The following is a 134,005-nucleotide window of genomic DNA, read 5'->3' as shown; positions in this document are numbered from 1 at the left end:
TTCCTTCCTTCCTTCCTTCCTTCCTTCCTTCCTTCCTTCCTTCCTTCCTTCCTTCCAAGACTTCATTTTTTTAAAACAATATGTATACCCAACATGGGGCTTAAACTCACAACCCCAAGATCAGGAGTCACATGTTCTACGAATTGAGCCAGCCAGGCACCCCTTGAGCATGGCATATCACTTCTTACCCAACACACTTGGGAGTATCTAAAACAAAGAACAAATAAAATTGCCACAAAATTGCGTTGAGATTTAATTAACAGAAAACCCTGTATAACACATGTATCAGGTACTATGAGGAGTCACTACCTATAAATATAGCATTCGGATATCTTTATATCCTCTGTTGTGAAATTGATTCACCTCACTCACACTTTTGACATTGAAATTCTTTGTCAGAGCAGGCTATGGAACCATGAGATACATTTGCTTCTGTGTTCAGGTTTCCTATATGTTTCATACATTGGATATTTTAGTTTCCTGAAGTGACTTTTCAACTTGGTTGTATTAAGCTGTGATGGCTTCACTTTGTGATTTCTGTGAAGCCACAATAACATGTCTTTGTAGCCAGGACTCTACCTGAGGCATGTGCCACAAGAAATCATCTTTGGAGTTGCCAGGGTGAAGGACTCTTGATTCTTTTTACTGTGGCCGCTATCTTACTTTTGCCTTGAAAGAATCTTCCAGGAGCTTCTACTCAATCAGCCATTCCTTATTCCATAATAGCACATTCCTATTAGTCAATCATTACCAACATATAACATTCAGTTCCTAATAACAAAACTATTTCTAGCCCAAGTGCTTTACAATGACCATCATCCACTCTTAAGTTCTCTGCCATCTTCATAAGTCTGAAAAATCTTTTGCTGAAGCCATATCTTCTCCTGAGAGATTTTGGCCAAAGGATTTAAACTTTTTATTTATTTATTTTTTATTTATTTATTTTTTTAAAATTTTTTTTAATGTTTATTTATTTTTTTGGGACAGAGAGAGACAGAGCATGAACGGGGGAGGGGCAGAGAGAGAGGGAGACACAGAATCAGAAACAGGCTCCAGGCTCTGAGCCATCAGCCCAGAGCCCGACGCGGGGCTCGAACTCACAGACCGTGAGATCGTGACCTGGCTGAAGTCGGACGCTTAACCGACTGCGCTACCCAGGCGCCCCTAAACTTTTTATTTTTTTTAACGTTTATTAATTTTTGAGAGACACAGAGAAACAGAGCATGAGCAGGGTAGGAACAAAGGGAGAGGGAGACACAGAATCCGAAGTAGGCTCCAGGTACTGAGCTGTCACCACAGAGCCCGATGCGGGGCTCAAGCTCACAAACCGTAAGATCATGACCTGAGCCATAGTCTGATGCTTAATGGACTGAGCCACCCAGGCACCCTAGGATTTAAATTCTAATGTTGAAATTTTAACATTAGCCATCAGGGAAGAGGACTTGGAGTGAATGTTATACATACTTCCCAGGCTCTTAAAATTCATCTGTCTAGTTGTTTCCTTATATGCTCATTGTTCATTTATTCATTCAAGATATAATCATTTAATACCTGTTTTTGGACAGGTTCTGATTGAGGCATTCATTGGGATTGTAGCAGCCGAGAAGATTCAGTACACTAAAGACAGTCTGAGTACTGCTATAGTGCTGAGTAAGAGTGTGTGTGTGTGTGTGTGTGTGTGTGTGTGTGTGTGTGTGTAGGGGAGAAGAAGGAGGAGAGAGAGAGAGAAGGAGAGAAAGGGAGAGTTCCCTTAGAGAGGGAACTAAAACAGACTTTCATTTCTAATTTCATTGGGTTAGTAGTTGTGGATCTAGCAAATATTATTCTGGAATAAGATATGTGAGGATTGTTCTGCTTACCTTATAGCAAAGTTTCCCATATTTTCTTGGAAGATAGAATCATAGTTTTCACAGAACACCAAACAACATCTTGGGAGCATAGTTGGGGAAAATACCCAGTTGGTCACTGATATTGGTTCTTTCGAAATTAGCCTTTCTAAAGTTGTAAATACCCCTTTCATTCCCCCTGCGAGTACCCTAGTCCCATTCTTTACCTGCCATACCTGGGCCATTGCAATAACTTTCCATCTGGTCTTGGAGACTTCAGTCTCTCCCAGTGCAATCCATCCTCCATACTGTAGCCTTTTCCTGAGCATTCTTTAGTTATAAGTGAGACTCAGAGAGATTAGGTACCACAAACAAGGTCACATAGGTAACAAGTGGCAGGGACAAGAATTCTATTATACTAGTGTTTTTCAAACTGTGATCTGTAGAACCCTGGAGGTCTAAGGACATTCCCAAGTACTCTGTGAGGGTTTGTGAACTTTATTTTCATTTAAACCATAATCCCTCAACTTCGAGATTATGTTAGACCACCAGAGTGACCCTTTCCTTGCTGAGGACTGCAGCATGGTTTCAGTTGTTGTGTTTGTGCTCATTGTAATGTTGAGGCTGAGTAATGTTGCTTTAATTGGGATTGGCTTTTGAAAAAAAACAGCAGATTGAGACATTTTTTTCAGCAGTGATTGCAAGAATCTTGATTTAGAAAAAGACTTTTCCAACTTTTGTAGCTCTAAGGAAATGTTTTAACTATAGTTGGAGGGTTTATCCTATTTCCTTGGGGGCAGGATGGACTCACATGGGTGACACAAAGCTTGGGGAATAGGCAAAGAGGAATTGTTTTATAGTATCAGGTAAACAAGAAACAGGAAGGAATCCAACTGCCAGTCAGTCAACCAACAGGCAGTTAATTGGAGAAATTAAAAATACCAGAGTGGGGGCGCCTGGGTGGCGCAGTCGGTTAAGCGTCCGACTTCAGCCAGGTCACGATCTCACGGTTCGTGAGTTTGAGCCCCGCGTCGGGCTCTGGGCTGATGGCTCAGAGCCCTGGAGCCTGTTTCCGATTCTGTGTCTCCCTCTCCTTCTGACCCTCCCCCGTTCATGCTCTGTCTCTCTCTGTCCCAAAAATAAATAAACATTGAAAAAAAAATTAAAAAAAAAATACCAGAGTGGAGCAGGTCTCTTTGCACGGCTAGGTTTGTGAGGGCTGAAGGTGCAGGATTACTGAGCTAGTTTCTGCCTAAATCTTCAGGGGCTGCAGATGCTTCTGAGTGAGTGTTGTAGGAGCTACCAGGTAGCAGGCAGATTAGTGCCCATGTCCGTGCTTGGGAAGGAAAGGACAATTAAGGATTCTTGATAATTTTCAGAAGCAAGTCATGGGTGAGGACAAGATTATAGAATGCAGGTCGGAGAAAATTCTCAGAAAACCTGCCCTGGTGGATTTCCCTGCAACAGAGGGAAGTGAAGATTTCTGTAACCCTGCAGTCTTCTAGTGCAATGCACACATTTTAAATGTGGGCCAGGGGATGGTTTGTAATGCTGGTTAAAAATATTGCTTTCTGGGGCTGACTCAGAATCTCAGAATATCAGGGAATGAGACTAGCCAGTTGGAGTATTCCAGAAAATTCTTAAGTGTGTTAGAATTTGAGGTCTACTGGCCTAGGGACTTTCTCTACAAGGTAGGAGGTGAGTTGCTAGAAGGACTCTAAAATTTTCTTTTTAAAAATTTTTAAATGCTTATTTATTTGGAGACAGAGTGTGTGTGAGCAAGTGGGGGAGGAGCAGAGAGAGGGAGAGAGAGAATTCCAAGCAGGCTCCATGCTGTGAGCACAGAGCTTGATGCGAGGCTTGATCTCATGAACTGTGATATAATGACCTGAGTTGAAATCAAGAATTGGACGCTTAACTGACTGAGCCACTCAGGTGCCCCTAAAATTTTCTTTTTTTTAAACCTGGCACATCTTTGCAAGAAAAGGTGATCATCTGTTAGAATGATAAGGCATATGTGTTTTAAACTTGTGTGGGCCCTTAAAATGTAAGTCCCCCCTCCCCCCCTCCCCCACCAAGCCCCAGGAGAGAGAACCCATTAAGTCCCTATGCATTAGAATCACTGAGTTTCTTAAGGACAGCAAGAGGGACCTGAGCCTCATTGTGAGTCAGGACTAAAGATATTAGAGGATAGCTCATGTTAAGAAAAAGATTGAAAGTGGGGCACCTGGGTGGCTCAGTTGGTTAAGTGTCCGACTTCAGCTCAGGTCATTATCTCACAGCTTGTGAGTTCGAGCTCCACATCGGTCTCTTTGCTGACAGCTCAGAGCCTGGAACCTGCTTTGGATTCTGTGTCTCCCTCTCTCTCTGCCCCTCCCCTGCTCATGCTCTCATTCTCTCTCTCTCTCTCTCTCTCTCTCTCTCTCTCTCTCTCTCTCTGTCTCCTTCAAAAAGTAAATAAACATTAAAAAAAAGGTTTAAGAAAAAGATTAAAAGAAACGGTGGGGAAATAAAATTCAAATAAAATTCTTGGGCTTGCCCATTTGTTTCTGCCTCTAAGGCCCTTTGCTTATTCCCTCCACCATCTTTTCCAAACCTGACCCTTATATGCCATTGCCTCTGCTTCCAAGCTAGGGAAACTTTTTTCTTCATCAGCTCTTTTTTGATGTGTTTGGAATTTTGCCTAAACAAGGTCTGCCAAACCTGTACCTATGTTATTTTTAGTATCTCCTTTGCATACGTGCCCTGAGGAAGTGAGATCCTCCGTGCATTCTTTCTGCTGATGAATATTTGATTGGCAACCTTAAAATTTTTCTTTGTGTTTAAATTATAAACTCACTGCAAGCACAAGGAACCTTTCACAGTCTCTTAAACTACATGTCAATATGTGTTCTTGTAGAGCTATAATTACCTATTATTTCGTGGCTTTCTGAATTAAATATTCATTAAACAAAAGTTGAAAATCTTATCAAATCTATATAAAATTTTTAATGTGCAAAAATTACTAATCAGTAGGCTAATGTAGCTTTATCAGGATTTGACTTAGGTGGCAAGGAAGGACATTACATTTTTTTTTTTTTTTTACTAATGCTTTGCCTTTTGAAGCCGTTCACATTTATAGAATAATGCACATTTTCATAGGATAATGAATTATTATGTGAGGGAGTTTCAAAATGTAAATTAGAAACAATTTCACTGTGCTGTCTTTGGCGTAAGGAAAGGATGTGATTTTTGAATAAAAATGGAAGTTTCCCACTTTTGCCAATGATCAGAATTGACAGAGCCGGTAGAAGGGAGCATAGTGGATGGATATGGAAGAAACCTCTGTCAGGACTTCACCAGCCCAGGCCACTCTCTTTCACCTCCAGGTATTCCGGAAGAAGTTGCATACAAGCCAACATCTTCATCATCCATGCAGGTGTACACATTATAGGGAGATAATGTCTCTAAACAGTCTGCCATTTCATTAAAAAATGTTTATTCAGGTAATACATGAACCTTGAATTGAAAAAGATCATGTAGAGAGCATTTAAAAGAAGCAATAGTATCTGCTTTACCACATACCCACTCACCAGAGGCAACCACCTTTAAGTGGTTTTTTTTTTAGTGTTTTTGGTAGTTACCTTCATTTCTAAGTAGTATACTTGTCCTGTGTAATGTTTTAAAAATGTTTATTTATTGGGGCGCCTGGGTGGCGCAGTCGGTTAAGCGTCCGACTTCAGCCAGGTCACGATCTCGCGGTCCGTGAGTTCGAGCCCCGCATCAGGCTCTGGGCTGATGGCTCAGAGCCTGGAGCCTGTTTCCGATTCTGTGTCTCCCTCTCTCTCTGCTCCTCCCCCGTTCATGCTCTGTCTCTCTCTGTCCCAAAAATAAATAAACGTTGAAAAAAAAATTAAAAAAAAATGTTTATTTATTTTTGAGAGAGAATAGAGAGAATCCCAAGTGGGCTCTGCACCTCCAGCATGGAGCCCAACGTGGGGCTCAAACTCAGGAACCATAAGTTCATGATCTGAGCCGAGATCAAGAGTCAGATACTCAACCTACTCAGCCACCCAGACACCCCTGTCCTGCGTAATTTTTGTTCGATTATTTTAAGATAGATCTATTGATTGCCCCATCGGACATGAGTATTACACTATTCTCCCTTCTATTTTTTAATGTTTATTTATTTATTTGCTTTTTTCTCTTATTTTTTTAAAAATTTAATCAATTAAAAAAATTTTTAATGTTTATTTTTTTTATTTTTGACAGAGGGAGAGAGAGAGAGAGCATGAGTGGGGGAGGAGCAGAGAGAGAGGGAGACACAGAATTTGAAACAGGCTCCAGGCCCCGAGCTGTCAGCACAGAGCCCAACGCAGGGCTAGAACCCACGGACAGCAAGATCATGACCTAAGCCAAAGTCGGATGCCCAGCCGACTGAGCCACCCAGGAACCCCTTTAATTAACTTTTTAAAATTTACATCCAAGTTAGTTAGCATATAATGCCACAGTGGTTTCAGGAGTAGATTCCTTAACGCCCCTTACCCATTTAGCCCATCCCCCCTCCCACAACCCCTCCAGTAACCCTCAGTTTGTTCTCCATATTTAAGAGTCTCCTATATTTTGTCCCCCTCCCTGTTTTTATATTATTTTTGCTTCCCTTATGTTCATCTGTTTTGTATCTTAAAGTCCTCATATGAGTGAAGTCATATGGTATTTGTCTTTCTCTGACTAATTTTGCTTAGCATAATACCCTCTAGTTCCATCCACATAGTTGCAAATGGCAAGATTTCATTCTTTTTGATTGCCAAGTAATACTCCATTGTATATATATACCACATCTTCTTTATCCATTCGTCCAGCGATGGACATTTGGGCTCTTTCCATACTTTGGCTATTGTTGGTAGTGCTGCTGTAAGTGTTTATTTATTTTTGAGAGAGAGACAGACAGAGGCAGAGCGTGAGTTGGGGAGGGGCAGAGAGAGAGGGAGACACAGAATCCAAAGCAGGCTCTAGGCTCTGAGCTGTCAGCACAGAGCCCGACATGGGACTTGAACCCATGAACCACGAGATCATGACCTGAGCCCAAGTTGAACACTTAACCAATTGAGCTACCCAGGCGCCCCATTCCCCTTCTAATTTTTTTTTTAAATTTTTTTTTTCAACGTTTATTTATTTTTGGGACAGAGAGAGACAGAGCATGAACGGGGAAGGGGCAGAGAGAGAGGGAGACACAGAATCGGAAACAGGCTCCAGGCTCTGAGCCATCAGCCCAGAGCCTGATGCGGGGCTCGAACTCACGGACCGCGAGATCATGACCTGGCTGAAGTCGGACGCTTAACTGACTGCGCCACCCAGGCGCCCCTCCCCTTCTAATTTTTAATGCAATTGTTTGTTCTGTTGGTTTCCTGTTTTCAGTCTTTAAAAAAATTTTCCTCAAATCTCCATTTCTTGTTCAATCAACTTTAGACATTGATAACCCAGTATGTTAGACAAAGAATTTAGCACACTTATCCTTCCTCTATTTTTTTCCCTCTTTATTAGTTCCATTAAGTCTTGGCTCTTGGATTTCATTGACATTATCCATAACATACAATGTCTATCCTTATGTCAAACTTCTTTTACCTGTGCTATCTAGAGCGGGCCTCTAGTCTTCAGGATTTAAAGATTCCATATGGAAATGATTTGGAACATATTATTTATATAATTCTGTGTCCCATTTTCTTATGTACTTAGTGCTATCTTGAGCATTTCCCCATATCCTTATTTTTTAAACTATCACTTGTCATGGCTGCAGACTATTCTAATATATTAGACACACTGAAGCTTGGCTTTGGCTTTTTGTAAAATTTTTTTTCAATGTTTTTATTTATTTTTGGGACAGAGAGAGACAGAGCGTGAACGGGGGAGGGGCAGAGAGAGAGGGAGACACAGAATCGGAAACAGGCTCCAGGCTCGGCTTTGGCTTTGGTATTTAGCCAGAACATGCTATTCATCATTAGTTTGGGCTTAGTCTTTGAAGCCCTAATAGATGAATATCTACTAAGTACAATATCATTTCTCACATCTCTGAAGTTGAGTGTGAGAAGTGATTGTGTAATTGCTTATTTACCATCATCAAATATAAGTGTAACAATACCTGTAAAATGAACACTTCATGTTTTTTGGATTTGTTGTCAATATTGGGGTATTGGGATACTGGAACATTCAAATATTGGATAAGTTTTCTTCTAAATGTAATTTGGAGTGAAAAGTCTTTATATTCTTTATTTAGTTAAGTCTCTTAGATGAAGTATAAATGTTATTTTTGCAAGAGTAAAATTTTGCAATAGTTAATATGATTGTGAGATATATTATATAAGTATATAATATATAATGTATATAATATATAAATATAAACATAATTAATAAGAAATTTCAGATAAATAAATAGGGAAAGAATGTCAGTTAATATGCATAATAAAAGAATACATTAGCTAGGTTACTTTAGATAGACCCATATGCTTTCTGAGTCTGCAAATATTTATAAGATTAATTATAACACAAAGTAGAGAAATGTGGAATAGACAATATCAGAATTCTAATCTTTGTAGAATTATTTGATGTTCTAAAATGCATAACACCAAACAAAATAGCCTATAAAACTATATTTAGTTTTTAGTTATTTAATTCCATTTGGGTCATGAGTCTCTCAAGGAAAGGTTCTGTTTGGAAATTCTTCACATTTTAGGAGAATAAGTAAAAAGCAGAATGTCAATTTTACTTCCTTGAAATGTCATGAAGAGAAAAACTCCAAATCATGAAAATCTCAATTTATCATAAATGTCTTCAATCCAGACATATTGATAGCCAATACTTCAATTGTACTGTTCTACATACTCTCTCTGTATATTAACTCACATAATGCTCTTAGTGGGCCCTTAAGTTATGGGTCTTATTAGCTCATCCTACAGATGAAGAAGCTAAGACTCACATTAAGCAATTTTTCCAAGGTCACACAGATAGGAAGTGGGAGAGCAGGACTTGAACTCAGGCAATCCTGACTCAAGTCTGTGCTCTTTACCAAGGTGTCATCTCTTACATAAGAGATACCTGAAAAATGCTTAAATAGAGTTCCTGACATGAAGTAAGCATCCAAAAAAATGCTTAGCTCTTATCATCAGTTGTTGGCATGGAGTGGGGAGTGCTGGAATGAGAGAGAGGGAGGAGCTGATGGGTTGTTCACCTTTTACTCCCCCAGTCTCTGGAAGTTGGGGATGCAGGGGTGGGGGTACATGGCCCCAGGAAGCCAAGAAGCCAGCTTCAGCTAGGAGGGTCTAAGATAACAAAAGCCTCCACCAAAAACCTCAAGCCTGGCTGTCGGGCTCCTGGAGGCCAGGGACCTGGTACAACTCACAGGCTGCTGTGGCTGGGTTCCACCACCAGCTTCCTTCTCGCTTTGGAAGAGTAACCACAGAAGTGGCGGCAACATGAAAGTTTCTTTAACATTGGGTGCACTACTTTCCAGTGCTGCTGGGGAGGGGTATGGTGGAATGGAGATTTCAGTGGAGTGATACGTTAGCACAGCATTGGGTTTGGGAGGCTTCGTAGAACTAGCTCTTCCCCTAGATGAAAAGAGGGTTACCTGGGGTTGCTCAGAGGATACTTGTAAGCATTCTGCAGAGAAAGCTTAGTAAAACTCAAAGCTGTTTTCTTGAAAACAGAGAAGGTTTGGAAACCTAAGGACTTTTCTGGGATTAGCGCTACATAGGCACAAATGAAATTCTTTCCTAAGGGCAATCATTGCCAGTTTACTGTAATTAACTAAGAACATCAAGCTGCAAGCTACTGAGAAGCCAGTGATAGGAGTTTTGGGCCCAGATGTTAAAGATCCAAAGGAAATGGAAGCAGTGCTAATAGAGTGGTGGAAGCTGAGACAGCTGGTTTACTTGTGTCTAGGTGTTCATAATTTATTAACTATCTTCTTTACGTGCAACCTTTAAAATGCACACACATGTTACTCATGAGTTGTTAACATTCATGTTTTGCTACCTTGATGGGGTTACATTTTATTTTTAAAGCTCCTCTGATATTTCTTCTTTTGCCTGTGAGTGGGGAATGTCTGGGTAATTAAGTCACATTACCTTAACCTCCGGCACCACTGTGTAGCTGAACCTACTGGATTTCAAGACAGAATTGAGTAGAAAACACACTACCTCTAGAATACCAAGAACACCAGCCTTACAAAGTCAGTCCTATACAATGGTGGCACATATTACCAAGTTTCACTTTGGGGTCCTTCTCCCCATTCCCAGCACTCTGGGGATCCCACAGCTACCCCAGCACTCACTCCTCCTCCTCGTAGGAGGTGGCTCTTGGATCCCTGTCCTATCACCCACCCTAATTCCTATCACCATGTCCCCCATGTGTGTGTTCCTTCTCATGGCTATGCTGGCTGACAGGTTGGTCTCTAGTTTTGAAACTGTAAAGGTTCAAATGCTCTTTTTGGTCTAGGAAGTGTACAAAGAAGTGTTAGGACACATCCAGTCTGAGTCTACAGAAGTTAGCAGCAGTCCTGCTGGGGGGTATGGTGAACATCTGCTATATTTGGGCGTCTGTTTTAGTAATTAACCTTATGGCACACTTCTATAATACTTTTACAATTGAGAATCATCAATAATTCTGAATAAAATGCAAAATTAATCTGAAATGAAGGCATACAGTGGAACAATTTAGATACATTTAAAAATTGCCGTCCTGATATACTGAGCTGCACTGTTGTTATGGGAGACAGCCTCCAAGATGCCCTCGAGGACCCCAGCCCCTTGGTTTTCACACTTTTGTGTAGTATTCTCCCACCTTGTTCCAGAGTTGGTCTGTGGGACCAAAAGCATGTAGCACAAGTAATGATGTGTCACTTTTGACGTTAGATTATAAAAGATTGCAGTTTCTGTCTTGGGTTCTCTCTTCCTCCCTTGCTCATATTCTCCCTGTCTAGGGCAGTCATTACTCTGGAGGAAGCCAGCTTCCATGTCATGAAGAAACTGAGGTGGCTATGGAACCAAGCCCACTTGGTAAGGAACTGAGGCCTAAGGACCTTCAGGGCTATGAGAGAATACATTTTCGTTGTTTTAACCCACCTGGTTTGTGGTAATTTGTTATGGCAGCCCTAGCAACCCAATGCAGGTTAGTCTGTGAAGCAGCAAGGGATAACAGATACAATTATGTAACCAAATTACTCTTACGCTATATTTGCTTTTTCAATGAATAAGTATGTAGAAAAGACACTTCTTTGGGCCGTTTTTCTGTGTTTTTGGCAATTTTGCAACATTTTACCTGGATTTACTTTCTCGATCAGGGCAAGAGGGGTACAGACGTGTTAAGACATGGCACATTGGGATGCTTAAAGCATGCACCTTCATACACAAAACCTGTGGTGCTGGCATAAGCTTGTGCCCTACCCACAGCAATTCTGATATGTTTGATTTTGCCCATCTCTATCAAAGGGTGGGGAAGGTATTTTTTTAATTACATGCAGTGTGTTAGGGAGTGCACATTTTGACTAGACATCAACGAAACCAAATTCTCTGCTTACAATTTTATATGTATGTGAATATAAGAGTTTTCCATAGACTAACTATGACTTAGTGTAAGCTTCAAACATGGCTTCTCTACTCCCACATACTTCCAGTGTTGCTCAGTTTCACATCATGATATGAACTCTAGCCTTGCATCTTTGTGTTGTAAAGCTGAATGAGTTAGCACAGTGGGTGATAAGAGTCCTCCTAGAAACCATTCCTACACCAGGGTGGCTAGAAATGACTTGAAATATACGGGAAAGTGACTGATAGACACATAGATAAGCTCAAACTAAATGTGTCCCTGGCTCAACTTCGTCTTAGCAGATCCCCAAAATACCCTTTCCCTGGGAACGAAGCAGTCTCTTTTCTTTGGCGTTATTGCCTCAAGGATGATACAAGCATAAGGCTGCCATGGCCATTTCTATATCTCTGTGAAGAAATCCTGCCAGAGGATGAAGCCTATCCAAGAAAAGCAGAATTAAGTGTTTGGGGGTGGGGTGGGGTGGGGAAATAAAGAGACAGAGACAGAGGGATAGAGAGAGATTTTTTTCTGATGACATCCATAGACCCAGTTGTGACTGAAACCAAATTTAGTTTTTTCAGTGACATGAGCCAAGACTTCCAGACTCCCCTGTGTTTGCTTAACTGAGCTGGAACTGTTTGTCTTTTCCTTATTTTTTCTCTGTTGTATCCTCAACTCCTAGAATTTGGGACATGACAAGCCCTAAATATTTGTTAAATGAATGAATAAATTGGATTTCTTTAAACCAGAGAAGGCCTTACTAAATCAGGAAGATTAAAAAAAAATTAGTTATAATCAAGGTAGAATATAGACCGAATGCTAAAGGTAGGCTATTGATAAGCATACATTTGGGCTAATCAGGCAGCACGCTTGGGGCACATTATAAGCTAAGGTCTAGAGAAAGGAATACACTGGGCATGCTCAGAGCATGTGAGTGCCGGGGTCCTGTTGGGTATTGAGTTGGGGGATGAGGGGGTGATGTTCAGAAGGCGGGTAGCTCATCTCTGAGAGCTTTGGATGACCAGCTGAAGAACTTGAAATTTATTTGGTAGCCAATGAGGAAATCAGTGGATGATTTTCAAGCAGAGAAGTGAGCTATAATCCCTCCCATGGGTAGTTTCATTTTAACAGAAAACGCAAAGCTTCTACCTAAAAGGATATACTTTTACGTAATAGAGATTTAAGGTCATAAAGCAGGTCAGTGAAGATTTTTGTGAAAGAACTTTCAGTAGTCTCAGATTACACCATGTAGGCCACTGCTATTTTATGACTAGTTATTTTCCTTTGATAATCTGGGCTTAGGTTCAGTCATTTACACAAAAACCTATTTGCAACTTTTGGGACTCTGAAATAGAAACACAAAGGCCCAAAAGGAAGTAAAGGAAAGAAAAAACAAGAAAAATGAAGAGAAGCCTTTTTTCTCTTCAGGTTCATTTTATCTTTTGGAAAAATTCAAAATGATGAGTAATATATTTTAGATAAATTTTCAGCAATGATAAAACCATCAGATGATTTAAAAGAGAAGCATCTGAAGAAGCAGAAATTACATGAATAGCGTAGAAACTAAGACCAATTTAGCATACTCTGATTGGAACCTAGGGTAAGTGACATAAATCAGACTGGAAAAAATAGGGTGTGGTCAAATTAGACTGGGAGCATGGAGGAAAAGAACAATTTTGTGAGCAATCCAGTTAGAGTATGTGACATATTTTATACCCTTAGCTAACAAAAGGACCATAAATTGTGTAAATGTAGTGCACTTATTTTGATTATTCTGCAACATGTTATTTGTTTCTTCCTTTACCAATCTATGTAAATAAAAAAAGTTTTTTCCTTTTGATGTAGAAAATTTCAGAAATTTTATATTTCTGGTTTCAAGGTATCTTGCTCCATCTCCTGAATTTACATTAGTTTTCTTCTTCTTTTTGTGATATCACTTGTGAAAATGCATTTATTATTTATAAGTACATTATTAGAAAGAGTTTAACTTTTTACTCTCTTCTCACTTAAAATTCTATCTTCTGGTTTTGCTTTCTGTGATAGAGGGAAAAATGATTCGAAGTCTACTTGGTGCTACTCAGCTCCTGGCCCTTATGGTGATGAGTGCAGAAGGCAACAGACATGGTGAGGATGTGGCTGGATATAATGAGACATCTGGGATTGATAGGGACTAAGGAGCTGTGGAAACAAGAAATAACCTGGAGGAGTGTGGGAAGATCTCAAAAACTACTGGAGGGAGTTGGTGGTGGGGACAAACCATTTGTATAAGCAATTTTAAGGAAGTTTTGATTGGGGATAAAAAGCGTCATACCCGCCACTGAATCCCTTACAGATTCCCATAAAAACATCCCATTTCCATTTGTTGATCTTATGATCAGATTTGTGAATATGCAAGTGTTTTTTGATTTATCAGAGTGTTGAGATTGGATTCAAGGTGAGAGGAGAAGATGGCCCAGTTTTATTTGGGTTACTTTAAAAAAAATATACCATTCTATGGCGATTAAAACTATAAAAAGAAGACTTTCTGTAAAATAGGGTCATGACAACATCTATAAAGCAGTGTTTTTCTTCTTTAGCCCTCTCAAATTTCTCATACTGTTCTGGGGTTCCAGATTCTGTGCTGCTTAACATGTACTCATGAACTAATCCTCTCAGCTACGATCTGGTTCCACCAATTTTCTCTTTTCTAGTCAGCCTAGATGATGTCTTTGACATCATGGCCACCATCATGATTCGTTCAACACATATTTAATTAGTAAGTATTATACACCAGGGACTGTTCTAGGGTTGAGGACATACCAGTGACAAGACAGACAATTTTTTTCCCTTCTTGGAGTTCACCTTCCCACAGGAGAGGCAGACAATTAACAAGTAAACCAACATGGTGGTTTCAGATAGTGATAAATTCTCTGAAGACATACAACCAGAAAGGGAATCAAGAGTGACAGTGGGTGCAGGTGTAGGGAGACATTCTTTGAGTTAGGGTGGTCCATCAGGGCAGGCCTTTCAGAACTTCTGAAACAACAGACTTTTAAACCTTTTACTTGCAGGTGTTCTGGGTGTTGCAGGTTACTTCTGGGTGTTGTTGATGAAATGAGCTGGGGAGGTGATTATATCCATGTGCTGAGGTTAGAGGTGTCATACTGTTTCAACAATTTCAGTTCAGAGTCATTGGCATGTAAAGAGAAGGAGACGCTGTTCATTTCCGGAGGAAAAATGGGCCTGACATTTTCCATACAGAAGTTATTGGGGTTTCCAGTAGCCTCTTCTGCCCCTCTCCCCTCCCTCTGCCCGCCCCAACCACAGCATAATTTTCACCTTCTTGTACCAGGACGTAGTGTGGCCCTCATTTAACGGTGTGCAACTATAATGCAGCAGGTTATTAAAATACACAAATGTGCAAGGCATTTTCTCAGAGCTTACATGGTCTTCCTAACTACTCTGTACGGATGAATGTTCTAGGTCAGAGGTTAGTAATAGTAATGAGAGCTACTCAGAGTGATTGCCTACTATGTGCCAGGGACAGCTAAGGTGTTTTACCACATATCTGCTCCAGTTTTCCTAGGAGACAAGCATTAAGCACGCTTATTGTGTGTCGAAAGAAGTTGAGGTTGGAGAGATGAAGACTGTCAACTCACACAAGTACTGGGCCTAATTTTCTGCCTGACCCCAAACACCATTCATTTGCCACCAAACTATGAGCATTTCTACAGTGAAATCTGGCATTTATATTTGACCCCAGAACCTCTATGATCTGAGGCATGGAAGAGCGGCAGGTCCAGAATTCAAACTCGGGTCCCTAAATTGCATCGTATCTAAGAGCATGGGCCATGGTGGGGGTCACACAGATCTCCATTTAAATCCAGGCCGTAGAACTTAGTAGCAGCATGACTGTGGACAATTTATGCAGCCTTTGTGACTCTCAGTTTTCTGATCTGAATCCTACCTCAAAGGATTATTTGGGGGAATTAAATAATGTATGTTGTTTTTAGGGCAGTTTTTGATGCATGTGAATTCTCAGTACATTCTAGCCATTATCATTCTATTTCACTGTGGTGGACTCCAATATGACCAGTCTACAGCCACCCACCTGCTTCTTTGCAAAGAAAATCACAATTCTCTACAGTTCTCAAGCAGCTATAATACCTGACAGGCTTGACCCTCTCCCCATCCCTGGTAGGTAAATCATGATTGGTCTAAGCCAGAAGTTCTCAAAATGTGGTTCTAGGATGGGCAGTATAGATATAACTGGGGGCCTTGTTAAACATGCATATTCTCAGGCCCCAACTGAGAAAGATCTATGGAATCCAAAACCCTGGGAGGAGAGCTCAGCAATCTGTGTTTTCACAAACCCTCTAGGTGACTCTGTTAAAGTTTAAAAACCACTGATCTGAAGCAGCTGTGATCATATTATCGCCCTTTCCAATAATTGGGTTAAGCATGGACATATGGCCCAGTCTTGGTCTGTAGGGCCTGAGAAGGAGTCAGCTGGGGAGGGGAAGTGTGCTAAAGTTTTCTATGCTCCTTTAAAGAGGTGCATTCTTCTTTGCAAGATGCTATTTGTGGTGTATGGGATACCTGGAATTATTCACGCCACTCTGAAACTAGGAGGAAGATGATTTTTTAAGAAAGGCAGAGCAGAAAGGTAGAAAGAACCGGGTCTTTGTTAACGCTGCTGAACTGCTGAGTTAGCCAACCTCTAGACTTCCCCCTTATGTGCTATAATAAAATTATTGATATGTAAGCTACTTTTCGTTGGGTTTTCTTATTTGCACTCTCTGATATTCCCACATAACAGTTGTCTCTTATGCAAGCCAGTGCTCTTTGGAGTGTAGAAAGATTATGGTGCACTGAAAATGTGGGCTTTAATCACAGTAATTATTTATTTTAGTTTCCATTAAAATTAGTTATATTTATTTAGTTTTATTGGTGATGGAGGGGCAAAGCATTCATTTTGTTTTCTCTCTAGACTCTGAATGAGCCAAGATGTCAGACAGCTTGGTGAAGAGATACTGAGTTGTTCACATGTGTCCAGTCATCTGGATGCTCGGCTTCTGAAAACGAAACATCTGGAGCGTGAAGCAATGGTTTCACTTTTCAGCTATATTTTGGCATCATACGGAGACGATTATTAAGAAAAGCCAGACGATTATTAAGAATAAAGATTTATGTAAGAGATGGGATCACCCAAGAGCATTGCTGACCAGGTGTCCTGCCCATACGGCTCTTGCTTCATTCACTTTTTCAATCATTCAGAAGAACTGAAATCTGCCGTGTGCAGGGTATTGTGTTATGGGGGGGGGGATAGTTATGACTTCAGATGTAAATATACGCCATAGGAGGAAAGATAGCCTTTGTCTTCCAGGAGCAAATAGTTTAGTGGTAGAGCAACTGGTAGGATGGAATAAATTCTGTGTTAGAGATTGGTAAGGTGTTTGTGTGGGTGTGGAGAAGGGAGCTGCCATTTACTTAGCTTTTCATACTTCTTGTGGGCTTGATGACACAGATGCTGTTTTAGGCTTGGGGGTACAGTGATCAGCATTACCAGCTCTGGTCTCTAGTCTCATGAGGCTTACAGTCTAGTGGGAAAGACATGAATGTATAAACACACATACAGTTATAAATTCAGATAATCCAATGAAAGAAAAGAACTGTGCTACCAGAGAGAGTAATTGGGGTGATGTCATTTGCTTTGGGTGTTCAGGAAAGGACTGTCTGAGGATGTGACATTTAAGTGGCGACCTGAAGGGTGAGTGGGAGCGAACATGATTAAGTTTGGGGGAGGAGGGGGAGGAAAGGTTAGAAGCATCTTCTTACAGGAAGTGGCACTAGAGTCAAGTCTCAGAAGTCAAACTGGTGTGGTGGAAAATGTCTCTATATGTACACATAGAGAAGACTGTAAGGAATATTCCAGAATGCTAACAGGGTTTTATCTCTGGGTAATGGGATTATGTATATTTTTTAATTTTCTTTTTTCTGTTTTATTTATTATATCTTTGGTGTACTTTTCTGTAATAATAATGATGCTGATGATTATAATAGGAAAATAATAATAATAATGTTTAAAAAGTAATCCTAAAAAGAAGGAGAGAAAAATGGGTGTTTTCAGATAGGCAATGAGAGGGTCAAGGTTTAGGTGTATGTGGTGGCCGGGTAGGCTGGGGTTGGGTGGGGGGAGGTAGTCTTGCTAGGCAACATCTTGTAGTGTTTAAATTACTGCTAGTCACTGTATTTGAATGTCTTCTTAGGACTACAACATGGCAGTGGGGGAGGGGTTGAGAGATAGAACAGGAAAGTAGGCAAGAGGTCTGGTCAGGAAGCGTTTCAAGTCCATCTGTGGTCAATATGGAGTAAGGTGATCAGATTTGTATTTTAGAACCCCCCTCCCCCCCATGATGATGGTGTGGAGATATACGGGACAGTGGCAGTCATTAAGGTGAGCATCATAGGGCAGGGCAATGTATTTTTTTTTTAAGTGGCACATTCAATGGAGAGACCTCAGCTGCTCTTGATGGCTTATTGGTAAATTTGGTGATTCCTGTCTGTGTGGACCAATGCATCTCAGTTGAGTGATTAAAACATTAACTTCAAATGATTAATTTAAGACCAGTCTCAGGCCAAACAACTGGGTGGGTGCACTTTTTTTTTTTTTGTCTCAGCCGTGTAGTTTCATGTAGTGTAGACTTAGTCTCTCCTTATCATGGTCTTCACCATTTATCCAGTGTGGATTTTAGGAGGATGAAAAGCACCTGTCCTTTTCCTACCTTAGTGAAAGATCAGAATGAGGTAACGTCTGTAGAATGATTAATTGCCTCACACACAAATACCACTGAAATATAAACTGTCATTATTTTCCCTGATACCAACTTTCTGTGCAGGTTTTAATTTTGTCTGCTCATTTCAACCAAATTTGAGGTCTCCATGACTACAATAGAAGAACAGAAGGAAAAGAATACTTCTGTCTCGGCACATCCTAAATGGCATTGTTTATTGTAAAATGTGGGTATTTTAAAGGATGCCCACATTTTAAAAAGGTATAAATGCTGTTCATATGGTGCTCCAAGCCAGGGATGTTTTTATGTTCTAGTCGTGGGTGATAATGTGAACACATTGAGAAGATGTATCAATAAGGACTCTAGAAAGAGACTAAAAGATTCAGGGTAGAATTCAGACGTGGCAAGATATGCTTATTTATTCAACTTCTAGGGCAGGGTCTGGGCTCTCTGAGACTTGGGTAATAAGGTCAAATGTGGCCACGGATTGACGTCCAAGTGGTTGGATGAGTTTACATCCTGAACACCTGAGTAAAAACTCCAGGAAAAACTGTCATGTTTTCATGCATCCTGCATGGGTATATGGCAAACCTTCCCAACATGATTAGGACATGATGATAAGTCAGCACCTTTTTTCAAGAGGCAATGAGTGTATTAGAGGCCTTGCAGTTAGATTTGAGTCCTAGCTAAGCCGCTTACTATCTGTGTGGCTTTGAACAAGTCCGTTGACATCTAGACTTAGATTTTCTCACCTGTTAAACAGGAGTAACAAAGCCCGCCTTCAGGATTATTGTAGGGAAATAAATAGGATAATATTTATAAAGTCCCTGGCATTTAAGAAAGTCTTGAGTTTAATTGTTGCCTATACTGTTGTTATTATATGCACTTTTAAGCTGCAGAGAGCTGTGTATGCAGCTACTCAAGAATTTTTATTTTTAAACATAACACAAATGTGAAGCGCTAGGATGATGGGAAGCCAAGGAAGAAAATAGGGGCTGACATGGTGGGAGGCCCAAGTTAGGGTTTCCTGGTGCTCAAGGAGCTGAGATCCCAGGCTCTATGCAGCATCTGAAAATGTTTGGAACTTAGCCAATATCTGGAGCCAGCATATTCCTGGCTGTTAATGCAGATGCCAAGTGTTTGGCAGACAGAGGTGTTAGGGTGATGCCTGACTGTGGCCACATCACTAAGTTGGCTGGTCCTACAGCAGAAGGGGCCAGTGCTGGTTGACCCCAGCCCACTGAGTATCTGTCTTGATATTTGTCACTGGTGTGTGTCCCCAGCCACTTCTCAGTCCTCCTTTCCTTCCTCCTGGGTCTTGTCCTAGTCAGGTGTTCTGCTTCCAGTCAGGTACCCAGTCTGTGTCCTATTTTGGTTTTCAGCATAAAGAGAGCAACCCTCTGGAAAGGTATTTGCCAACGAGGTGGGACCTGTGTTATTTTGAAAAGGACTCTCAGACACTGGAAGAATTACATTTTAATGACAGAATGATAGGCAGCAGGTTGATGTTTGAGGTCCGGGGGCTCTGTCTAGCATTCGTGATTATACGTCATCCAGTGGCCATGCTTTCTGCTCAGAAGGCCAGTACTTGCCAGAAATAGTGTTTTTAACTCTTACTTGGAGGAGGGAGATAATCAGGGGAGTGCTTCAGTGCAGGGAGTGACTGGCTTATCACCTGTTCACTTCCAGCCTGATGCATTTTGGGCTGACAGTGAGTTTAATTGCAGAGCAAGGTGCTTGTGTGATGTACCCCTGGTGCCTCATCCATCTGCTCAAGGCAGGAATCCCACGCAAGGGGGTGTCACGCACGGGGGTGTTCCCTCTGACTTCCCGATGCCTGTTGCTCTGCACTGCCGTGAAGGTGCTGGGAAGAAGTGCCAGGGAAGAGGGCAGAAAGTACTCTATAAACGTGGCAAGTGCTACACTGGGAGATTCTTTCCAGGGACTGTTGATTTCCATGACAATGTGGAAATAGTATTTCTACTACCTATATTTTTGGGTTCACTTTCTGGTTTTCAGGCCCTGTGTTGAACAGTTTTCACGATGTCTTGAACACCCGTTGTTTGTACTTGTTCTGCTTTCATCCTCAACTTCTGGTAATAGCACCTGGATTTTTCTCTGAGGACCCACCCGTCCCCTGGCGTGTGCCATCTTGGGGGACCTGTTTTATTCACTGCTTCTTCACCCCATCGGTGAGGGTGATAGGGATGGCTGGACGCATGATACCTGACACAGACGGGTGGGTTGACAGCAGTTTATTAGCGATATACACTCACTGGGGGAGGAGAAGACCACATGTCACGCAGAGCCATGTGGAGATTGTACTTGGCAGTAGAGTAAACCAGCAGGGGCTCTGGGAGGCAGACTTTGTAGGCCCTTGGTTCTCACACAAGGATGTGATTGGGTTGTTTGAATAATTCCATGAGTCGGCAGTGAAACCAGCTCCTCCAGGGCAAATAGGTATTGCCTTTGGTCTTTTGATAACAAAGGGTCTTTGGCTAGAGGACCTTATTTGCAGGAGCAGAGGGGGAGGAGAATTTGTGGTCAGGCCACTTGAGGTCCTCCCTGTTTTCCCCAGATGTCAAGGCACACATGATATTGGATCTTAATTTTAAGCCTTATACCACATCTGTGTATCCAAGTTCTGTGCCCTCCTCTGGTAATGAGGATGGGTGTGTGACCTATTCTACACCAGTCAGGGTCTCTCTCTTGGAAATACGAAACTTGAGTTGGATGAAACAAAGTGGGAAAAATGAATAGAGCTGATTAGTCCAAATAGAGCTGCCCTGGGGAAATCGTTCATTTCTGTAACCAAGAATCTTGGTGTTTCCCTGGATCCTGCTTTTTCTGGGATGAGAGCGTTCAGTTTTTTCCTCTTGAGTTTGGGAGCTGTCTCATTGGTTCAGTTGTCCAGATTTGGATTCTGTTGCTTGCAACCAAGAACTGTAGCGTTTCACATTTATTTGACCAATAGCCCTAAAGGATAGGCGGTTTTTATTATCCCTATTTTAAAGATGAAGAAACTGAGGCAAGGAGATTGTGAAGACTTCCTGAGATCACAAAGGAAGTAAGGGGCAGTAGTGATATTTGAAAAAAACAAAACACAAGAGTTAGCTTGACAATAGTTTGCAGCTTCATATCTTCCTCTTAAAGACATAAACTAGAGATAGCTTGTCAGAACTTTAAATTCCAACTACGTAGGGAAGTGCCAATGAGATATGGTGTCATTATGGGGTCATGCAGTGGCAATAGCTCGTACGCCCTGTGGTAAGTGCCCATCCAGCCTTTGGCCCTGTGGAGTAACTGACAGTTCACCAGGAGCTATGGAAGCTCAGTCCTGGGTTCTAAAGACAATTAGGTGTGAGGTGCCACATTGATACGGAGACATAATTAGACCATAAAAGAGAAAGGTCATCTTTTCAAAGGGCTCTGTTAAGTTTGAGCCAAGCATCTTGTGGCTGGGTGGGAGGAGTACGTGTGTATACTTCAAGGCTCAGAGATTCCTGTGTCTTTTCCCTCAGTAAGCACTTATGCCTGGCCTTCGGTGAGCAAAGGGAAATGGGCTGAGGAGAGCAAAATTGGCCAGAGTGTAGATGATGAGACCCTAGGTTTTCCCCCCTAAGAAATAAGACCCATAAAATGGGGATTTCACAAGAGAGGTATACAATCTCCTATATAGGATAAAACACACACACACACACACACACACACACACACACACACACACACAACCCTACACATACATAAAACCATAGCTGAAGAAGTAGGAGGAAAATCAGGAAAAGGAAGAGCCACTACAACCAAAGAAAGAAATCAGGAGAAGAAGGTATGTGGACAATGAGAAAAGGCACTTCGGTCAGGTCATTCTTTCTAGGTCAGAGGATGTCAGCTGTCCAGCATTCAGCACAGGCAATCCTTTCCTTTCCCTGTCCTCTGCCTGTGTAGAGCTGCTGAGGGGAGCTGTGTGTCAGTGAGCAGATGTTGGGGCAGCAGTGTCTCCTTGGATATTCAGAGGTCACCACCTCAGGCCTGTGGTCAGAGAGGAAGTGGTTTCCTGCTGACGCACAGCTCTGGAGCCTGGGGCGAGAGCTTGTGGTAGCCCAGAGCCCTGTTGCCCACTGAGGCCCAAACTTACTCCCCAGACTTTGCAGTCAGTGGTTCTTAGCAGGGTCTGGGAGCTTCAGTGCTGAAGGACACAATGGGCCCCTGTCTGGAGCCAGCCTGGTGGCAGGAGAGGTGGAGCTGTGTTAAGACACGCAGAGCTAAAATTATCCTGCCCTTATTTCTGCAGCTGAAAGACACATGCTGTGAAAGTCATGGGTATTATGCTGTCAGTCCATTGATGCCTTCAAACCCCTTGTCTGAGCCATTATTTCACCTCAGGGGTGGGGGAGCCCAGGCACGCCTCCATAGAGAGGGCTGCTTTTTCAGCACAGGGCTGACAGTGGCTGTAAGCCAGGTCCTGTCTCTCCTTCATGCATCTTCCTTGAAGGACACCATAGGGCCCAGGCCAGGGTTTCCTCCCCACTATGACCTGGGAGGTACAGTGAGCAGAAATTCTTTTATCGGGTCATATTGTGAAGACATGATGTCTGAGTGGAAGACACACAGAAGGAAGCTGACTTTTCTGGTTGACTATTCAACAACTAGCACTTCTTCCCAAGAGTTGCTGCTGCTTAATCTATTGGTTATGAGTTTGGAGTTAGACTGCCTTGGTTAACTTTCAGCTGCACTACTTACAAGCCATGTAACCTTGGCTTAGCCTCTCTAGGTCTCGGTGTTATTATTGCACAATGATAGCCTTATCTCATGGGTTGTTGTGATGAGCAAAAGAAATGATCCACAGAAAAAATTTAGCACCATGCTGACATATAGAAAGTATCTAATACTTGCTATTTATTGATGATGATGACCACACAGCTGTCTTAGATGCCTATGCCCCTTGAACTTTTTCTGGCCACAGCATGGAGATCATCTGTTCCCAAGTTAGGGGGTTATTGGAATGATTATCTTGATGGCAGGTGGGGGTAGAAATAGGAAAAAGAATAAAGATGGTTTCACAAATACTAAAATCAAATTTTTGATGCTTCTGGGCACACCCTACCCTGCTTTATATTTGGATTTGGACTTCCAGGTTCAAAGCCAATGTTCTTAGAAAGCTGGACTTCTAGGTTTAAAGCCAAGCTCAAATGGCCAATGTTCACAGTTGTTCCAGTGTTCTTAGTGGGCAGGAGGCCATGTTCCTCAGCTGGGCCAGCTCTGAGTAAGGCAAAGTTGAAAGGCTGTCGTTGCCTCTCCAGCTGTCTTCCTCGGTGCCCCTTTTATAATAGTAGTATCCTCCAAGGCATGTGTGGAGGGGGGTCTTCACAATCTTTTCTAGTTCCATTCAATACCTTGTTTTAGAAAATGATCTGAAACAAATTTACACTGAAATGTAAATGACTGACAGTTGCAAGTATTACTTCTTCAGGGGAATTTGGATTAAAAAAAAAGTTTATGTATTTATTTTGAGAAATAGAGTGCAAGCAGGGGCAGAGAGAGAGAGAGAGAGAGAGAGAGAGAGAGAGGAATAGAGAGAGTCCCAAAAAGGCTCTGCACTGAGAGTGCAGAGCCTGATGTTGGGCTCAGTCTCACAAACTGTGAGATCATGACCTGAGCTGAAATCAGGAGTCAGATGCTTAACCGACTGAGCCACCCAGGTGCCCCAAGATTTTCATGTAAAATAACATACTCTCATACTAATTTTAAGAGTAGGGAAGGCATTCTGGGAACATCAGGTCTTCCTACTTAGGTGGTTAGTTACCTGCTCTATCTTGGTCTTCAAATTTCTCCTCTGTGGCTCAACTTTAGCAGGTGGCATGATTAGCACCAGCTGAACAGGAGAGCCAAATTACTATCCTGATTTACAGAGTGTATTTCTAAAAAGTTTATTGGGGATTCTGAGACATGAATCGCACCGTCTCTCCCTGACTTGTTCCTAAACCCCTTCAGTTATAGAAGAAGCTATTAAAATAGGTGGCTCCTTTTTCCTTGCTGAGTCAGGGGAATGAGAGGCATTTCTGGGAACTTGAATGCCTTCCAAGAATTGGGAAGGGCCAACAGTTCTATACACAGCCTTGTTTTAAAAGCAAATTCACCCTCCACATTCTGTATCCTTTAATTTAGGTTGTCATTTCCTTGTACATGTACAAATATTTACTCTTACTTTAGCATTGATTCAGTAAATATTATAGGATTGTTTCTAAGGCTCTTTGCTTCATGCTCACCTATATTAATGCTGTATACTGTACAGCATTTTTTAAAAACTGTGATACAAAATAAGAATATATTTGACATATGTCATTTCACATAACAATAGTTCCCTTCACTGTGTGTAAAAAAGTGTCATTTGACCTCTGAAATTGATTTCATAGGTCACTTGCAGTCAGGGGGCCAGGACTCCTGTTTGCACCTGGCTTGCATGTACATAAGTGGTCATGTGTGGCATGAGTGCCTCTGATGATGATGCTGATAATGTTGGCCTTTGGTAATCTGGCTGGCGGTGCCTTTTGTAAATTCATCACTCATTCCTAGCCTGAGGCCACTTTTTCCTCCCAGCAGTCTACCAAGGATGTCTTGAGTCTGAGGTGGTCTCCTGGAAGTGGGGGTAGTAAGAGTGGATCTGGGATTCCCTAGTCCAACGAGAGACACACACATAATCCACATCACTAATTCCTTTTGGCATAGTGGAAATGACAGAGAAAGTGGGAAGGAACCGGTTTTAGTGGGGAGAATCTGGGTGAGGTGTAGTGCCATGGAGCTACACTTTTGTCCCACTTTCCATACAGGTCCAAGACAAGACAGCCCTTGCCCCTTACTTGCTTTTCCAAAATTGGCATGTTTTCAGTGGACAACTGAACTGGGGAGAGCCTCTGCCTTTTGAGGGGAGTGTAGCAGATTCTAGGCATGGGGATATACACCAAAGAGAAAGGGGTGGTGGGGCTTGCCTGGAAATTGTTGAACTGAGGACAATGTAAGACATTGAGTATTTGCTTCCTCAGTGATTAACTCGTCAGTAAATTCAGACATGGAGTCTCAAGAGGAAACCCCTCCAACCCATTATCGCCAACGCTCGCGTACTCTGGGAAATGATTCCTGTGCTGTTTTATATAAGCTGAGAAACTTGCATTTTATACAAGCATAGAAACACAGAAACCTGAAGTATGGGAACTGGAGGAATCTCTATTTATCTGAGTCCCATTAGATCAAAAGCGGATGTTTGAGTTAAAAACAGCGCTATTTCGGCTCACGTTTAAGGCTATAGTTAAATCTCAACTGTATAAATGTAAAGTCTTCATGTACTCCCTTTGACAAGATGGAAAACTTCTTTAGGGCAGAGACTGTATCTCATCCCTACTGTGCATCTCCTGCAAAACCAAGTGCCACTCTATGCCATTTGTTGCTGTTCAATAAATATTTGTTAAGTGAACGATGCAACTAGAAGTTTCACTCCTACAAATTTTTATCTCAACCCAGCTTTTCTCAACACTCAGCCCACCCCCTGTCCCCCTCCCTGACATCCCAGTCAGTGTTGTGCCGAGGGAATGCAAACAAAACCCAATTAGGAAGGTAAATCTATTTGGAAATGCACACATATAAACAAATGTAGGCCAAAGGCAAATTTAAATGATTTCTCAGAATTGTCTGTGGTTATTATCCATGACCCTGTGCTGGCCCAATTCTTGCAGATAATCAGGTTATAGTTGATATTGGTTCTGCATTTCGACTTTAGAACAGAGGGAAAAGACAGGAGGATGCTGTGAGCACGGGTTAGGAGAAAACAAAGTCGTGGTGAGCTGAAGACACAAGACAAAAGGGTGGTATTTTTCTTAGCTGAATTCTATGTTGAATTGACCTTTAGACCACCCCTGGATAAGTTCAATTTGCTCTCTCTTTAGGTTGTTCAGGATTGGGCTGTGGGTGGTAGGTAGGATTTGTGAGACCAGAGAAGTTTGCCATTCACATCAGATGCCACCACTTCCCCAGCCCCCAGGGAACAGTTCTGGGTCATACCTTTTGCTACCACATAGGCATCTGTCCCAGAAATTTGGGTTGCAGGAGAAAGTGATCCTTCCTCTTCAGAGCAGAGGTGCTGGAAGTTTGGAGAGGTGGAAGCTTAGAGGTGGGATCTTTGCAAAATTTATGTCAGGGCTCTGACTTGGAATTGTATGTTCAGTCTGGACCATTCGGAACCCCTCTATCTCATTCAACATTGCAGAGTGCAGGGCACAAAACAGGCCCTCCAGTGAATGAGTGGATGAGCACATGAAAGCACTGGCTGCAAACAGTCAAGTTTGTTCCTGCCCTTTTGTCATTTGCCTACACTTTCCAATGACCCACTGCACTCCCATTTAGAGGTGACTTACTGAGCCATGTACCTGCAGTTAGATAACTGTGATAGAAGTACGTTAGATGGGCATCTGTTTGGTGTCAGTCATGACAAAGGTTTTTATGTCTCTGGAAGTATTGGGTCATCCCCTGGTGACCCATGCCTTTGACCTGGTCTAAAATTCCCATCATTATTATCACTTAGGGGTCAGATAGCAAAGTTAAAGAATTGGATTTCTTTAGGAAGTCATAGAAAAATGTAATATGTGCTTATTTAGAACATCATAGATAATGTTGGCATTTTACTTAGGACCTTTACCCCTCTCCCAAGTTAGCTGGTTGAGTCCTTTGTTAATGAGTATATGAGATACAAGGCAAGTCCTTTAAAACCAAGAGCCAGTGATGGAGGAAAGATCAGAGCACAGGTAACCCTTCAAGGATTTCAGCTCAAAGACTGATTGGAACTTTTGCCTCTGCCTATTTATTTATTTAAAATAGTTTTTATTTTTGAGAGAGGGAGAGAGAGCCTGAGAGCATGCGCAGGAGAGGGGCAGAGGAAGAGGGAGAAAGAGAATCTTGAGCAGGCTCCAAACCCAGCCTGAAGCCTGACGCTGGGCTCAGTCTTATGTGAGATCATGATCTGAGCTGAGATCAAGAGTCAGACGCTTAACCCCTGGGACCACCCAGGCACCCCTTGCCTCTGCCTATTTAGACAGAAGAACCTGCTTTCCAGTTTCATCCACGCTCTGCACCATCACCAGCTGGAAATTGAAATCCTTTGTAAGTAGCATTCAGTCTTCTAGGCTGCCAGATATGATGGATGCATCTAAAGACTAATCTTGGGGTCATCTGTGTTATCTTAGCTCATCCCAGGAGCAGCAGCTCCCTGTGATGCAAGCACTGAAGGTACTTTGAGGGGCATGGTACACTTTGAGGGGCAAAAAGTTCCATTTGTCCCCAAGGAAGATCAGGCATGGATATGGTCCAAGAGAAGTGATAACTCCCATCTGCCTCTTCTTCTGAGGCTAGTACTTTGCTACCAGATAAAGTTTCCTGAAATGCTGCTGTTGCGTCACAGTCCTGCTCAGCGATGCTGTCTGTTGTCCATCAGCTCGAACTCCCACTCTTATTCTGCCACCAATTTCACTTCTTTGCCTCATTTGAGATAGAGCTGCAGGTAGAGGAAGAAGCAGGCTAAAAGTCATGTGGGACCCATTTAACGGGCTTGCAAGAAAATGCAACAAGCATGTTGGGTAAACATATATGACAGTTTTTCAATAATGATTCACAATATATGCAATTTATTTATTAAAATTGGGAAGGTAGGAGAGGCTATTCAGCTGGGATTAGGAAAACTTGAATATGAAGCCAGTTCTTCTATATTACTATTATAAATCCTTAGGTAATTTGGTTTTCTTCTGGTGTCTCAATTTCCCCAAAGGTATTTAGCCCACTGGATTGTTAAGGTGATCAGATTAGAGGATTGCGCAAGAGTCCTTTCAGATATTAAATTTTAAATTCAAAGCACTTTCAAGTACAAAATCTCATTTAGTGAATAAAAATTAGAGATTGCATTAATTCTTTTTTTTTAATTTTTTTAACGTTTATTTATTTTTTGAGACAGAGAGAGACAGAGCATGAACGGGGGAGGGTCAGAGAGAGGGAGACACAAAATCTGAAACAGGCTCCAGGCTCTGAGCTGTCAGCACAGGGCCCGACGCAGGGCTCGAACTCACGGACCGCGAGATCATGACCTGAGCCGAAGTCGGCCACTTAACCTACTGAGCCACCCAGGAGCCCCAAGATCGCATTAATTCTTAAGTATAGTGTTGTTTTGGTGGGGAGGGGTGTACTTAATAAAATTAGAATGTAATAAAAAAAGTATTCCGTCTTCCCAATATGCCTATGGCTTCCAGTCACTCTGCTATTCCTGAAGGCTATGGAAATCAGACCATGGGAGAGCTGTCCTGAACCCTCTGTAGCCAGAGTCAGCCTGAGGAGGACCTGGAGCCTCACCGAGGTACCACCTGGGCTGGCACTTCCTTTTTTTTTTTTTTTTAAGTTTATTCATTTATTTTGAGAGAGACAGAGAAAACGCGAGTGGGGGAGGGGCAGCAAGAGAGGTAGAGAAAGAATCCCAAGCAGGCTCCATGGTCAGTGCAAAGCCCAACATGGGGCTCAATCTCACGAACTGTGAGATCATGACCTGAGCTGAAATGAAGAGTCGAATGCTTAACGGACTGAGCTACCCAAGCACCCCGGCACTTCCTTTCTGTTGAGAGAGAAGTCAAGAACAGTGTTGCCCTTGGTTACATTTTAGGGAAGGGATGCTAAGGGGGTGCACTCATTAAAATGTACAGGGACAAAGTAACCCAATCGGTTGTAAAGTGTATGCGGGGTGGGGGGGGGTGTGTTTTGGGGGGTCAGGTTGGGGTGAGTGGTTACACCTGCTTCCTTCCATTTTCCAGGGCAAATGGCTTCAGCTGCTGCCCAGCAACAGCCAGCTAATCAAAGCCTTTGAGAGTGGCTTTGAAAATGTGTCAGCCAATAGCCATACAGGACCAGCCTAACAGCTGAAGGACACCCCCTCCCCTTCGCTGGAGCAGAGAATGGGGAAGGAGCAGATGGAAATCCTTCTCCCCTTGGCTGGCTCTCAGGGCACATTGTTATGCATTCAGGACTCAGAAGCTGAGACAGAGGCACACTCTTCACACACTTCTGCCCTCGGCCCAGAGCTCCGGAAGGAGTCTCGCAAACCCCTCTGTGGTCCTCTTCACTGGGTGTGAGGTGCAGGATCTTATCCAGTGCAGGCACCCTAGAAGGGTTTGGTCTCTATTAAATTTGCCTTCTCGTGTGGCATTAATCAAACAGCTGAACCATGCCGGCACTGCTGGAGCACAGCATTCATTATAGTCCCCGAGGGATCCCTTTCTCTAGATTTCAGACCCCTGGCTCCTGGAATAGAGATATCCGTTCTGCCGGGAAGGCCCCAAGTCTGAAGCGTGTTGCAGCCCACTCAGGAGACTTTTCTTCCCTGCATCCTCATTGCAATCCCCGTGGTTCCTGGAGTCCCTTCGGATTCCTTAAGTCCCCGCGGCAATGAAGCTGACTTTTGGGAGCCACTGCACAGGGAGAAGAGCCTCCAACAAGGATGTGTATGGGAGTTTTCCGGACACAGCCATATGGCATGCGTCTAGCCTCTTTTGTAAAATATTTTCCACGCTCCTTGTGGCAAGCGCCAGTTTCCAGAGGCTGAGGTTAGGGAAGTTCTCAGGCCTGCTTCCTTTGTCCTCCTGCCATTGAGGGCTGGGTGTCCAAGCTAATCTTTGTTCCCTGGGAGGTGTCTGGAACAGTTGTCTGTTTGCAGAAGCCCCCATCCTCCCTCCACTCCTCTACCCCCACACACCCAGCGAACTCCTCTGGTGTTTCCCATACCAGGCTTTGCAGACAGAAACACCCACTCAGCAGGGGCGCCTGTGTGGCTCAGCTCATTAAGTGTCCCACTGTTGATTTTGATTCAGGTCATGATCTCATGGTGGTGGGATCAAGCCCCGCATCAGGTTCTAAGCTGACAGCACAGAACCTGCTTGGGATTCTCTCTCTTCCTCTCTCTCTTCCCCTACCCCCTCCCCCAATAAATACATAAATATTAAAAAAAAAAGAAACACCCACTCAGCCATAGGTCCCCTTTCAATATCTTTTACATCAGATGAAATCGATGAAATGAATGAGTGCCTGTCTCTGTCATGATACGAAAAACCCTCTGCCCTAGAGGTGGAGGAGCTCAAGATGATGGAAGTACAGCAGGAGGAGAAGGTGCTTTTTTTAATTGACTTTTTACTTTCAATTCCAATATAGTTAACATACAACATTGTATTAGTGCCAGATGTACAATACGGTGATTCAACAATTCTCGACATTACTTAGTGCTCATCACGGTACGTGTTCTCTTGTCCTCATCACCTATTTCACCCATCCCCCCACCCTCCTCCCCTCTAGTGACCACAGTTTGTTCTCTATAGTTAACAGTCTGTTTCTTGGTTTGTCTCTCTCTTTTTTTTCCCTTTGTTTATTTATTTTGTTTCTTAAATTCCACATATGAGTGGTATCTGTCTTTCTCTGACTAACTTATTTCCCCTAGCATTGTACTCTCTGGATCCATCCATGTTGTTGCAAATGGTAAGATTTCATTTTTCATGGCTGAACAATATTCCATCGTATATATACCACATCTTCTTTATCCATTCATCTATCATTGAGTACCTGGGCTACTTCCATAATTTTGGTATTATTAAAAAAGCTGCAATAAACATGGGATATTTTTGTAATCTTCATATACATGCCTAGTAGTGTGATTACTGGATCATAGGGTAGTTCTTTTCTTAATTTTTTGAGGATCCTCCGTACTGACTTCCACAGTGGCTGCACCAGTTTGCATTCCCACCAATAGTGCATGAGAGTTCTTTTTTCTCCACAACCTTGCCAATATTTGTGGTTTTTTGTGTTTTTGGTTTTAGCCATTTTCACAGGTGTGAGGCAATATCTCATTATAGTTTTGATTTATATTTCCCTGATGATGAGTGATATTGAGAATCTTTTCATGTATCTCTTGGCCATCTTTATGTCTTTGGAGAAATGTGTGTTCGTGTCTTGTCCCCATTTTTGTTAATCTTTATTTATTTTGAGAGAGAGAGAGAGAGAGAGAGAGAGAGAGAGATGGAAAGGGAGAGTGGGGGAAGGGGCAGAGAGAGAGAATCCCAAGCTGGCTCCATGCTGTCAGTCAGCGCAGAGCCTGACTCGGGGCTCAATCCCACAAACTGTGAGATTATGACTTGAGCCAAAACCTAGAGTTGGACGCTTAACTGACTGAGCCACCCAGGCGCCCCATCTTGTGCCCACTTTTAATTGGGTTATTTGTTTTGGGGGTGTTGAGTTGTATACATTTTTTAAATATATTTTAGATACTCTTTATCTGATATGTGATTTGCAAAAAAGGAGAGGCTGCCTTTAATATGAGAGGATGAATCAGGATGCCCGAGTCCTAGCTCCCTGTATGCAATAACCCATCTTCTGTGTGTAACCTTTTGCAGGATTATAAAAAACAGTCTAACCCAAATAAATACTTGATGTTTCTCTGGGTGCTTTTTTTTTTTTTTTTTTTTTTTTTTTTTGCAGACATACGGTAAGTCTCTGAGCACTTACATGGACATTGTGACATATGGAACTACCCATTCATTACAGAGATGTGTGCACACAGTTGCTAATTCCTCTTGTTCCAGTCTCCTCAGGAAATTCTGTGTTTATGAGGTAAGATTTATTTCAGAGTCAAACAAAATCATGATAAGCATCTGACTCCAGCTGGGACCACTCTACCCTTTTCTTATTCAGGACTGGCGAAATTTTCAACACTGAAAGAGCATTTTGCTCGGCAGCAAATTCACCTTCACCTAGATAAGATTGCTGATGTTTTTTTTTCATCCACAAAAAGGAAAAATCCTGGGGAAAAGTTTATGTGACTTTAATCTTAGAGGGGAAATAATTCTGCATCAGGGAAAGATGTAAGTTTCTTCTAGGGCTTTATGGAATTCTTTTTTGGCTTTCCAGAGAGAAGGGATTATTTTTCTTCAAGGAAATTTCAAGTATTAATAATAAATGACCTTATTGAGTGCTTATATGTGGCAGACATTTCTGTAAGTGTACAGGTATCAACTTATTTATGATCCCTGTTTTACAGATATGAAAACTGAGGCACAGCAGGGTTGAATCACTTGCCTAAAGTCACACAGCTTTTAAGTGGTGGAGTCAGGATTCAAACCTAGACAGTCTGGTTCTAGAACCTGCCCTCTTAAGTCCTATGATGAATACAATAAAACAAAAATCTAAACAAAGAAATAAACCATACAATGACCCAGATGGTGTCAACTCCTTATCAAAGGCTGTCAACTAGTTTGTTGAATTTTCATGGCTTTGGCTTCTTCCTTCTCCCTGATTTTATATTGTTCACCATTCTAGCAGAGGGTAGCAGGGGAAGGGAGAAACAGAGGAACTCAAAATCCTTCACTTTACATGATCATCAGCCATTCTAGTAACTGTCAAGTGAGGAAAGTGATTATTTGTGTCCTCCTTCCTAGTATTGCCTCTGGTTCCCTGAATTGGAGACATTATTAATGCATTAAAGATTTTGGAAATCCTACCCTTTCTCATGGCCTTTCTTTTCTTCTACTTCAATTTGAATCATTTTAATAAGCACTCGCCTGGCCTTTGGCAATGAAGAATTGTGGCCCACTACATTTTCTCAATTACAAGATTCCATCAAATGAAAGATGAGTTATGTTTTTAATACAGCGTTATTTTTTGAGGGGCATTGATGCGGATCGGGGTCACCAGCCTTACCACATTATAAGTATATGCTGATTGTAAAACATCTTGGCCACAGAAATGTTAAAATGTGAGAAAAAATGTGTCTTAGAATTGAGAAAATGTAGTATTTTATTTCCATCTTTCAACAAGGAATAAGCCTTGTTAAGGTAGTATTTTATAAGGGTTCTTCATACATGGTCTGCCCTCTCTGGGTATCAGAATTTTGATTACAGTTGTCAGCTGGAGTTCAGCCTGGTTCAGATATCTATTTTTAACAATAGCTGAAGGGTTGCTCTTTTTCAAGACAAGAGAAGGATTACTTAAGAATAAGGGAATGACTCATAGAAGGGACAGAGCTTCTTTCTTGTTAGGAAGGAGCTGTCTTCAGTGGCTGCCCCCTAATGGGCTGGAAACTGCATGAAGATTCCTACCTATGGCAGAAGGATTGAAAACCTCAAGGGAAGTGAGCCAGGTTTGAGATCCACCAGGGCAAGTGAAGAGATTCAAACTCTAGCAGTCAATTCAGACCTAAGGGTTTAGAATAAGAGACTAGATTTGGAGCCAACAGTGGTTGAAAAACAAAAGATGGGCTTCTTAGGTCATCGTTGAAAACGGCCTTGGGATGTCTATGAGTTATCTTCAGGACTAGCTGGTGGATTCTTTTTTTTTTTTTTTTTTTTTTAATTTTTTTTTTTTCAACGTTTATTTATTTTTAGGACAGAGAGAGACAGAGCATGAATGGGGGAAGGGCAGAGAGAGAGGGAGACACAGAATCGGAAACAGGCTCCAGGCTCTGAGCCATCAGCCCAGAGCCTGACGTGGGGCTTGAACTCACAGACCGCGAGATCGTGACCTGGCTGAAGTCGGACGCTTAACCGACTGCGCCACCCAGGCGCCCCTAGCTGGTGGATTCTTAAATTAGATGGACTTTGACGAAGGGACAAGAAGCAGAGTAGAGAGAATGAAAGCTAGACAAAAAACCAAGATTGTTTTGTTCATGGGAGTATTCCTAGCAATGGTAGGTAGCCTTAGCACAGTGCCTGGCCCATAAGAGGCATTAAATAAACATATGTTGCTTAAGTTAATAAATAAATCGTCTCTCTTGTAGAAGTTCATTTGTTCATTCATCTTTTCATCAAATTTTATATTGAGCACCATATATTTATATAGATGCTCTTAAGTGGGTAGATGCAGGTGCTTGATTCTATGGAAGTTTTGAAATTCCACATCTATGAGACACAGGATATATACAAGCAGTTTACTAAACACTTATCTTAAGCTTGCGCACATGTACATTGGACTGTAGTGTGTTCTGCTATTTATGTCCCATCTCTCATATCTAAAGACTGGATGTAGACTGTCTCTTCAGTTCAGGCAGGAACTCTCTTATTCTTTCATTTGCTTCTGCAGTGTCTGTTGACCAGTTCTGTGTACTGGGCCATTCATGTTAGATACTAGTGTCAGAGGTGATGCTTTCTTAAATGCCTGTTTAAGAGTGACTGTAGGCAGTGTGCAGTTTCTCAAAATTCAGAATTGGTTTGCAGAGTCCCCTCAGTAGGATTCCTGAGCTCCATTAGCTGCACAATTCTGAGTGTGCTGAAATGGAAGAAGATTGTTTTCCCTCAAAGTGTTCTGGGAAAATGTGAGTTGGCAGCTATTTGTTACAATACGTCCATTTTCATGGTCCTGAAAATTTATCTCACTTATATCTGCTGCAGTAGTGGGAGGTCAGTACTTGCTCTAGTGTCAGCTTCCAGGTCGGTCTGAAGAAAGACTAACCTCTTTAGCAGAAGTTGTGAATGCTAAGATATCCCCTAGGTGTTCCACCAAGTAATTGTTTTGTACATGCAATGTTGTAGGCCAGTGGTTCCCAAATCAAGTTCATCTATTGGTGCCAAAGATAAAGTCATCACTGGTCACAGAAAAATGGAAGAAAAAAATAACACAATGCAGTGTGTGTGTGTGTGTGTGTGTGTGTGCACGCACACACACATGTATGCACACATATGCACACATACATGTGCATATGAATGTGTACGTGTTTAAATATTTATATTAATTTTATGTGCCTAAATGTGGGTGCAGGGTTGCTAGCTGTACTTTCATGGGAGGAATTATCCTTTATTCTGAGATTATGTCCTTTGTATGTTTTTGGCATCAAAATTATCTTTATTTTAAGGTGCTTGGGTGGCTCAGTTGGTTAAGCATCCGACTTCAGATCAGGTCATGATCTCACAGTTTGTGAGTTTGAGCCCCACATCAGGCTCTGTGCTGACAGCTCAGAGCCTGGAGCCTGCTTCAGATTCTGTGTCTGCCTGTCTCTCTGCCTCTCTCCTGCTCACACTCTGTCTCTCTCTCTCTCAAAAATAAACATTAAAAATTTATCTTTATTGTATAAAATTATGGCAATGGTAGATAACTCTTTTTAATGTTCTTATTTGAAAAAATAAAAGTTTGATGACCCTGTGGTTGCCATTTGGGAATTTTATAAATTTAACTGGGCCATGATGTATAGGTCTGGAAATCACTGAAATGCTACACGAGGCACTGTGAAGGGTAAAAAGGAATGACTCTTTGCTCTCCAAGAGTAAGCAATTCCTGTAGGAAAATTAGACACTTAGGCAAAATAGCCTGCATGAAGTTAACTTTCAAAGCTGTGTTTGATAAGTGGACTGTGCCATTATAGGTGGGTAGATGAACATACCTATTATATACAAGAACAATTTAACCACCCTGAAAAAATATTTACCATCCTGAGGCTAAGAAAGGTTGTCCAAGGTTTCAGAAGAAACAAACACAAATTGACTTTCTCATAAAGCCTGGGTTTCATTGATTTACCTATGTCAGTTTTGCTCTTTAATGTCAGAAATAAAGTTGGGCAGTTACGATGAAAATGGTGTTCAGGGAGTGGAGCTACAAGTACCCAGAATGGGCTTCAAAATCTGGGCTACTCAATGATGTATCTGAGCTTTTGCTGTGTAACAAAACATTCTAAAACTTCTTGGCTTAAAACAACAAACATATATTAAGGTCCTAATGATGTAAGTTATTTGGACAATCCTGATTGGGTTGGCTTTGCTAATGTTGTTCATGTGTCCAGAGTCAGCTGGTGGATTGACTATTGGCTGGGTTATCTAGTATGACCTCACTCACGAGTCTGGCAGTTGACAGGTTGTCGATTGGTACCATAGTGGTGACTAGATCACATGTTTCTATTCATCCAGTAAGCTTGTGGAGATTTCCTCACATCTCCACAGAGGCTGCAGGAGCTGGGCACTGATAAATATTTGAAACATCTATGCCTGTACCCCGGGAATTTAATCTTAGGTAAGAAAGAAAGCTCCATTTCATCTTTGATTTTTTGAGCACATGGGATGAGATGAGGAAAGCCAAGTGAAACAAGATATAGTTTCTGCCTTCATGGAGTTTATAGTCTAATGGGAATACACAGATGAGAAACCAGATAATGAAACACACACGCACGGGTAAGTATAGGATGTTATGAGGAATCAAGGGGTACATTGATCCTGAGTGGGTAGATGGGATATCCATTAGTAGTCTAGGCTGCTTACATATAAACTCATTAATGTTCATAACATCCCTATAAGGCAGGTGCTATGGGTATCCCTGTTTTACAGAAAAAAGAAAAGTTGGATCACAGAAAGGTTAAGTGATGTGCTTGAGGTCACAAAACTGGTAAGTGGCAGAATTGGAATTTGTGTACAGAGTATCTGTTCTTAACTTGCCACAATCCATGTTCTTGACCATTTCCATTTGCTGCCTATGGAAATGGGGATAGGGGAGAAGTGGGTATAATTGAAGGATCATTCAGACTTCCTACAGAATAACTTGGTTGAGAGCTGAATTCCTGGATAGGTATAAATTCTATTCTCTATAAATAGCTTTTGGATACTTGCAAGTTTCAATCTCTGTGAGTGATGCTCATGTGTGTGTTTGCACATGAACACATGCAGGCCTGTGCCCACATGCACCCACGTATAGAGAGGATTGAACTCTAACAGATAGATATATAAATTGGTCCATATGGTAGGGTTCAGCTTTCTTTGTTCCTTTAATTAACTGTATCTATCTGTCCATTCGTCTATTCTATTTTCTTTCTATTTGGAATCTCCTTCCTACCCTGGGACTGGGTTATTTGGATTTTCTTCCTGTTTTTGTTTCCTTTTTTTTTTTTCTTCAGCTTGTCACATTCTGCTTTCTCATTGCCAGAGGTTCTCTTCTGCTGACAAAGGAGGTGGCCCCCTCCCTCCTTTCCTTCTCTTAAACCTTAAGCATTGACTAGGTTCCCTATGACAGGTGATACTATATGAGAGAGTAAAGGAAGACTTCCTCAACAATGGCTAATCAATCAGAGAGACACAGCCACTTTTGCTGGAAGTAGAATATGCCTGAGAAAGGGAGGGAGCCTAACAAATCATTTAAGACTGAGCTCAGACATTCATTTATGGGATGTGTGTGTGTGTGTGTGCATGCATATGTGTGTGTGCATGTATGTGTGAGAGTGATATACTCTAAGGGAGATATTTAGAACTTACACTTCAGTGAAAGGCAGAGGTTTGTTTTGTTTTAAAGTTTATTTATTTATTTTGCACACGCGAGAGTGCACAAGTGGGGGAAGGGACAGAAAAAGAGAGAGAGAGAGAGAGATTGAGAGAGAGAGAGAGAGAGAGAGATTGAGAGAGAGAGAGAGAGAGAGAGAGAGAGAGAGAATCCCAAGCAGGCTCTGAGCTATAGTGCAGAGCCTGATGTGGGGCTCAAACTCATGAACCACAAGACCATGACCTGAGCAGAAATCAAGAGCCGGATGCTTAAGCAACTGAGCCACCCAGATGTCCAAAAGCAGAGGTTATCTAATTTCTGATTTTGGTTCTTCAACTGTTTCTGTACGTCTACATCATGCAAGAAATGTCCTAACTACAACCAAGGACAGCCTCTGTATATTATTTTCTGCTGTCGTCATAACAAATGATCACAAACTATATCCCAATGGTCTTGTAGCCAGGAAGTCTGACATGGGCCTCACTGGGATAAAAACCAAGGTGTTGACAGGGCTGCGTTCCTTTCTGGAGGCTCTAGGGAAGGACCTGTTTCCTCACTCATTTGGGTTTTTTAGCTGCATTCAGTTCCTTGCAGTTGTAGGACTGAGGTCCCCTAGCAAACTGATTGTAGGTCCATTCTCAACTCCTTCCCACCCTCTCCTGTTCTGAACACCACCCCTTAGTCCCTCACATCAGATCAAGCCCTGCCAATCCAGCCTTCCCAAATCTCTGTACTTTGTTCTTTCCTCTCAGGTGCACTGTTTCATTTTGGTTCTCATCCTCTCGCCTAGGGATTTACAACATAACCTTGATTGGATTCCCTCTCTCCCAGTCCCTCATCACTCAAATGTGTCTTCTCAAAGCACAGGTCTGATCATGAAAATGACACTCTTTTATTTAAAGCTTTTTTTTTTTTTCCTGTCTGGTCACAATGTGCCCCTTAAATCACATCTTCCATGGTGGCCTCCTATCCCGCTTCACTTTCTGCTCCAAACACACCAGGCACCTTTAGACTCTGCCTTTGCCCAGGCTGTTCCTCTGCCTTGAGTTCTCCCCCATTGAACTCAAGCTTGTCAAAATCCACAGGTCATCTTCAAAGTGCAGGTCAGATGAGGCCTCCTCTGGGAGGACGTATGTGATTTGTCAGGTGACTGTCCCCTCCCTCAGCGTTGAGGTGGCACTGAGTCCTGAGCTTACTTATGTCCATGCATTGGAGTCACTTATTTAAATCTGTCTCCCTTCTGGACCCTGTGAGACAGAACTAGGTTGTCTTAGTCATCTTTGCGTCCCCCCAACACACAGTAGGCTCCGATGACGGCTGGCTGAATTGACCTGATCTTGTTGAATTGGTGTGATGTTTTTACGCAGCGGTGAGATGGTGACTGTGGCCATCTGTAGAGGCAGTGTGCTGACTGTCCGCCATACCCGAGGGGTCATCTGGGGCAGTGCTTGGCAGGACTCTGGAGACAGACCTGAAGAAGAGCTCTAGCTTGCACCAGGGATGGACAAGTCCCTGGAAATTTGCAGCACGCCGGTTCTCCACCCCCTCCGCATCCCATCCCCTCCCTCCGGAGAAGGCCCTTATTTGAGATCTCTCTTCCCCTCATTAGCTGAGCTTGCTGAGTGTTCCCCAGCTGCAGCTTCCTTTGGTCCTTCTCCGGCTTCCACTGTTTGTTTATTTTCTTTCCTGTCAGCCTCTTCCTCTGCTGTGGTTGTAAATAGAGCTGATGACTGTCAGCTCCGGGGCCTGTGCAGTGAACCTGCCCCATGTCAGTGGCAGGTCAGGTGGACTCTAGCATCAGATGCTGCGGGTTAGCCCTCAGGCTAAGAAGCTTCTCCAGGCACTGGCCCAAGCTGCCCAGCAGATTTTGCTCCTGACCATCCAAATGGAACTTTACAGACAGAAGCATCATGTGACATGCTCCATCCCCTCTGGGTGGGTGCTCCCTTTTGCTCCTGTTCTTGCCACGGCAACCTCCTGGTCACAGGTTGGGCAGGTGGCAGAGGGGCACTCAGACTTGCCTGCAGTGTAGAGTGACGTGTGACACCACACGTTTCATGCATTATAGTCTTTCTTGCCAGCTTTTCCCTTCTCTTTGAGAAAGTTGGAGCTGTGCTTGGTCTAAAGTGTCTAGCTATTCCAAATTCCTAAGGCAGAGTGGCCTTGCCAGTTGGTCACGGAAGGAGATGGAGACAACCTTGACAGCAGGCTAGGAATATGGTGCTTCATCTTTCCCCCCACACCACCTAGTCAAGTGATGTTTCCAGCCTGGTCCGTCTTTGAGCCAAGGCAGTGCATCCTCTCTCCCCCATGCCAGTTACCCGAGTTCACCTCCTTCCCCTCTGTGCAACTCAGGGGATCTCCTCCCTCCTCCCTCCTCCTCCTCCTTCTGCCACCCCCCTGCTCTCTGCTTCTCCCTGAATTCTCCAGAGCAGCCGGCCCCTCAGTGATGAGCTGTCAGCGGGAGAGCCACACAACACAGGCAGTGGCATCCTGCTTCAGTCTTCAGTCCTCCCCCAACTCGGCGTGGCAGTGCGCATCATCTGTCAGAGTGCCCCTCTCCCTCCCTCCGCCTCCCCACCCCCTTCCCTTGCCGCCAGCTCTTTCCCCGTTCATGAGATGCAAAGCCCTGGCAGGCGGGCGAGCAGAGCGGAGCGGGAGCAGGAGCCGCACGTTGCAGCAGCTCTGCCAGGGGCGCAGAGGTGAGGTGGGCCGTGTCCCTCTGCCACCCTCTCCCATGTACCAGGAGGTGGCTGACTCTGTCACTCAGGGCCTCACCGAGCCATGCCCAGCTGGGGCCGGGGCCAGCCACACCTTCCCGGCGGCACTGCCCACCGCCAGACAGGTAAGAGAGAGCAGCTCCTTCCAGCAGGGCCTGGATGGATCCCTGGACGGGCCAACCCCGGCCACAAGTCTTGCTGAGAAGGGCAGGGCACCGCAGGGCAGAAAAGGCACTGCCCTCCTGTCAGTCCTCGTTCATTCTGTCACAGAGCTTTGCAGAGGGGGGCAAGCCTGTCACCCTTGCCCGGAGCGAGAGTGCAGGAATATGCCCATTCTTCCCACTTAGTGGGCGCCAAGCTGCAAATGTCCTTTTTTTGTGTTCTTTTTTTCTCCCCAGTCCTAACTCCTTATACCCCCTGAAACCTGTTTCCTGGTCCCAAGAGATGCCATTTCTTCGCTCAGATCCCTTGTTGGGCGGAGGGGGGTTGATATCAGGACTGTGGCACTGCCTCTTTTCGCTCCATTCATGTCTTTTCTGTTTTAAGTGGGTCATCTGCACAGCAGTCTGGCTGCCCACAGCATCTGTTTTGTTTCGTCCAAGTGCAGGTCCCGGTGTTGCTGGTGACTAACACTGGTGACACATTCCAGTGCAGGATTCACAATCACAATGAGTCGGAGGCAGATGAAGGTACATTGGAGGTCGCCAGTTTTTTCTGTTGTTATCTTTCCCCCCAGCTTTGTTGAGGTGGAATTAACAAATAAAATTGTGATATGTTTAAAGTGTCCAATGTGATGATCTGGTAGATACATGGATTCCCACCATTGAGGTAACTAACATCCATCGGCAGGTTACTGATTTCTTTCTTTTATTAATTAAATTTGTTTTATTATTATATACATTGCTGGAATAACATCATAATTAAAATTTTGCTCACATTCTGGATTGTTTGCTTGAACATATTCTTAAAACTAGACTTGCTGGGACAAGGTTTTTTGTTTTTGTTTTTGTTTTAACTGAGATATAATTGCCATGTACCATTATATTAGTTTCAGGTGTACAACACAATGATTTGGTTTGTGTATGTATTGCAAAGTGATTGCCACAATAAATGTAGTTAATATCCATCATCATACATAGCTACTGGGTTTTTGTTTTGTTTTGTTTTTTTGTGTGGGTTTGTGTTTTTTTTTTTTTTTTTTTTTTTTGGCAGGTCACCAATTGCTAAGCAGTGAATTGAGGGCATAGTTGCCACTTATAGGAGGTGATGAGTCCCTGGCATCAGCTAAATGGGTGCTTCTCAGGGCTGTCTCAGTAGTGACTTTTGGGAGGTGTGGAGGAGGAGAGTGGTTTTTCTGTTTCTGTGTTAGAGCCACTCAATGTCAATCCATTGTTTCACACACATCCTGAAAATCTGGCTTTCAGGTCCTTCTAAGTCCTGATCTTGGGGTGCTTTCAAAGTAATGAAATAAGAAGGAAAACCTGCTGCATCCTGCAGTGTGGGTTGTTTTTTGGATTATTTGTTCCTACAGATTTGGAAAACTTCAGGGTTTTCTTGGAAGATGGAGGAGGTGCTGGAAAGTAGGGGAATGAGATAGCTGTGATCCTGAGATCATATAAGTGTTTGGGAAAAGCTCAGAGCTGTAAACATGCAATGTGATATTATGCTATCGATGGCTGTTATTTTGGGAGTGATAGCCCCATGAGCACTGAATCAATCCCGTAAACTAGTTTTTGTTAACCATTTGCTCTCTTCTCAGTTCTTAGAGTAGGTTTCCTAGAGAAGGTCCATGGGCCTGGGGTGAACAGGGCTATTAGAGTATGTAGACAGCCCTGTAGTCCACCGTGTCCAGGCGTCACTAAGCCACCCCTGGGGACCGGCTCCATTAGTCACTTAAAAAAATTCACCCAGTGCCTAATACACAAAGAATCGGAAAACTTTCTCATAATATGTGTCTGGTTGGATTAAGTCTGATACTGAAGCCAAGGTCTTTCTTTCATGGGTCAGTTAACTCTGACCTGAAGATCATGGTTCCTTAGCTACGATAGCCATTTCACAAATGCCAGGTACTCTAGAGGAGTGAGTGAGAGTGTGGATGGATGGCTGAGCAAATCCCATCATAGTTCCATTAACAAAAGCCTCCAAATGTGGATCTCAGTGATGAAGATCTATTCACGCTGAAATGTTGTATAGAGTAGGGAAAGCCCTGGTGGTCCTGGGTTCAAGTCTCCCTAGGGCCATTAATGGAGTTACCATGGGCCCTTCACTCAGGCCTACTGAACAACTTTGCTTCTGTAGTCTGTAAAATGGGCACAATAATCAGCACCCAGCTTACTTCCAAAGGTTTTTGTGAGATCCACTAGAAGGAATAATGGTAGCTCCCAGCTACCAAGATGTGCCAGACACCTTTGCTAGGTAATTTCCCTACATGATGCTGTTTAATCCTCTCGACTTCCCAGAGCGTATTGAGGCTAGGAGGTTAAGAACTGATCAAATTCATCCAGAGAAGTGAAAGCAATTTGTAGGTTGTGATTGTGCCACATAAATGTAAGCTTTGTTTTGTGTGATGGCTTCATGGCTTAGACTTTTTGTGCTGCCCATCCTATCCCAGACTGTTTTGTGCTTTTTTATTTCCTCTTGGTCCAAAAATCTACACCTCCAGAGATGCTAGAAGTGCTCCTTTGCTCCCCATCTGCGCCTCAGGGATTAGGATGTTTTTCACTGGCCAGGAAGCTTCAGCCTTCTCATCGGGTCCTTTGTTAGTGTGCTGTGTATGGAATTTCCAACAGCTTCTGAATTTTTCAACAAAAGGTCCTAGATGGAAGAGGGCCTCTTCTGACCAGGCCTTGTCTCTCAAGGAAAAGTGTTAGAATCTACTCGGCATCTTTGTGCATCAGAGTGCACTCACACAGCCCTGGGGCCTCCTCCTGCCCCCAGCGCGGACGTTAATGTGCGCCCAGCACAGGCTCAAAAGCAAGTTGCCTCCTTTCCCTGAGGGCTCTGTGAGGGTAGGAGCAGATCCCAGTGGGAGAGCTGTCCCTGGAGGAGGCCGGGGCTCCACTCCACTGATTTCTACCACTGTTGCTGCACCAGAGCCCAACCCTGGTCTGATGGCTATGAGGAGTTTCCTTTTCGCGTGACTCTAAGTGGCTGCCAAGAATGGAGCTGGTGAAAGCCATTGGCTGAAGTCATTGAAAATGGAGGATTAGAAACAGCTTGTTTTATATTCAGAGGAGGGGAGAGGGCCGAAGCTGCCTTCTGCCCACAGCTGTAGACCCTGATGGCAAATGGTAAAGCTTTTGTTACTGCCTAAGGAGGGGAAGAGATTGATAGCCAGCGCCCTGGCACCACAAGATAGGAGGAGAGAGCCACATTTCAGTTGTGGCAGTCCCTCGTGCTTACATCACAGCCCCAGGGCTTTGAAAACTAGGTCCTGCTGCTGCTCTCTCTCTGGCCTGCTGCCCCTTCCTCTGCAGCCTCCATCCCCACACCCATTTGGTGTTGGGCCTCTGCTCTCTGTGACTGACACCGTCAGTGTGACTTCATGTTTTCATGAGACTGAATAATGTACAATCCATGTTTGCTTATATATCCCACTGAATTCTTACAGTAAAACAGGAGGTTGGCATTGCCTTAGTAATTCTGATTTCATAGATAGAAAGCAAGGTCTTCAGCCAAGATGACCCAACAATGAATGGGCAGAGTTGGAACGTGAACCCTTGTCACCAGATCCTGGAGCCTGTACCATTTCTGTGACTCTGTACGTGGTCTCACTCACTTGTCTGCTGGCTGGTTCAGCAAATGTTTATTGAGCATCTTCTTGGTGCCAGGCACTGTACGTGGTGTTGGAGATATAGAGATGGAAAATACAGCTTTCACTTACATAATGTTTACAGGTAATGTACTCTGCCTGGTACATTGTTTGGCACACAGGAAATGCCTCAATGTTAGTTGAATAAATGAATGAATGAATGAATGAATGAATGAATGAATACACTTTCCTGCCCTTGATGAACCTAAGAGTCTGATTAGTAGAAGAGAGTTGCAGGCACCAGATCAGGCCATGTTCTGATACACAGAAGCATGTCTGGGAGCACATGGTAGGGCACTTATGGAATCTGGGTGTGCAGGGGAGGCTGCTTGGAGGAAGTGGTCCTGAAGTGCAATTTGAAGGATGAGAAGGCATGAATGAGGCCCAGAGATGTGGAGCCTGTGGTATGCGCTCAAGATTGTGAACCACATGGAGTCCCTGGAGCATGAAAAACAAACCAGGGGAGTGGTGGGTGGCCCTCAAGGCAGGTGGGACCCAGCTCTTGGGGAGCTCATGTGTTAGGATGTTTAACTTTATCCATAGGCCAGGGGGCTTATAGGTTGTGAGGAGAAGTGAATGTAGTCATATTTGTGATTTAAACTGGTTACTGTGGCTGCAAAATGGAGCTGAAGTTAAGGGGGGGTAGGTTGATCACAGACACCAAAGACAACGAGGACAAGAACCAGGGATGAACAAGTGGGACATGTAGCAGGGCAGTACTAGTAAGGATGGAGAGGAGGGGACAGATGTGAAAATGATGAGGGAGATTTGATCAGTATGATCTGGTAATTGGTTGACTATAGGAGATAAGAGAAAAGGGAGTAGTGTCTAATTACTTCCTTATTTCTGGCTTGAGTTACTCAGTGGTTGGTGGTGTCAGAAACAGACCAGGAATTCCAGAGGAAGATTTGTATGTGTATGTAAGGTGATGGGGGTGGGGTGGGGGATAAAATGGGTCAGGAGAAGAAGGGGCTATGATATGGTTAATTATTAGACATATTTTTATTTGTTGTGCCTGTGGGATACCTGACGGGTATGTCCAGCAACCCATGGGCTGTAAAGAATCTATATGATTGGAAGAGCGACCGGAATTAGAGGAAAATATTCAGAAGTGGTCAGTATACCCAATGTAGTTGGGACTGCAGGCAAGGATGAGATTGCCCAAGGAGCATTTAAAGAGAGAAGAGCAGGAAACCAAGGTTAGAGGGCAGGAGAATGTCAGCATTATGGAGTGGGCAGAGGAGGAGCCAGCAAAGGAGACCAAGGAGGTCGAGGGGGTGGAGGTGCCAAAACTAAATCACCACCATGGCAAATGCACCCAGAGGTCCATGAGGACAAGGACCATGGACCACTGAACCTCACAATATGGAAGTTGCTCTTTCAAGGGAGCCGTAGGGATGGAAACCAAACTGCAAAGGATGGAGGAAGGGATAGGAAGTGGGGAAACAGGAAATTCTTTCAGGGAGCTTTGCTGACAAAAGGAGGAACCTCCCACCCCAGGGGAGAATATTTTTGTAATGAAAGAGTATTTTTATTTATAAGTATAGAATAACATGGGAGAAGGAAAGAATAAAGGTACAGGGTTGATAAAGCAGGGCAGATGGGAAGGAGGGGCTCAGGGCCACAGGAGGAAGGATTTACCTTGAGTAGACACATCCATGAATGGTGGGAAGGAAGGAAAGTTGTGTGTAAGTGTGGCTAGAATCGCAGGGGATGAGACAGGGAAAGGGCTTGAGATAATTCATATCTGAGGCCTCAATTATCTTGGTGAACCAGGAGATCAGGGTAGGGGTGTGTGAAGGATTGTGTGTGTTGCATGAGCCCTCTCTTTGCCTCCACTGTGGACTCCCACCCTTCAGCTGCCTTCATGGAAGCCAGCTGGCCAATGGGAAGCTAGTTTGTAAAAGCCAAGTTCACTGTTTGAGGCTGAGGTTACAATAGGAACGAAGAAGGGTTGGGGAGGTAAGCACACAGGTCGTCATTTGTATCCTGATCCAAGACTTACTTACCGTCCTGGATTCTGGATGTGGAGATGGGCAGCTCAGCAGTGGGAAGAAAGGATATGGCGGGATTCCACCCCAGGAGCTCTGGGCTGGAGTTCTGACCATGCCTTACGGAATGTGACCTTGGGCAAAGTCTTTAAAGTTTACTTTCTGTAGGTGATAACAAAGACTCATACCCCCTCGAAACCTCTATGAATTTTGGCAACTGCTCCATAGAAGTCAAATAAAACGTTTTTCTGAAAATGGATTTATTCATGGGAAAGAAAACTTACAATACCGGAAATCAATTCCTATTCAAATTGCCTCTTTCTATATTTCAGTTTTCTTGCACTAATAGTTTACACTTCATAGGCTTATTTTACTGAAGCATGTATTGTCAGTGGTCACACTATTTAAAACAGTTTTATGCACAATTTTAAATATACACAAGAGAATAGAACAGTGAACACCTGTGTATAACCTCCCAGCTTCAACACCCTGCACTCCCATCCACCCTAAATGATTTTGAAGCAATTCCCAGATAACATATTATTTCAACTCTAAATATTTCAGAATGTATCTCTATATAATAAGTTGCTTAAGAAAAAAAAACCCTCAATATCACATTAATATCAATATCTAAGCAGTGCTTAAATTTCTTGTAATATTTTATGGTTTTAAATTTGAATCAGGGTCCAAAATAAACTCCACGTATTGCATTTGGTTGATAGATAGATAGATGTGTGTGTGTGTGTGTGTGTGTGTGTGTGTGTGTGTGTGTGCGTGTGTGTGGACACATCTAACACATACACACACATCTAACACTGGTGACCATTGTTGGAGGAACAGTCCTATAATTCCTAAAATCCCTATAACATCTCATTTTGTGTCATTTGCCCCGTGTTGGTGTACCATTTAATTTTAGGAGGCCTAAGGAACAATTGCATAGACTCCAAAGTTTCTGAAGTTTAATTTTAAAATTCCTTCTAGATACACTTAAAAGGAGAAGCATAACAATAGTGAATAAAGAAAAGAGGACAGAAAAGGCTGCAGTGAGTGGTAAAGAGACACATGAGAGCTCAAGAGGAACAAAAGAGAATGAAAAAGGTACCAGAGACACGTGTAACCCCCTATCCACCAAGATGCTTGAAAAGCCTCACAAACATGTTTCATACATTTTTGTGTCACCTCGGTTAGCAGGTAGTACCCATGAATCTTTTAATAACAATGTTGTGTTCATTTAGGGCATTTTCCCGAACAGTTTATCAAATAGTGGGCAGATGTCATCCAAGTAATCCCCTATGTGAAGTAGGGAAGTAGTAGGAATCCTAATTCCCATTTTACAGATGACGAAACAGACGAGACGGCTAATGATCGTGGCTCACATTACACACTCATTTGCCGTTTGCCGTTTGCCAAGCATTGCTCGAGCCACTCGGTTAATCCATGTAACAATCCTCTAATAAGCCTACAGCTTTGGTACTGTTATCTTCATTCTACCTGTGATGAAAACGACTCAGGAGGAGTAACGTGCCCATAGTCACAGATCTGGAAAATTACAGAGTAGGGATTGAAACTCAGGCCTGTCCAACCCACTTTTCTTTTTTCCAGGTCAGTATACTCCCCACTAAATCAGCGATTTTTAAAAAAAATTTTTTTTCAACATTTATTTTTGGGACAGAGAGAGACAGAGCATGAACGGGGGAGGGGCAGAGAGAGAGGGAGACACAGAATCGGAAACAGGCTCCAGGCTCCCAGCCATCAGCCCAGAGCCCGACGCGGGGCTCGAACTCACGGACCGCGAGATCGTGACCTGGCTGAAGTCGGACGCTTAACCGACTGCGCCACCCAGGCGCCCCAAAAAAGACGTATATACTTACTTGCTGGCAAAATTCTATTTCAATATTTTTATTTATTTTTGAGAGAGAGTGTGTGAAGTGGGGAGGGACAGAGAGAGAGGGAGACACAGAATCCAAAGCAGGCTCCAGGTTCCAAGCTGTCAGCACAGAGCCCGACTCGAGGCTCAAACTCATGAACTGTGAGATCATGACCTGAGCCGAAGTCGGATGCTTAACTGACTGAGCCACCCAGGCACCCCTGGCAAAATTCTATTTAAAGAGAAGTCCAGAGTATCACCAAGTATAATACAGATTTTCCTTGACTTCTGATGGGGTTATGTCCTGATAAACTCATCATAAGTTGAAAATATCCTAAGTCAAAAATGCATTTGATACATCTAACCTACCGAACTTCATAGCTTAGCCTGGGCTACCTTAAACATGCTCCGAACACTTACTTTAGCTACAGTTGGGCAAAATCATCCAACACAAAGCCCATTTTATAATCAAGTGTCGAACATCTCATGTAATGTATTGAGTACTGCACTGAAAGTGAAACACGGGATGGTTGTAAGCATACAGGTTGGTTGTAAGGGTATTAGTTGTTGACTCTTGTGATCTCGCGGCTGCCGCTGTGCGGGATCATGAGCAAGCATCCTACCACGTATCACCAGCCTGAGAAAAAGAGCAGAATGCAAAACACGAAGTCTGGTCTCCACTTAATGTGTGTCCCTTTCTCACCACAGCAAAGTCACACAGTCATAAGGGGAACAATCTCAGGTGGACCCATCATAAGTCGGGGACCATCTGTGGTAGGGCATACAGTGGACTAGAATTTGCAAGGCATCTTCCTTCCCACATCCTTTTATAGGATCCTTTATAGGATCCTTTTCTTTCTTATAGCCACTCTGAAAAATAAACAGGACAGTTCATTTGTGTTTTATGGGAGAAGAAATCAAAATTCAAAGCTCTGTTGATTAAATAAACACACGGGGCATTTGGCAATAAACCTCCTCCTCTACTACCATGGCTTTTAAAAAATATTATATTGCAGACAGTAATTCCCTTTATCTTCATGATGTTAGTGACCACATAGCTAGTTAGGGTAGTGAGTGTCATGGAGCTAGTTAACGCAGAGTTAGGACCAGAGGTCTTTTCTTCTCATTCCAGATCGTGTGCTCATTCGGGTCTCTGTGCAAACCCCATGGGCTCACACCTTTGACTGCTGACTTCTTTCCGCATCCCCTCTGATATTCCTCGTGAGAAGTTGAGCAGACTTATTACAAATTAAATATCTGGATGCTTGAACTGATGAGCAGGAAATGAGGCTGCCAATACTCAGAGGGATGAAATCGAGACGTATTTTTTTTTTTAAGTAGAATTTTGGGCCGAGTGGCCTCTTTCTGTCCTTCCCTTCCCTGTGTCCTTCCAGTCTCCATGGAAACCCCAAATCAATGCAGCATATGTTGATTCATGTTTCTGCTGTTACTAGGAAGCTACAGAGTGGAAATTGCTTTTAAAAGATTTGTGGAAGAGCTTTAGCATGCTGACCAGAATTCAAATCTAATATCTGAATGACTGTTTCATTAAAAGCTTTTAATGTGGCACTGTCTTAGGTGGTATGTTGATTAAATAAACACACAGGGGGCATTTGGCAGTAAACCTCCTCCTCTACTAACATGGCTTTTAAAAATATTATATTGCAGACTGTAATTCCCTTTATCTTCAATTTAATTACATTTTTGTGGCCTGTGTGACAATGCCAGGTGCTCCTTTTGCTCTTGATTAATTCCACCCTGCCCTGACTGCACTGTTGGGAACAATAGTTCGCAAATACCCATGCTGCTGCCCCTGAGCGTCGTTAGCGTTAGGCTGACTGCAGTCTTGACCCTGAGACTGTGGTAGTCCAAAGTGTTTGCGCCATAAGGAATCCTCGGTGATTTTTCAGAATTTTTTTTTTATGAGCTCAAAATCAAATCCAGCTGACATTTATTAAACACCTGCTTCAGACGAGGCAATGAGAATTGATAGCAAGGGGAGTAAGTCAGAGTCTGTCTTTGTGGAACACGTAGTCATTTGGGAGGATCGGAAAACATAAATCACAAGGATAAACTATAGACTGTGATGGGGGCTGTCAGAGTCACACGGCAATGTGGTGGTGTTGGGATGGAGGGATTCCTTTTCTGATTGAGGGTGTTCTGAAAAAGCTTTGGAAAGGAGAATTTTTATTTTGGAGGTATTGGGTTGAGAGAAGGAACTGGGAGTTAAGAGGGTAGATCCAGGGTGTGGGGGAACATTCTGGGCAGAGGAGGCAGCAGAGGAATCAGGCACGTGTGTGTGCACAATGGGATACAAGACCGGATAGGCAAATGGGACCAAATTGTCAGGATGTCAGGTAGGACACATTGCCACAATGAAGCCCATCGAAAATGACTATAGAGACGATTCACTTTATGGTACCTGTTCAGTGGGTCACTCTGGTGGTAGTGTAGTGAGCCATGAGGTTTATGGGGGGTGGGGGGAGGCATCGAAATGGGGGCAGGAAGATCAGCTACTTAGGAGGGAGTGGAAGAGGAATGCACCAAGCTGGGTGCCCAATGACCTCTGAACGGCAATGTCAATGAATGAGAGGGGATAAAGTTAAGAAATAGTTCAGAAATGTAATGAGAAATTTTAAAAATCAGTTCAACGGGGCAAGAGAAAAAGAAGCCAGAAATACCTCTACTCACTACCCTGGGGCTAGGACAGAGCACTGTCATGAGCAAGCATAGGGAGCCCAGCAGGAAGGGAGGATTTGGAGGGAAAGGAGGTTGTTTCGGACACAGTTGCATCTGCAGAGTCTGAGGGGGATGGAGTTGTCTGGCTGTCCTCTGGAAAAGAGGCAGGACTGAAGCACGGTTGCCAGAGGTTGGGTTTCCCAGGAGGAACAAACGGAGAGGGAGAAGAGCTGAGAGGGGCAGGGAAGAGTGAGAAACTCAGAGTGAGAGCAGGGCTTGTGATGCCTGTTTTCCTGGGAAAAACCCTGTGTCCGGGCTGAGATGTCCTATGCCGAGTCTGCAGCCAGCAACTCAGGAGCAGTGACCAGAAGAGAATCCAGGGCTCTGTATTCCTGGGCCAGGGCTCTAACCCCAGGGAAACAGTGCAAGTAGGTGAGTGCCTTTGTCACTACTACCCCTCCCTGCGTGCCCTTCCCTGTCTCTCTCCTTCAGGAGAGGAGACCATGCCCGAATGTGGACCCCCTCCACTCTGCTGAGCCCCCCACCCTGCCCCCACTGGAATGCCTAGTGTACCTGCCTCTATAGGAAGAAAGATTAAGTTAGAGTCCTCCCCTGAGAGGGACCCTGTACTAGGTCTGTGCTTCTCAAACTAGGGTACGGTGTAGTTACACTTTGATGTTTAGGAATGTTTGGGTTAAAAAAAAAAGTTTGGACTAGCTTTCATTTTTCTTTTTTTTTTAAGTTTATTTATTCACTTTGAGAGAGAGAGAGAGAGAGAGAGAGAGAGAGAGAGAGAGAGAGAATCCTAAGTAGGATCCGTGCTGTAAGCATAGAACCTGATGAGGGGCTCAAACCCACAAACCGTGAGATTATGACCTGAGCCGAGATCAAGAGTCGGAGGCTTAACTGGTCAAGCCACCCAGGTACCCCTAATTTTTTCTTTTTACTCATGTTAGATGCATGTCCTAGCTCTTTATATTCCTGCTGTTCCTTAAATTTTTTTAAATTTTTTTTTTCAATGTTTATTTATTTTTGGGACAGAGAGAGACAGAGCATGAACAGGGGAGGGGCAGAGAGAGAGGGAGACACAGAATCGGAAACAGGCTCCAGGCTCTGAGCCATCAGCCCAGAGCCCGACGCGGGGCTCGAACTCACGGACCGCGAGATCGTGACCTGGCTGAAGTCGGACGCTTAACCGACTGCGCCACCCAGGCGCCCCATGTTCCTTAAATTTTTATTAATGATTCTATCTTTCCTTAAACACTTGGGTTGGCTTATTGACTTCCTAGGACTATATCATTTCTCCAATGGCTAATTGAAGATTATGATGCCAAGTTAATACTAGTCAGCCCCCACGTGAGACTTGGGCCCATCTGCAGTGCTGCCCTAACTCCTCAGTGCCTTTCAATCCTGGATGCCAGATGGGGCAGCCTGGGACTTGGAGGAGGCCTTTATCTCACAATTTTAGCACCAGAAGAGGAGTCCCATGATGATGCTACCTTTGTGTTAAAAGCAAGGGTCATAGCAAGGGTTGGAAACAGGAAGTTTGGTATCAGGCACCAGCTCTGCCACTTTTAAGTGACTTGTCTCTGTTTCTCCATCTGTAAAATGGGGACGATAAAAATGTCAGCCTTGTAAGTTTGTTGTGAGAGTTAAATAAGACAGCAGCGGTGCAACGTTGAGCACAATGTCTGGCACATACTGAGTGCTTGTTTAAAAAAGGCTGTATGCATGGAATCGGAGAGGATCCACCTTGTGGAATAACTTCTCTTGGATTAGGGAAGTGCTTATCAATGGGCCGTATTCACAGTTTACATGTGAACTTGTTTCTTACGGTTGCCATGTATCAAGAAAATGTCTAGAAGCAAAGGATTCTCTTTATGCTTCAATTCTTATTCTTTTTCAAAAATTTATTTGCTTTGCAAGAGAGAGCAAGAGAGAGAGAGAGAGAGAGAGAGAGAGAGAGAGAGAGAAAGAGAGAGCAGGGAAGGGGCAGAGAGAGAGAAAGAGAGAGAGACAGACAGACAGAATCCCAAGCAGGCTCCTTGCTGTCAGCATGGAGTGTGTGTGATGCGGGGCTTGAACCCCCGAAGCTGCAAGATCAGGACCTGAGCCAAAACCAAGAGTCAGACGCTCAACCAACTGAGCCACCCAGGCACCCCCTATGCTTAAATTCTAAACCCCAGGTAGCGTCAGGGTTCAAGACAGGGGCTTTGAGGAATGGAAAACATTTTTCTTGCATCTCATTTTATAACACGAAGTTCCATTTACCTAACAGAGGCACACTATGGACATTTCCAGAGAGAGACAATGAGTCACTGTGGAGGCAGCATCAGACTTTTTATTTCATCCTGTCGTCAGTGTGTGCTTGAGGCATACTCCTATCACTGCGAGAATATGGCTTCTGCACCAACAGACCTGCCAGGAATTCGGTCCCAGCGTGACGTAGTAGGGAAAGCTCTGCTGTAAGAGTTCTAAGAAAACAAGTCTGGTCCTTGAGTTGCCCCTGACGTGTTGTGTCACTTAGAAAAAGGCATGCTACCTTTTCTAGCCTCAATCTTCTCATCTGTAACTTGGGGAGATTAATACTCTGACTATGGAATAGGATTGTTGAGAAACAATACACGAACATGCTTTCCACATTATGAAAGGTTAAACAAATGGAATCTAATATTTTTATTATAAAGCCATCACCTTCTATAGAGATTTCTGCTGCCTGTAGCAAATGCTGCCTTCTAGGTGTCCGATATGACTTGTGGCAAAGGTTCGGTACGCTTGGAGCTAGTTCCTGAGTGGGAGCAGGAGATCCAGCCTTAGAGACTAGAGTAGAATGTGGAGGAGGTCAGCTTTGTCCCAGGGTAGCAGTTTGCAAACTTTAGCATGCATCAGAATCACCTGGGAGAGTGGGTTCCATCCCCTGGGCTTCTGATTCTGTAGGTCTGGGGGTTGGGCCTGAGAATTTGCATTTCTAACACATTCCCAGGTGATGCTGACAGCTGCTGGTGGAGGGTGGTGTGGGGGGGGGGATACTCAGAGAACTACTGTACTAGGGCAAACAGGAAGGCAGGAAGAGGGAGTCCTCCTTCTGGAGGAGGAGTGAACCAGACAGTGTGAAGGTCCATGTGGGTAAGGTGGTTTGGAAGGACAAAAAAATGCAGAAGACAGAAAAATAGGGATAATGTGCAGATTGGGCAGAACAAAGGGAAAAGTCTCACTCCATAACAAATGCAAGTAGGGGGAAGTTGCTAGGTGATGGATGAGGGAGAGAGGTGAATTTCCACTGTAGGAAAAGCCAGCAGAATTGGAAATATACATGTTTTAAGGAGGCAGAAGAGGTGGAAATTTCTCATTAAGAAGTCAGGAGTGATGGTGTGTTTGGTGCTGGGGGGTGGGAGTAGAGACAGACGGGGGAGAAGTGCCTTCGTAGAGTAAGGGGGACAGCTGAGATGTGGCAGAGGGGGTAATTTCAGGGCTGTGTGGTTTGGCTTGGTAGTGAAGCACAATAGAAATTGGGAGAAAGGGGGTGGAATTTAGATGTGTGACCTGCCCCGTAGCTTTCTTGCTCTCTGCATTTATCACATCACATCACACCCAGCAAGACAGCCCCCCTCCTCCTGGCTCATTAGGAGATTTGATTCGGCTTGGCTCCTGCTGTCAGCAGCTGTCTGGGGCAAGATCTTTATGCTCCCTGCTCCCTGAGCAGCAACCAGCCTTCAGCCAGCAGCAGAGCTCATTAGAAGAGGGCCCCCTGGACACTTGATTTTCAGCTCATTGGTGGCCGGAAAGAGTTAATACCTACGGCTTTGCTGCCCCCTGCACAGCCTCTGGGTGCAGAGGGAGGCAGCTTTGGGCTGTGGGGACTTCTCCCTGAGCTGCAGCCAGAGGAGCAGGGAAGCAGGTTAGTGAGGCTGAAGAGGAAGGTACGGGAGGAGTGCCAGGCGAGCTCTGTTCAGGGGCACCTCCTGCATCCTGCCAATGAGGATGGGCGTGCAGACTGTGCCCGGGAGCTGAGCCGCCGCCCGCTGGGTGTAGGCTGCTTCAGTATTTACTGGATGTGACAAGCAGAGAGAAGAGCTTTCAGCGGGGCCGCCTGCTGCCCGGCTCGAGTGGTGGGAGGGGTGTTGTGCGTGCATGCGTGTGTATATATGTGTGTGCACGCACGAGTGTGCCTGTGCATCCATGCACACATGTTCTTCACCCACCGAGGATCTGACTGCTAAAAGAAAGATCTACTCTTTCCCCAGAACTCCTTAGCCTGCAGCCTCTCTGACCATCCAGTTGGCAAAGACCTGCAGGCCATGAGGACCGGTCAAAGACAGTGAGTATGGCTTTTGCTTTTCTCTTTCCTCTTCAAGGTGCCCATGTGGGCTGATTGCATTATCCATATTTAATTAACCTGCCTCTCCATGCATATTGATTGCTTTCTCCCTGCTGAGACTCTTCGTTTCTCTTCCCCTCTTTAAAAATCGTTGCTCTTTGCTTTTAACCTTTGTTTTTTCCTTGAGTATCCTCTCTTTCCATTATGTCCCATCCTGTCTGCCTCAGAGTCACCTGTAACTTGGTGTCCACCTAAGAGGGCACATTGCTGCAGGCCTGTCTGGGCTCTGGTAACCCCGAATTCTGTCCCCTAGAAGTCAAGGGCCAAATGGAATTAGAGTCCCAAGATGCTGGGGTGAAGGAGGCAGCGGGGGCAGAGTGTCCTGTAGATTCTTATTTAATCGAATCCAAGGCTGAGCTGAGTGAAGGGATGGTGGAAGGTCCGAGGGGCAGCGGTGGGCAGTGCTGGATTTGGAAGGGAGAGAGGCAGGCATGGAAGCAGTCCCGGCAAGCCAGTAGGAGCTAGCAGTGGGAACGGGAAGAGAGGCAAGGCAGTGACCGGAGGCCTGGTAACACCTGCCCCCAATGACCTTGCCTGCCATGTACGTGGGGAGCAGTCCCTGCTTCTGTTCAGCACCAGAGTAATGAAGGCCCCTGGCACTGGCTTCCCGTCCTCTGTGGCTGTTTCCCATAAGCAGGAGGAAATGAGGCAGAGGTGCCCCAAACAGTGATTTCTTGCAGCTGTAGGAGAACCTTAAGGCTGCAAAGAGCTTCAATTTCCTGACTTCTGGCCAGGCAGGTGTGCGCACCATTAGGACAAGGATGAAGGAGACGTCCTCACTGGCAGGGAACATGATCTAAGCTCAGTCGCCTGGGGATGAGCTTTTACACAAAGTCTAACTGGTTTTATTTATTTATTTTTTAGTTTAGTTTTAAAGCAGTCTTTTAATTTTATTAATTATGGTATTATTTGAGACGGTATTTCAAAAAGTATTTGTTGAAATGTTCCGTGTAATATCAAAATAACTTACATGGAGTAAGATCGAGTGGGGACCGTATCTATCTAAATTAGGTTTCTTTTAAAATGGATTCTATGTTTGGTGTCAGGGTTCCCCGGGGGAGCCCTTTATGGATAGGCTGCTCTCTTCACGTGTTTCTTCCTGTCATTTTTGTGGGAACAAAGGGTTTGAAGTACTGAGAGTGGGACCCTCAGGAGAGAGAGATGATCAGTCGATGAGCCCTCAGCCTCAGTATCCCCTTTCCTGATGTCCTCCCTGCTTCAGGTCGGGAACAGGCCAGTGCCCAGGCTGAGGAAGGTCAGGCAGCCTCCCCGTGGGCAAGACAGAGAGGTTGGCATATTCATTTTGTCAGCTTGTGCCTGTGATCCCTGCAAAGGAGCCGTGACAGTGCTCGATGAGCCTTCACCCTTTCTCCTGCTTATACCCTCCCAAGGCTCCTTGCATCCCATCCTTAGAGGAAGGCGAGAATCAGAGAGGCAGCCAATCAAATAATTCTAGAACAAGCGCTGACCACCCACTCCCCACCCCTGGCTGGCTGTTCACTTGGGCCCCACCGGAGTAAGACAAAGAGAATGGTAATTTTTGGCTTGCCAGGCCCATGCCTCCCTCCCCTGGGGCATGTGCCCCACTTCACTGTTGATGGGCTGCGTTTTGGGGACGTAGGAGCCACCCAGCAATTTGTCCCTGTTCATCCTTAGTTGGTCACCCTTCCTCAGGACAAGCAGGCATTTGTGGGGAGCGGGCTGTGTGTGGGAAGGTATTCTGTCAGCGGAAAGCCATCCAAGAGGATTTGTAGCGCAGTCAGATAAGAGAGGGTGGTCCCCCTCTTACAGCAGATTCTTTGATTTTAGGTGAGAGGACGTGAGAGGGATTTACCCCTGTGCCCCGCAGTCTTATCTCCCGCCCTGACGTCCCTGCACACCGGCCAGAGGGTTAACCGTAAGCGTGTGCCTGCATGGCCGCTTTACTGATGCCACGCAGGTAATGATGCTAACCTGTCTTCCCGCGCCTGTCCCTTTCCCCTTTCTCCCCTGCTGTTTGAGCCTGCCCCAGCCTTCTAATCCCACGGGTGGTCCACTTGCATCCAGCCCCTCAGGCCATCTGTGTGGACCATGCTGTCCTTCCTGGGTGCTTCTTGCAAAGTTGTGGCCTTGCAAACGGGACCTGCCTTAGCGCCAAACCCTCCTATTGACTGGTGGGACTCATGGGGTGGGACTGTGCATGAGCTTGTACTGAACCATTTAGGGACCTCTATAAGGTACTGGAACAGGGAAGAGAGATGAGGGCAAGCTTTGATTTCTGGTTTTGTGTTGTTGTTGTTGTTTTTAAGTAACCTTAACCTTTGACTCTCACTTCTGCTCCCATTATTTCAGACCTAACTAACAGGGTTATAATTCAGGTCTCAGCTACACAAGATGGAAAATCAAAACCATTTGGCCCCAAAGAATATCTTGTGGAAGATCTTTGCAAACTATTTGGGAGAATCACCGTTGTCTTGGTAACAAGTATACCCTGTACACTGGCCCCTGCTAAACTTGGTTAGATGGCTTTTGTGGATTTGCCATTTTTTGAAGTCCTCTTAATTGCTCTTCGGGGGCATTGACCTGACTCTTCTGTGATTGATGATTCTGGGGCACCGAGGAGTGAATGTACTCCCTGAAAGTTGGGTTTTGGCCTTGGTGCAGCCAGAGCAAGACCTTTACTTGAATTCATGGAATGTGGTGACTCAGGGGCCCTTAATCAGTTGCTCACATGGCCTGGTGTCAGAGCACCCTGTGATTTGTAAGAGTGAGTGGACATAACATGCTCACCATCGCCGGAGATAGAATGGCTAGCACCAATGTTTTAAAATGCCACAAAATCGATGGCTTCATAATGCGCCTGGCTGAGATCAGAGGTGGGAACATAGGACGTGCAGACCCAGTTTTCTGCAGGAGAGGGGATATTTCTGGGAACTTGGATGTTCCAGCTTTAAAAGGCTCTCGGAGATGGGCTGTGGAATACAAATGTCCACCCTTGCCAAATATAATACCATCCCAGTTGACGTTTGTTGGAGAAGCTGGGACAGGGATGAAAACCCATGTGGAGTGAAAGGAAGAGATCGAATTGGATGGCTTCTAATGTCTCTGCCCAGGTCCAGGATTCGTGAAACAGGGGAAGGGAAAGCCAGGCTGGAAGAACGTCCCTTTCACATGGAAAATAACTTCTATAGGACTATTTCTGTGGCAAATTGTTACCAGTGTGCATGTGGTGGTGCCCTTTTAGGTCACTCCAAAGTCCTGATTTGATTACCCCAAACCCTTCCCACTTACCTTTGCTCTGCATGCAAGGAGCTGCCACGGTTAAAGGTCCAGGGTTAGTAAACTTACTCTGTCAAAGGACAGAGAGTAAATATTTTGAGTTTTATACAGTCTGTATTGTAACCATCCAACTCTGCCCTCCTGCTTGAAAGCAGCTTTAGACAATATGGAAATGAATGGGTGCTGTCGTGTTCCAGTAAACTTTATTTACACAAACAGGCATCTTGTGGGGCCGTAGTTTGCTGATCTCTGGTTAAAGGTTAAAAGGCACTAATGTTGTAAGTCAGAAAGAGACATTCGCGTAATTTCCCATTGGATTCTCCATAACAGAGAACCTTTAAACATCTTAGGAAAATAAAAAGTACAAGAATTTTACACATATGTGTTAAAATTGTAAACATGCTGATTGAGATAAGCCAGAATATAAGTAGGAATATGAGAGATGAGTGAAGTCCATGAAAGAACTGAGAAAGGGGTCCTGGTTCTTGACCATTCATTGCAGTCACCTATGGGTGTTGGTCCTTGCTGGTCCGTAGCCATTTATGTATAAGTATATACATCCCCCCAGGTTTGGGGATGAGTGGGGAGAACCTGAGTCAGAATTAATTTGCCTTAAAGCTTCGTTTGTGTGCTGAGATTCTGTGGTCTGCACCCCTGTCTTATGCGAACAGCTCTCTACCCTCTGTGTGGGTACCACTTCCAAGGCTTTGCAATCAGAAACTGCTGCTCTTGCTCCTTTGCCCTCCTAGTGGGAGAGCAAAATGTGGATTGTTATTTTGTCTTCGCCGTATTTCCTTTCCCTACAGAGAATCCCAATTTAGAAATTCTTCCAAGCTAATGACCTTCATTGACTTACTATCAAGTTGAATGTTAGCTTTGAAAAAGCCTTAAGCCTCTAGGGGGTAGGGTACCTATTACCATTCCAGTAGTCGAGTTAGGGAGTGAGTATATCCCTTGATCTTCTAGGTATCTCTCCTCTTGTTCATGAAATCTTTAGGGACCGCCTGGGGCAGGATGGGGGGGTCAGGGGAGGCAGCTGAGGCTCCTGCAGCAGCAGTTCCGGGGGGCTTTTCTAGAGCTGACAGGTACGATCACAACAGTTCCCCGTCCTTCTGCCCTGTGTTGTTGCAGGAACAAAGGGATGAGGACCCGCCTGGGATGCCTGTCTCACAAGTCAGACTCGTGTAGTGATTTCACAGCTATTCTTCCCGACAAACCCAACCGTGCTCTAAAGTGAGTAGTGCGGCCACCTGGCATTCCCAGGGAGCTAACCATGGGGTGCCCACCTCAGGGCTGTAGGACCTGTTCTTCTCTATTGAGTTGTTGACCAGATGAGCCGGGTGACAGTAAATCCCTGCCACTTGGCAGCTTCTTTTATATCCCTAAACGAGAGTGCATGGACGTGTACTTTCCTTTTCAAAATGCATGATTTAATTCAGAATAGGAACCCTGTTTTTACTTTTTTTTTTTTAACGTTTCTTTATTTTTGAGAGAAAGACAGAGTGTGAGTCGGGGAGGGGCAGAGAGGGAGGGAGACACAGAATCCGAAGCGGGCTCCAGGCTCCGAGCTGTCAGCACAGTGGGGCTCGAACCCACAAACGAGATTATAACCTCAGCTGAAGTCGGACGCTTAACTGACTGAGCCACCCAGGTGCCACCAGCTCTTTTTACTTTTAAGAGAACCATATTATCCACCACTCTTATGAATCTGTGATGAAGGATACTCCCTGGTTCTACTTAGTTGGCCATCTGAGCTCTTAGTTTGGAAACAAGCACTCAAAAATACTCTAAAAATGTGTTTAGGTTCAGATAATCTGGATTCAGTGCCTGTACTGTGCAAGTACTGTGTTAAATGATGTCCTAGATGTTACCTTCTTTAACCCTTGCGAGGTTCTGGGATGTGCATCATGATACCCTTTGCACAGGTGAAGAGATTTATGTCACAGTAAAATATGGAGTCAGAAGCTCAGCCTACCTTTTCTGACTCTAAGGCTGGTTTCTTTCCATTGTTGTCTTGGCATCTTTATATCATGTGCTTACTTAGCTTGGTTTTTTAGACTGAAGTCTAATGTACTCAACACACTGAATTCCAGTACTGAGGTTTGCCATCAGTTACTTAAGAATGTACCCATCGACAGTGACAGAACTGTAGGAATCCAGGTGTGGTTCTTCGTCTGTACCCCTTCCTCTCATTGTTCTGATTTGTTTGCCTGAGCAAATCTCAATGGTTGCTGATGGCGGGGCAGGGGTGGGGGGTCATTTCAGAAATATTCAAGAGAGATGTTTCTTCTTTCCTAGGAGACTATCCACAGAAGAAGCCACGAGGTGGGCAGATTCCTTTGACGTGCTTCTCTCCCATAAGTGTAAGTAGAGTCAGGTCTCATTGTGTCGCAGCAAATCACCCGTTTAGCAAAAGATGCACCAAATTCCCACCATGATCCAGGTACTGTACTGAGTGCCCCACACAGCTCAGGTCCCTGCCCTCACAGAGCCTCCTGCTTAGAGAAGTAGATGGATAACAAAACACAGTTTAAGTGTAGTGGGAAGAGGGCCTTCTTTCCTGCATTTTGGGTTGAAAGTATGGTCCCAAGAAGCCTTCATATTTTCAGCAGTTCTGGCAAGAAAGATTTCAGTTTAGGGAGTTGGAGTGATGGGCTCAGTGGGAATGACCGTCTAGTTTCCACCCCAGGTCTTGTTTATAAAATTAAATGACCTCCCTCCAAGTCCCTGGAGAGCCTTGGGTTACTCATCCATCAAATGTATATTCTGTGTGTTTTGTTAGTCTCTTGAGTTGGCATAGTTTTGTGTTTTCTTGTTGCTTTTTATTTTGGGGCTTTACTACTCCGGCTGTATCACACTCCTCAGTTTCTGGATTGGTGTGGTTTTTACTAGAACATATTTCTGCTGCCCCTTCTTTTCTGTTTTCCCTTTTCCTCATTTCTCATGCCTTTTGTCCCCCAACAGATACAGACGTAATCATGCATATTTTGGGGTGGGAAGGGTGCTTTGATGCCAGCCAAACTTTCCAGCTCTTGCTTTTTTCTCATCATAAGCAAGTCCAAGATTATCAGGCTTTGAAATTCTACTGGTGGGGTGTCTGGGCAATTTAGTCGGTTAAGCCCCAACTCTTGATCTTGGCTCACATCATGATCTCAGGGTTCAGTTCATTGGTTCGAGCCCCTGCTTAGGATTCTTTCTCTCCCTCTCTCTCTTTGCCCCTCCCTCCCCCTGCTCATGTTCTCTCTCTCACTCTCTCTCAAAATAAATAAATAAAACTTAAAAAACAAAAAAAGAAATCCTAGTGGCAAGAAATACATCGGAGTGGGCGAGCAGGGGTGAGGAAGAGAAGAGGGTCTTTTGCAGAGGAAAGGTTTTACCCAGGCCTTCAGAGTTCCTTTTATACCCTTCCTGCCAATAGTAGAAATCCTGATTGATCTGGGTACAGAAGGGTAGCTTTTAGCTTAGAGTCTTGTTTCCACTTAATTGGGGAACTTGATTTTTGTAAGAGGAGGTTAAGGGCATTGGCTGATATTCAGACCTATGTTCTTCATTTTGACCCAGCTCGGCTACTCGGTAATTGAGTGGCCTTGATGGAGTCCCCCAATCCTCAGATGTCTTTAGAACTGGTTTTTCTCTCTGCTGGATGGGCTGTTCCCTCTAACTATGCCCCTGATCCTAGTAAACCAGTTAACAAATGCTCTCGAACAGATTTTAAAATGAAATGTGAGATCTAAGACTAAGCATATATTGTAGCAAGTAGTTTCGTGAGACACATAGTCATTTGAGTGTTCTGTGGACTACACTCAGGAAGGAAAACAAGCCAGCATAGGTAGAGTGTGTATGACATGTGGCTGTACCCCAAACAGCCAGCTTCTGTGGTAAATTTGCCAAGGTAATGGCATATGTTCAATAATACTTTGGATTTGGCAGGAAGGCTTGTTTTTATGAGGCTATTTTTTTTGACTTGTTTTCTGGAGTCACATTAGGCTAGACAAGTGTCACTATTAATTTACACCTTCTTTCCTGGCTGGATTTACTTCAAGGTCATCTTGAAGTTTGGTTTCTATTTCAGCCTCATAACTGACTCACTTAGTTCAAGTCCCTGAGGCTGTTTCCTCATTCTGAAATGGTGATAGAAACACCTGTGTACTACCTGTCACCTGGGTATGAGAATCTTCACAAGAAGACACCTTTATTGGGGTTTTCTACTTAAAGGTGTTGTGTAAGAATATGGTGGTATTTTTTTTTTTAATTTTTTTTTTCAACGTTTATTTATTTTTGGGACAGAGAGAAACAGAGCATGAACGGGGGAGGGGCAGAGAGAGAGGGAGACACAGAATCCGAAACAGGCTCCAGGCTCTGAGCCATCAGCCCAGAGCCCGACGCAGGGCTCGAACTCACGGACCGCGAGATCGTGACCTGGCTGAAGTCGGACGCTTAACCAACTGCGCCACCCAGGCGCCCCAGTGGTATTTTTTTTAATGATGCTTATTTATCAAATGCAAAATAAATGTGCCTTAAGAATAAGTTTGCAAATTTGGCTGCCAGTTATTAATGCTGAGCCATTAGAGACAAAGCTTATGGTCATTAAATTAGCGGATGGAATCTTAGGGTATATTTGAACTGCTGCAGTGACAAGACCTGGAGATTAAAAGGTTTACTTTTATTTGTTTGATTCAGTGACTTTTAGAGCTGCAGACACTTGGTTCTCCTCCCATCCTGGATGTATTTGGTTTCCAGGAAGGCAGTTACTCCTTTCTGAGATGGGGATTCCACTAAGGGGCCACCACATTGCTTCTTTGTCAAGGCACAACAGAAATAGGTTGTTTTGGACTTGGAGGTTCTGTGATCCTTCCTGGAGTCTGATGTTCTGTTTTGATTTCTGTTTAGCATAGAAATAAAAAGCCAATGAGCGAACATCTTTGAAAAGAAAGAGGCCTGTATTCACAGGTCACTGGCAGAATTTCCGTAGTCTTCTCCCTGTGAAGGCTAGGGAGGAGTTGGAGCCCAGGTTACCTTGAAGGGTGTTGACAACTTTCTTAAAGTCTAATTAATTTGGGTTAATGCTGTGACTCAATTAGGGCTGATTAAGCTTTTCCAAAGGGATTGCATGTGTGCTGGTCCCTCAGGAGGGACAGTGGTTGATCAGAGGTGTGCAGGGCTTTCAATTAAGATAGCAAAATGTCCTAAAAAGTAAAGAAAGGAGAATCACGAATGAGCTCCGGAAACAATGTGCTTTAGTCTAGAACCCACCCCCCTGGTAATCCTCTGTATGTAGGCAACTGTCCTCCCTGAGTTTTCTATTTCAGATAATTCTTTTTTTTCCCCCATTCTCAGTTTATAGAGCATCTTTACCTTCCCTACTCTGCTTGAGTGTTTTGGGCACTCATTTATTTCAATAAAGGTGTACTAAGTGTTCATTATGTTTGAGGTCTGTGCTAAGCAGTTGGTTGGGGGTGGACAGGACAGGACCTCCCTGGTGGAGAATGCAGCCTTCTGAGATGTGGACATAAGAAATAATAGTGTGCTGACTACAGGCTAGGGAGTTTCAAGATTTCAGATAGAATCCTGATATTGGGTGTTCCTCTTAAATTCCATTTTGTCAGTATTAGAAGTCCTTACTGACCTGGCAGCAGCGGGTCTGTTTTTAGTTTAGAGCATTGTTTGCACTTAATTGGAGAATATGCTTCTGCACAATTAAGTTAAGAACATTAGCTGGTAGTCAGACCTGTGTCCGAATGATTTTAACCCGGTTCTGCTTCTAAATAGCTGGGCAGCCTTGATGGAGTCCCTCAATCTCTTGGAAAATCTGGTTCTTCATCTCTACAATGAAGGATCTGGAATACGGTGTTTCAGAGACTGGATCCAGGACTACCCTCTTGTTCTAGGATGCTGTCTGTAGCAATCCCGGAGACTGAGCCATAACCAAACACCTACGGCAGGTGGTTTGAGTCAGCGCTGCCTGCAGGGTTACGTAAAGCTGCTTCAAAGGTGAAATTGTTCAGGCAACCAAATGAGGGGCTGAAGCGCCTGGGTTACGAAGCCTTTCCTCCTCGACAGGGTCCCACCATGTAGGGAGCTCTTCTCAGGCTCAAACCTCAGGAAAAGAAGAAAGAAACTTCATTTTTTAAACTTTAGAAAGAGAAAAATCTGGAAAGCAAATATTTGGACCAGTTTGATTTCCAATCACATTTGCTTACAAGTGCAGGACCAAGCTGAAGAGATACCATGGAGGTCTGGGGGACAGCCACTTGCTGAGGGCTTCTTTTTTTTCCCCCAACTAACAAATGAAAAATGAAATTGCTGGTGACTTGATCAGCCAAAGAAGGATTTCTAATGTGGGTTAATTTTGGCGTCTTTTTCCTGCTCATCCAGGGACAGTTAGACTTGGTGTCTGTGAGCTGTGCTCCTTACATTGCCCTGGAGGGTTTGTGTGTATGCATGTGTGTGTGCATGTACATGTACACATCGAGAAGACTTCCTGCCTCTGCACCTCATACCCAGGACAGCAAAGACTCCCAGTTTGTGGGAGAATTCTTTTCTGATGGGTTACGGGAGAGTAGGCACAAAATTGTGTGCTTTGATTTCCTCCTGATGTTCGTGTCCAACTTTTAGTGGGACCCTCAATCCTGAACTCTGATTCAGTTCAAACTCTGAATCTTCCTCCTTCCTTTCTTCCTTCCTTCCTCCCTCCTTCCTTTGTGTGTGTGTGTGTGTGTGTGTGTGTGTGTATGTGTGTGTGTATTTTCACATAAAAGTTGGATTCATTCCAGTTTTAAGAAGAAAGTGTAGACAGGGTTTCTTCCCCTTTCTCTCACTCACTTTTTTTAGCCTGATCCTATACCTGGATGACAGAGCACCTCACCCTGGGCATCCATTTGGTCCTTGGCTTTGTTGCATTGTTTGCCCAGAGCATGGAGGGTCTGTCCTGACCTGTCCCCACCAGGCCCAGGGAATGTCAGGCGAGTAGAATAGTATAATTGAAAGCTCTTTTGCATTCACAGAGTTAGTATCCACCTCTAAGAAAAGGAGACCAATAAATAAGGAAGCTGTTGGTTTTTAAAAATTGGCCTCTTTGGGATAATGATTGAGATATAGAAAAATATAATGACTTGATCTGGTCACACAGCAACCAAGCAGAAAACCCAAAACAAACAACAACGTTAAGATTACGAGCTAATGAAATTCCTTAATTATTCATCCAAATGGTCATTAACTTTAGAATGTACAGTTTAAGTATCAGGTTTCCATTCATTGCATAGCCCTCCCCACATCCTTCTCCAAGCCAAAAAATTCTGGAACAGTGTTACTCAAAGTGTGATCCAAAGAAAGCAGCCCCAGCAGCTGCTGGGTACTTGTAAGAAGTGAAAATTCTGGGGTTTGGTCTCAGACCGACGGAGGCAGAATCTCTAGGGGTGGGACTCAGTAATTTGTTTTTCCTCAAGCCCTCCAGTAATATTTATGTCCACTAAATCTTGAGAAACACTCTAAAACATAAGTACGTAAAGCGATGAATCTGGAGCATCTTGGTGACACAGGTGGCCTGTGCTTTCCAAGAAACACCCTGAAGACTGTGTTACAGCCTTCCAAAGTTCTAAGGCAGCACAACCCTTTGATGGTATGATGCTACCTATGCAGCGGGTATGGTGGACGGTGTTTGCCGTAAATAAACAAAGATGGCAAGTGTGTTTTCTGGATAAACTGAGGCTAAGGGTTAGAAAGAGGTATGTGAAGGAGACATGGATGGAAAAGAAGTTTCTCTTCCTCTTTGCCAACCTCTCTACATTGTTATGATCTTTACTTGCACCCAGGAATGTGGGTGCATTTAGCCTTTATAGAAGGAGTGCCAGGAATAGATAAGGTAACTATTCAAAGTCTGCTGGAAAAGGTTTGAATGAAAAGCAATTGGATGGGCCTCCAACATCCATTCTGTCGCTTACTGGCTCTGTGACCTTGGGCAAATTACACAACTTCTCTAAACCTCGCTTTCCTCATCTGTAAAAGGAGAATGATAAGCCTTGCCTTGCATAATTGTTTGAGATTTAAATGTGGCTATGGTTGTGAAATGCTAAGCATGATAACATGACGTAGAAGGGCTCCACAAAAGAGAACTCTTTTAATTATTTTTGTTATAACACAACATTAAATTCATCAAGGAAACGGATTTCATGCTTTCTGTATGCTAGAGATGGCATCAGCTTCTTTCCATGGGCAGCTGGGGGTTGAACATGAGGGTTGGGTAGGGACTGTATTAGAATCGTCAGGGGGGGTGCTTATTCATATTCCATAATACCTCACCCCCTTCGTATCATGCGTTTTTGGTATTCTTTCCTCATCCCTTCCCAATTTCCCTTCAGTGTATGTGAGAGAACCCCCCTGAGGATGTAGTTTTTAACAACCCAGCAGGCGAATCTGATGTGGTCCCTCTTTGAGACTCCCTGCAGTGTTCCTGTATCAAACTAATTAGATAAATATTCCTGGACATTTAATTTTGGGAACCTTTTAGGTGATGGACTGGTGTACCTGGAGCTTTATAAGACTTCCCTTGTATTAAAGGAGTCATTTGTGAATGCTTTTACCCATTAGGGACATTTTTCTTTGTTTCCCTTTCAATAGAAAACTCCTTGCTAATTTCTTATACTAGTTGCGGATACAGGCCCTAGCTTGGTTTTGGTCGTTGTTGTTACTTGACCTAGCTTCTGCTTGATAAAATAGAAAAGAACATTGGAATAGGAGTTGTAAGACCCAGGCTGTCCTTAGGCTTCTGCTACCACGTCCTAGGAATAAGAAACCATCCAACCTTAGAGCCTCACCATTTCTTTGTGTCCAATGTAGGCCTTAATCTCTCATGTCCTTTCTGGCTCGAAGAGTCTAACACCTGTCAAATCCTACTACTGTTATAACATACCATTTTGCTATACGTACACTAACAAAGTGAAGATCATTGAAGAAAATTATGTTAATCACAAGTATAATTAGCATGCCAGTTGCTTGCCAATAAATGTCAGTAACTGGAAATAGTTTGTCCTCTAAATAATCTCTTTACCTAAACCTTGCTAAGCCCCAGTTATTTGTTTAAAAACCTTTATTTTATAGATAACACAAAAGAAAGACTTTGATCCTGACGCTGTTCTCATCACAGATTTCAAAGGAGTGAACTCAGTTCTGCATCAAAGAGATTTTTGACTTCACCATTAGTATATGCATCCTGGATTTTAGAAATAAATTTGCCTTTCTCATCCTCTGACATTGAAACCCATTCACCAGTTTATTTTTTCCTATTGATCAGGGATGCAAGAGAACTCTGGTGTCTGGGACAGCACTTTGGTAAACAGAGAGGTACCCCCAAAATATTTCTTGCGATCTTGTGTTTTTCGAAGCCTGGGAACTGAGCTGGGCTCCAGCCCACCCCATGCCAGCTGAATCAGTGCTCCTGGACGTCGAACTATTACCTAAGCCACCCTCCCCGCTGCACCAGCTGTACTGCTCATTCATAGTGACCCAGTTTCGGTTCTTATGTAAGCACCCTGCATCACAGAACTAAGAGGAAGATGCCGGCAGCAGGCAGCACGTGTGGCCACGGGTATGTTCTTGGAGATTCTGTGCATGCCCAGGGGGATGCCAAGATTCTGCTGAGTGTTCCAGGAATTCTGGACACGAGCCTCTCCCTTCCTGCACTAGATAGACACTAATTTCAAAAAGATGTGTAATGTTCATAGAGCCTTGACTTCTTAGAATGTCATACAGAGAAAACCAAAATGAAATTAAAAAAAATGAAATTAAAAAAAAAAAGACAGATCCTTTTGTTTCTCTCTCATCTTCCTGAACTATTCACCACCCACCACCTTTAAGTTACCAGGTTTGTCTAGGGGCATTAGGCATATTTATTCTGTATGATGGCACCTTAAGCCCCAAAATACAGGCTTCATGGTCACTAACTCGCATGGAGCACTCCCTGAGTGTCGGGCCCTGCGTGTCCTAACTCCCTTCACCCCCAAAGCTCCATGGAGCAGGTACTGTTAGGATCTGCATTTCACAGATGAGGGAACTGAGGCACAGAGAGGTTAAGCATAGTGCCCAAGGTCACACCTAGCTAGTGTGTGTCAGATCCAGGGCACAATCCCAGGCAGAATGGCTCCAGGGGTCAGAAAGGAGTCACTCTTTCCTTCTACTTGGGATCTGTGGGGACTCAGAAACTCCAGGACCTGGGTATCTGGGAGGGAGCAGGGTCTGGCATGCACAGGGCCCCAGGCTGGAGAGCACAGCTCATGCGAAGCAGGTCATGGCTGAGAGATGCCCGTAAATGCTCATGAGGCTTTCAGAGATAAACTGGCATCCTTCATTCTAACCAACTGCAGTTTATGGAGAAGCAGAAGGGAAGGAGAGGGTCCTGGTGGAAAGGAGGAAGGGGGAAGAGGGGAGGAGGGGCAACAAGGGACAGAGGACAGAAGAAAAGAGAAAGACGCTGGGAAAAGATGCTGAAGAGTCGGGCGAGGACCAGACAGAGTTTGCCGGGATGAGGTGGAAGGGGATGGAAGGAGGAAGAAAGGATGTAGCTGACGAGGAGGAATGGCTCTGGCTCTGGTCCCATCCCGTTCCTTTGCTGGGTCCCAGAAGCGGGAAAGGTGGGCCAGGTGGTCTATACACAAAGCCCACTCCCGCCATCTGCTCTGGGAAGGGGAGGGGCTCCCACCCCTTCTCACATCCATTGTTCCCAGGTGAAGTTTTTCTTTGCACAGTGACCCTCACCCCTGCCTCCAGAGCCAGCCCTGGGAATATGGAGGGTGGTGAGAGATCGGGGTGGAGAGGGGTGGGGGAGCAGAGGAGGAGGGCTGTGGGCAGGCACAGTCTGTGCAGAGCTTTGTGAGCTTTTTCTTTACCACAATCTGTTCTCTAGACGCTACAGCTTCTCAGGTCTGGACCCTCCCCATCTCTCCTCAAGCTCTTCTTTTGAAATCCCTGACAAATTTTAAGAGCCATATTTTGCTTTGGTTCCCCTCCCACTGTGTCTGAAACCAGCCCTGGAAATGCAGATGACCGCATTTTTGGGTTGAGGCTGCCTGAAAGCACTCGGCATCTTTACAAGGTCACTCAGCCATGCTTTGTTACAGTGTCCCCAGGCCACCGTTGGGGAATGTGCCAGTCTGCTCTATGTGACGCTGCTGTGTCTCGGGAAGAATGCTCAGGGAGGTGCTGCGGGAAGAAGAGAGTTTTGGCCTCCATTGTCACCACAGATAAGGTGATGGCAGGTGTCCTCCTGTGGGAGAATCTCCAGCTCTGTAAGCTAGGTGTCACATTTGCCCCACTGTGATGTACTTTCAGTGCGACGGCTTGATTTGGGGTTATTGTCCATCCCTCCTTTGAAGGAAGAGATGACGTGAGGTTCTCCGGCGATCACGAGAGGAGACACAGGCAGAGGGGGTCTCTGAAGTCACACAGATGTGTGTGAACCCACTGTCCCCTGTTACTGGCCATGTGACTCCAAACATTGAACCCAAACTCTCCAAGTCTCACTTTCCCTCTTTGTGAGACAAACTCCCGTCCGAGCTAACATTTACTGACTGCTTGTAATGAGCATTGGGCACTTTTGCGTGGATCGCCTCATTCAGTTCTCAGAACAATCCAGTGCAGTAAGTCCCAGCATTATTCCCATTTTACAGATGAGATGATGTGGGCTTCAAGATGTGAGGACACTTTCTGAGGTCGCACAGATTCGGACCCAGACAGGCTCTCTGACTCCAGAACCTCTGCCTTGATAATAGGGTTGGTGTGAAGATTGAGTGAGTTGACATATGTAGATTGGACAATGCAGAACTGGTTCGGGGTAAATCCTCAGTGCATTGTGGTGATGATGTTGCTGAGGAGGAGGACAGAAAACAATCAGCTAAGAGCTGTGTCTGGTGCAGGCCTGATTTGCAAAGGGAGCACAGAGCAGACTCTTCCCCAGGGAGAGTTAATAAGATCCAACCCCTCACTTTACAGATGAAGATGCTGAGACCCAGGGAAGTCGAATGTGTTGTCCAAGGTCATAGAGCTAATTATGGGCCTGACTCTGATCAGAAGGGATGCTCCCAACTGGGACAGTGGTGCTCCCATCCCAGGTGGGACCAGAAAGGTTCTGTAGGCTGCCTCAGTGAAGCTGACAGGAAGTCATGAGCTGGGTATGAGTTTGCCATACATTTACTTCAAATCCCCATTCCTCCTGAGTCCGTCTCCATGGCTTCTAATGTAATCCAGTGCCCATCCTTGTCTCTAGGTTGTTCTTCTACCCAAGATAACAACTCTGCCTTCCACAGGGACTCTTTCGATTTCTCCCCATCTCATCTATTGCTATCATTCCTGGAAACCTCACCATCCATGGAGTTACTCGTGGCCCCCTTGTCTTGGGCTGAGATAGCACTCCCCCCCCCCCCCCCCCCCCCCCCCAGCCATTGCTGGTGCAGGCATCGTTTGGGCCCCACCATGATGCAGAGCTGGAGACTGGACTCCTGACTCACATAAGAACACCTGCTTTATAATTTGGTGTCCATGCCACTTATTAATCATGTGACCTCAGGCAAGTTGTTTAACTTCTCTAAGCTTCACTTACTTCTCTACAAATGGCAATAATATGAGGACCTATGCTATAAGTATGCCAGAGGTACCTAAAGCATTTAATGCAGTGCCTGGCCCAAAGTGCTCGATCAGTGCCTGCGGTGGTTGTTTTCAAGATTCCTCCTCTAACTTCAACTTTTTTTAAACCTCCTGTTTATTCTTCTCCCCTTTTCCTGTGTCCCAATGTTTAGATCCTAAATCCTGCTGTTCTCTGGGTTTAAGCTTCCTTTACCAACCTGGACCTTATGGTCCTTTCTTTGACTGAGAGGCACATCCCCAAACTAAAAGTTCTTGCTTCCTTCTTGGTGCATCGTAACCTTGTCCAGGAACTAGAACCTAGGCCTTTACAAGTGTTTGCCTGTTTCTTATCATGTTCCTATTCATTTTTCCAAAGCAGCTGTTGTCAACCCTTCCCAGACCCCTACCACACACACTGGACTTATAATTATTCAATTAATTATCTTAAATTATTGCTCACTATCTGTGACCCTAGACTAGCTTTTGAGTTCTGTGAGGTGGTGACTTCATTGATTTACTCATGTCGTATCCTGCAAACCTAGCATATGGAGGCAGACCACCTTCACAGGGACTTCACCGCAAATTAACGAAGATCAAGGCTGTTCAAACTTACGTATCTCAGATATGTCCCTTCCCTGACCAATTCTTTCCGTCTTCATCCACCCTACTTTCTTTTACTCTACTCTGATTTTAAGGAGCACAATCTTTAATCTTTTATCTTCCCTTGCTCTTTTCCTTCTGCCTGCAATACATCTGGAAAGATCTTGCTGCGGAGTCATAGGGACCTGGTAGGGAAACTTGGCTTTTCTTGCCAGCTGTGTAACTGGGACATTGCTTCGACTTCTGCAAGTAAGCCTTATGTCTTCATTTGGAAAATGAGAGTGCTCCTATCTATGGATCAGCATTGTTGTGAAAATAAATTGAGCTAGTGTTTGCAAAATCTCCAGCAAAAAGTATGGCATATAGTAAATAGATAAAACTCCCTGCCCCAAATCCCAAATAAATACATCAAAATAAAACCCTACCATCCCTAGGTCCCACCACCTTCTCCTGCTAAAATCAGACAGGAACTCCTTCCTTCATTTGCTGGCACCCAAACTAGAAACTTCCTGGTATCCACACGCAGCCCTCTTCTCTCCATCATAATTCTGTTCTCAGGCTTACTTCTCTACCTTCCTAGGGGTAACATTTTATCAGTTAAACTCTTTCCTTTAATTTCAACTCCTCCTATTCAACCAGTCTTTTCTGATTAGATCCACATCAAACATACTCAAGACTAACCAAACAAAAAACAAAAACACAGAAAACCGCATTTTTTCCTGACCTCCTGTTTCCTTCTAGTAAAGCTGTTTGATCTTTCTACTCCGCTTCTTGCAAGACACATCTGAGTTCACTGTTTTCTGCTTCCTCTCCTCTCATTCACCACCACGTTCATCACAGTGTGCCCAGGATCCCCGTTACACCACTAAAGCTGCTCCCTCCCATGGTTGCTGAATCTCCCCACCAAATCCAACAGCCACATCTCAGCCCATAGCTAGCTTGACCTCTGGGTAGTGCTGGACATGTGGCCGCTTCCTCCTCCTTGAAATGTTCACTTCCCTGGCTTTTTGCAGTGCTGTGTTATCCTTCTATCTCTCAGGCTCTTTCACAGACCTCTTGATGTATCTTATGAGTGGGCTCAATAATTGTTTACATTATTTTTTTTAATGTTTTTTTTTATTTGGAGAGAGAGGGAGAGCAGGGGAGGGGCAGAGAGAGAGAGAGAGAGAGAGAGAGAGAGAGAGAGAGAGAGAGAAGGAGAGAGACAGAGAAAATCCCCACAGACTCTGTGCTGTCAGTACAGAACCCAACTCCGGGCTTGAACTCCCGAACCATGAGATCATGACCTGGGCCAAAATCAACAGTCGGACGCTTAACTGACTGAGCCACCCAGGCACCCCAATAATTGTTAACATTATTATTATTGTTGCTGTTATTATTATTATCATTATTAAACCCTAATCTTCTTGAACTGTTTCTAATTACTCGAACACTCTTAATTCTAGGCCTTCACTTGTGTGGCTCCCCCTTCCTGCCAGACTCTTCTCCACCTTCTCTTCCCTTCTTTCACTTAGCTTCTGGCTCTTCAACTTCACATCTCAGCTTAGAAGCTTCTCCCTCCTGCACATCTTGCCTTTCCTCCTTAGGTCTGGCTCAGGCATCCCTTCTGGGTACTTTCCTAGCAACCTCTGCTTTCCCTGTCATACCACTCTTCATGTATACCGTAATTACCAAATTATGTTTTCTTGGCTCAAATAGTCTCTCACCGTAAGTTCTGAGGGCTTCGTTGTACCTGTTTTTTATCCCCTCGCAGAATGCCTGGGTCCCATAATGGGTGTGTGCGAATGAGTGAATGGATGGGTGGAGGTGGCATTATTGCTGTGTTGGATTGGGAATTAGTATACCTTATATTTTTAATGCTACATAGTATTACCTGTGTGAACTCTGTCAAGCCCCTCCTCCAAGCTTCTTGCTCTATACAATTGAGAAAAGTTCAGCAATATTCCCAAGGGCACTTTGCAGGTGCTCTCTCTTTTTTAATCTGCACAAAGGCCCAACACAGTTGAGACTTTGATGAAAGGAGATAATGTCTGCATCTTGTCTAGCATGGATGGTTTCCTGAGCAGCGTTCTCTTCACCAATGCCATCGGTGAAGGCAGAAAGGTAATGTTCTTTCTTTATCTGTAACTTGATTCAGGTTGCTCGCAAGCACTTGTTTTTGTTCAATGGAAAATAACACGAAATCTAACATTAACAGCAAACTTTCAGCTTTGCCATTCAAGGTATTTATTTAGTCTCTTCTGATTTAAAAACAACAGGCTCGTCCAAGTAACTCTTCCAAGTCACTTTGAATTTACTCTTTTAATGTTTTTTTTTAATGTTTATTTATTTTTGAGAGAGAGAGAGTGAGGGAGGGGGGGCGTAAGGCAGAGAGAGAGGGAGACACAAAATCCAAAGCAGGCTCTAGGCTCTGAGCTGTCAGCATGGAGCCCAAAGCGGGGCTCGAACTCATGAGCCGTGAGATCATAACCTGAGTTGAAGGTCAGGTGGTTAACTGACTGAGCCACCCAGGCGCCCCTGAATTTACGGTTTTAGATAAATGCAGTGTTTTAGCATTCTCTCCCTGCCCTTTCCTTCCCACGCCCTGCCCACAGTGGAAAAGCAGCCGGAGAAGGCCTTTGGCCTGTGGTCTTTAGGTCCTCCTTGCATCCACTGATAGTGTCCATCCGCTGCTTAGAGACCACCTTGCTGAGCCAGCTCTGCCTTGGCTCTCATGGGCACTGAATCTCCTTGGAGGCTTCCACAGCTCCAAATGGTACTCTACCCCGCCTCTGCCTCTAGCCCCTGCTACAGGTGCCTCTTCCGCAAGCAATGGCAATCTCCTGGCAGGCAGGCAGGCTAGCTCTCAGGTCTGAGTTCCTCAGAGCGTGTGGAAACTTCTGGATTACCTTCATAAGAACTTGGAGGAGACAAGGTATGGAAAAAAGAGCATCCACAAGGGTTTTTATGGGCAGGGATTTTATGACCTGTTTTCTGATGTAAGTGTTTTGTGCATTAGTAGTTTATAAAAGAAATCATTGAATGAGTGATTTTCTAGCCATCTCTCTGCCTAATCATTGCCACATTAGTGTTTCATGCTGTCTTTGATTCTCATTTTATCTTGGATTTCTACTCCCTCTTCAAGGTTTTAAACCCAATGTAGGAATGAGGGTGAGTGGGGCCCTGAGCCAACCTCTCATAGGAGTCTAACCTATGTTACCCCCCTCTTCCTTCCCTGGCACAGGAGCAATTTTATTTACATCCTCCCTGATGGAAAACAACCTTACATCATATTCTGCTTTCTCCATACTCCTTGTCTTAGAGGACCATATGTCTTGTCTTAAGGTGACCGTATGTCCTGGTTTTTGCCTGTGGTGGTCATGGTTTATGCCCATTGTCTCTGTGTAATTAATAGGCATGCCCCTCTTCGCTCTCAAAAATGTCCTGGCTTAGATGGTAAATTTCATGGCTACTCTGCTTTTGATAAACACGTGAAACTCAGGCCTCCAAACTTAGATTTCTTTTTGATTTAAAGCTTGGCTTTGGGAATTGCATCAAAACCCTTTTCTACCCTAATTTCCTGCCCCTTGCAAGTAAAGGCTTGGTTTTTATGACTGTTGTTCTAATGAGGGAATTATAACATCTATTTTTTTTTTCAACGTTTATTTATTTTTGCGACAGAGAGAGACAGAGCATGAGCGGGGGAGGGGCAGAGAGAGAGGGAGACACAGAATCCAAAACAGGCTCCAGGCTCTGAGCCATCAGCCCAGAGCCTGACGCGGGGCTTGAACTCACGGACCGCGAGATCGTGACCTGGCTGAAGTCGGACGCTTAACCGACTGCGCCACCCAGGCGCCCCACATCTATTTTTTTTAATGTATGTTTATTTATTTTTGAGAGAGAGAGAGAACACAAGTGGGAGAGGGGCAGAGAGAGAGGGAGATACAGAATCTGAGGCCTGGGAAGGCTCCAGGCTCTGAGCTGTTAGCACAGAGCCTGATGCAGGGCTCAAACTCATGAACCTGGAGGTTATGGCCCGAGCTGAAATCAGGTGCTCATCTGATGGAGCCACCCAGGTGCCCCATAACATCTATTTTAAAGACAATGATACCCAATAACTTTAATTAGGAGAAATGAAAATGTTTCACAAAAGAAAAAACAAACATTTAAATATGGCAACAGCATGGCGCCACCAATCCATGATCCTGGGCAACACATTGCCCTGGTGCACATTGGTGGGCCTCAGATACTCAGGTGATTCCATCCCTTAGAATTAAGAACTGTTAGCATATTGTCCTTTGACAAATTTTAGAAAAGAAAGAAAACATTGTAGCCAGAGTCTTTTTTTTTTCTTTTGATTAGAGAGAGAGAGTGGGAGAGGGGCAGAGGGAGAGAGAGTGAGAATCCCAAGCAGGCTCCACACCCAGTGCAAAGTCTGACTCGGGGCTCGATCTCGCAATGGTAAGATCATGACCTGAGCTGAAATCAAGAGTCAGACGCTTAACCAACTGAGCCACCCAGGTGCCCTCAGAGTAATTTTTAACCAATGCAGTCACTTTATTCTAGGCTATGTCTGCCCATCCCCTGAGGACAGTTTGTAGAAAGCTGTAGCTCTTCTTTGAATAGTGAAGAGTATGTTGAGGGTTAAGATAATTCATAAAATATATTTTAATATAGAAACATTAGCTGAGTATATAGGCAATCAATGAATGTTGTTTTCCAAATCTATGTGGTAACCCTGCTCATCTTATTCTGATTAGAATCAGAGCACGTTGCTCTGTTTTGGCAACATGCATGACATTGATTTTATTTTATCTATATTTTTAAATGTTTTTATTTATTTTTGAGACAGAGACAGAGTATGAGCAGGGGAGGGGCAGAGAGACAGGGAGACACAGAATCTGAAGCAGGCTCCAGGCTCTGAGCTGTCAGCACAGAGCCCAACGTGGGGCTCGAACTCACGGACTGTGAGATCATGACCTGAGCCGAAGTCGGACACTCAACCGACTGAGCCACCCAGGCGCCCCGCATGACATTGATTTTAAAAAATGAAAAGGTGTGTTCATCATTAAGTCATTGGGAGAAAATTATAGTTAATCTTAATTAAAACACGTAATTTGGTAAGCAGGATCTTTTAAAATAAAGTATCCATGGGATGAACCATTAAAACATGGGGCCTCAAAAGGTTTTAAAAGAGGCTGGGAATCTTTTGCAGGCAATAGAATGGCTTCAGCGACTGAATTTCAGTAGGGTGTTTACTTTCAGAAGTTCTTCTGGTAGTAGTGAAGGATTTGCCCTGAGGCATTCACACCCTCCGGTAGTTTGTCTTGTAAAAGATTGTTTTTTTAGGGTGGTTGACTTGGATTAGGGTTCAGAATGCATTACGAATATCACTTTGGCCTCATTAGACTCAGGGGACAGCTGACTCTGCATTAGGGGACAGAGAGTGACCACTGAGGGCTGATGAGCAGTGACCAGGGTTTCCCACAGTCATTATTACTGTGGCTTCCTAAACATTTCTCCCTAATATCACTCTGATCCTTGAGTAGGAAGCAGAGCCTGCCTCCGGGGATACCGGTGTGTTTAAGAGGTAGAGTCTCCAAGAGGATGTGGAGGAGCAGTGGGGGTTGGACAATCAGGGCCAGTCTCACATTATTACTACCTTTCTCTCTTTCATCTACAGTCCGTGAGCTTATGCCTCTTCCTATCTCTCTTCCTTTTCACCTTCCCCACACCCACAGATGGGGTGGCCGCCTTCCGCGCCTTTTTGAAGACCGAGTTCAGCGAGGAGAACCTAGAATTCTGGCTGGCCTGTGAGGAGTTCAAGAAGACCAGATCAACTGCAAAACTGGTCTCCAAGGCCCATAGGATCTTTGAGGAGTTTGTGGATGTGCAGGCTCCGAGGGAGGTGTGTTGGCGGTGGCGAGAGTCTTGTAAGACCTCTATCCATGGCTCCTGGCTCACATCTCTCTCTTGGTGGGGGTTTGAGCCAGTCTTGTTGGGGACTGTCTTCTGAACTGAGCCTTGCTGCTCTGATGGCTCTTAATGAAAAGAGGATCACTTCTAAAATGCACAGCCCAGGGCTTCTAAAGAGGGGCTCTGTTAGGAGTGCTTTAGTTGTCTTTCGAACATGTGCCTGCAAGACCTGTGTTTCTATAGGGATTCTGTAAGGATAGATGCCATTGAATCCATGTTAGTTTTCCTAGTGGAAGGCAGCACAGGTTAATGGGATGAGCATCCACTTTGGAATCTTATTCCAGTCTCAGCTCTACCAGTTAGAAGCTGTGTGGTCTTATCTGACTTATCTAGTCTCTCTGACTCCCATTTGCCCCAAAGTGAAAGTATACCTTTCAAGACTACTCTGAGTATTAGGGATAAAGCACCTCGTCAACATCTGTCACTGCCTATTAATGAGTCATTACAGTCATTTATATTATTTTATAATAAGTTATTATCATTTATAGTAATAAAATGAATCTCTATATATGGCTGTGCTGAGTTATAAAACAGAATTTGGGAGGATTTTATAGAAGCAAAATGTTTGCTGTCTACGAGTTTTGGTGTGCTATATACCTAGGACTCTTCAATTATTCTTTGACTTGGGAGGTGGGAGGTCTTTGCCCAGGGCCAAGGATGCTGTAGACCCTTTAAAATGCTGCTTAGAACAGAGATGTTCATTCTAACCATAATCTCTCCTCCTGGGGCATTTGTTTCTTTAGTGGTTAAGAACAAACAAGAGGGCAAGCTTCCTTTAGGGAATCCACATTAATACTTACCTTCAGTCTCACTCTTTGCTTGACATCATGAAGACCCCTGGATTAGGAGTTAAGTGATTTGGGATTTTGCCTTGGCTCTGTTACTAACTTTCCATACTGCTTTAGAGCAGCCTTTTAGTATCTCTTTTCTTCAGTGTCCTTATCTGTAAATTGAGACAAAGAATGTCTGGTCTTCAGACCTCACAGGATTCTTGCTGGGATTAAAAGGGATAACCTCCATGAAAACAGTTTGAAAAGCATGACTAAGCTTACATATATATAAGATACTGTCATTAGTAATTATTACATAGCTAGGAGCAGTTGCCAGGCACCTTGGCCCTTGAGGGCCTGTGACCATGCTCTCTGTTTGTGTCTCCAGGTAAACATAGACTTCCAGACCCGAGAAGCCACGAGGAAGAACATGCAAGAGCCATCCCTGACTTGCTTTGACCAAGCGCAGGGAAAAGTACACAGCCTCATGGAGAAAGACTCTTATCCCAGGTTCCTGAGGTCCAAAATGTACTTAGATTTGCTGTCCCAAAGCCAGAGGAGGCTCAGTTAGACCTCAGATGGGGACTCTTGGAGATCACTGGCTTCCCCCCTCCCCTTGCTGCCAAGACCATATTCTAATGTGAAATGTCATAGGTGTTCAAAAAGCAATGGCGTTTAGTTTGGGAGCCTGGGGGATGAGGAGTGGATGAAGGGCCATTCCAAAGTAAGATCCAGTCACCAGAGCTCGGACTCTATTCCATTAACCCATGTTTGTGTTTTGGTTAGCGGTAGCACCTTGCTGCTGTTACCCTCCTTCTGGGTCAGCAACTTGCCCTTCACAATGCCTTGGGTCATTTCCGCTGAGAAGGCAGATTTGCTATGCTGGGCTAATGTGTAAATAATGCAAATGCAATTCTCACCACTTCCACACCCTCCTAAGTTAGGATTCCTGGCTCTAACTTGTACTATACCCCTGTGAGGAATAGCTAGAAGACTCTGGCTCACCTAGGTGATTTGCTGTCACAATGTAGTGGCCAGTGCTAGTGTAGGAGAGAGGTTTGTGGGGAATCCCAGGTTTCTAACGCTGTCATTGACAGGTGGCCTCTGGGAGAAGGGGCAAACTTCATGGAGCTGGCTATTTCTTCCATTTCCACTAGACCAGTGTGAAAAACTGTCATCACTGCCCATCTTAGCCTAGGAAATTCACAAGACATTTTTACCCTCACAATTCCATGAAGGGTCTTGGGAGATCTCTTATATGATTTCTGATGTGGCGTCTGCTTTTAAGAAAGATACAGCTTGCAGATCTTCCTCGATTCTACCAAGAAGTATTCCAGAAGTCGAATGACCAGGGAACATAGCTCCAGTAGACTTTTGTGCAATGGGGCGCCATATAACCTCTCTGTTGCTTAATGTATTCTCCGCCGTCACCTCCCTGTGGCATCACACATCACTGATCTCTTAGAATGACAGACAGCTTGGCAAAGGGAGGTGAATTCCCATAGCATGGACAGCTTTCATGGTGCCTAATACTTTCCTTGTCTCTCCCTGTCCCCCCTTCCATGCAGGTCATGTAATTATGATGGGGGAGAATGGGAACTTAGGCTGTAACTCTTCAGCTTGCTTCCTGGGAGCATGCTTTCTTAGAAAGGTCTCTCTCATGAGGGCCATCTTGGCTATTCAGCAACTTCCTTCTTGATCTCTGACCTTTTGGGATTGAACATGGAACAGGAGGTGAGGCTAAGATCACTGTGAACATCTGGCTGTGGAGAATCTTCCTAAAATGCTTTCATGGTACCCTGAGGCTCCTTTTGGAAATGTGTCAGGATACTCTTCCTTGGAGGGTGAGCGTAAAGCACCCTAGCTTCCTGAGAAAAAAGTGGACTTCGGCACAAATTTGCAGTGCCAGGGATATGAATCCTCAGCAGAGAGACCGGAAAGTGGAAGAGGAGTCTGGAAGAGGCTGGTCTCCAGGTGGACCAAATCGTAGAGAATATGGTGGAGTTACTATTGGGATAATTCACAGCCGGTGGATTTGGAGTCATTGCAGATCTCCACAACTTTCAGCTTGACTAAATGAAATAGCTGCGATTAGGCGTAAGCTCTGGAGTGCAGGCGATTGAGAACTGGGCTGAAGCGTTCTCCTTTTGTGGGGTGATGGGCCCTTTAGGTACACAGGATTCTGGTGTTTGCATTCCTGTCCAGTAACTTTGTGAATTTCTTCCTTCCTTGGCTGCAGCTAGACAAGTTCAAGAAGGCTCTTGAGTCCCACTGGTGTTAGGGTCCATTGCTCCGCCATGACACGTTGTATCTGTAAGTGAGGGCTGGTGAGTCTGTCTGAACCATCAAGGAGAGAACACATACCTCTTAGCCCTCACACCGAAGCACTCTGTAAAATCTCATGTTCAAGAACTCCAATGCATCAAATAGGTGTTGTTAGATCAGGTAGTGTTCCCCTGCCCCCACTGGTAAAAAACCATTCTTAGCTAAAGCTGCCAGAATTAATTTAATGATCAAATTCTTGAACAGGGTATTTTAAACATTGTTTACATATGAAATGTACATATTGTCGAATGTCAACTCTACTGTCGAATATGAGGTGCATGTAAATTGGAACCGCACAGAGTTATGGAAAAATGAAATGTTTCAGAGGGGCCTTTTTACCACTTCCACTATCCCCAGGAGAAGTCTGAACAAGACTGTTGTGCAGTGGCCTCACTTGAGGCCTAGAGTTCTTGCCAACCATTGGTGGAATGAAGGCTGCAGATGGTGGTGTCATGGCGCCCAGTGACTTCCTCCCACGATGGGGAGGCGTGAAGGACCAAGCTTGGGTATCCTGAATTTTGCCGCTACGTGAGCGTATGTGGGCATGTGTCTGTGTGTAGAGGAATGTGATGGCTATATTTATGGTACTCCCGTGGAGTGTCTGCGTGCATGTGTGTGTGTGTGAGACCATTGTGAGCATGAGTCCAGGACACCACAGAGACCATCTTCCCATGGGGTAGAGCTGTCCTCACACCCTTTCTGTCCTGCTTCCCACAAAAGGCACAAAGCTCTCTGCTCTGATGCCTATGTTCAGGCACTTAGGTCATGCCAACCCAGATTTTGGTCTGTGACGAAACAAAGAGAAATGTTTACAACATCTAGAGCAATATCAAAGCATACCTCATCCATGACCGTCCATGTCTCCCGGTCCTGCCCTCTTGCCTGTCTCCTCTTCCACAAGCCCTCATCTGCCTCACTAGGTGGGCCTCTGCAGGTGCCACTTCTTCCATTTAAGGTCTTCCTTTTGTCCTCGTGCCAGGCTTGTGCTGTGGACTGCCTTCTGGGCTTGAGGCTTGCTCTGGGCCTGGGACCTCTGAAGACCCAGGGCAAGCCAGGGCAGGAGCCCAGGCAGAGCTGTGATCTTTAGGACTGCTCTCCACCCCCAAGTGGCTTTTGGCCCCACTTGCGCGTCAACCTGTTTTTAGGCTAGGTGTAAGATTTCCCATTGCCTTTGGCAAACCAAATAGACCATAATCAGTAACAACCATTCATAGCCCCGAGGCACCTTTGGGGTGAGGAAGGATCCTCTGAGCATGCCCAGGCTCACCCAGAAAGCCTGTTACAAGTGCTCATTCCCAGGTTGCACACCCAGAGATGCTGATCCAAAAGACCTGGGTTTTCAGACCCAGAAAACTGCATTTTTAGTAAGTCCCCATAGACCATGCTTTGAAAAAAGATGTTCTAAGACAGTGGCTCCCACCATTGGCTGCTCATTGGAATCACCTGTAGAGTTTTGAAATCTAAATGTCCAGGTCCCACCCCAGAACAGCTTGGGGCCACGACCCAAGACATCAGCAGTTTTCAGAGCTCCCCAGGTGATTCTACGTGCAGGTGAGGTGAGGAAGCACTGGCCTGAGGAGTGAGGATGTGCAGGGCTGAGCTTATGCAAACGTGTGGCCAAGAGGGCTGGAGCAAGCCAAGATGCAATCAGGCACAACACCCGGAACCCACCAGCCCTGAGCTTGATTCGGGGAGGCTGCCTCTGTGCTGTCTCAGTCTGATTCGCCCCTTTGAGATCAAAACGTTCCAGCTGCATGCAGTGTTCGGCAGCGGGTGTGCCGATGGCGGGGAGCTCTGGAGGGTATTTGATTAAGAGAGGTTTTCCCACTCATCCTGAGCTTCATTCGCAGTGCTTCCTCCAAGCTTGCCTCCTGGGCTGCTCCCTCGTCTGTTTGCTCTCATGTACTCTGTGTTTGGCCGTCTGCGTTTGGTTGTGCCTCTGTATCCAAGGCCATGGGATGACGTGGTAGTTGAAACTCAGGTAGCAGGGGAAAGGGTGTGTCAGGGTAATAATAGCGGAAGCACGACAACTTCCAGGTTTGTCATCAGAGGGTCACCCACCCCAGGAATATGCTCTTTGGAGCTTTCTTTTCCAAGGCCACAGTGGGGCTTCCGTGCCTGCTGTTAGCCCTCACGATCGCCTCTTTGGTCTCAGGCTGGGTGGGCAGATGAAAGTTCCTAGTTGATTTTATTCTCTGGTGCTCCCCCTCCCCGCCCGCCCCAGAACTTGCTGCTCTGAATAAACCAAAGCTGTGAAATGGTGTTTTGCCCCGGGCGGGCGGCAGGCCCAGCCTCCGGGAGCCGGGCGGGGTGTGCACGTGCCCCGGGGCCCTGGACTGTGAGGGAAAGACACGAATCCATTGTGTTGAGAGCTGGGGGAGGTGGGGGGGAAGAGACTGAAGAGGAAGGAACAAGGTGGGAAAGACGAATGGCTGCGGTGCCGGCTGCCTCTCCATGAAGCAGAAGGGAGAGGTGAAAGTGGCACAGGCAGAGGCAGAGATGGTCCCCATCGACACGAGCACCCGGAACCATCCTGACCCTGTCGGTGCCCACTTCCACGCAAAGCAGAGGAATCTGATTTTCCACCTGACACTGTCCTTCAGTGCGCCGAGCGTCAGCCCTCATTAAATATGCGTCTCTCCGGGTCAGAAGCGGGAGAGGTGGCAAAAGTCACCCCTGCCTTTGAGAACCTGTGCCACTTGGCCTGAGATCGTGGAGGAAGAAGCCAAGAGCAGAAATGTCTTCCTGTCCCTGTGGCCTCTCGGGACCGCCCAGGGATGCCGTGGACCAAGATGGGAGGCTGCGGGACGGGGCCACTGGCCTTCCCAGGGTTGGGGGCCAGGCCCGCTCGAGAAACTGCTCCCTTGTGGATCGTTACTCCCTTTGGACCCTTCGGCCGCCTTCCGTGTGCCGTGTGCGGGGAAAGGTGGCCGGCAGCTTGCGCTCCAGCCGCGGGAGCCCTAGCTGAGTCACGCGGCGTGCACCACAGATCTGTAGCTGCCCAGCTGCCATGTAAACCGCTTGGCTGACGGAGTCCTCATTGAGTTGTCTCATTACTGTGCAAAGTGGGATAATGTCATTCACCTTTACTATAAACAAGGCTGTGAGAACATAATAAACACACCCTGAACACGCTGCCCTTCGCTCTCTGCCCACGTTTCTGGCCAGCTGACTCTTTATGAGGAGACGCTTCGCACAACACACGGGCTCCCCCAGGGGGGCGCGTGGCCTCCCCAGGCAGGGGCTGGCACGGGGCGGCCATCAGGAAAAGCAGCCGTGTGGGTGGGGAGTGGTTTGGGACGGTGTGGGGGGTGGAGGGTGACTTTAGGTGACGAGGGTGGCTTCGGAACCGTAAAGTGCTACACAAATACGAGGTTTTTATTAGCACCACCTACCGCTTGAAATGCAGGGAGAGACAAGGCTGAGGGATGGTGTATGTATTTGTTCAGCTGGAGCAATCTGAAAATGGAGGGGGTTGATTTTGCTCATGACTGCGGCGCACTTCATACGGTCGGCGTGTCCCTGAAAAGTGTGCTTTAGTCATCAAGCACACTGGTCTCTGGTGATCGGGTCCGTGGAGGGGACCAAAGGAGAAGAGGGTGCAGTGTCTGCTTGTAAAAGCTCATTTTGCAGGTGTGGGGAAAAGCTAGAGATACACGAAATGTTAATAATCCAGATCATTAAAATGCACCAGAGAAGGTCTGTCTAAAGGAAAGCGGGTGTTTCTTCACAGGTGGAATGCTTTGGGTTAACTGAAAAAGCCTTTTGTCATGCAAACCATCACTCCCAAAATCCAGTGTTGAGGACTGGGCTTTGAGGGGTAGCAGCCTGGGCAGGACAGGGACCTGCTGCTGGGGAGGGTGTGTGATTGGTTCCTCTCTTTCCAGCTATGCCCCTTACCCTTATTGCCACTTGGGTTTCTGACCCTTCCAGAACTGAGAAGGGCAGGGAAAGAAGAGAGGGAAGGGGGGGGGGGGGCGGGGGGTGCTCTTGGGGCCTTGGAAAACTCTGGTGGGTCCTTCTTGGGTTCCTTGGAGACCCTGCCTCTGAGGAGTCTTTCCCTCTTACCTCCAGCTCCCCTAAACAGGCTGAATGCTTTCCTACTCTGGCTGGTGCTTGCTCCTTCTTGGGAAGTGTCCTAGCTTCTCTCTGCTGCACTCTGTTTGTTCCTCCAGGCTACCCTTTGGGACAGCTCCTTGGATGACCCCATGCCAGTCTTCGTCTCAGAGACCCACAGCTGGCCGACTAGAAGCATTTGGGGCGTACTTGACCCTAGAATCACAAGGCTTCTTGATCTGGCTCTGCAGCCAGAGCCCCCTGCCAGCCCCCAGCTCATGTTTTGATTTTCTAGGCTGGGATTAGGTTTCCAAGCCTCAGGGGCACATGTCAGGCTCTCCCAGGAACCCTGTGTACCCACACTCCCTGGGGGTGAGGTGAGAGGCAGGCACTTAGCCCTTTGGGAGGGAGGCTGGACTCATAGTACACTAAAAGCTCCAAAAACCTTCACAAATTCTCTCTGGCCCTGACCTTTTTCTCTGGTGGGACAGCTTTGGAGTGCCCCTCACTGGTCCTCTGCTCCCTCCCTGCAGTGTTTGCTGGGTCTGGAACCCTTTGGATCTGAGATCTATCTCCTAGGCCTTGACAGAGCCTCTTTCAGATGGAAAACACTTAACACTATGCTGAGCATCTCATTACCACGCAGTAAATGTGGGGAAAACAAGCAAAATCCCTTCTGTCCTATTGTCTACACCAAGCAAGTGGCCAGAGGAAAACAAGAGAAGTCATTGATATAACTCCCTCCTGTGGATGCATTTCTTAGTTGAGGTCTGTTCTTGTCCCCTGTCCAGGAGGTAGGGGACAAAGCCATTTCGAAAGCTAGAAGGAAAGTGTGGGGACCTGTCATGGGTGCTGCCTCCCCTGCCCATGACTGGTTCTATAGCACAGAGGGGACACCAATCCCCCCACCGCACGTCACAGTGGCTGTGTGCCCAGCCATGAAAACAAAGCCGCGAGCCTGAGAGAACCATCTTTGACTGGAGTTCCGTCAGCACACTCTTCCAGATAATTGGGGCTCTGATGCTAGACAGTCTGAGTTTGAATCTCAGCTGTGAACTCTGCTTACAAGTTGTGTGGGCCTAGGAAAGTTATTTCCCTGTGCTTCAGTTTTCTCATCTGTAGAACTAAAATAAAAACAGAGCCAACTGCTTGGGGCTGTTGTGAACACAGTGTACGTTAACACGGAAGCCTGTTTATCCCAATGCCGAGGACATAGCAGGCACACAGTGGGTACCAGCTGGTGCCTTCTCTCCCACGGATCACCAGGACTCCAGCCAGCACCTCCATTCCAAGTCCGCTTGGCTTCTTGATTGAAGGCAAAAGGTGTTACGTGATCAGTGTCTCCCCCTTTCCCACTAAACCATAAACTTCCTGAAGACTGTCTGCCTTGTTCCCTACTCCAGTCCCTGGATAATTATTGAAACAATATTATTTCTACAAATGTTTTTGAGCAGCCCTTCTAGATTAGGCACTTCTAAGGTAGGCTGGATGTGGAGGTCAGAAATCTACTACCTGGGCCCTCAGAGAACTTACTTAACTCTCACCGGAACTTAGCCCTTCACAAGCATTGGCACAAGGCTTACCAAATGAGGGGTTTAGAAAGTGAGTGGCTGTAGATTCAAAAGCGGCCACATAATAGAAGACACTTTAGGAGCCAGGAGCTTTGTAGAGCAATTTAGATGCTCCGTCTCGTTGAATCCCCACCACAATGCTATGCGGTAGGGTGTTGATTTGCTAGGCTTCTGTCACAAAATACCACAGACTGAGTAGCTTAAACAACAGACATGGATTTCCTCACAGTTCTACAGGCTGGAAATCCAAGATCAAGGTGCAGGCACGATTAATTTCTTCTGAAGCCTCTCTCCTTGGCTGTAGAAGGCCACCTTCTTGCCATCTTTCCTCTGTGACCATGCCCCTTGGGTCTCTTCCTCTTCTTGTGAAAACACCTGTCGGGTTGGATAAGGGCTTACCCCAACAGCCTCATTTTAATTTAATCACCTCTCTGAAGGCCTATCTCCAAATTCAGTCATATTCTGAAGTACTTGGGATTAAGGCATCAGCATATGAATTTGCTGGCGGTGGGGGGGTGGGGGGGGGGGGGGAGTGGGACATGACACAGTTCAGCCCATAGCAGGTAGATACCATTTTGGGTTCTTATCCCCGCATACAGATGAGGAAACTGAGGCACAGAGAGCTTAACATACCCAAGGTCATGCAACCTGCAGGTGACAGAATTGGATTTAGAACCCCAGCCCTGTAAACCCACAGCTGGTGTTTTTAACCCCTGCTTTGCTGTAGACTAGAAGGGAATGCATGGGTGGGGTGAGGTGCGTGGGTGCAGGGGAGGGGAGGGGGTGCTGGAGCTGAGCTGCCCCTGGGGTGGGAAGGATGCATGTATACTCCAACACAGGCCGAGGCGGAGGTGAAGGTTGGGGTGGGAATGGGGGTCAGTTCCTTATCTTTTACTTGCTCAAAAATCTGGGCTCCCGGAGATGTTGAAGGCCTGATGGAAAATGCTGGTGGCTGACGCATGCACTGCAGAGCCGGCTGGAAATTGGATTCGCCGATTATCTGCCCAAGCTTTTCCCCAGCTGTGCTCTCAGGTGCCCTTGTGCCAGTTTGTTTGGTTTCTGTCCTGCTCTTTGTGCTCTGTCTCCTTTAGGATGATGGGTCTGCTACCGTCTCCTCCAAGCCGGTGGTTCTCCCGGGGCAGGCTGAGTCATAGCCCTGCCCACAACCCCAGACGTGCTGGGTCTCTGTCTCCTGCGTCTGCCGTGGGACAGGCTCTGGGCATGCCCTTCCCACGGAGGGAGAAACAGCCCCATCTCCTCAGGCATTAAGATTAGTCTTGCAGGTGCCAAAAGGGACAGGGGCTCTCCTCTTACACACATGGCAGGTGAGAACATGGAGATTCGGATGCCTGAGATTGAATCCTGAAACCTTTGCTTTTTAGGGTGTGTGACCGTGGGAAAGGAACTTTGCCTCTTCTAGCCTCTGTTTTCTTGTTAGCAAAAGGGGGATAGTAGTACCCACATTTCCAGGCAGGGTGGCTGTGAGGATTGGAGATGAGATGGGCAAAGCACTGGGCAGGAGCTGGCATGTGTAGGCAACGCCAAAATAGTACCCACAGGTATCGGAGATTTCGACCCTGGTTTGCTACCATCCCAGAACCGATCATGGGGCTGTGGGCAGTAGAAAGTCCAGGGCGGTAGGTTGAATGTAAGCTGTATTGACAAATGGGATGTCTGACACTGGAAGCAGAACAAGGTGCCTTTCATTCTGGAGGGTGCTCTGCCCCAGCCAGGGTATTAGGTCCCCGCCTTAGATGCCCTACGACCTAAATTAGCAGGGATCACTCACTTGTCATGCAGGCTTTCCAGTGAGACACACAGAATGCAAACAAATGACCCGAACTTTGAATTGACCGAGCTAAAAACAAGATCCTGTGAGTTGCAAAACCAAATTATCTGATGGAGCGCTTTTGGTATGCCCTGCCCCACTTTATGCGGGGGGCCAGAATGCTACTCCTGACTTGTAGCCTTTGGAGACATGTGAGAAACGTCACTGATGTGCATGTCCTCACTCAAGGTCCCAGTGGCTCCGGAACCCACCTCGAGTGCAGAATAGCTGTGTATATGTTTGCTGGGAGGTTAAGGAAAATTATTTTAATCTTATGTCTTAAAAATGAAATTGTCCGGGCACCTGGGTGGCTCAGTTGGTTAAACGTCCGACTCTTGGTCTTGGCTCAGGTCGTGACCTCACAGTCTGCGAGATGGAGCCTCACGTAGGGCTCTGCGCTGATAGCGTGGAGCCTGCGGGGGTGGGGGGGGGATGGGGGGTGGGGGGGTGGTCCTCTTTCTCTCCCTCTCTCTCTGCCCCTCCCCCACTTGCACTCTCTATCTCTCTCACTCTCAAAATAAATTAAAAAAAAACAACAACACACAAACCTTAAATAAAATGAAATTGTCGAGGTTTTCCAGTCAGTGCTTTCCCAGGTCAGCTGTCACCAATAGCGAGGATGCTTTGAATCCACAGCTCCGCAGGGCTTAGGTTGGCAACGTCTGCCAGGAAATGGCAAGGAAGGGGTGAGGAGCTGGAAGGGAGCTTCTAGGACCTTATGCATCATCATCACATTCAAATAGCAGAATCCCCCAGGTGGGGGCATGCTGAGCAGGGCAGTCTCCCCATAGAGGGGAGAAAGGGAGTTGAGTCCTGGGGAGACGAATATGCAGCAATTACCCATAAGAATCTATTGGTTTGCTTCCCTGACTCAGGGCTGGCAGTTGCTAAGATAAAGGGGTCTTGCAAGGGAAGAGGGGAGGTGGTGCCTGTGGGCAGCCAGGGGGCTTGCAGGACCCGGCCCCTCCCGCTGGCAAATGGCCCTTTGCAGGCAGCTCTTCCGAGGGGCTGGTCTCAGCCGGAGGAGACATTCTCACGCAGAGGGGTGGCATCTGGACCTGCTTTGTAGCCACGGAGACAGTCTTGCTCTGTGGAGGGAGCAGCTGTTGGCCACCTGCTCGCCAGCCTGGGTTAAGCCCTCTTTTGAGGAGGAGTGAGAGAGCCTGGCCTCTAGAATAAAGGAGGCGTTCAGCATTGCCTGCCTGGGCCATTAGCTTTGGGAGGTGAGCCGTGAGCAGGGTGCAGCGGCCCAGATGCTCATCACGTGCCCTGCTCTGCCCCACCTAAGGTCCCACACACAGGGCCCCCCTCCACACTCTGGCAGCTAGCCCGTCTGCCAGCCTCTTTGTCTTAGTAGCACCTGCCCCTGCTTCTACTTCCCTGTCCCCAGGGAAGCATCTGTCCCAGAGCCAGACAGGCTAGCAGCAGGCTAGACAGAGGCCGGCCATGCCAGGCCGCTGTGGAGAGATTCAGGGGCTCGGCCTATTTACTGCTCTCCCTCTTCCACGAGGACAGGTTCAGCTTACCCTAGAGGCTCACGCCATTTGGGAGTAGGGGGGGGTCTGTGCTTGTGGAGGGGGGACATTGGTGGGGATAGAGGAAGGGGAGATGCTCTTTGAAGCTGCAGGGAAAAACAAGGCCGTGTGTACACATCCATGACCGAGAGAGAGAGAGAGAGAGAGAGAGAGAGAGAGAGGGGGAGGGAGGAAAGAAACAGACAAGGTGAGGAGGTAAAACACACCCTATAATCTCTGAGTTGGAGCAGAGAACTTGATGGGGTCACGCAGTTCTTGACATAGGGATCACTGATCACTGCTATTCGTGAAGCGCATCTTATAAGCCCATGTTTTACAAACGTTTTCTTTCTGTTTTTTTTCCCCTCATCATCACAAGGCAGGGCTGTCCTGGCCTTTGCTTTTGTCTTTTAATTGAGCTTTTATTGACATATAACATTTTATTAGTTTCAGGTGTGCAACATAATGATCTGCTATTTGTGTATATTGCAAACTGGTCACCACGGTTAAGGCTGGTAAACATCCATCACCTCCTAGTTACAAGTTTCTCGTCTTGTGACGAGAACTTTGAAGACCTACTCTCTCAGCAACTTGCAGATATGCAGTACGGTGTTGTTAATTATTGTCACCATGCTGCACAGGACATCCCCAGGACTTGTTTATTTGATACACTGGAACTTACAAACATTTCATTGTTTAAGCGTCAGCACAGCCCTATGGAGCAGGCATTATTATCCCATTTTATAGAAAGGTACGTTGGTCTCTGAGGGTTATTGCCGCTTCCCCAGGCAAATGGCAGGATGGAATTGCAGACTGAATGTGTCTGATTAGCACCAAGCTCTTAGCCATGGCCTTCCACCACTTCCTGGGCCTGCGCTTTGCCTTGCTGAAGAAAAGACCTCTCTATATCACTTCTTCTACAGGAGAGCTAAGCTACCTATTTAACTTTTCATCTGTCGTTCATTTTCTTTCTCTTTTTACCCAGACTATAAGCTCCCAAAGGGCCAGTGTCAAGTCTGATACTTCTTGCATGGCAGCCTGTGCGGCCCAGGGCTCTTGTATGATGCACAGTGAGTGCCTGGATGTTCCCTCTAGAGTCAAGGTTATACTGGGCTGTCCTTCCTGTGCATAGATATCCCTGACTCTCTGTAGGGCTTCAATATTAGTTTTTTCAGTTCCAATCTCCCTTAAAACTGCTTGCAAATTCCATTAGAAGGTGAATAGAAGGTGAAGGTGTGGGTGAGGGCAGGTCTATGGCTCGGGAAAGAGTGAGGCCTCTATCGGAGGAACAAGATCTGGGCCTGGAGGCCCTCTGGGGAGGGGTTTTATAGGCCCTGCCATTACTTAAATATACACAGATCTGGGAATCCTGTAAGCCCGAGGCCAGGGAACAGCTGCTCTGCCAAGGGCGTATCTGTCTGGTAATTCTCATTTTTATTTGAATGCCCATCTGCCCCATCACTGACGTCACCACACAGCAGGTCCTGTTTTCCCTGCCTGTTGCCTGTGCCTGTGGTGTGGCCTTGCACTCAGGATGATCAAATGGCTCTGTGGGTGGCCTCCCTCTGAAGTGCATATGCATGGGGTGGAGGGGGCAGGCTGGGCCAGAGCGGGTGAGGATCCAGGCTGCCCATCAGGAACAGCGAGGAGGCTCTGGTGTTGTGTGTGTGTGTGTGTGTGTGTGTGTGTGTGTGTGTGCGCGCGCATGCACACCATGGGGGATGGCAGGCTGGGCAGGGGCAGAGTCTGGGAGCACCATCTTTGGTAGGAGGGAGGACGTGCCCTGGGAAAGGGCAGCTTCTGAAACCCAGAAAGGTTTGCCACTTCTGTGGCTAAGCAGTCAGCCCCGGGGGATTAAGGAGTCAAGTGACTTCCTCCAGAACCAGGGCTGCCTAGAGGTTCTTCCAACCTCTGGAGCTTCCCATGCCCAGCACAGGCCACAGCCATGAGAATAGGTATGCAAAGTGCTGAGAACATTCAGTGATTATAAGTTCTAGTCTCAAGCTAAGATTATTAAATATAATTTAATAATTATGTTACCCCCTCTATCTCCTATCCCCCAGTATTTCCTCACCTTCTGTTCTTCACAGTAGTCCTGGATTCAAATGCTGGATCTGGTTATTTACTAGTCATGTGATCTTGAACAGTTTCCTTAACCTCTCTGAGCCTCAGTTTCCATACCTGTAAAATGGGCCCAGCATTTCCACTCCTAGATATATAAACCTCCGAAACATTTTTATACATGGACACCAAAAGGTGTGCACAAGAGTGTTCTTAGTAGCACGAAATAGCAACAGTAGCACTTAGTAGCAGTAGCAAAAGACTGGACACCACATAAAAAGCTCTCAAAACAAGAGGATAGATTATGGTACGTTGACTCAACAGAGTATCACATAGTTGTGAAAGTGGATGGTGTCCGGTGATTCTGCAGCAACACTGGATGAATTGAGGCAAAATAGTGTTGAGCTAAAAAAGCAAGTCCTTCTATTAAAATTTGAATATAATTAAAACAATATTTTTTAAAGTTTCCATAGATATACAATCTAAAAAAAGAGACAGGAAGTGATAGGGGATGGGGTTGGCCTGTTGTAAGGGGAGGTAGGGAAGGATTCTTTTTTTTTAATCAAGCAGATAAACTTATTTGTTTGGTTATTTCAAGAGTTTATGGACAAGGGAGGCTAAGCCAGCAATTCTTAATAGCCTGTTATGAAAATTAACTACAGAAGAGGGCCGGTACATTATTTTAGTTTGTGACAATATAAGGAAGGAACATATGAATAGATACAATTCTTGGGTTAGATGTAGGTTTGAGGGTGTTCATCAGATCACTAAAACAGATGATTGAAAAAAAAAATCATTAAGACCCAAACATGGACCAATAAGGATAGTATGAATGAATGAAGTATTAGAAGATTAATTCAGTTTTGTGCACTGAAGTCCATTAAAAATATGACTGCAGAGATTACAGGATTGTATCAAATGAAATAATGTTCTTAACAACCTCCTAATGCACTCTCTGGCATCCAGTAGGTACTCAAGAAATAAAGTTAATCTCTCCATTTTCCCAGCCAACCATGGACCTTATCTTGCTCCCCGTAAATCAGGATTCTTAGTGCTTTGGTCCTTTAGGGATGGAGCCTAAGCCACTCATTAATTTCCTTGTGCTTCCTTCCTCTCCTGCTCTCCTCTCCTCTCTCCCACCAGAGAAAATAATAAAGCTTATCTATCCTGTGTTGCAGAGCTCTGGGGACAGTATATATGAGAAAGCTCAGGCTGTTAAGTGCCCCCAGTAAACGGTTGCTTTCCTATATGCCCTGCACCCTATCAGTGGATGGAAAGAACAAGATACAACTCCCGGGCCTGGGCAGGTTCTCCAGGTGACACAGACACATGGCCATGCTGCTGATGTCCAGAGAGGAGAGAGCCCAATGTGGTCTGTAATATTCTAGGAGGATGCTGGAGAAGGCGGCCTGGGATTGCGCACAATGTGGCTCCTATGGGCTAATGGAAAGAACACTGGACTTGGACCTAGGGCTGTAAAACCTGGGTTAGGATCCCAAACTTTCCCTGCTCTTCTTGTCTGTACTATGCAGCTTGGTCTATAAATTAAACCCACTCACACGCACACACGCACACACACAATGCAATGTGTGCCTGACACAGAGTAGACCTCCAAAAACTGTTTGCTGAATCTGAATCCTCTCCAGAGCTCGGGTTTTCCTCCAGCGGACTGATAGACTCACACCAGTCAGAGTGAAAAATGCCTAATCCAGATTTGACAAGGAAGTGTCATTTCGAGTTTCAGTGCCGATAAGTTTGGTGGAATAGACGGGTGATGTTTGTCACGGGGATGGAAGCGGATCACTGATTTGTATCCCTGCGTCCTGAGCCCCCTGTCCATTGGGAGCAGGATGCCTGGGAAAGACATGACAAAAAACAAGTCTCCTTTTTTCCCAGCCCTTGTTTCAGAAGCAGAGGAAGGAGAAAGGAAGTCACTGAAGCAATTCTGGGGAACCCTCATGGTGATGGAAATCAGGCAGATGGTTTGGGGGTACTGGTGATTTCACAACCCACGGGTCTTTTAAAAATCATTAGGCTTGTCCTGAGATAGTTAACCTTCTTTTCCCTCAAAAAAGTGACTTAGCCCAGCCCAGCAGCATGATTAGGTCGAGGTCTGTGAGACAGACCGGAAGGCTGGGGTGAACTCTGTACTTATTTCCAAAACAGATCTACTGAACACCCGTTATGTGTAGGCATGGGGCTGAGCTTTTTATGTACTTAAGAAAAAAATCTTCATGATATCTTAACCATCGGAATGTCTCCAACTATTCTTTTTTTTTTTTTAGGTATGAAACAGACTGGGGACAGTTTCTTAGGTCAGATGGGGTTATCCTGAGATCAATAGTGAAAATGTGGGGGCAGAAACCAGGCGTTGGGGTGGAGGCGACTGCCACAGACAGGAAGTGAGGGCATCCTGTCTTTTAGGTCACACCTGCCTGTCTAACGCAGAGGCGGGGGTGGTGTCTGCGGATTTTGACCAGAGCACAGCTATGAGACTTGGAAGGGAGACCCTGGAGGCCCCCAGTGTCCCCGTTGGAAATACCTCCCACCATGGCCATTGCTGACCTCACACCGCCAATCCTGCCTCCTGCCTCACTGCGGAGGGGGACTAAAGTGTGCCTGTCTTTCCCACAGCGTTTGCATTTGCCAGGGATAAAGACCTTCGCCTGAAGGGATAAAGCTGGGCTCATCTTGAGCTTCAGTGGGAATTTTGGGGAAGGTGTGGGGTAGTGGGGAACTTAGAAAGAGCCATTTGGGTGTCTTTTCTCCTCACTCCAAGGGGCCAGAATTCTGTTCGAATTGAAAATGTGGCCAGCCTCCCCACTCCCCATGGCCCCCATATATTTAAAACTCTAGGGTATTCGCTCGTCTTTATGAGTAGGGAAAGGTCTTTTTACATTTAGAAGCTTTTCTTTTCTTTTTTGGATATGGGGTACATGAAGGTGTTTTATAAATAGTAAAAGGTTACATAAGTGTAAGACGATCCTTTTCTTATTGCTTCCTATGGAGCCCTGCTGCAGACAGAGGCCTCTGATCTTCTCACTGGGAGCCTCGCTCCCCTCAGCAGAGCCTGGCCCAGATTGGAATCCCGGGAGTACATATTATGTAAGGTTCGGCTAAACTGAGTAGACCTTCTCTTCTCATTTTCAAGTTTGGTTAGATTTATTTCAATTAACAAGTTGTATTAAGTGTTCACAAGGTACGTAGGACAGAAAGAAGAATAAAAGATTGCATGGTTCCTGTATTCAAGGAACAAGAAATAGAGAAAAAGTGGATCTTTTGGTTAAGTGAAATTTTAGTTAAAGCCTCAATACGTAAAGTGAGGTGAGAGGCTGCTTTGACTGAGGTGGGGGCAGAAGAAGGAGGAAGCAAAGGAACTAGAAAGTCAGGGTTAAGGTGGCTGGACCTCAACATTTCCCCTCAAGGCCTTTCTAGGGTTTCTCAGAGGCCAGTTCAAAAAGCCATAGTTTCCATAAAGCTTCTAGAAGAAAACAGGAGAATACGTTTCTGGCTTGGAGACAGGTAAATGTTTCTTCGGACACAAAGGGCACTAAGCATAAGAGGGAAAAATGACAAATGAGACTATGTGAAAATGTAAAACTTCTGTTCATCAATTGACATTGTTAAAATGAACAGGGAAGGCATGCTGGGAGGAGATGTTTACAACACACATCAGACAATAAACTTGTAGCCGGGATATGTAAAGAATTGCTAGAACGCAATGAAAAACAAAGAATAATCTTTAAAATTGCCCAAAGACTTACATAGACCCTTCACAAAAGGATGTACATTAGTGGCCAGTACACCAAATTAAAAAACTTGTCAACACCATCAATCATTAGGAAAATGCAAATCAAACAGTTTGCCAACAGCTAACTGTGTAAATAGTGGTGCCAGCATTTGAGACAGCTTTGTCCTTAACAGTTCGATGGGTTTCCAAGTGCTTCTTTATTTTTTAGTTATAAAACTTTTTCTTGTATCTTTTCTCTGCCTCCAAATTATTTTTATCCACAGCACCAAACCCATGAAGCTAGATTTTTTTTTTAAATAGATGTCAATGCTTATATAATCTTTCACTTGTGGCCTCTGAGGCCTCTTTTCTAAGTTCGCAAATGACACATTAACATTTCTCTTTGCCAGGGAGCCATCTCCCAATGGGCTACAGTCACCACCCTCTGTAAACACAGAAACCCGCATTACTATTAGCATAGCCTCATAATGATTTTCTCTTGCCCATAAATAGCCACACTTGTGACGTACAAATGACAACCCAAAAGAGTGCCAAGAAACCCCTGTTCAGAGCTCTGAGAGGCTCTACCAATGACGAGGGAACATTTGGAAAAATTAGGCCAAAACCAACAGTGAGGTTCCATTGCACACCCACCAAAATATGTAAAATGAAAATCCTGATCACAACAAGGGTTGACAAGCATGTGGAATAACTGGAATTCTTATACGGTGCTGGTGTGAACACAAGCTCATACAAAGCAGTTTGACAATTTCTTTAAAGCTAAATATGTATTTACCCAGCTACTCCACTCACGGGTCTCAAAACATAGGTCCACAAAAAGACATGTACACAGATTTTCATAACAGTTGTATTCACAACAAGCAAAACTTGAAAAAAAACAAACAGGAAGATAGATAAGCAAATTGTGGTCTATCATATCATAGAAAACACTGCTTAGCAATTAAAAGGAATACACTACTGATAAATATAATTCCAAAAAGAAGCCAAACACTGCGTTCTGTATGATTCTATTTATGTGAAATTTTACAACAGGCAAACCAATCAATGGGAAAAGCAAGAACAACAAAAACACCAGAAAAGTAAGTGCCTGGCTGGGGATGGAATGGGGTGGAAGGGTAGCAGGAAACTGGGAAGAGACATGAGCAAACTATCTGGGGTGATGAGAATGTTCCAGATCTTACTAGTGGTGTGAGTTACATGGGTGATATGTTTGTCAAAACTCCTCAGCCTAAAATACTTCAGACCTGTGTGTTCTGCTGTATGTGAATCATATCTTCATAAAAAAGTGGCAGGCAAAGAAATCACTAGTTTCCAATTTCAAGGAGGCAGCGTGAAGGTGTTTCTGTACCCTTCCTCTCTGACGAATAACTCACAAACCACTAGGAGAATAAGAAACAGCAAAATAAACTTCAGCTCTGTGAAACTAGATCACATCTGTAACCCACAATAATACATGGAGATAGCAGATGGAGAAATGACAAATGACTTACCAGAGAAGATAGAGGCCAAACCTGAACCCAGAGTGGGTAGGAGGGAGAAGAGGGGGGTGTTGACTGATAAGATACAAGTTCATATGCCTTCAGAATCCCAGAGACACTCAGGTATTAGAGGAATCAGGAGGGAGGTGGATCAGAAGGATTTTTGGAGAACCTGGTGAGAAATATTCACTACACCCTCCCTACTGCTTCCCTAAGACAGCATCATTATGAGCCCACAAATCCCTTCTCCTTTTACTTTTCTACATACCTATATGCCCTTATCAAGGCTTAGGGTCTGAGAAAGCTAAAGCCAGGAAGATCTGTGGGCTACTTCTGTTTTTCCACTCTGTATAACACTTCCCTGACAAAAGAAGGCACAGAGTCAGTTATTTGCTTGAAGAGACTAAGGAGTCTTCTAGTATTATACCTTATGCAGTATTTCTACCATAAACGGATCTGTGAGGTTGTGCAGACACCATTATTCCCCATCTTACTGATAAGGGAAACTGAGGCACAGAAAGATTACATGGTTTGTCCAAGATCATACAACCTGTTATTATCTACTCAGAACAAGAGCCCTGATCTGTTGACTTCAGGATCAGTGTTCCTTCACTATATTCAAAGAGTGGACAGACAAAAAGAATATGCTGTGATTCCCTTCATATGCAACTCTAGAAAATGTAAACTAATCCTTAGAGACAGAAGGCAGATCAGTGGCTGCCTGGGGACAGGTGAGCAGGGCAAAGTGGGAAGTAGAGATCACAAAGGGATTTGAGAGAATCTGAGAGGGTGGGTGGTAGTTGATTGCTCACTATTTTGATTGTGATGATTTCACTGGTGTTTACATATGTCAGAACATCAGATTTCACACTTTAAATATGTACACTTTACTGTGTGTTGACTATGCCTCAATAAACTGTTTTAAAATATATGGACAGAAATGAATCAGTCGCTGGGAGACCCTACAATGATCATTTCCACTTTTCGAACCTCTACAAAACATCAAAAAATATGCTAGACATATAGAATAGGACACACTCTGCCTTCGTAGGGATATGCTTAAAGAAGAGGATGTCAGAAACATTTACTGAGCATCTGTTATGGACTGCTTGTTTCTGTCCCCTCCCCCGAACTCATATGCTGAACTCTACTCCCCAGTGAGATGGTATTAGGAGGTGGGGGCTTTGGGAGATGAGTAGGTAAAGATGAAGTCATGAGGGTGGAGCCCCCATGATGGGATTAGTGTCCTTTTGAGAAGGGGAAGAAACCAGAGTATTCATGAGGACACAGTGAGAAGGTGGCCATCTACAAGCCAGGAAGTCAGCTCTCACCAGCCTGGATCTGCCCATGCCTTGACCTTGGACTTTCCAGTCTCCAGAGTTGAGAGAAATGAATGTTTGTCATTTAAGCCACTTGGTCTATGATATTTTTGTGAGTAGCAGCCTGAACCGAGAAACATCTAACATATTATCTTCTGGAATTTTCACTAAAGCCTATATAATGGCTATTATCATCATAACCATCTTACTGGTAAGAAATTCTCAAGCCAGTAAGAGTTGGGATTTCAGGGAGTCAATAACTAACACTTCTTTCCCCCACTCATTTCCTGAGTTCTTAACTCCGTCTGACTCCGGAGTCAGGCATACAAGGATGAAAATGTCTACTTTATTGCTGATAAAAGCTGGTTTGGAAGGCTTGGCTGAGAGCGCTGCCAAATGGGTCTGCTAATAGGCTCTCCTGAACTGGAATGAACTCTGTAATTGCAAGCTTCTCCTGAGGCCCCACTAAACTTAGCATAGAGTAGGGGTTGCAGGCTTCCTGAGGACAAGCCACTCTGGGCATATGCCCAGTTCCTTTTTCCAAACTCAGACCAGGGAGTTGCTACTGCCATTAGTAGGACTGAGTAAAGTTAGGGAGCAAGTTGGGGACACAAAAGATAACTTTAGGGCAGTCCCTTCGCATGAAAACATAAGGAGTCAGAAAAAAGTATACCCCCAACAGTCAAGTGGGATTCAGACATAAGTCTACACGCCGAACCATTTACCATGTCAATATAAATGGTTGTGTGCAAAAATAATTTCTGTGCACTAGGTCCTAAATTAAATGGACTAATTTCTGTGTGTCTATTCTGCACAGGCCTTGAGCCTGTGATGAGGCAGGCTAGGATAAATGTCATGGCCCCTGTCCTCAGGGAGTTCAAGAACAGACCAACCATTCCGAAATTACAGCCTTGGCCTCAACTTGTTTTTCAATATGTCTTCCACTGATCTATTTTGTGCCTCGTATTACCACACACAGGACTGCTACGTGTGGCCCCATATACGTAGCCCAAACCCTTGCCTTTATTATGCTATTCCTTTTGCTTGGAATCCAATTCAACTAAGTAGGTAGTTTCTGAGGATCTGCTGTGTTAACGATTCCAGGAGATGGAGCTACAGAGAGGAATCCTCTCTGTCTACTGGATATTGCAAAGCTTGGTCTTTATTTATTTATTTATTTATTTTACACATTCGATTTCCATTTATTGAGCACCTAGTATGTTTCAGATATTATTTAATTCTTACTGTTAATCCTAACCAATGGAACAGAGATATCATAATTATGATACATAATTTAACAAAAAAGAAATATAGGGTTCAGAACTCTAATTTGCCTATCTAAATCTTTTTTTTTTATTTTATTTTTTTAAATTTACATCAAAACTAATAGTGCAACAATCATTTCAGGAGTAGATTCCTTAATGCCTCTTACCTATTTAGCCCATCCCCCCCTCCCACAACCCCTCCAGTAACCCTCTGTTTGTTCTCCATATTTATGAGTCTCTTGTGCTTTGTCCCCCTCCCTGTTTTTATATTGTTTCCCTTCCCTTATGTTCATCTGTTTTGTCTCTTGAAGTCCTCATATGAGTGAAGTCACATGATATTTGTCTTGCTCTGACTGACTAATTTCACTTAGCATAACACCCTCCAGTTCCATCCACATAGTTGCAAATGGCAAGATTTCATTCTTTTTGATTGCCGAGTAATACTCCATTGTATGTATATACCACATCTTCTTTATCCATTCATCCATCGATGGACATTTGGGCTCTTTCCATACTTTGGCTATTGTTGATAGTGTTGCTATAAACATTGGGGTGCATGTGCCCCTTTGAAACAGCATACCTGGATCCCTTGGATAAATACCTAGTGGTGTAATTACTGGGTCCTAGGGTAGTTCTGTTTTTAGCTTTTGAGGAACCTCCATACTGTTTTCCAGAGTGGCTGCACCAGCTTGCATTCCCAAAGCTTGGTCTTTAAACGTCTAAATTCTATCCATCTTTCCAGGTCTACTTCCTCTAGGAAGCCTTACCAGGTTTCCCAACCTCTGATCTTTGGCTCTTTGGAGTATTTGAATTGTAGCTTTGAGTGGTGCTTCTAACTGCTGATCAGCGATTCCTTAGCCATGCCCACCAAGAGGAACACAATGGAAACACCCCATAATTCTGTGACTCATCTCCATAGCAGAGCCTCAAAAAGCTGGCCTTTCATTCCTTTGACCCCAAGTTTTGCTGCCTAGCATACAATGGGCAGAGGAGGCCAGAGTTAAGAGGTGGAAGGGTTACCACTCGTTGGCCTGCACCGGAGTCTTGCTTTGTCACCCCCTCCTCTAGTTCACCTTTGCCTCTAGTAGCTACTGACACTCCTTTTCGCCTTCCTGTTGCCATGCTTATTGGTCCTTCCCTGTGAGTCCTCCCACCTCAGCCTCTGTAGTTCAAGCTTGAATGAGCCTCAGCCAGATAGCCTCGACTTCTCCCACAGCCCAGAGTTTCTGTCCACTCTTTCAGCCTGTTCCACAGTCCAAGTCCCTCCCAGGAAGCAGAGTTGCTCTGGTCTGGGTCCAGAGCCAGACTGCATCTCAATGCAACCCCAGGGACTCCTTTGGGTTTTTCCAGGTTTACACTTACCAAAAGTCTCACTAGATCAGGGAATATGGTCAAATCTTTTTTTTTCTGCTGCCTGTACAGGAGCAAGGAGTGGAGGGACCTCCTCTTTTACTAAAGAAATTTTGGTTTGCCACATAAATTCAACTCTAAGCAACATTAATAAAATGGGGGGGGGTGGCCAGAGTACTTGGGGTCTCCATGGAACCTACACAGGGATATAGCCTGTTTGGCATCAGAAACAGTGAGCAGAGCCTGAGGAACCCAGAAGCCCTGTTTCTCTTCCTGCCTTGGTGTCCATCTGTGCGTCGGCTGCACCCTTTTCTCTGCTTGCAGACTGTTTTTCTGTTTCCTAGTTCCCAGTTCCCGTGGCAAAAAAATGACCAATAGCTTTCATGTTGACATATGACTCCTAACACGAAGAAATCAAGAGGGAAAAAAATTCTGTCTCAGTTTTGTGTCCAAAATTTTCAGGTAAGAGGCTAACTTGATTTGGATGTGTTTCCTTGGGCCAAGGAGGCAAAGAGGCAGTAGCAGCTTCTGCTTCTACTGCATGGAGGTGGGAGGGGAAGGAGAAATTCCTAGAGAAAGGAGACTGATGCTACCATCCAGAGAGTGTCTCCTAGACCCTCCCGTGGAGCACGTATTGACAGTCACTGTCTCTAGGAAACTAGCCCTGCTCCCCGCCCCCCCCCCTTTCTGCATCCAGCTACTGGTCACTAGTACTGGTAAAATGCCTACTTACAGGTGTTTCTTTTTCCCCAATCCCTACCCTCTCCTTAAGCTCCTAGAGGGCAGGGACAGGCTTAGAGCTCTTTGTAATCCACACCCCCTCCCCAACACACACACACACACACACACACACACACACACACACACACACACACTGTTTATCCAGTGTCTGCACTCAGCAGATTCACCTGGTGGCTGTTGAGAGAATACTGAAATATACCAATAATTGTTCTGAGCCCTTTACACAATAACTCACTGAACCCTTGAAATAATCCCCTGAGGTAGAAACATTTGAGGAGACTGAGGAAGGTAAGTAACTTGTCCAAAACGACCCAACTAGTAAGTGGTAAAGCCAGGATTTAAACGCAGGCAGTGTGATGCTCATGTTTGGCGTCCTAACCTACAGACCCTGTCACCTTTCCAGGAGTGTTTGGTGAGTTTCTACCTTGCTTCTCAGGTTTTTACAAGTGAGCCACATCTGTATATGCACACAGGCAGCAATGTCCCTGGATAAGATGAAAGAGTAGAAGTCGGGAATTTCTTGGTCATCTCCCCTCTCTTTGGTGTCCACACCTTACCTGAGTATAGGTAGAACCTGTAGTTCTTTTCTCTACTGATCTGTTTATGTGTCAGACCTGTTTATCTGTTTCACATACATGACCGGGGGTTCAGTTTTAATATTTACTTAATATACTTTTATTTTAAATAAAACTACTCCTGGATACTTAGTTTTAAGTTATGTTTGTAGAAAAACACATAATAAAGATTAGCTATTCTTATTTGTCTCCCTTCTGCCCACCTCCTTTTCCAAAGAGAAAACCACTTTCAACTCTAAGTTATTCATCTGGTATTTCCCCTAGATTTCCAATTCACAGAATGTGCTGCTTACTTATCAATTTTAGATGTTAGTTATAGACTTCCTATTATGGTAATGAGGATTTTAAACCCATGTACATTCCCTCCTTCTCTTCTTCTAGCCTGCCCCTGTTTCTGGTTAACAATGCTGTTGTTATCATAAATGTATAAATATTGTTTACTATTAAACCAATTAATGTATTTTAATTACATATCAATTCTTGCACATTTTTAAAAAATTTTTCCTGGGGTTAATAATTGCCTTTAATTTTCATTCATTTAGTTTTATATCAACAGTTGACTAAGTTCTTCCACATGCGCCCATAGCTCTGTGAAACATTGCTCAATAACATTTTCATGTTGTCGAGCCTGACAGATACCCCCTCAACCCCTCCCAGATGGCTCTCTTGGAGTCTGCTGACCTTGTATGGAGATTGGTTGCTCTCTCTGTTGTCTAGCTGTTATGACCCTTTCCTCTGCTGACTTCCTGAAAATTTCTTTCACCTTTCTCTTGTCTCCTAATTCTTGTCTCCTACCCCATCCTCTCTTTTTATTTTCTCGTTTTCACTTTAACAGAGCATATTTTCCAGACACTAGTAGCTTTCTAAGAAAGAGTACATGGGAGATAAAATTTTTTTGAGACTTTTCTGACTGAAAATCTCATTCTCTATGTACTCTTGATTTGGTGGGGGCGGGAGGGATAACATTCCAGGCTTAAACTTATTTTCACTTAGAGTTTTGGAGTCATTACCATTGTCTTCCATTTTCAATGTTGTTGTTGAGAAGACTGATGTCATTCTAATTCCTGCTCATCATTTTTGGTCTGTTCCCTGGTCCCCCTCACTCTGTTGTCTCAACTTTTAGGATCTCCTTTATGTGTCAGGGTTCTGAGTTTACAATGATGTGGGGCTTGATGTGGGACTTTTTACATTCAGTATGAGCACTTGGTAGGTCTTGTCAATTTGGAGATTTATGCTTCACTTTGGGGAAAATTTGCTTATATTATTTCTTTAGTAATTTCTTTCCCACTGTTTTCTCTGTTTGCTTTTCCCCCCTGGTATTCCTACTGGTTAGAAATAAGACTACTGGGCTTTATCCTCTAAATTTTTTTTTTTTTTGCTATCATATTTCTAATTTCCAAGAGCTTGTGCTTTTTCTCTGATTATTTCTTACAAAACAAAACTCTGATCTTATTTCATAAATGCAATATTTTCTCCTACTTCTCTAAGGATATTAATGATGGGTTTGTTTTGTTTTAGTTTGTTTACTTTTTATTCTGTTCCCTCAATCCTTTCTGTTTCTTCCAGGTTCCTTTATACCATTTATTTTAGTCTCTTTTGTGTTCAAGATTTTGTTCTAAGGTCTGGCGATCCTCAGTTGTTCACTTGTGTTTAAGAGCAAAACACTAAGAACATCATTGGAAGCTCTGTGTGCATGAGTGGGGCTTTTAGGAAACCTGTTTGTTTGTTTGTTTGTTTGTTTGTTTTCCCATGGGCAGCCCCGAATGTCAGCATCTGTAAGTATCTGTAAGTCTCCTTTCTGAGGCAGTTTGGTCTTACCACTCAAAAGAGGTTCCCCTGGGGCTGGGGCAGGAAGGAGTAAATAGCTTTGGTTATCAAAGCAGAGGGGGCCTGTGATCTGTTTGCTAGGGTTGTCTCCAGAGAGCAGCAAGATGCTAGAAAGGAAGGCCTGGGAGAGCAAGGGGTCCACAAGACAATACTTGTGTAAAAGATTCCTGTTCCACAAGAGAAGTAGCACAGCAGCAGGGAGCTTCTGGACCTGATCACAGATAGGGATTGTAGCTGTCTGAGCAGAAACCTGAATGGACAGAGGATCAAAGATCAGAGGGCCGCTCATTCCCACTACTTGATGCCTGGTGCTATAGAAAGCCTCATAGCCCTGGTACCATTTTCAGAGAGTACCTTTGGTAGATCTGATCTTTGTTTTTTGCTTTTCTAGCAGTTTGTGGAATGGGTACTTAAATTGAAAAAATCAGGTTAGGCTACAGGAAATAAAGAAAACAGTTTATGGGCTGGGATTCCTAGCTGATATGTGTACATTGACATATAAACTAATGCCAAGTGTACCAAATAATAATGACATAAAATAAATCCCCTGGGCCCCAAGTGCGAGAGTTCAGGATAGGCTTCTATCGGTTGCCTGGCTGCCCCCAGCTTCTACATTGTTAAGCCTGCCTACATCCATCATTGGAGGAGGATGCAGAATGTCTCTTCCTGCTCACACATCATCAGGGGATCATCAACCCTCCAACAGGAAAGACAAAGGAATGCAGCTGTAACTACTGGCATTTCTGGAGAGAATTTTTGTCCTTTAGCTCAGGGATCACACATGTGTGTGCACGCAGGTCCACATGTATGTACGCACGGATTAGGTTCCTAGCCAAAGTAATCAGGGGACAGATGGAGGAATCAAGCTCATTTCTAGCCTGATTCCTGCCCAGGGTCTCCAGGCAGAGTCCTGGCACCTCTAGGGATGTAATCACCGTCCAAGGTGTCTGGGGCAGCTAGGGGCCTGCTCTGCTTTTATAGTCTGATAGTTCCAGAAACTCAGAGTGGAGAAGAGAGATGATGTCAAGGCACGGAGGCCCAGGGGAGGATGGGGATAGGGACTGGAGTCCCTCCTGAGCACTAGTGAAGAGTAATCCTCACTCCTCTCTTCCGTCTCCCTGACAGCCCTGTGCGAAGGCAATGTGTCACCATATTTTCAGCAATTCTGCTAAGTTGTGTCTCGGAGAAGTGAAAGACAAATCTCCAGAGGTTTACATGTTTGATTCACACCTAACACAGCAGCTGTCTGTTGCCAGGGGAAATACTGCTGCGCACAATTCCAACAGCAGCCAGAGACCAAGTCTTTGACCTTACAGCCATTTTGTTTGTCTTGTTGTTCAGGCCTTGGGGAAAAGTGTGAATGATGCAATGCCAAAACCTCCTTTTTAGGAATGATGCAGGCACTGGCACTTTGGGAAAATAGAAACCTGGCCAGGGGTGGGGGGCACTTAGCAAGCAGTGGTAGGTGAGATGCTGCTCTCTTAATAGATGCATATGGATTGCATTCTAATAATACTTTGTGCTTATCTCAAAGGACCTTAACCAGAGAGCCTCATTAAGATCTCATGACAGCCTCATCAAATATACAGAAGATCTATGCTCTGTGTGTCAAAGAGAGAAACTGAGTCCTGAATGACTGGCTGGGTGACCTGTGATTAACCCATAACAAAAAGGCCCAGAAATCTATATTCATTCTCATTACCTCTCTTTCTTTCTTCATTCTCTTTGAGCAAATTACCCATTTTACAGTACTAGTTTATGACTAGACCCCTAGGTATATACATGGAATATGATGCATTAAAACCAAGAAAAAAACCATCCAATTCATAATATGAATGTCTTAGGGGATGATTTTCCTTTTCAAGGAGCAATTTTTTCACTTTAAGATGATTCCCCTTGGAAATGCATTAATGGTAAGCTTCCCTGGTACATTTAAATGTTAGCTTATGGATCTTTTCAGAGAAAAGTAGGGAAGGCAGAGGGGGATGATTTTTTTTTTAAGTAGCCTCCACTGAATGCAGGGCTCAAACTCATGACACTGAGATCAAGACCTGAGCTGGGGCTCAAACTCATGACCCTGAGATCAAGACCTGAGTTTGAGAGTCGGATGGTTTACCAACTGAGCCACTGGAGTGCCCTGAGGGGGCAGGGGAATGATAATTTAAGCTGAACTATCTGGTGGTCAATTCACAGTGAAGAGAGTTTGGAGATAACAATGATATCTGAAGTGATGGTGTAAGCCAATGAGTATATAGAATTGATTCACAAAAATGCAACTCAGGTGTAGTTTTAGGGGCCATATGTATCTTATGAAAGTGAGCCTTGCTTATAGCAGTATAAGTCCAGAAGTGTAGAACCCCAGAGGGGCTTTATGGAGGCTTGGTGGGGCAAGGCTCAGTGGGGCGTGGGTCCTCCTTGACAAAGAAGGCACCAGAGACTCCTGCCAAATGGTCTTACAGAGCTTGGCCACCTGAAAGGCTGGGACAGCTGCAATCTTGGGGTATCAGGAAGACCATAGGTGATTGGCAGGTAAAGGGCTGTAGGACCTTTGGTCCTAAATCCAGATGGAGTTTACTGTTCCCTCCCCCCATGTATGATGTCCTGGATTCGGAAGGAGGGGGTCACATCGGTGCTGAAAATTTGCCTGAATTTTAATCCCCTTGGGAGGTAGCCTGTGCTCCTGAGAGCATAACAGACCTGTATTCACATATGGGCTCAGCAACTTCCTTGATGAGATTTCTAACCTCTCCAAGTCTTAGATTCTGCATCTGAAAATGGAGAGGGTAATTAACTACCTTGCAAAGAGGTAGTAAGCCTTAGAGATGATGTTTGTGAAGGATTTGCATTTAATAGGCACTCAAAATTAGTAGCTATTATTTTTATTGGAAGGGAGGCTGAAATCCCATTGCCAGTGGCGGGGGGGGGGGGGGGGGGTGGGGGGGAAGAGAAAGGCTGCATCAGCCAAACTGGGTTGGGAGTGGACTTCAATAAAGAGTGGATGGATAGGGGCATCTGGGTGGCTCAGCAGCCGACTTCCACTTGGGTCATGATCTCGGGGTTGGTGAGTTCAAGCCTCACATGGGCTTGCTGTTGTCAGTAGGGGAGCCTGCTTCAGATTGTCTGTCCCCCCCTCTCTCTCCCCCTCCCCTGCTCACGCTCGCTCTCTCGCTCTCTCTCTCTCTCTCTCTCTCTCAAAAATAAATAAAATATTAAAAACAAAAAAGAGTGGATGGATAGTCAGCATCCCCTCTTGCCCTCCCCCCAACAGTGCCTTAAGCACAGGCCTGCATATCCAGCAGCACAGGGTGGGACCAGTGCCAAGAGCTGCCAATGCCTTCCCAGCACAGCCTGGGACTTTTGTGTCAGAAGCAGCAGGGCACCAATTAGGTGCGCCCATCTGGGACTTTGAGTCAGGAGCTGGTGGTGCAAAGAAATGGGGTGGTGGAGAATCCACTTCGGGGTTAGTGGTGGCGGCGGTATCCGGTTTCCAGGGCAGCAGAACCAGCAGCAGTATCTGGGGAGTTCCAGCCGTGGTTGTGGAGAGGGCTGAGACGTCTAGCCTTCAGCCCTGGTACCTGTTGGGTCTTCATCAGGGCGGTTTCGTGTAGGGATTTTTGGCTGCTGAGCCTCCCTTTGTTCTTATCTTTGTTCTGAGACTGCCTGAAAACTCTGTGGGTTGCCCCGAACTCCCTTCAAAAAATTATTCTCTCTTTAAGTCAGAGAAAGTTCATTTCTGTCCTTAGCAACAGAAACTTGACTAGTACACCTTCCCAAACCACCTTACTTAAACTAGTCCCCTCACCCCCCCCACCCGACTTTCTATTTTCTTTACTGTGTTAATCACTGTTGGCAATTATTTTAACCAATTTGATAGTCGTTCATTATCTGTTTTCCTTCCTGGAAAATACGCTACCTGCCAGACCTCCTCCCCATCCTCACCAGGGCCCCTCCATTGCCAGGTTCCCAGCAGCTGCTGGCTGTAGTGTAGTGGTTACACCCACAGACACTGGAGCCGGCCTGCCTGGGTTGGGATCACGGTGCTGCCATTGTGAGCGTTTGGACCTCTGTGTGTCTCAGCTTCCCCATTATTAAAGCAGGGAGGGTGATGGTTCCTGTAGGCAGTGACAATTAAATGAGTGCATATATGGGATGTGCTGCCTGGCACCGACTGTTTATGAATGAATGAACTTAGGAGAATTTCAAATGAGCATAACAGTTGCTTTCCAGGATTATGATCTTTGTCTCATCACCTCAACCTTCACACTCTGAGCCCCTTCTCTAGGATCTCTAGGATCTCTAGGATCTCTAGGATCAGGCTTAGAGTTTACCAGATTAGTATCTTGGGTCTGAGCGGTCACACAATGAAGGGTCCGGTCTTCGAGGTGACTCTCCACTTCAGAGTACTTTAGGCTGCCCGCGTTTTGTTGCATAAGCATCCCCAACTGAAGCGCTCACAGTCTGGGAAGTCGAACTTTTCTGAAACCAGTGAGTCATAGAACCTCCCCTAGAGGCCTCTCATTGTCTTTCCGCAGCTTACTGGGGCCAGTGCGACTGCCATTGTTTCCAGGAAGAGCTGGTCCTTGGGGGAGCCCCAGGCCTCAGAGGATACAGGAGCATCAGGGAAGGCATCTCCTCCCGACGGAGCTGGGCCTGGGCAGCCAACCACAACACTGCATTCCTGGATGACTGCTCTTCTCTGGAATCAATGTGTTACTTTTTCCACGGCCTTGGTCTTCCGGGAGGGGTGGATGCCCCTGTGAGCCAGTCGTTTGTGTATGTGTGTATGCAGTGTGAGTTGACTGATGGTGCAACCAAGCCTGGGGCAGAGAGTCCAGACATTTGCTGCTCTATTTTAAGATCCCTGGTTCTGTTTCCCAGCAATTGTCAGAGGAAAGGGAAGGCGGGGTGGGGAAAATGAGGCCCAAGCCACAGCCTCTCATTACTTCCAGCTGGGTGGAAATTCCCATTCTTCACGGAAGCGAAGCACTTCCCCTGCCCCCAAACCCAGTGACTCAGAATTCTTCACCGGTCATGGTCAGGACAAGGTCTTGCTCATTTTCATCACAAAAATCAGTATAGCACCGCATTCTTTGTACATCTCTTAGACCTCTCAGAGCTCATTCACACACTTTCCTCCCATTTGATGGGTAAGACAGATATTATTACTCTCTGTTTACAAGTGAGAAAACTGAGACACAGAGAGGTTGGTGGTTGCCCGTGATCACACAGCTAGTCATAGAACCAGTCACAGAGGCTAGATCTCCTGAGTTTTAAATTATGTTCTGTTATCCAGTAAATAGCCATCTATTATCTTCCCCCAAGGTGTCTGTCCTATGCTCACAGGCATCCATCCATGTATTGGAGAATGAAGCATCAGGGGCTGGGCTGCCTGTTCTGTGGCTTATTTAAAAAAAAATTTTTTTAATGTTTATTTATTTTTGAAATAGAGACAGAGCTTGAGCAGAGGAGGGGCAGAGAGCGAGGGAGACACAGAATCCAAAGCAGGCTCCAGGCTCTGAGCTGTCAGCACAGAGCCAGACGCGGGGCTTGAACCCACAGACGGTGAGATCATGACCTGAGCCGAAGTCGGACACCCATCCAGGTGCCCCATGTGGCTTATTGCTCCTTCAGTTCAGCTTTACAGGAGGGGACGTAAATAGGAAATAAACAGTTATTGAGTGCCTACTATGTGCAGCTAGTATGGTTTTGTAGGTTCACAGTCTATGGAAGAGAAAGTTGTCGAACACAAAATTAAAGTAAAATGTAGTGAAGTGCTATACTGCTGCAAATGCAGAGTGTTACGGGAATTCAGAGAAAGGGGTCATTCATTTTGTCAGAGGCAATGAGGAAACTATCAGAGATGAGGTAATTTTAACTGTGAAAATTTTCTTTTTTTTTTATTTAATTTTTTTTTCAACGTTTTTTTATTTATTTTTGGGACAGAGAGAGACAGAGCATGAACAGGGGAGGGGCAGAGAGAGAGGGAGACACAGAATCGGAAACAGGCTCCAGGCTCTGAGCCATCAGCCCAGAGCCTGACGCGGGGCTCGAACTCATGGACCGCGAGATCGTGACCTGGCTGAAGTTGGACGCTTAACCGACTGCGCCACCCAGGCGCCCCAACTGTGAAAATTTTCAAGCATATGGAAGAATTGAAAGATGATTACAACCACCACCTAGGTTCAACCATAGTTTGCCATATTATCTTTCCCTCTCAAGGTACAGCTATGGCTGAATCATTTGACAATAAGTGAGAGGAATCATGACATCCCTTCTGAAACATTTCAGCATGCATCTTCTAAGAACAAGGACGTTCAAAGAGTGGATTTTGAGTTGGGTCTTTTCAGATAAGTAGGAGTTTATCAGACAAAAGAGGAATGTCATTCCAGGCTGCAATGACAATACAAGGAAAAGCAAATGGGTGGGCAACATGGAGTATTTGGCGGAAGGGTTGTGGAGGGTGACCAGAGCTGAAGCGGTAGGGGAGCAGGAAGAAGAGGACATTGGAGCAACTGATTGGAACCAGACTGTGGAGGAACTGGAATGTCCTGATAGGGAGTTTCTGCGTGACCCTGGGGAAAGTGGGAGAATCTGAAGGCTCTGTAAGAGCGAGATGCCATGCTTTGATTTATCTTTATCCGGCACCAGAGTGGGTGGAAGAAGACAGGTTAGCATGAGAGAGTGTGGGGACAAAGGTTGTGGAGATGGAAGGAGAAGATTCCGGACATCAGATCAGAGTAGATCGGATTTGGAGGCTGACTGGAGTTAGGAAGGATGGAAGAAAGGGATCACTGGTGGTGAGTGAGATTTCTTTTAGAGCCAAGTGAATAGATGCCTTACTACTGTTAAATAATGTCACTAATCTAGTCAAATGTGGCGGTGTGTATATAATACTGAATTCATACTGGACAAGTTAAGTATGAAGGCACCCAACTTGCGGGTGGATATAGGCTCTTGAATTCTAGCAGGAGTCAGGGAGATAGGTTTGGGGGTCATCAGCATACAGATGTGACAGAAGCAATCACAGCTTATTCTGAAAGAGGCTATCATACTGGAAGAGAGGTGGGTCAAGGCCACAGCCCTGGGCAGCATCCGTATCGGATGAACGGGCAAAAGACAAGAGGAGCAGCCACAGACATGGGAGGCAAGCCAGAGGGTGGGCAACCCACCTGGCAGGTTCACAGTGAGCATTAAATGAGCTCATATGCATGACATTCCAAATTCCAAGCTCCAGGTGAAGACTTTGTAGTTGCTGGATAGGTGAAATACCATTTCTAGAGGGGAGGGATGTTCTAGATGAATGGCACAGCCCCGGGGTCAAATCTGCTGGGGGTCCCAGGACTGGCCCTCTCTAAACTGTCTTGGAAGCAGAAAGTTCTTTTCTTGTGCGCCCTCTGCCCCTTCCCAAGAAGTGAAGACCAGATTGAACTATGAGGGAAGATAAAAACCCTCATCTCCTGAATCCTCTTGGAGCTTGAGAAATGAGCATTTTGAAATCCAGGCCAGGAAAGGGCTTTCTGCAGCTCCAGAGGAGGTGGGGGCAGTGTGTGGAGTGAGTGGCTAACCGCGCGGGCGCAAGAGTCAGATGACCAGGTACCAGGCTCTGCCTTCTGTCCCTCCCTCCATTAACCTCTCCCTGCCTCAATTTCCCCATCTATAGAACAACAACAGTAAGAGTACCTCCTCCAGAGGTTAGTGCAAGACTTAAATGAGATGAAGACCAGAGAAGCACCATAAATATAGAGCCAGAAAGCACTCACTAAATGTTAATGATTATCATGGTTATTACTGCAGCCCTGGTGGGGGGGGGTGGGGGTTCAGGAAGCCTGGGGATTTGGATCCAGCAGGTTTCCCTGGGGCCATACTTGGAGCAGCACAGCCAGCGGGCTGGTGGAAAGGGAGGGGCTCAGCCCGGCTCAGTCACACAGCTCGCCGCGTGTCTCCCTGTGCTCAGATGCGTGGGGCCCATCAGGGAGGGCTCATTTCTTTCTCTGCAGAACATCACGCCCCCCCCCCCCCCGCTGTGCTCTTCCCTCCGTCCACCTGGGCCTGTTTCTAGGACAGCTGCTATGTCAGGGGCTGATGGCCTGGGAGCTTGTGAAAGGACCACCTGTTCCTCTCGCTCTGCCTGCCCCTTCCCTCCCACCCCAAGGCCGCCAGCCCCAGCCTCCAACCGCTCGCATATCAAACCACGTTCCTCCCTCTGCTCAGGTGTCTCAGGCACATTGTGAGAGGCACGTTTCCTTACAACTTGTCCGGCACCCACGGCTAGTGTCGCCCTCCCGTTTCCCATAAAACTGCTTTCCCTCTGTGTCCCTGCATCGGCCCTCCCCACCCTCACCCTCTCTCTGTTGACATGGGGGTTCATGGAAGGTGACTCAAAGGAGGGGAAGAGGGCTGCGTGGAGGGCAGGTCTCTAATTCCCACGAGATGGCAAAGGCCCTCCTGCAGCTCTGACCTAACATCTCCGCATGTGCTTGTGATGTTCACATGCTGGGTTTGCTGTTCCCGCAGTCCTTACGTCTCTTCAGTGGCCTACGTAAGCAGCTAGAAATCCTTAACGAGGGCAGTGTGGAGACATGGCCTGAAGCAGTGGCCAGGGGCCTGTGAAAGAGCTGCTCAGAAACCAGAGAACGGGCATTGAGTAGCCCTGGGTTGGGACCTGCCACACAGAACTGGGTTCCAGTCCTGGCACCTGCATTTACTGGGTATGTCACTTTGGTTAGACTACTTACCCATGATTGTCCAGTTCCCCATCTGTGGTGGTGTCTATAAGGCACTGAGCTCACTGCTAGATCATGGCAGGGCATACAAAGAGTAGTTTCCCTTCCTCCTAGACCGGGTTTAGAGTAGGGCCAGGTGTCCTCTAGCCGGCTGAAGTCTGTCCTCACTCCCAAACGCAGAGCTGGGTCTGGCCCACAGCTTCTTCCCAGCACATGCCTGTCAAGTACTTAGAGGAGAGGGAGAGAAGGGGACAAGGTGTTTTGGGGTTTTCCTTACTCAAGACCTTCAGAGAAGTATGACGAGGAGGCACAGATTCCATGTGTGTTTGGTGCCCTGTTTCCCACTTGAGCTGTGCTCTGGAACCACTCACATCTGCCAGACCCTTCCCCGACTTAGTACCAGTTCGCCTGCACTGGGGGACTCCACAAGCCACAGTGGGAGACGAGTTTGGGAGATGCATAGTCATGTTTCACTGTGTAATCCAGCCGGTCTGTGACCCATTTCCAGAAAGCTGTCTGGTTGAAGTTCAGCCAAGAATGTCTGCGATCCCAAAGATCTCATCTAGAATGGGATGTGTTTCCTTCACTCCTCGTTGACGATTTAATGAGTTCCTGTGCTGTGCCAGAGACCGTGCTGGGCACCAAGGTTCAGGAGGCCAGGCCTCCCTGGGGCCATTTTGGATCTGCCCAAGTGAACACCTGCTTCTCAATGGTTAACTTCCCAACACTGCGTGTCTCTGGGATCAGGGATAGTCTGATGTGCTGAGGCTCCCTGAGAAATGAGGGTGGTAGGCTTGGGCTTCATCGACTACAGTAGAGGTTTCCCTGCCTTACACACTCACTCTCACACACAAACACACATACTCATACAAACACACTCCCAGTTTGAGAATAAGACAATGCTTCCTCGTCACCTATTCTGTATCCCTGTCCTCCCTTAAAACAACAATTAGGCTGTTTTCAGAGTCTTCCCAGAGAACAGTGTGCCTTCTCCTTGCCCATCTCAAGCGCTGGTGGTTGCCCTGGTTGAGGAATGTGGCAGAGACAGTGAGTGGTCAGAATCCCCCCTCCTACTCCCCAGCTAGAGGGTGGCATGTTAGATTCCCTCCACCCCCCACCCCCCCCATCCCGGGGCTTACTTCCTGCCTGGAGAGAGGCACAACCCAGCATGTAGCACCTGTCTGACTTTGCAGTTCTAGGATCCAAAAGTGCTCATCCTCAGCCTGGGAAGAAGCAGGGAGTTGGAATTGTAAACATCATCTTTCAGTCGTATGCAAATCCCAGACCTCCCATTTCCCCCCCTCATCTTTCATCCTAAGTGGTTCCTCAGGGCCTTGGAAAATTATTAAAGGAGGAAAATCTGCATTCTGACAAACTTGTTTCTATGTCTCAGTGAGTGGAAGTGAAATGCTCTCCGAAATATGACATGTGTGACAAAAGTGAACAAAGGGATGAGGAGGGAGGGTGAGAAAGAGGAAGACATTTAGAAACCCAGGGTTCTTGAGTAGTTTCTCCTATTTTGGAATTGGCAGTCTTATGTGAGATGGGGGTCATTTACAGCCATTAATTTAGGTGGTACTTTAGAGAACGCATCAATATGACAGCAGGAGCACTTGTAGGTGAGAGTGAAGGTGACAGGGGGCGAGTTATGGGGACAGGCTGAGGACAGGCATGCTGTGGGGAGGATGCTGGGCACCAGCAGTCAGTGAGAATTCAGGAGTCTGAGGCAGGTGGATGGTTGGTTAGTGTGTTGGGTAGGGCTGACAGTCACAGTCAGGAGGGGAAGACCATGCATGTGGGTCAGACGTCATACACCGAGCGGGGAGCCTGCCAAAGGGCCAGAACCAGCCTTTAGGAAAAAGCATAAACACTGGAAGCAACATCTCTCAGCAGCCAGGCTCCCAGGAGGCTGAGGACAAGCAAAGGTCCCCAGGGTCCAACACATCCCAAAGACCTCTGGAGATGAAGATCTGCCTCCCTCAGAAGCTGCTCTGGGGCTCCTTCCGGATGGGAATCGCAGTCCCACAAGAGCAAAGAGGGATGGAGAAACACAGCTGGAAAGGGTGGCAGGGCAGAGCAGCTGAGCTCGGAGCTTTCCTGCAAAGAAAAATCAAAGCCCAGATATTAATGGAAGGACTTCAGCAGAAAAGGGGGGTCTCTGCAACCACTCTTGGGAACTGCACACACACAAGGGACTGAGGAAGCAGAAGAGGCTAGGGCCAGTGATGACATACACTAAAGGCAAAGATAGAAAGTGGGAGATGTGCATGACGAGAGAAGGATGGAGTGAGCGAAGAAGAGATGTTTGGAGAGGAAATGAGAAGAGGAAATTACAACAGAAAGAGGGGTTGTAGCATCCTGCCATGATTTCCCAAGCTCAGCCTTTATCTTCTCATAGTGAGCAAATGCCGCTTTCTGGAGAGTGCCATACCTCCAGCAGGCATGGCATGTGCTTAGGAGCACAGGTTCTGGACTTGGACTATCCGAGATCAAAACCCAGCTTGACCACTAAGTAGCTGTGTGACCCGAGGCCGATTACTTAACCAGCCTCTGCCACAGTGTCCTCAAATGTAAAATGAGGACAAGAAAGTACCCATCTTGTGGGGGCACTTATGAGAACTGGAAGATAATTCAGAGGAAAACACACAGAACAGAGCCTGGCACTTAGTAAGTGTTCAATAAATGCTAGCTGTTAGGATTGGTGTTGAAACAGAAGCCATCCATCTACTCAACACTTACTTAGATACATACATTGGACAGGGTGTGGTGCTAGGGGCTGAAGATAAAAAGGTGGCCAAGGCAATAGTCCCTACCCTCCAGGAGCTCATGAGCAAACAGACTGGAAATCAAAATTAGGTCTCAAAATTCAGTGATAAAGTCAAGAAGAGTCAACACTGGTCCTGTGGTTTTAGGACTAAGGATAATGGTTGCCTCTGATGGGGGGGCGGGTAGGTGGGGTTGGCTGGAAGGCACATGAAGGAAATTTCTTTTAAAGTGAGTATTACAGAGAGAGGAGAGACCTTTAGGCCAAGAGAATCTCATGCTCAGGGCTTTCTATGTGCAAGGCAGCACGGAGACATGAGAACCTGCCAATTGCTGAATTTGGTTGGGCTTTAGGGTGTGCGATGAAGGATGTGAGATCAGGCGGCCAGAGCCTTAGATGCCGTACAGAAGAGTGTAGACATGGTCCTATAAGCCATAGGTACCGCTGAAGAGTTTCAGCCTCCTTCCCAAGTGGCTGAGACTGCCCTGCCTTGGAAGCCAGGGGTCCATTAGCCTGGTGGGGAAGGAGGAAAGCAGGCCCCCCAAACCCCCATACCCTCAGAACCTCTCCCAGACAGGGGGGAGGGGAAAGAGGAGAAGAAGTGGGAGAAGAAAAAACAGCCATCTAAGTGAGCTGTACCCAGTGCTCTGAAGGGTAACCAGGAAAAACAGTCCTTTCCTGCATCCGGGCTGAAGTCCGTCAAGTCCCCCTGCCCGAGGGGAGGGCACCCATAGTTGTTGTCATGACCTCGCAGGGAAATGGCCCCGGTGACTGTCTACTTCATGCATTCAGGAAGGGATATCTGTCTCCTCACTGAGCTGCCTCACGGTATGTGCTGCTCCTGCTGTTTTTATGCTTCTATCAAACCGTGATATGCAGTTGTGCATCCTGAGATCCTTTGCTGTATACGAGGGATTCCTAAATCTTCCCGCACTCCCCAACTACAACTGGCTTGTACAACTCTCCCGCTGGGAGCACGCTCCTTCCTTCACATCTAGCATGTCTGGCTGTATTCCATCGTGCTCAAACCCCACTCACTCCTGTTTAAAACATCGCAGACACTCCCTGAGCTCTCACTTTCTGGGACTTCTGTTGCAACTCCTGTCAATAACTTCCTTTCACCTCTCCTTCCCTACTGTGTTAGTTCTGTTTCCTCAGAGAGGAGGAAATAGAAGGTCATTAAACTCAGTGAAGAGCCTAAAAGCTGTGATTTCCTCCACCGGCCAGGGAACATAATCAATTCTTACTAAATATTTATTGGTAGATCGATGATGGAATTGGGAACATTCGGACCCCGGTGAGGATCATCTGCACCAAATCAGAAGTCGAGAAAATGTTTCCATTTCCCCGGATCGTTTTCAGCAGATAAGGTCCTGTGTAGACTTCAGCTCGGTGGAAAGGGCGGTGCTGGGCGGGGTTGCAGAGGAGCAGGGGCGGGAGTGAAGGGCAGTGTGGCCGGGATGTTGTGGGATATTTAATCCTGATCCCAGATGACCCAGGCTTCCGAGCTGTGTCCCCACACCCGCCATTAAAGGCAGCACAGCTGTGCTGCGAGCGCTGGGCAAAAACGAGGTCAGGTTCATGCCCAAGCCTGTGAGGTTCACAGGTGGGCTCAACTTGCTGGATTTCCGCCAACTGTGGAGTCATTACTGAAATTGCAGACATGAACCAGCCCACCTGCTGGGAAGAGAATTTGGGATACATTGTGAACTTCAAAAAGTTTCTGTCTGGAAACTGAAGAGGTAACCATGGCAACCGGGAGGCAGGTTGAACTCAGAGAGGGCTCTTCATCTTGCGCCGGGAGCTTTGTGCTCTCGGATTGGATTTGCCAGGCTGCAAGCACCGCTTTGTCTCTCTTGCCTCTTTTGCCTTGTTTGTCCAATGGGAGAAAGCACTAGCTCAGGATCTGGAGAGCGGGCCCGGGTTTCAGCTGTTTTCAGTTCCAGGGTCCTTAAGTAAGGTCACCGCAGGCACTGGCTGTTTTGTTGTCTGCAAAATAGAAATTAAGAGGCTCCTCTGGCCTATTCACAGGGATGCAGACAGAACAGGAAGGTTTAGGGAGGGTCTGTGCATAATCACTATCATTGTTGTTATGTGGCCACGTCTGGGCTGATTCCAACATGGTGCTACTGGGGGCAAGACCGGGCATTCAGTCCGTCCATAAACTTGTTTTTGTCGCTTGAAGAGAAGCTGTCCCGGATACCACCCGCATCCCCACCTGGCAGCTGCATAATACAATCCCACGCTGGGGATTGAGATGAGCGGCACCGGGTGCAGCATCGGGCCTCCCCTCAGCTGACCGACTCCTCCAGCAGAACGTGCTGCTGATGGGGAGGGTGGGCTGCTTCCTCGTGTGGATGGAGGGTTGTGCTGAGCAACACAGATGTTCAAGAGGCATTCTTCGATTGCCCGGCTGCACACCACTGCCCCCCTCCCAACCCCTGCCCCACACCAACCCAGCCCTGCACTTGTGAGAAAGGAAGACCCAGAGATGGGGGTGAAGGTGGGATGCTGGCATCTGAGATGCTGCTGCCATTGTTTGTACCTGCCTCTGTCCACTGACCCACGGGGAGGCTGGGGAAGGATTTGACTCTACTCTTCAGAGCGCATTATGTTTTTACTAACCGGGTCATCTTCTACAGGCCCTGGCTTAACAAGAGAATCTTTTTTGTCAAATGGCCCCACACGTTGCTCTGATTTGGGCCTCTTTTGCTCAAGCAACGCCTCGACAATCTCCAGGCCTTCCTGTCCTCACCCCTTCTGTGGTTTTAACCTTTCCTTCCCTGACCAGCTTTTCTGGGCTGTGTCACCCTACGCTCTCAGGTGAGGACCTCTTCTCCTCCTGTCTCTCTCTTCTGACCCTTTACTCCCAGGCTTTGCTAAAGAACAGCAACTCTTAGATGCCCCTCATGGAAACCTAAATTCCAAGAGGCACAAAAAACTTACTACTTTTCCTTATTGTCTGGTGATTCCTGTATTCCTAGTAAGTAAACCCGAGAGCTAAAGTTTATTGAGTGCAGACTATGTGTTCAGCACTGATCTAACCACCTTGGTAGGGGTGCTGTGGCATACCACCAAGACTTCTTGTTTGGGACCGAGGCCCTCATTCTCCAGCCTGTTGTCTGCTGTAGGCTCACAGCACAGTCTCTCTGGGAGTTGCCCTTGACAGAGGCAGTTGCCTTGAGCTTAAGCATCTTCTTGGGGCCACCACATACATTGAATGATTAATGTGAGGTACAAAGGCCTGCCCCCTTGCTTTAATGGGGGCATCCCCTGGGGCCAATGGTGGTCTGTATCACAGCAGCATGGCATTTAACTCTTCCCTCTGTCTAACCCTGCTTCTCTCACTCCCTCTCTGATCTGAGAACTTTCCCCAGCAAGGCAATGCCTCAGGGGAACTGCATTTCCTGTCTCCTAGGGAACTCTAGCTAAGAACTCATGTAATCCTCATAACTTTATGAAATAGGTGTATCATATTGTCATCTTAGAGATAAGGAAACTGAGGCACAGAAAGATTAAGAATCTTGCCCAAGGTCTCCCATTAGTAAGTGGTGGAGCCGTGATTTGAAACCTGGAAATCCAGCTCTGGATTCCACACTCTAAACCTCACATGCAGCCTCTTCAGTAGCAATTCCAAGGGAACTGAGGGGCAACGGGGGTGAGGGGTGGGGGTGGCTGTAAGGCTTTCATGGGAAGATGGGGAGAGAGGGAAGATGTCCTTGATCTCAGAGATTAGGACACTGAATTAGCTGCTGCTTAAACCCAGGGTCGATCATTTATCAGTTTACAGAGGTGTTGGGATTCTAATTTTGGGTGGTAGGGCAGTGGAAAAAGCATGGGAAATTCATATTTGAATGCTGGCATAACACTAATTGTGTAAGGCTGAGCAAATTACGTAACCCGACTCTTAGTAAAAATGCCTGGCATACAGATGCTCAATAAAGAGCCCCCCCCGACCCCGGGCCATTTGTCTGCTAATTCCAACCCTCTGATCTTGGGTAAGTCTCTTTAACTTTCTGACTCAGTTTCTTCATCTCTGAAATGGAGGTGATGGGATGGCTCTTCGAGTAGGAGCACAGTAAAGGGTTGCTATCAGTATAATCACGACGCTGTCTTGCCCGGCTAGCGCCCCTCTCTCCCGTCCTTCAGGGCCCCGCAGGTTCAGGCTCAGGCTGTGACTGGCACTGTGTGTGTGCCTCCCCAACGTGCCACCCCCTACGCAAATCCGCCTGCTACCGCTGACTTGGCTTTCTGCTTTTACTAGAGGCCGACTGGTTTTTTCCTACTAAACTGAGTGGGCGCACCTCGTGCCGTGTAACTTCCCTGCTGCTTCTCCCTCCGCGTGGCCGCGTCCGCCCGGAGGAGGGGGCCGCCGCGTGCGCCCAGCGACTCACAGCTGTGTGCAAGTGGCGGGCGCCCCGCCCCGTCGATCTCCCTGGCCCCGCCTCCACCTTCCCCGCGCTTCGATTGGTCGGTGGCGCGCAGCCCCGCCCCACTCCCTCCGAGGAAATAAAAGCCGCGGTAGCTGCGCCTCCTTGCGTGCAGTCCGATAAAACTCAGGTTTGCTCAACGGTGTCAGTCGCGCCTCTTGCCCCTCTGTCTCGTCGCGCTCGCGGCGACCGCTGGAGCCCATCACCATCCTCCCCACGACGTGCTGCTCTGAACCCGCAGCTATGTGCCGCACCCTGGCCGCCTTCCCCACCACCTGCCTGGAGAGGTAAGAGAAGCTTGTCCCATGGAGCTTGCCAGCCGCCCGGAGGAAGAAGTCCTAGCCCCACCTAGAAGAAGTCCTAGTCCTTAAGGAGTGGAGTGGCAGGCTTGGGGACCGGGTGGACGGGAGAATGGGACTCTACTGACTTGAGAGGAGAGGCAGAGGTCACCTTAGTTCCACGTTCTCAGATGCTTCCCTTAGAGTCTTAGAGACGCCAAGGGCCAAGAGAAGGGAGGAGGAAAAACAAGGGGAAGTGGAGGGACCACTGTTTACTGTAATAGCCCAGCCTCTGACAAATGGCAGTCCTCAGGTGACCTGCCAAAGATCTGCTACACGAAGAGCACGTTGGCATCAGCAGGCAGAACTGCCTTTCTAGTTTCTTAAACACTTGGTTTTCATTCTACAGCCCAGATCTAGGAGCATGAGTCCCCTGGCCCTGAGAAGGCAGGGAGGTGTTTTTTGGGTCCACCAGTGAGGGATGTGCCCATTTCCCAGGGAGCTACTCAGCCACCTCTAGCCCTTGCCAGAGCTGGTGGCTGTGAAGGAGAAGGCAGGAATCAGTTTCCACAAAGTTCCAGAAATATTCATGACAAGCCTAGAGGGTGCCGAGCTGCATTCTGCTAATCAACAGGCACAAAGATAGATTAGTGTGACTTAAGTGGGAAAGAGGCCATGTATGCTGTGCTCTGAACCCAGAAAGTGTAAGTCCTACTGAGGAACAGCTGAAACATTACTTTCATTGTTTCTGGGTTGGTGATATTAAGAAGAGAAGCAAAGTTTAGGCCCTGGGAACAGCTGAAGGTTCCCAGGAACCCTTGAGGCTGGAAGGTGGGTGGCACCAGCCCCAACTCTTCTGGGACGCCTCTTTGCCCTGGCTGAGCAAATGGGGAGTCCTCCCATGTGCCTGCTTTGTCTTCCAGAGCCAAAGAGTTCAAGACACGGCTGGGGATCTTTCTTCACAAATCAGAGCTGGGCTCTGATACTGGCAGTGTTGGCAAGTTCGAGTGGAGCAGCAAACACGGCAAAGAGGGGTGAGTCCTGCTGGCCGGCCTAGGGCCCTAGAGGGGAGGGATCCAGATCGAGGAGAGGAGCCACAAGGAGGAAAATACAAACAGAAATTAGGACGTGTGAGGGTACATCTTGGTGACCCCTTCCTGAAGATTTTAGTGAAGATTCCTGCTGGTCTGCTATGGGTGACTGGGTCGGTGGCTCCAGGGTTCTTGGCCCACCGACAGATATGTGTGCCCAGGGTCGGAATGTCTAGTTACCAGACTCCTCCACTTGCAGATGTCACTGTCTCTGCAACCAGGGCTAGGACAAGGTCTAAGAACACTTGAGGCTTTTCAGTCAATGACTTTACTCCCATTAGTGTGCACTTTGCCTATAAGCCCTTTCATATTGAAAATCAACACTGCCAGGTGCTGCTCTAGGCTCTGGGGTTATGGGTAGACTTAATCTCTATTCCTGAGGCCCTTATTTCCACGAGGGGAAATGTAGAAAACAAAGCCCAGGGTCAGAGGAATAGAAACAATTTTGGACTGTGAAGAGACAGTCTTAGAGTTATCTACTGAGGACTAGAAGGCCCCTGTCTTTGGTTTCCCATTACTGAAGTAATTGTCCCCTACAAAAATACCTGTAGCCTCAACCAAGGGTTGGAGGAGTCTGCTCCAGTAATCACTTTGTGTGAATTCTACAGCCTCCATCAGAGTTCTGGCTAGGATTTATGCTAGGCATTAGTTTGTTGATTTTTTTTAAGTAAAATCTTTACGTTTTGTTTTGTTTTCTAGCAGAAACTTCTCAGAAGATGTGCTGGGGTGGAAAGAGTCATTTGACTTGCTACTGAGCAGTAAAAGTGAGTAGGATCCTGTTGTGTCCGTCCGGGGGTGGCACATGTGTACCCATGTGCTTTGGAGCCAGCCTGAGGGATGCTGAAAGCGTGGGCAAAATAATAGTTGTAGTAATAATAATAATGATCCATCCCCTAGTGTGCCAGCCTCTATTCAGAATACAAAGGCAGGTCCTTGTTCAAGAAAATTACATCCTAAAAATAGAGCCATTAACTACAATTGCTGTCTTTCTTCTTTGATTCCTCGCTGTCCCACTGTCTGACCTGTCTCTCCCTCTCTCCCCTCAACCCCAGATGGAGTAGCCGCCTTCCACGCTTTCCTGAAGACGGAGTTCAGCGAGGAGAACCTGGAGTTCTGGCTGGCCTGTGAGGAGTTTAAGAAGCTCCGGTCGGCTACCAAGCTGGCCTCCCGGGCTCACAAGATCTTTGATGAATTCATCCGCAGTGAAGCCCCCAAAGAGGTCAGAGCCTCCACATGTCCTGTGGACCCTCCACCTGCCTGCTCCTTCCCCACTGAGAACTGGGGGTGGTGGGTGTCCAGCAGGGCAAGGGTTGAGTATAGAGAGTGATCTTATTTTGCACAGGCATGAATGGGCTTCTGTGGCTGGAGACTAGGAAAACCAGGTTCTGTGCCACTCACGGGTGCTGTTACCCTCAGACTCGCTGATGGGGCTTAGAGGGGTTGGCAGGTGTTTTGGCTTTGGTGCATACCTGCTTTTGTAAACTAAGCCCTTATTAGAGGGTTAAAATATACAAGTGGGGAGACAGGTCACCCTAGGGACCTTGTGTGACCTGCTTCAGTCCCCTGGCTGACGGTGCCTCAGGCTGGTTGGTATGTGGTTGGTGAATTTTCCCACCTTCCCTCAGGTCTCCGTGGCTGGCCTCAGCGTTTGGTAAAGTGCATGGGGCCACCTTGTGGAGAGAATATAGTAATACCTTGCTTTTGTATCCTATTTTGTATTGTATTTTCTGAGCACTTTAATTTTTACCACATCATTCCATAAAGAGTTATTGAGCACCATTTACATGCAAGGCACTGTTATAGTTATTAGAGACATAGCAGGGACAAAAGTCTCTACCCTAATGGGAGAAGATGACAATAATGGTGAAATACATAAATATATGTCAGGTGATGGTGCGTGTTTTGATCCAAACAAAGCAGGATTTGAAAGGGAGCACAGGGTGCGCCTGGGTGGCTCAGTCGGTTAAGCGTCTGACTTCGGCTCAGGTCATGGTCTTGTGGTCCATGAGTTCAAGCCCCGCGTCAGGCTCTGCACTGACAGCTCAGAGCCTGGAGCCTGCTTCGGATTCTGCGTCTCCCTCTCTCTCTGACCCTCCCCTGTTCATGCTCTGTCTCTCTGTCTCAAAAATAAACATTAAAAAAAAAAAAAGGGAGCACAGGAGTACCGGATGGGTGGACGTGTGAGGTCTTTTTGTTTTTACAAAGGGAAGTGATGGGTGGGCTGTTCCATAAAGTGACATATGAACAGATAAGGGAGGGAAGAACATTCTAACACAGGAAATGGCAAGTGCAAAAGCCAGAGAACACATGTCCTAGTTACTACGAACCAAGCAGTGAGCCCGTGTGGAGCACGGAGAGTGAGGGAGGGAGAGTAGGAGATGAGGTCAGACAGGTGGCCAGATGTGGGCCTAGGTGGCCCTGCGGGCCCAGCACACACTTTGGCTTTTCCTCCGAGTGACCAGGAAAGACAGCACTGCTGCTGACAGACTGACTTGAGTTTGAAAAGGCTCACTGTAGCTGCTGGCTGGAGAATGGACCACAGGAGTGAGGGTGGAGGGGAGAGACCAGTTAGCTGGCTCTGACACTAACCTAGGAGAGAGGTGATGGCGAATTGAACCAGGACTGCACAGAGGCAGGGATGAAATGGGATTGGATTTGTATATATTCTTTTTTTTTTTTTTAATGTTTGTTTGTTTATTTATTTAGAGAGTGAGTTCATGAGAGAGAGTGCGTGTGAGTGGGGGAGAGGGCAGACAGAAAAGAGGAGAGAGCATCCCAAGCAAGCTCCACACTCATGACCGTGAGATCATGGCCTGAGCCCAAATCAAGAATCAGGCCCCGGATTTGTATACATTCTTAATATGTTCTTGATAACTGTGAGAGATTTGAGGGCAGACACTGGATCCGAGGTGGGGACAGGCTCACAGTTGAAAAGCCAATTAATGGTCAGCTCAGGAGACCCCAGCTTCCAGGTTCAGAGTCGGCTACCCCTTCCGCTGCTGCACCTGCCCGTCAGGCCCTCCTCGGCCCCCTGACCCTTTGACCCCCTCGCCTTGCCCACTCTCCACTCACCCACGTTGTTGCCCTCCTTCCCACAGGTGAACATAGACCATGAGACCAGGGAGCTGACCAGGACGAATGTGCAGGCCGCCACAGCCACTTGCTTTGACGTGGCTCAGGGGAAGACCCGCACCCTGATGGAGAAGGACTCGTATCCGCGCTTCCTGAAGTCACCTGCTTACCGGGACCTGGCCGCCCAAGCCGCGGCCGCCTTGGCCTCTCCGTCCAGCTGCGGCCCGGTGGAGCCCTCACACACCTGAGCCTTGTGGCAGTGAGGAAGCCAGCCAGGAAGAGAGGTGGAGTCGCCCATCCCTGAGGCAGGTTCTGCAAAGCAGGCCCGAGAGGACAGTGAAGGAAAAAGCCCGTCTGGCCGCCTGTTTTCGAAGCAGCGCCCTCTCCTCTAGATACTGTGGGACTGAATTCTGTGCAGGAGTGGGTCCCCCCACCCCCCGCTTCCAGGACCAGCGGATAGGGCTGGAGATGAGGGTTGTGTGGGGCTCTCCGGGAAAAGGAAAGGTGGTGGTGGAGTGATCATTGGCTCTTGTTCTCCACGGGGCAGGAAATATTCCAGCCTGGATAAGGGGAACTTGTAAACGAGAGAGGGGAAGACCACCAGATCTGCCTGTTGAACAGCTGACTCCGATTGCATCCTGTTTTCCTAGTTCCCAGGCTGTCCGGGACACAGAAGGGCGTTCCCGGTCTGTCCCCTTCACCTCTGGGCTGTCCGAGGGTCGCTTAGCTTGCCCTTCTTAACATTCCCGTGTCCAGCCTCACAGTCTTATTGAGGCTGGAGAACCAATTTGATGCTTTTCCCAAGCAAGAGTTTTATACCTCAAAAACTGGCTTTTTGAGCCTCTTTGCAAGTCAGTAGAGAGCCTGGAAAAGGGGCCATCTTGCGCCTGTGAAATTAATCTTGGTGCTCTTGGTGACCTTTGTAGGTGGTCCCTGACCCTGTGCCTGCGGCAAGGTCCACCTGTGAGCAGGGCCTGTGGGGCCTCTTGCTGGGCTGTGCCCTCTCGTGGCTCCATGCTGCCCTTGAACATAGGGCCCATGAGGAGGCAGGTGTGGGGCCCCACAGTGAGTGGCTAGCCCAGCTCTTGGGCCCAGCAGGGTGGAGCTAGGGAGAAAAGGGTCATGAGAACTCTCTTGGCAGTTTCCAAAAGTTCCATTGAAATCAAGCCGGTATTTTTTGTGGGTGTGAGAACAGGGAAAAAGAGCCGCCCTCAGTGGAAGGGGAGCCCTGTGTTTCTTTCCTGTGGATGTGCGGTGCCCTTACCAGAGTGTGGGGGGAAGTCGGGCCTGGAACCGAGATGGCCCTCGGAAGACTTTAGAAGCTGGGAGTGCAGCTGGGGGGAGAGACTGCTTGGAGGAGGCGGACTGGGAGAAATCAGAACCTGCTCGTCACCTCAGGGCAACACCAAACACCTATTTTGTGGTGAAACTTCTGCACGAGCCCGGGCCACGGAGGCAAATGAACCTGGCAGCCCCGTTATGCCCCAGGAAAAGCAACACTGTTCTCTCTGCGCTGTGAGCTCCTCCAGGAGAAAATTATTTAAGTATAATGTATTGTTGGTTTTGTGACTATTGTCATAGCATATTATTTTATTACTGTTGTGTGGTTGCTGTTGTTATTTATTATTATTGTAATTTCAGTTTGCCTCTGCTGGAGAATCTCAGCAGGAACTGGCAGCCTGACTGTCTCCCTCTCCACCGTCAGACTCTACCTCTACGTGCTGGGAACCTCTTAGCGTGTCAGGGACTCCTCACTGGTTAAATATTTATTTATTGTTGACAATGGAGCTGGTTTCCTAGATAGGAATGTGTACTCGATCCCTGTTTCCCTGTTTTAACGTTATATTCTTGTAGAATAAACATAAAGCCCAGATATGAGATTCTGTCTGTGGGGGCTGTGTGGTCTGGAAGAGGCGAGGAGAAGCGCCATGGAAAGCCTTGTGGAGGAGTTAGCCTCCGGAAATCCCTCGGGGCACGCGGGAGAGCTTTTGCGTTCTGGGCAGAGGCACAGGGGAAAGACCCATGTTTGTCTGGTGACTGGCAGAATTGATGAGGAGGGGCTAGGTGCTAAGGGTGGCCACCAAGATTGGTAACTTCCTTCAGCTGACGATGGCCCCAGCTGCGGTCTGGCTGTTGTGTTGATTGGACCCTGTCAGCCTGCTGTCATTTCGGAGCCCATGGCCTTTGCCCGGCTGACGCAGCAGGAACCATTCCCAACTCTGCCTCTAACAGACACACAAGGGGCGGGACTCCTCGGTAGAGTAGCCACATGTTTTCACTTAGGGGGTGGCTTTTGGGCATCTTCACTTTTGCCCATTCTTAATTTGCACTAGAATTTCATGCACATTCAAAGGATTCATATTTCTAAAATAATTTCGTAGAAGTCTTTGAGATGAGCTCCGGAAGCCACTCTGTCTGCAAGGCCGCTCCACTCCAGGGGCTGAGGGGAGTAAGGGGGTTAAGCTGGGCTTGCAAGAATCTGGGGGTAGGTTTGCAAGGATCATATCTGCTCATCCTTTGCCAAGAGCCTATTTGTTCCCTTTGCTTACCCTACCAATCCTCTGCCCCACCCCGTTACCAGTATTTAAACTTTTCTTCTACGTCGAGTTATCTGTTTGTACTCTGCAGTTGGTTGGCTTGGACGTGGATGATCTCTAGTTGAAAACGTGGGACAGGGTGAGCTCAGGGTCCCCCTAGTGCTGTCGGCCCAAGAACTTTTCTTGAATTATCTGTTTGTACACAGATCTGGACCTGCTATTGACTTTTATTTCTCCCCTATTGTTAGTCTGAGTTAGTGGCCAGACTCGGGGTATGACGGGCAGAAAACCCGGTAGATTCGCACTCTAAACCCAGGTCTAAGGGGGCAATTCTGTGGGCAGTTCTAGGAGGGATCCGGACCTTAGGGCCAGAGAAGATTGGGTCAGATGCTGTGGCAGGCATCCCATTTTGTCCCTATGCCAGCTCTGTGAGGTAGGTGTATTAGCCTGTAACACCAAGGAAACTGAAGCTTGTGGGGCAAGGAATATGCCCAGGGCAGCTGGCTCGAGACAGCGGCAGAGATGAGATGTGAGCCCAGTTACACCATTGGGGGATGTCCAGTGTGTGAGAGATGGGAGGAGGGATGCGATGGATGACGAAAGACGGGTCCCCAGGGAGGCGGGGAGGTATCCACATTGTCCTCTTCTTACTTTCCTTCCATCTCTTCACCTTCTCATGAATCTGAGTGTGTCCACTGGGTGCCTGGCAGAAAACCAAAAGCAGTAACTGTACTTTCACCAGAAAGTAGCTTCATTTATTTCATAGCGGGTGGGGATTCTGAATGCGGCTAGACACGGGCACACATTTTTTAAGCAGTGTGGGTGGTCAGTAGGAAAAGGCAGGTGTAATCAGTGAGTGAGAGAGAAACGAACGGGGATGGGAGACCTCCTATATCTGCGGTGTGTGCCACAGGCCCCACAGTCCAGTGGGACCATCCTCAAGGCTTGTCCCCACCCCACTAAACCTCCCTCTCACATAAAAAGTGGTCTTGGCTTCCGTGGTGTGGCTGGAGGTGGGAGGTACACATCAGAGATAAGAATAGCTCTTTGCTGGAGCACCTGGGTGATTCAGTTGGTTGGACATCTGACTTGGTTTTGGCTCAGGTCATGATCTCATGGTTCCTCAGTTCAAGCCCTACATTGGGCTCCATGCTGACAGTGCGGAGCCTGCTTGAGATTCTGTCTCCTCCTCCCTCTGCCCTCCTGCATGCTCTTTCTCTCAAAATAAAGAAAAACAAACAAAAAACACACCTCTTTGCTGACCCGGGTGTCAGGCTCAAAACCGTCCCATGCTCTAATGGCTCTCTGAGAGCTTAAGTGACTTCTTGAAGATCACATTGCTAAGCAAGTGTCTCTGGTATCCTTAGCCCCTTCTCCAGAGCATTCTAGACTTTGACTCAGCAGGCAAAGCATTTCCTAAGTGGGAAATGCTGGCCTCCTAGGCCTCTGTCGCTACTCTCTCCCCTGTCCCTTGAAAACAAATCTGTCACAGTTCCCAGATTCGCTGTTACTGTCTCGGGCTTCCTTGCTTCCTCATCCTGGACCATCTGCCTGCTGTGTCCCCTCCTCTCATCATTGCTTTCCACCACGTCTACTCAGCTAGGGAGGCATCTTCCAAAGACCAACTCAAGGATCTTTCTGGGAAGCCTTCCCCGAACCTTTGGGTCTGATTACGGATGCCTCTCTTTCAATGTACCACAGCTGCTCATAACTGAATTAGAGCACTTAGATCCCTGCTTTCTGCTTCTCTTTACCTGAGGGCAAGCTCCTGGGATTAGGCAGGTCTTCCTCCCCAGGGCCTTGCCTATAAGCATTCAGGAAATGGCTCTTGAGTTAATGATTAGTTTTAAATCCAGCAGGAGAAAAGTTTAGATTACGGTTTCCAACTTCCATCCAGATCCATCCCTGGATGTCCCACAGGCTCTTCATACATAACACATTCAAAACCAAGGTTATCATCATCCCCCACCAATATGCACTGCCTTCTGTTTCTCTAACCCCGATATACACAAGGGCTGGCCACCCATTTTTCAGGTTTCTCCATCTCTTCCCTATGTCATCGCATCCAGTCTTGGAAATGGGTTGAGTCCAGCTTCTCCTTCCCAGGCTCACGGAGACCTCCTTAGAGGAGCCTTTTGTCCTCTCCAGTCTGAGCTACAAAGACAGCTTTCCACCTGGTCTCCCTCCCTGGCCTCTCCCATTCATTTCCCACACTGCCAATCTTCACCCATAATGCACAGATATGAGCGTGTCATGGCTGCATTAAAATGGCTCACCTTTGTCTACAAGAGAAAGTCCAGATCTGACCATGGCATCTGAGGCTCATTCTGAGCTGAACCAAGTCCCTCTTCTGACCTGTCCCCTGCCCAGATGGCCTTTACACACATGCTGCTCCCTGTGCTGGGAATGCCCTCTTCCTTTCTTTTTTTTTTTTTTTAAATGGGGGTTTTGGGGTGAGGAGGGAAATGCCTTCCTCTAAATCCAACAAAAACATCACCTCTTCAGTGAAGCCTTCTCAGATGTCAACTGCACAGAGTTAACCTCTCCCACTTCCGTGATTCTAGGACACACTCTTTTTTTCACTTTGTTGTACATACTGAGTGGTGCAATTCATGCTGTTTTCCTTCCCCTAAACTGGTCCCTTCAAGGTCAAAAGCCATATCCTTTACCTTGATAAGATGGGACCGGACAGATTGCAGCAAAATGGTTCACAGCCCTGGCTGTGGAGTCAAAATATTTGGGTTGAAATCCTGGCTCATTTGCTTTATGACCTTGGGAAGTTATTAAGGTAGTTCCCTCACCGTAAAATGAAGATAATAAAAGTGCACCCCTCTTTGGGAACATTGAATGAAATAAGTGTTTGGCACTTATTTTCCCATGAATGTTAGTTACTATTATTATTACCTGATCCCTAGTACTTAAAACAGTGCCTTGTACACGGTGGGCATCAGATAGTAATTATTTACCGACTTTGAGCAGATTGGAAGAATCAGGATTCCAAATCTACTTTTCTTTCAAAAATAGTCCAACTGTTCCAGTATTGTATATCATCTGATGTGCAGAGTATTACAGAATTTCAAGTGAGGAAATCAAGGGTTGAGCCCTTCGACTCGCTCAACCCCCCTCCCCACCCCAGTCAACTAGTGCTGCTTCCACGTGGTGCTGTTGTTGCTTCCACAAGACTGCCAAGGACCCCTGGCCCATCTTTCACCCTCTGCTGCCTCCCTGTGGCCATATCAGGCAATGCATACTTTTTCCTTAGTATTGCTTGACTTCGGCCATATTTTGTTTGGCTACTTCCTCTGGAATGGTATCCAAGAGGTATAACTTATAGTTTTGTTTATTAATGCTTTTTAATAAACACGTGAAATTTTAATATGAGTGAAAATTATTAGCGTAACTTTTAAGACAGCCCGGTGGGTACAGGGTTTACAAGATTTCTTTAGTGAACTTTAGTCAGTAGGGCTAAATTAACTTTAAAAACTGAAGCTCTTAGGTGAAGAGAGAAAGGTGTTCAGGGCAGATTAAGGGCTGATCTCAAGGCAATTCCCTTTTACTGAAACTTTTAAATTGGTCCAGCTATTCAAATTGCTTTAGGGAAGAAAAGAAATTTGAAATTTAAATAACGGAGGAAAGATCCCAAGGGTGAGGGATGTAATGCAGTTAGCTGCTAGATAATGGAGTTTGAGTCTCCATCATTTAGAAAAGATACCTCTCGACTTACAGTGTTGGTGATTTCCAAGCTTTGGAAGGAACTTAGACAAGGATTAGCTTTAAACTTTGAGAAAAGCAATGCTGTGTGGATTAACCTTTTATTTGTGAGGGGCCCCCACTTAAGAAAGAGTTCTCTGCTGGAGAGGATAAGTGCCTTAACTTATCCCATCATGCCTGTTCCAAGAGGCAGTTTCACAGACAATGTAGGGTCCTGCTTTAGACAGCGGGCTCTGAAGTCAGTCCCACACCTGCTACTTCTCAGCGGAGTAAACTTCAGCACATTACTGGATTTCTCAGAGCCTCACTTTTTCCTGTAACCTGCGAATAACAATAGTACTGGCTTCACAGGGCTTTTGTGATGATGAAATGAGAAAATTTATGACAAATATTCATCACAGTGCCCCACAGGCAGTAAGTGCTCAACAAATTGTAGCTGCTTATATGCCATAGGCACTATCCTAAGTGCTTCACATATATTCATTTCTGTAACCCTCACAACCTTCCTTTGAGGTCACTACTGTTATTATTATCACCATATTACAGATGTAGAAACCGAGGCCAGAAGGCTTAAGGAAATTGCCTAAATTCAAAGAGCTAGTTATATATTAGTTAGCTGTTGCTGCATAACAAACCATTCCAAGACTCCGTGGCTTCAAATAATAAGCCTGTATTATTGCTTATGAGTCAGTGGGTCAGGTAGGCACTTCTACTTATCTGGCCAGGCTCAGCTAATATCAGCTAGGCTTGTTTTTGCATCTGTGATCTGCTGGTGGTCTGGTAAGAGTTGGCAGGTCTAGGATGGCCTTAGTCGTACATCTAAGGATTGGTTGGTTGTTGGCTTGGGCAATGGTGGTGTCTGGGCCCTGTGTCTCTCTTACCACCCAGCAGGCTAGTCCAGGCTTCTTCACATGGTGGCAGGGTCCCGAGGGAGTGAAAACATGCTTAGGCTTGGAACTGGTGCACTATTACTTTTGCCACATTCTACTGGGCCAACCAAGTCACGGGGCCAGCCAAGATTCAAAGAGGGGAGTAACGAGACCACTTAATGAGAATTCCAGTATGAAGTTAAACTGTGAAGGGGCGCCTGGGTGGCGCAGTCGGTTAAGCGTCCGACTTCAGCCAGGTCACGATCTCGCGGTCCGTGAGTTCGAGCCCCGCGTCGGGCTCTGGCCTGATGGCTCAGAGCCTGGAGCCTGTTTCTGATTCTGTGTCTCCCTCTCTCTCTGCCCCTCCCCCGTTCATGCTCTGTCTCTCTCTGCCCCAAAAATAAATAAACGTTGAAAAAAAAAATTAAAAAAAAAAATGAAGTTAAACTGTGAAGAGCATGGGTGAAGGGAAGATTGAAAAAAAAATGTGGCTCTTTTTTGGTAATTATTCTTTTTTTTTTTCTTTTTAATTTTTTTCAACATTTATTTATTTTTGGGACAGAGAGAGACAGAGCATGAACGGGGGAGGGGCAGAGAGAGAGGGAGACACAGAATCGGAAACAGGCTCCAGGCTCTGAGCCATCAGCCCAGAGCCCGACGCGGGGCTCGAACTCACGGACCGCGAGATCGTGACCTGGCTGAAGTCGGACGCTTAACCGACTGCGCCACCCGGGCGCCCCTGGTAATTATTCTATTATAGTGGGAGAGTCGGCTTTGAAGCGAGGCAGGCTGGTTCCGGTGTCCTTGCTCCAAAGCATTTTGGAGACTCAGTGCCTTGACATCTGCTAACAAGAGTCTTGCCATTTCCTGCTCCTAAGCATAGAATACCCTGGCAACAGCCTCTATTCAGTCGCAGGTGCTAGGGAGTTTCTAGCTATGCTAGCTGTTTCGTCTTGCCCACATTTCTTGCTACTCCTTTGTTTATTCCTTCAGAATTCTGCTTTTTGATCACTTGGGTCATGAGCATCCTGTTTTTGTTTGTTTTGGTTGCAAATTTTAATTTCCGATTTTAGCCACATCTCTACTTTCTCATCTGTTCTTAACAGGCTCACAGAATAGGTGAGGTGCATGATTACTACAGTCAAAGGAAAGCAGGGAAACATAGATTTCATTAGCAAAATTGTGAGGAAGCTGTGAGAACATCAGTCATGTATTTGATTCAACTCGACCCCATTGTCTTCTTGCCAAGATCCAACAAGAAGAGATTCTGGTAAGTAACATGCAGTTTAGTTGCACTTTAGGGCTAATCCTTGCAGCCTTAGGGCTCTTTCTGGTCCAAAGAAGGAAAGGGGAAGGACCCTGTGTCCCCATCCTAGCATGTTGTGTGTGGAAAGGGGAAGCCCAGGGGATGGAGGGGGACATCATGATATGTAGCCTTGGCCTGTGTTTCTCTGCATGTTCTTGCCTCAGTTTCCCACTCACTCCTGGACCTGCTTGCCTCTGCTCTTGGTGGCTCCGTCTTCAGAGTCTGGAGCTGTGCACCAGCCTAGTGGCTGGCGTCTCTGTGAGCAGAACAAAGTCTCCTCCTACCAGGCCCGCTGTCACACTCTACCTGTCTCTTGAGCCACCCCCTCTTTGCTTCTCCTGGTTCAAGATGGTCAGGAGTTTGTCTCCCCAGCAAGACTGGATATTCCTTGTGGACAGGAATATTTCCCACTGCGGCCCTGAGTACACAGTATGCATCTCAGTGCGAGGAGAGTGGCAAGAACCGAACTTCTAGAGCAGAAAGGAATCTTAAAAACCACGTTCCACGAGGGAACTGAGGCTCGACGCGGTTAAACCATCCACCCGCCTGAGGTCACTCCCCTAAACAGCCACAGTGCTGGCTGCAGGACCAAGTCTCCAGACTGCCATCCTGGTGCCCGCCTGAGGAGGCCTCCGTGCCTCGGGCAGTGAGTGAGTTGAGTATGCCCACATGAGTGAGGGAGCTTGGGCTTTGGGTTTATCTAGCTTCTCTGAGCCACAGGTTCATCATCAACAGGTTTGTTAGGGGTCAACTGGGGTCATGTCACTTGTGAAGCAATGGGCAGGGCGCCTGGCACACAGTCAGAGTTCAATAAATATGCATTTACCACTCATTTCCCTCAGAAAGGTCGGGATTTAGAAGAACATGTAAAGATAGAGCTGGAAGCGGTGGCCTGAAAGCCTAAAGGGCTGAAAGATGAACAGCTCTATATTGGACGTCAAATTAGCCATGGGCAGTCAGAGTGGAGGCCCCACTGTCCTCTAGAGGGCACTTTGCTCAGGCCCTGATCCTTTCTTTTCTGGCTCAGTTTTTCCTCCTCTCAGCTCCGCCCTGTGGCTCAGGAACCTCTTGCAAGAAGTGCTTTCCTGTAGGCGACAGGCTTTGAAGATTATATGACCTCAAAGGAATAGCTGAGGGGCGTCTGAGTTTAGAAGGTAAGACCTCACAAAGAGGAGAGCTGGGAACGCTTGAGAAGCTGTTCCCTTCGAGGGATTCCTTGGGCTCCGGGGTCTGGAGGTGGAAGGGGGTGTGGGACACCCGGGAGGGAGCTCAGAGCCCGCTGGCAGGGGGCCCTTTGGTCCGGAGCCCTCCTGGGAGCTCCAAGGTTTGGCCACAGTTCACACATTGCTTAACTCAAGCCTTCTTTGTCCGGCACCTCTGGTGAGTCGGAGAAAACGAAACTGAAAGCCGGCTGTTGTCTATGATAGCACTTTTGCTGCAGTGTCTCTTTACTCTGATATTTTATTTGGGATTTC

The 134,005-nt window shown here is 46.0% G+C and overlaps 3 protein-coding genes and 2 long non-coding RNA genes across 13 annotated transcripts in view; 3 read left to right on the top strand and 2 right to left on the bottom strand.

Moving 5' to 3' along the window:
• The first annotated feature begins 13,462 nt into the window (after positions 1-13,462).
• On the top strand, positions 13,463-83,550 carry RGS8 (regulator of G protein signaling 8). 7 transcript variants are annotated; one of them, XM_040446538.1, is made up of 7 exons: positions 54,360-54,413; positions 54,760-54,833; positions 56,703-56,832; positions 59,283-59,384; positions 60,450-60,514; positions 77,084-77,250; positions 78,477-83,550. In XM_040446538.1, the coding sequence occupies exons 3-7, from the start codon at positions 56,807-56,809 to the stop codon at positions 78,657-78,659; spliced, it is 543 nt and encodes a 180-aa protein (XP_040302472.1). In that variant the 5' UTR covers positions 54,360-54,413; positions 54,760-54,833; positions 56,703-56,806; the 3' UTR covers positions 78,660-83,550. The 7 variants fall into 7 exon arrangements, with proteins under 7 accessions (XP_040302469.1, XP_040302467.1, XP_040302466.1 ...); XM_040446535.1 differs by lacking the exons at positions 54,360-54,413; positions 56,703-56,832 and adding an exon at positions 13,463-13,511; XM_040446533.1 differs by lacking the exons at positions 54,360-54,413; positions 56,703-56,832 and adding an exon at positions 31,708-31,834.
• A 2,580-nt stretch (positions 83,551-86,130) lies between these two features.
• On the bottom strand, positions 86,131-87,265 carry LOC121011821 (uncharacterized). Its single transcript, XR_005781782.1, has 2 exons — positions 86,936-87,265; positions 86,131-86,415 (listed from the first exon to the last, which is right to left on the bottom strand). It is a non-coding gene; the product is annotated as an uncharacterized LOC121011821 (long non-coding RNA).
• A 9,166-nt stretch (positions 87,266-96,431) lies between these two features.
• RGS16 (regulator of G protein signaling 16) lies at positions 96,432-125,985 on the top strand. 2 transcript variants are annotated; one of them, XM_040446530.1, is made up of 7 exons: positions 96,432-96,442; positions 110,347-110,351; positions 119,782-119,953; positions 120,868-120,978; positions 121,738-121,799; positions 122,088-122,254; positions 124,134-125,985. In XM_040446530.1, the coding sequence occupies exons 3-7, from the start codon at positions 119,910-119,912 to the stop codon at positions 124,353-124,355; spliced, it is 606 nt and encodes a 201-aa protein (XP_040302464.1). In that variant the 5' UTR covers positions 96,432-96,442; positions 110,347-110,351; positions 119,782-119,909; the 3' UTR covers positions 124,356-125,985. The 2 variants fall into 2 exon arrangements, with proteins under 2 accessions (XP_040302464.1, XP_040302463.1); XM_040446529.1 differs by having other exon boundaries at positions 121,735-121,799.
• LOC121011817 (uncharacterized) lies at positions 116,475-119,626 on the bottom strand. The gene is made up of 2 exons (XR_005781781.1): positions 119,541-119,626; positions 116,475-117,225 (listed from the first exon to the last, which is right to left on the bottom strand). It is a non-coding gene; the product is annotated as an uncharacterized LOC121011817 (long non-coding RNA).
• A 7,590-nt stretch (positions 125,986-133,575) lies between the features above and the next one.
• The window catches only part of RNASEL (ribonuclease L), a 22,992-nt gene continuing 22,562 nt past the window's right edge, over positions 133,576-134,005 (top strand). For both annotated transcript variants that reach the window (XM_040446528.1, XM_040446527.1), the window contains exon 1: positions 133,576-133,684. The gene's annotated coding sequence lies outside the window, so the exon portion shown is untranslated. The remainder of the gene's footprint in view (positions 133,685-134,005) is intronic.

The sequence above is a fragment of the Herpailurus yagouaroundi genome, unplaced genomic scaffold (assembly GCF_014898765.1).
Source record: "Herpailurus yagouaroundi ecotype Mexico unplaced genomic scaffold, PumYag 195, whole genome shotgun sequence".
NCBI classification, from domain to species: Eukaryota; Metazoa; Chordata; class Mammalia; order Carnivora; family Felidae; genus Herpailurus; species Herpailurus yagouaroundi.
This window is presented reverse-complemented; position numbering and strand designations above follow the sequence as displayed.

Excerpts from the sequence above, each read along its gene's own strand:
- RGS8 (XM_040446531.1), top strand. The coding sequence starts at position 39,897 with ATGAGCTGTCAGCGGGAGAGCCACACAACACAGGCAGTGGCATCCTGC. Across the intron at positions 40,293-54,759 it reads CACTGCCCACCGCCAGACAG|AACTCCTTAGCCTGCAGCCT; the intron begins GTAAGAGAGAGC and ends CTCTTTCCCCAG. Across the intron at positions 59,385-60,449 it reads AAACCCAACCGTGCTCTAAA|GAGACTATCCACAGAAGAAG; the intron begins GTGAGTAGTGCG and ends CTTCTTTCCTAG.
- RGS16 (XM_040446529.1), top strand. The coding sequence starts at position 119,910 with ATGTGCCGCACCCTGGCCGCCTTCCCCACCACCTGCCTGGAGAG. Across the intron at positions 119,954-120,867 it reads CCCACCACCTGCCTGGAGAG|AGCCAAAGAGTTCAAGACAC; the intron begins GTAAGAGAAGCT and ends TTTGTCTTCCAG. Across the intron at positions 122,255-124,133 it reads GCAGTGAAGCCCCCAAAGAG|GTGAACATAGACCATGAGAC; the intron begins GTCAGAGCCTCC and ends TCCTTCCCACAG.